The following is a 144,179-nucleotide window of genomic DNA, read 5'->3' as shown; positions in this document are numbered from 1 at the left end:
GGACCAGAGAGCTGTGGCCACTGCTGCCCCTGTCAGTTTGGGATATTTTTTCAGCTGTGGTTTTTTCTTTCTTTGGTGGACCCAAGAGAATACTACATTTTACCTGGCTGATATCACTGCTGGGATATATTCTGAATATTTAAAGAACCACCCTGTGTGGCAGGGATCAGACCGTTCTTTATCTTGACTGCTGCTGTGCTCTTAATCTCTTAATATTTATTCTTTATGAGTATCAATGAAGAATGGGCCTGATGCCCAGTTAGTTATAATGTGACTCTAGGTTGCCAGTCTGGCACATAATATGATGCACTGTGGTGTCATTTTCATCTTTCGAAATCTACTTCATTTTTGCTAGAGACATAAGAGCAAAAACATCCCAAAATGATGTAGTTTCTAAAGCTTGCCCTAAAAGTTGCACTTTACTGAGGCTCTTGCAACAATTTTTTCTGCATTCCAGTTTGTGCCAGCTGACATTATTGGTCTTAAAGTTTGAGTTCTAAGAAGCCCAAAGTTAAAGAACACTTTAATGGTTTGATCTGGTGTTCAACTAGTCTGAAATGGAGCTTCCGGTGGGAAATCCTCTGACTCACTTACCTCAGACTCACTGACAACACAATTCAACTTGAAAAGGTTGTAAAACTCTGTTAATTTGTCAGGGAACTAGGATAAGATTTGTGTTCGTAATCACACTAGAGGAGCCATGGTAATCTATCCCGCAAATGCTCAGGTGTGAGCTTAAATTTAGCCATTGTTTTCAGTGCAGCTACTTGTGTATTTAAAGTTCAGCAGGAGCTGATGTGTTTTCCAGAACTAGATCCTAGTTAGCTTCTGAATTTGGTACAGCTCAAATAATTTCAGAAATGACACGTGAAAAGCAGCTGTGTGTCATGTTCTAAATAAGAATACACCTTTAAGCTTTCCTCTGTCTAGCAGGACCCTGTGATACAAAACAGTCACATCTGTCTGTTTACTACCATTCTGCATGACATCTTAATGAAAATTAAGAGATGCATATTTTCTGTGCCAGCATCACCCTGGCATTTATTAACTGGCTGAGCTAAAAACTAACCTTAGATAGAAATAATGAAAACATGAATCCAATGTGACTTGATGATCTCTATAGTTAATGGTCTCATTAGCGATGCCGCTGTTTTAAATGATGGTAGAATAACTCAATATGCACATTAATGTAAGACGTTGATAGATTATTGATTATCCAAATGCTGAACTAAATTAATCCCTTATATAATTCCAGGGAAGTCAAATCATGCCAGAAATAAAATTGATCCACATTATTCTAGGTATGATTGTTATGACTAAATTAATACTGATTTACTATCTAAATATCTGATAAAAGCCCAGACAGACTTTCTATACAATCAGAAAACAATTAAATGAGTACTGGGGGCTTTTTTAGGGTTGTGGAGCTGGAGAGCTTCAAGAGGTTTCACAGCCCATTTCTTGGCTGGAACACAGGAGCAATGATGCCCAGGTTATTCCTGGCAGGTGTTTGTCTAATCTCCCCTGAAGAAATCTTGAATGATGGAGATTCCACAGCCTTTCACAGCAATCTATTCCCCTGCTTGACATCTGTAGTGTACATAAATAATAGGACATTCAGGGATGCTGAAAGGCAGCTATATGCCCGCCTCTTCTACCAATCAAAAGGTATTAGGAACTTAGAAAATTCTGATGATTTGAGTATTTGTGACCGTGACCCTGATTTTTATTTGTTACACATTTGCAGGTCTGTGTACTAATCAGGTACATTGAGGTAAAGTTAAAATCACATTGCCTAGCATTACCCACTGGATAATGGTGTTATGATGATAATATACAACAAGCCCATCCAGAGGGTTGGTATACATTCTGTCTTGCTGTTAGGCAGGTATGTGCTGGGTCTTGTGTGAATGCCTCTTGCCTGACACTGCTGAAGAGCTCTCACCTAGAAAAAAAACCACTTTATCCAGCTAAAGGGGAAGATTCAGAGGTCTGATTTTATCAGAATTCCATAGTTGGAATACATTAATTTTCTCAGTACCCATTAGGGGACTAGTATTGTGGTGTTTTAATGATATCTCCACATGAATCAATGTTTTACACAGAATTGCCTTGACTTTCACAAATATCGAGAGAGTACCTTACTGATTGTCAGACTCCTTAAGTAGCATTGATTTTAGTGCTGCAATATTCAGATGATGAGGTAATTGCATCTTATCAGCTTATTGAAAAAGTCTTGTTAAAGCAGTCAACGGTCATGGACTTATCCAGCTTCCTTATTCCTTTTTGGTTGCTGTTGTGGTGGTTATTTTTTGTTTTTCAACCCATTGGGTCCGAGTTCTGCAAGGTGTGGTGGAAGTGACGACATTGCTCTGTGTCCACAGATGTCACAAGGTTACCACTATGGCCTCCTCTTCTTGGCAAAGGCAACAGCCGAGGTAAGGGGCTGACAAACTCTGACCTTCAGTGGTGCTCACTGTCTCAGGCAAAGGAAGACATCAGGAGTTTGGCTCAGGAGAGAACTGGCACCCACAGAAAATGGTTAGTTGACCATGCGAAGGCAGTATAGTGCCTGCATAAGGTATTTATGCCAATGGGCTTGGCAATAAAAAGGGGAGTTCTGGGAGTCACTACTAGTGTGAAAACACAGATTGCTCCATGCTGTGAAACTCCACCGTCTTCTGGTACTTTTATTGACAGAAATGCTATTAAATGCCAAATTGCCCATGCTGATTCAGAGTGCTTGCAGGCATCTGATGGCATCCACGACTCTGCATGCAGTCTGCAAGACCCTCGCCGCAGTCTGAGCTCTGCTGTGTCTTCACAAGAACTTTCTGTATTTCTAGATTACTCTGGCAATCACCTATCGATCACCAGCTGCCAGAAGCTTTAATCTGATTACGGGCAATAAAACTGTTTCTATCTCTGGCGCCTGACTCAGGTTTTAGAGCAAGGGAAAAGGTATGACATCACCCCTGCTTGCATCTGTGTTGGGTAGCTAATGAAATTACACGAAGGGTTTGAAGACCATTAAAGTCAATGTTGATCCTTATTATTATTAAGAGCACTTTCAAATTTACTGCACCACAGGGCAGGCTTGAAAGCATCATTTTTCAAAGGTGTGTGCATTGCATTGGATTGCAGCGAAGAGCCTTGCTGGCTGTAGAGGATGCCGGCAGCAGAGAGAATCAATTCTGAAATTAATTGGCTAAAAGTCTGCATAGCTCCTTTCCTGCACAGACCCACACATCCCATTATTTGGTGATAATGGGCATAATAGTGACCTTGGCAGAAGAAAGCCCCAGGTGGGCTCCCGTGGGTGAGAAGGAGTTGTTGGTTTGCAGAGGTTTCCTCCTGCAGCCTGTTGCTCCGTGGGGTCTCCTCTGCCTTGTGGGCACTGCTGAGCTCCATGCAGGGGCACAAATTAATCCCAGAATAAGCCTTTGAGTCCTCCCTTTGTCTACTCCATCAGGATGGTTGGGATTTTTTTTTCTTCCAGAAGTTGGTATTGCCATTTTTGAGGCTCAGACCAAAGATAATTAGATGCCTGATGCCCATTTACATGAAATGCCTCTGGTCCTCAGTGCTTGCCCTTCTGCAGCTGCCTAAGCTTCTCTGTTTTAGGTGAAGATGAATCCAAACTGAATATGATTTTGGTAGTGTTAGGTAAATGGTTGGACTCAATGATCTTACAGGTCCCTTCCAACCTAGACAATTCTATGATAAATAGCAATACTGACAAAACACAGAGATAGTCTGCGCCAACATCTTTGTTCTCTTAGATGGTTTAAAACATATTGTAAAATATGATGCACGCCATTCCCTTGGATATTTTGGTTTCTGAATATTTATTGCATCTCACAACATTGTTTCTTCAGTCCACATCCAGGATAACGGAGAATTTTACTCCAACAGCTATAGATTTTTTCATTAGCCTTTTGGATGGGTAAAGCTACTCTCTGTATTTTAGAACTCCAAAAAAGTGGATGTGTAAGAAAGAGCTTTTTGCACTGGTCTTGATATAAACAGGCTGAGCCTCTGGGGAACCCTGGATTTTGCTCAGGAGAAGATGCCCCTAATCAGGCTCAAGTTGTACATAAGGATTTTACAGACAATGACAAAAATAAAAGCTGCTTATGTCACATGTAAGCTTTCAAATCCAGGTCAGGACGGCATCTTAAAAACTAACTTGAGCAAGCACAAAAAGGATTCCTTAGCATGAGAACCTGCAGGCTGATACAGGCTGGGAAGGATGCAGATGTCTTCTCTGCGGGAGTTGCTGGGATGTGTCTGCACAGCAGTTTGACAGCGTTTCAGAGCCTAGACTGCCTGCTGCATTAGACAGTGCTGGCAGCAGAATTACAGTCACCTTTGCTCCTCTAGTAAGTTTATCACATGGTAAAGAGTGTCCTCAGCACAGAGGAACAACCAGGAGTAGGCTGGAGGCACCTCTACCATATTCTGGCTTGTTGCTTCATCTCCTCAGCATCTGTTGTCTGGCAGCACAAGGCAAAGCAAAGCTAAGCTGGTTCTGTCTTTTGGACAGGTTGATTTTATTCAGGTGAAGGCAGCTCCCAAGTTTGGAGGGAGGAAAACTGGCAGAAAGGTCTCAGAAATGCTGTCCTGCCAACCACTTGCTCCTCAGACCAACAGTGTGACCTTCTCTTGGAGGCTGGCACTAGCTCTGTAGCTCTGCTAGACATCTTGTGGGCAGGAATCAGCCCTGGCCTCCGGATATATGCTCATAAACAGCTGATGCACAGCAGCAGGTCTGAGGTGAATACCTGGGAGCACTGGGACTTGGAGCAAAACATTGAATTTTGCAGATCCAACAGAACCATGCGTTTCCTGCCTGCCCTCTGATGCATTCATGAGGAGAGGGGAGACACATCCACAGGAATCCTCAGAAACAGCTATTTCTGCCTTTCAGTTTTGGACTACCTCATCCCTGCAGGCTCACAAAGCCTTTGTAGTAGTCTGTGCTGTCTAAGGAGTGGCTATGGGAATGGTGTGCTTCCTAGAGTGGACGATGGTGCCTGGTTTTCCAAAGAGAGGCCATTTACAATGGTGGAAATGGTATAATCAGAATGAGTGTGTCATTTGAATCCCTTCTAAATGTCCCCCTATCAAATTTTAATTTTATTTGAAAGATGTACAGCACCAGCCTCAGCACAACACAGCAGCATCAATTAATCCTGGCCAGATAAGGAACTGCATAAGGAGGCAGCACAGGCAGAGATGGTCCTAAATAAAAAGAATGAATTTTGGTCAACAGGCTAGTCTGAGGAGCTACCAAGAGGTCTGCCTCTTAAAAAAAAGTCTCCTTCCTGAAGACATCACAACTTCGGTTGCTAGATACAAAAAGAAAAAGGGATACAGGCAAAAATTTATAATAATACTTTTTTGTTATCTGTAACAGCATTTCTAAGTGTGCATTTGTATGGAGAGGACTCTTGCTTATGATAGGTGTAGCTCCTGAAACAATCAGCCTAGTCAAAAGCAGTGAGGTACGCTTTCCTGGCTAGCAGCCATAGATTTTCTTTTTTTTTTTTTAATGTTGGAATTCCACTGTAGAGACATTAAACACTATGACTACAGTAATATTAGAACCAATGTCCTGAAAATCAGAAATTCCAGTGAAATGATGTACTATACGAGATATTTTCTAGTCCTCTGCACCACCACTGAAGCCTTGCATATATTTTTCTCCTTCATTTTCATGTATATTATATTGCCCACCAGTGTGCTGCCGCATCTTACAAACCAGTGAGAGCTGGTAGCACAGTGCTTGGAGGCAGAGATCAGACTACATGCATTTGCTCTGCACTGAGAGCTCCTGGCTTTAAAATAGGGAAGTTCCCTTTGGAAAGTGCAAAAACAAATATTCCCATTTTAGGTAGATGTCTGCTAAGGTACTGCTCAGTCTGCTCATGTACTAGGGCTCCAGTGGTGCCTGTAAATCTGAAGGAAAACCAGTCACTCAACTAAGGAATTAAAAATGGCTATTCAGTAAAAGCCCCCGTTCTTTCCCTTAAATAGAACCCCAAACCTGCAAGGTCCTCAGGTTAGAGAGTGCACATATCACTGCACAGAAATCAAGACTATGATTCTAAAGCTGTGGCATATAACAGTTGTCAGGACACTTGGGGCAAGTTTCTGACAAGCCAATAAAAATCCTCGAGGAAGAGCACTAAAAGAAGGTAATTACAAGAACAGTAGGTACTATCTTAAAGCCCAACGGAGCATAGCCTGACAGCTAGATTTGTTTTAGGCTCTGAGGTGTAGGGAGCCCTTGGATGCCACAATAGTGTGAGGGCAGTCTCTTGGCTATGCTTTCATGTAGACAAGACCTTTCTGGGCAACATGGGAGGGTGAGGAGGTGAGCATGCCATTTTGGTGATTTTACTGCTCACCTTCCCTAATTAGGGACTAACACAAAAACTTCTCCCTGGTTGGGCAGCTTCCTCACATGAGCAGCTAAAACATCTTGCCTTGCCCTTGGCAAGGGCAAAAATCTCGATGAAAGATTTTTTTCAGGGCTTGGACTAGATGACCTTTAAAGGTCCCTTCCAACCCAACACATTCTATGATTCTTTGAAAGATCAGGTAGCAGATGTAGTAAGGTGAAGCAGCTCAAAGAGCTTGGTTTAGGGCTGTCTTTCTCCATCAGTCCTAGTTCTCATGTCAAGTGAAGATAGATGAATCAGATGTCCTAAAACAGCCTTAGGAAGAGCAGCCACTCTGACAGCAGCCTACCTTGTGAATATTATGAAAAGATGATGATCAAAACTTATAGTGTAGGGTTTACTTCAAAGCAAGGCTTCTCAAACAGGGGTAGTGGGGTACATGATCTGGTACAGAAATAGCCTGTTAGTGTCTATCCCAACTGCTGCTCTCTATAGCTGCCACTGTTGACTATGGTATCAAGCAGAAACACTTGAGGAATTGCATCCATAGCAGGAGAGAACAGCGATCTAAAAGCAAGTTTGGACTCACCAAGGGAGCTCATGATTATTACCTATAGTAGACCTTGTTAGCATCCTACATTATGGAGTCTACAGACTCCACTCCCATCAGACTGTGGGTTATTAAGGTGGGTTCCTATGGGAGCCACAGTGAAGATGTCTGGTTGTTTAATGCTTGAGCAGAAAGGTACAACCGGTGATTCAACCACTTTTGCTAGTCAGCAGTTTGGTGTTATCCAAGCCAAGGAGCAATCTGCTGTTTTCTTTTCTTCCCTTGCTCTTTCGCCAAGTGCCTGATCACCTATCTGTTCACCTGCCTGTCATTGATCATAAACTCAATACCAGCCCCCTCGCTAGCTGGCAAGACTGCACTGGTGGAGGTTTCTTTAAAGGGCTTGTTCAATAAGTCTGTATCAGGACCTTTTTTTTTTTTTTATTTCCAGCTTTTTATTCCCCTTTTCAAAAGGCAAGAAATATTCCTTCCCGTGTCATTGTTACATTGTAGTTGAATGAAAAAAGAAAAGACAAAGAAATGAAAAAACCTAGCTAGCATAGGGTAGAAGGATAAATTCATAGAAATGCATACTGTCCATAGAAATGTATACTGGAAAACACAATTCCTTCCCCACTGATGCTGTTTTCATTTCAAGATTTCGGAGCCAGGTTCTTCCTTCATGTTGATCAGCCTGCACGCTGTTGAACCACACTTCGATCACAGTCCAAGAAAGTGCAAATTTTGTCACAGGTTACATTAAAGAGCTTCGACTAATTTACAGGCTAAACCGTGATATATTTCACTAGCCTTCCACATGTCAACATTTGCTTCAGAATAATTTACTACCTATATATTGGGTGTTCTATCTATACAAAACCATATTGCAGGCTGTTAACTTATGAAAGATAGGAGAGTGAGAAAGCATTCTAATTTCTCATCAGTGTAAGAAAAGATAAGAAAAAATATTAACACATCGGATAATAGCTTTCTGAATAGAGTTGGATGAGTTTGCAAGAGCGGAGTCCCAGGCACTGAGCCTGGTCTTTGTTAGATCTGGAATAAATTCACTGGAGTCAGTGTAACACATTATTCCCAACTTTGTGAATAATACATTTTTTAAGAAGCAATTTATACAGGCCAGGTTCTGCTTTGAGCTTCATGACCATGGATCTGGTAAAATGTCAGTAGTGTTAGTGGCATCCCTGTGTTTGCATGAGTGTCACTGAATCAGAGTTGTGGGGCAGGAACCAGCTACAGTCTGGCTTTACATTTCATAGTCACATTAGAGCTGAGGACGTTAGTCACTTTAGCTGGGGACCTAAAGAAAAGCACCATATGGTCAGTACAGAAAGCTTCATAAAAAAGAAAAAGTGCATTTTGGCGTTGTTACACTGCTTGCAATAGTACCTGATCTGGCTTGGCCAAATGAGCTGCCCTCAGGTGTGTTTATGGTATCTATCATGAAAGTACTGTCTGCTGTATAGACCCATGCTTGTCACCAGAGTCTAGGCTCCTGTGCTGCTGGTCCTGTTAAACTGCTGATCTCCATCTGGCAAGCACCAGCCCAGCACCACAGTAGCCTGGGCAATGTGGGCTGGGCTTAGGAAACACAACAGTATCCCAATGGCAGTGGTGGAGGTGATGGCATAAATATATCTATGTGTGGGGGCGGGCGAGGTGGGGGAGAGCTGCCTGAGCAAAACCTAATGAGAGGGGACGAACTTCTGCAAGGGACTATTGTTTTCTTAAATGTCCAGCATTTCGAAGGCATTGGAACATAATACGCTGTTTCATTGCCATAATCCTTCTGTGGGAGAGAGACTATTATCCGTACTTCACAGAGATGCTGGAGGTTGGATTTACCAAGACTATAATTTTCAAACATTGGAAAATACATTTCTGCCTTAAGTCTGCTTTTGGATACTTCAGCCTTGAACTTTTTATTTCAGAGAGGTGACAGAGGTCAGAAAGGAAATCAGCTGGAATTACTTGGAGTTGCTTCTTTAGTTTAATCAACCATTTTGTCATTTTAATGAGAAGGCTGTTTGTCCTTTATATTTCTTGGTCAATTATACTATGTGAAAAGCCCCTGCAGGAAAGCTTGTAAGCATCTGCCTAGCTTTGGGGAAGTTTGGAAATGTTTGCATCTTAAACCAGAATTTCTTCAATACACCACAGCCAAGGCAGGCCCCACCGCAGCAGGAAGGAGGTCTTGTGAAAATGGTCAGTTTATATCCTTTTGCACAGGATATAATTCCTGTGCAAGTTCACCCCTTTGAAACCCTTGCCAGGAGGCTGCTGGCAAAGGCTGGCTCAATCTCTGAATGACAGACCAACATACAACTGGTGATAATGCAAGTCTAGATGGAAAAGTGTCCTCCTTCTCTCAGGAGCCACTCTCCTTCTTTAAAAAAACAAAACAAAAACAAAACAGGAAAAAAACAGGGTTCCTCCCTCCCCCCCAGGTATTTTCTGCTAAATGCTTCTCAAGCATTTTGAAATTTCTAGCACTTTTCATCTTTGAATTCAGAGAACTTTTGTCTGAGGTAGCAAAATCACTGGATAGCTAAGCCCGTTATCTAGTGGAAGAGGATTAGTTTTCTTTTGATTATGGGAATGACCTTATAGAGAGCGTTTGAAAGAGGCACGCTTTGCCTGCCATCAGCCATGTTTTCCACCATTAATCTGCTTAACCAGAAGATGAGATTTTATTTACTTGTTTTCTCAGAAGATATGTGAAAAGGATTTTAGAACGTGGGTGTCCTTGGATTTGTATTAAAACCTACCATGGAAATTTAGAGGATTGGACTGAAATGTCTTTTTGGTTTAGACTGGACAAGCAGGAAGGTAGTAAGGGACACTTTATCGATAAGGAAGGGAAAATGGCAGTTTCTTACTACAGCGCAATGTGCCGTCTGAGCTTGTTTCTGATCTCTCCCACTCCAGATTAAACACCCCAGGTGTTCAGGAGGGTCCCTTTGAATTTCTACCTGTGTGAAGGAGTTTCTGGCCCCTATCTTAGGCAATGTGAATTATGTTTCTAACTCAGATTGTGTTAAATAGAGCCAAGGGAGTTGGCAACTTCTCAGCTGTCTATGGTTTCCCAAACTTTGACATCCCAGTGCGGATGCCTCTGTCTGCGTTGCTCAGCTGGGGCTCATGCATGACCAGAGAAGGTTAGAGGGCCTTTTGGGAGCATGATTCATCCCATCTTGAAGCACCAGCGTAGGTTAGCTCAGATGAATTGCAGCCCAAGTCTCTGCTTAAACTATACTGGATGCTTCAGGTGTTTGGTCCAAGTGTTGGTGTCACACTGCATCAGTGCTCTGAGGGCACTCACAGCCCTGATGTCCCTGGGGACCTGGCCCCAGGGCCTCCCCACACCCTGCCCAGATCCCAGGAATCCGTTTCAGCCCACAAGGAGTGAGGAAGGGGGTCTGGCCATCTCCTCTGGTGGAGAGAAGGAGTTGGGGACACAGAGGTCGGCAAGATCACCAACACGTGTTGCCTTTCGGGAGCTGGAAGAGGATCAGTGGTGTGACCCACCCTGTGGTCAGGAGCTGCCGTCCTGCCATTACAGTCGGTGGCAGAGCTGCGGTGGTGGGGAACCTTCCCCCGCCAAGAGTCAGTGCCACCAGCCCTTCTTGGGGTGGTTGCGGGAGCCTGACCCTGAGCCTCTGTCTGCCAGGACAGCCTGGGAGGTGACACCAGTGCTGCTGTGCCTCTGAGGGACTGTATCGCCATTTCTGGGATGACACAACAACGTAGATTGTGCAGAAAACCCATAAATACCAACTCAGCAGAAGGAGCCTAAATCTGCTCCTGTAGCCCTGTCTATTTTGACTGGTTCCCCAGTGCTCCTCGTTCTTGCTGAGCTGTGGTATAACCTATTACTGCATCCCCCGTATCACACTGTGCAGAACACTCTCATACCTTGAGCATAAAAGATGCTATAAAAATGTAATTATATTCTATATTTGATATTAATATCATATTCTCTCAACTAATGGAGGACTTTGCAGTGCCCATTTAATTTCTCTAATGTTAACTTTCTAGACATATTTAGCTATGGTACAAAGATTTTATGTGGAGCAGAATTTTTCCTTTTAATTCCCTTCCTGTTCTTCCTTTTCAGCTGAAGGCCTGATTCTGTAGCACACATTGTTCTCCTTGCTAGGTTGAATTCAGCAAAAATGGCAAGAAGCTGAAAGAACGATAGGGCTGCCTGTCTCCCACCTTGGCCCTTGTTGCAAGTCTGCATTTGTTTTTAGCTGGAATATTCACACTCTGAGTTACTGGTGGCTGTGGACAAAGAAATAACCATTTTCCTCAACAATCCCCTATGACGGAGAAATTTATTTACAATGCGTCACTTGAAATGTATTTAGCCAGTTGTTAAGCCCTGCCTTAAAGTTTATTTTAAGAATTAGGAAATGTTTACCTATTCCATCTTGACCGTCTGAGGGCAGTGTCACCTAATACTTGCTAGAAGTTTTATGCCTGGTCACTGCATACTGTCTGCACTGCACCCACCCTCTAAGGATGTCACCCGAAACTCACAGATGTGAAAAAGAGCCTTTCCATACATCTTAACTGCATCTTGGACTTGGATATATTGCACTCACTCTCTGGGCCAGAGTGTCTATTGGTATAAAGCTTTAATGGCACTGAATCCAGTTTGGGGCATTCCACCTGATGGATTCATAGACCTGAAACTAGATGGGAGCATGACTGACCTTCGGGTCAGACCTCTCACAAACACCCAATGTAGACTGCTACAAAGTGCTTTTTCAATGAAGCTGTTTAGGCTTGGCCAGAGCATGACTTTGAGAGCACTCTCCAGTCCCACTTTAAAGACCTCAAGTCATAAAGAGTCTACAGCAGTCTTTGATAAATCGTTCCTTGGGCCATCAAGCTCGTTGTTAAAAACATCCATCTTAGACTAAATATGTTTAAGTTCACATTCCAGTAGATAGTCAGTTACTCAGAATACGTTGTCCTTCACTTAATTTTGTCTTTGTTGTTAATGCTAACTGTATGTTGTGGAACACAGCAAACCACCGGCTGCTTGCAGGCAGTTATCTCTTTTCCTTTAATCCCACCTCATGCTGAGACAAAGCCTTCTGTCTGTGGTCAAAACAACTGTTTTGGGTAGGAAGGGATGGGAAATTCTATGGAAGAGGCATCAATGGGAAAGGAAATATGGGGCTTCTGGAATGGGTAGACCCTTCCTAGGTTTCCTCCTCTGGACTTACAATGGGTAGGATGGGGATGATGGGAAAATATGGAAGACAACAGAATGATCATACAATCATAGAATCATAGGGTTGGAAGGGACCTCTGGAGATCATCTAGTCCAACCCCCTGCCAGAGCAGGGTCACCTAGACCAGGGTGCACAGGAACGCGTCCAGGCGGGTTTTGAATGTCTCCAGAGTTGGAGACTCCACCACCTCTCTGGGCAGCCTGTTCCAGTGCTCTGCCACCCTCAAAGTAAAGAAGTTCCTCCTCATTGTTTAGGTGGAACTTCCTATGCTCAAGTTTGTGCCCATTACCTCTTGTCCTGTCACCGGGCAGCACTGAGAAGAGCCTGGCCCCATCCTCCTGACACCCACCCTTTAAGTATTTATAAGTGTTGATAAGGTCCCCCCTCAGCCGTCTCTTTTCCAGACTGAAGACACAAAAGTCCCTCAGCCTTTCTTCATAAGAGGTGTTCCAGTCCCCTAATAATCTTTGTAGCCCTTTGCTGCACCCTCTCCAGCAGTTCCCTGTCCTTCGTGAACCGGGGAGCCCACAGCTGGACACAGTACTCCGGTGCGGCCTCACCAAGGCAGAGTAGAGGGGGAGGATGACCTCCCTCGACCTGCTGGCCACACTCTTCTTGATGGACCCCAGGATGCCATTGGCCTTCTTGGTCACAAGGGCATATTGCTGGCTCATGGTCATCCTGTTGTCGACCAGAACTCCCAGGTCTCTTTCACCTGAGCTGCTCTCCAGCAGGTCAGCCCCCAACCTGTACTGGTCCATGGGGTTACTCCTCCCCAGGTGCAGCACCCTACACTTGCCCTTGTTGAATTTCATAAGGTTCCTCTCTGCCCAGTCTCCAATCTGTCCAGGTCTCTCTGTGTGGCGGCACAGCCTTCTGCTGTGTCAGCCACCCCTCCCAGCTTTGTGTCATCAGCAAACTTGCTGAGGGTGCACTCTATCCCTTCATCCAGGTCATTGATGGATATATTGAAGAGGACTGGACCCAGTACTGACCCCTGGGGAACACCACTTGTCACTGACCTCCAACTAGACTCTGTGCCTCTAATCACGACCCTCTGAGCTCTGTCTTTCAACCAGGTATCTATCCACCTTACTGTTCATTCATCAAGCCCACTCTTCCTAAGCTTCCCTATGAGGATGCTGTGGGAGACCGTGTCAAACACCTTGCTGAAGTCAAGGTAGGCAACATCCACTGCCCTCCCCTCATCTATCTGTCTAGTCATGCCATCGTAGAAGGCTATGAGATTAGTCAGACATGATTTCCCCTTGGTGAATCCATGTTGAGTACTTCTGATAGCTTTCTTTTCCTCCACGTGCCTTGAGATGAGGCCCAGAACGAGCTGTTCCATCATCTTTCCAGGGATAGAGGTGAGGCTGACCGGCCTGTAGCTCCCTGGCTCCTCCTTCTTGCCTTTTTTGAAGACTGGAGTGATGATGGTTTCTGTCAGCTAAGAACCCAACCTCATGCTTATGCTTCACACAGGCAAGTTGTGAGCAACTGAATAATATCATGGCTGTATTTCAGCTTACATACATATGAGATCACAAAGCGTAGAAGGTATATTTCTATAAAGACATACCTCAAATATAGTCCTTCCTGTTTTGCCTGGAGTATTTACGTGAACACCACACAGTTATAAGTTCCTCTTTAAACTGCAATGTGATTTCTTCTGGTGGGAAATGGAGGAATATGTTGATTTTGAGGAGATAACAAAAGAGAGAGAGTAATGAGGCAGTACATCCCGGTCCTTCTCTAGCAACAAAAATTTTAGGTGTCAAAGTTCTAGATCAGTGTTAAAGAATCGGGAAAAGGGAAAAAGGATAGTTTTGGCAGAGAAGTGTAAAAATCCTAAAGGCTATTATGATCAACACAGTAATCCCAATGTGTTGAGTTGTTCACCCTGAACCTTTTATCAGCTTAAAGCATTAAATGTAAGGGATTCTTCTTTGATATTTTCCAGATGATTGGTGCTAAGAAAGCTGGATGTTGTCAGCAGAAGTACAGTGATAAATATAATACATTGAAAGACACACATTTAATTAAACACCAGTGTATCAAATTAAGGTTAGTGGTTGTTTAGGCACTAGTAACCAGCTCTGGGTGCTAAGGGTGATTCTGAACACATTGGAGAACAATTTTGGAAATAGAAAAAATTTGCTGGAGATTTGATGCCTGGTGGGTGGGAAGTTGGCTCAACCCTTTATCTTCACATATTTTTAAAGATCTCATGTCATGCAAAAACACTTGCAATATTGAACTGAAATCAGAAAATTCTGGTTTAGGGTGGTATAGGGCAGTGGTGAGGGAGTTGTGTCACTCTGTCCAGACCAGTTACTGAATTACAGCTAGTCCCCGAACACCCCATTAAAACCCACTGGAGCTCCCCACTGTTGTGGCTTCCTCTCTGAGGAGCCTTCCAGCAACTGCTCATTTTGGCAGGAGCTCCTTCCATCTGCTCCCTTGCCTTGGCTGGGCTCAAACCCAGAAATCCGTGCCTGTTTGGGGAGGAGCAACCTCGACCAATTCCCCAGCCCGGGCTCCCTGCCTGGCTGACATCTCAGAAGCACTACATCAGCAGGCAGGGAAGAGAAGAAGGGTATTGCGTCTCATACTCAGCTTTTCTTCTCTCTGGCTTGAGTAATCTATAAGCCCAGACAGTTGTATAGTTTTCCTCTCTCAGTTTTCCAGCTTTTCCACTTTAAGTACTCGTCCTACAGCCTGGTGTGTGCATCCTCTGCCTGCTCTAACTCCAAGTGTACCATAACCAAACCACCTCCCTCTGGTCCAACATGTGTTGGTGACCCTCTCTCTTCTTCAACTTTGAATGCAGGAATGAAGAGCTGCCTGCTATGTGGACAGACGTAGTAGGGTATAGGACCTGCAGAGCAAAAATACGAAGCTTGTACTTCAACATGTTCTACTTGGTCTTTGTGGCTACTTAGGGCACTGACTTGCATAAGATTCAGCCACTTATGGAAAGCCCTGGAAATCCCACAAGCTTTAGAAAATGCCTTTTGCATGTTTAGCTTGAAAACCAACTTAAACCCACTGATCCAGGCACAGGAGACTTGGGTTGCACAAGACATATAGTAACAGTCTGTGCCTGTCCCTGTATCTTGGCTGCAGTCTGTACATGGCAGTGTATTGGTTGCTTCCATCTGCTTTAACAAGTGCTGGTATAAATAGTTGTCTGGGTCTCCACATCTTACCTAGCTTTGTTTCACACTACTAGACCCATCACTAAGTAGACTTCTCTCTATTGTCTCTCTTTTGTTTAGTTACCAATGATTTTCCTACCTTGTAGCTTCTTGATTTTCCCACCACAGTACTGCTGCACGCACTTACCATTTGGCCTAATCCCTGGAAGATGCAGTATTGGCTCAGCAACTGGAGAGTTTTTAACCACATTACCTTGAGTAGTGGTCCACACCAGCCATAAAAAGGAGAAGGCTGAAGAAAGCCTCAGTGATGTTATCCTTGCAGCAGATGATTTACATGGGTTTTTTTTGAAAGAAAGACAAGAAAATGGAAATTAATGAAGAAACATCTTCCCGAAGGGCACACTGAAACACTTTACGCAGAGTGCATTACTGGCACGCAGAATAGAATGTGTACACCATGAACCACTGTGCTCTTGCAACTTCAAGCCATCTTGCTTGCAGATTTTCATATTGTCTGGAAGAGAAATGGAAGAAGGTGGAAGAACACGCTAGACAGAGGCCAATGCACCGGAGAGAGCAGGGTCAGACACAGCACTGGAGTGAGACAGGAGCACAATGTTTCTTCAGTGATGGTCATAGAGCCTTTCAAACCCAAAACAGTGGAATGGAGCTGTGAGCTGGCCAGAGGGAAACGTATCTTCAGCCCATGGTACATGGCAAAACAAGTTCATCATGTTCTGTCTTTACGCTCAGCCGTTCTTGGCAACTTCAGCCACATCCTGGGAATAGTGGACGAGGGGAAGTGCAGAGGGGAGCTGGTAGGCAAGTGGGTTATGGGGTTTGGTTTGTACTGTGCTTAGGGAAGCTCTTCTGCTTCAAAGAAAAATATCTGATTGCTGAGAAAGAGTGTACAAAATAATTATGCTTATTTTTCAAATCCTGATCACCACTTCTCAGTATTTCTTTTACTGCTGTTTTTCCACAGAGTACAATGACAATAATCCTTCCCAGACGACGGCATATCTGTCACCTACTTATGTGGCAGGTGTGGGGCTAACAAAACAGTTAGGAAACAGAACCACTTTCCTGATTGGAGTCAGAAGGTAAAACACAATAAACTCTATTTTTGATATTACAGGTCTTTGTTTTTATTGTTGTTTATACATATAGTTGCCACTAAAAATAACTTCAGTTCATTTGTCATTCACCTTTTTTGGTTGACACACAGTATTTAGCTATTCAGTTCTCTGAAGTTCCGGCAGATAGTCAGACAACTTTTAAAATAAATGTTCTCTTAGAGTTTGCATATTTTTCCTTCTGTTCATTTCTGGGTCTGGGAAATGGAAAGAGACTTCAGAAGCAGACCAAGTTTATTTTAGAAACAGAAGTATATTTGCCATTCTTTCCCCCCCTCCCCCGTACCACAGTATTGTTTTCTCCATTTTATTCCCTTAGAGTTGATGTCAAATATGATTTTTAGGGCATGGTCTGGGTTTTCAGGATTTCTTAAGCACCTTTTCTCTGCATCATAGAAGTCAGAATCCATTTACTGCCAGATGACTAATGTTCATCCAAGTTGCTTAGGTGGATGGTTACAAGACTCTACATATATTTGATCTATAGTGTCCTAGCAAAACATTTCTCCTCTCTCTCTCTTTTTCTCATTCTTCCACTGTTTACCCTGCTTTCCTGGGGAGACAGAGCTTATGCAGCCTCAGCCTCTGTTGGTCACTCTGGTAACTTTTGAACTAGTTTGTCAATTTAAATCAAAATTATAGGAGATCAAGAGGGAGGTTCCTGCACATTTCATGAAAGTAGGAGGTCTGTTAACAGATGGCTGCACTAACAGTATTGGCCACAATCCTGTGTCCTCCTGCAAGCCCTGTGCAGCTTCAGGCATGAGAAACGGATGCTGTGCTCGGAGCTGAATCCCATCGTGATTCCGGGCTGGCTGAAATGCAACAGTGATGGCCACATGCTCTGTCCTGCGCCGCCAGCTCAATTGCCATCTCCCGCCTCGGGCTGTGGCTACCGCAGAGGAGAAGCGCTGTGCAGAAGGAGAGGAACTTTTGAGGAGAAAATGCAGAACTCCACCAGCTGGCACTGCACTAGTGGACGGGCGACGTCACTGTCTGCTGTGTCCATGCCAGCTTTCGAGCCACTGACAGACACAGCAGAGCTTCCCTCCTGGAGCAGAGTCGGTTGCCCCCAGAGGAACTGCAGGGATCAGATGACATTACAAGGAGCTTTTTGAAAAAGAGAATGGCAAGACCATCTACCTAGAAAGCTCCTCAGTACGTGTGTATATCTATATATCTATATATATCTATATCAGAGATGCCTTTGAGCCAGTTTGAAGCAGAACATGACACTGTGCATGCCTTTGGTATACCATCACTGATACACTAATACACCTTCACTGCAGGCTCAGATGGCTGGAATGCACATATGCAAGGTGACTCTCTGCTCCTCAGTCCTTGGGAAGACAATCTTGAATGGGCCCCAAACCCCCTGAAGCTGCCCGACGCCTTCAAAGAGGCCCACCCTTGTGTGAAGGGGCTGCGGTGTTCTGCACCCAGCGGTGTTTGAAAAACCCACCTTGAGCTCAGTGTTGGTGAGTGGCATGTCCTGCCGGCCACCGCTGGCCACTGCCAGCCCAGGGGCAGGTGCCTGAGGGCACAGCGCTCTCAGCAAGGGCGGGTGTGACAGACCACTGACTTCCTGGGGCCAGACACTTGAGTGTCTGACCTTGGCACCCAACTTGCACTGACATTTTGGGGCCCAAGCGAAGCAGCCTCACTGAAGCTCCTGTTCTCCCTGCCTGCAGCATGGGCAGAGGCAGGAGCATGTGCCTTGACGGGCAGGATACTTGCTTCTGGCTTTCAAAAGCCCTGTTTTGTTTGCTCCACAGAGCACGGGTATTTACTTCCAGATTCTGCTTTGTTAGGCACCTTACATTAGGTTAGGTGGTTTGGATGCTGCTCTCTTAGTTCAAACATATTTTTTTTTTGCGGACTAGCAGTCAATAGACATGGCTGCAAGCACATGTCCACAGGGTGCTTGTGCACTGCTGCAGAGGGAAGAGTGTCTCACTGCTCAGATATACAAAAACACTCACTGCTGAAGGCATTACTGTAGATTTGGCCAAAATGTGCTTTGTCATTACAGGTAATTTTGCTATCACCGCTCCCAAAGCTATGCCTTTACTGGGATGTGAGGAAGCCTTCAGTGTCTTGGCTCATCCCAAAGTTTCCTTAATAAAAGGTAGGCGGTGTACACTTGTGTGGCTCCAGGTACAGCTGGCAGGATGCTAGCAGCTCAGAGGGTTTTATTTATTCCTAAAGAGTAGGAATAACCTGTAACATTTCTAGCCAACTGATTTTCTTATTTCAGACATCATCACACCAATACGAACAAGAGGAACTGAAGAAGCAGATATACATAGCAGTAAGATATGCTTATTTCTGATATTCTTGCTGAGATTTTATGATGTGTTTTTTAGTCTCGATTACATACCTTGAGGCAGAAAACTGGCTAAAGCAGATTTTTTATCAAATGTATGATGAACTTCAGATTATTTCCTCGGTCCTATTGCTATTTTTTCAGAGGAAATTAAAAAGGAAAAAATGTTTTTTTAGGGCCTATCATTTAGCAGATAGCCTCTCTTAGTTAAATGGTTTTATCTGCTGCGGTTTCTGAATGCTTGGCACTCATTACTAGAAGTATTGCCATTTATTTTTCAATCCAAGTCCTTCTCGTTGCAGAAGTCAAAGCACATCCTATTTATTTCCCAGTTGTGAAAAGTCATAAGCATGGGTTCATGGATTCACAAATTCATGTACGAAGTTAAACATCTACTTAGCTTTTTGAGGAATGCCCTTTCATGAATCACAACAGTTAATTTAATTCTGCAGTTAGACTAGTTAGTTAGTGTCTGTAAAATATGTTGAAACAGAGAAGTACGAATCAAAATTTATTTATAAAAAAATGTATGTTTTTAATTTCAAAAATCTCTTTATTGGGCCAGTAGAGAGGTATGACAAAACAAAAAGTAGACCAGAACCTAGAATTAATCTTATAGAAAAAACAGATCAATGAAACAAGAGAAGGATATAAGCTATGGACTAATGTCCCTCTCCTTGTGAGACCTAAGCAGAGGCAGGTCTTGCTTCTGGAAGTCAGTGATCGGGAAAGCCAGAGCATGAGGATGCTCAGACCAGCTTAATTTTTTTACAGGATTTACAAATTAATATCTTCACAGGGGGCAGTACCTCCCTGTATTCTGCGTTTCTCTCTACATATTCAGTAGTTCAAAGGACTGAGTAATTTAAATGTCTCAACTTCTGAGTTTTACCAGAATCCCAGGTTTTGGTCAAATATCAAATAATAAACACATCTGGGTTATAGTATATACTGCCTGTTTGTTGCTTCTCTGTATAGTGAGCCAGCTTCTCACTTCAGAGAGAAATATTTTCTCAAAGCCGAACATGTTCCATAGAGAAATATACCTTCCATTTTGATCCTTGGGATCAATCACTCACAATGAGAAGAGAAGACACAAAGAAAAATCCCTAGACAAACAATAAAATGAACAGAGGCTGTTCTTTTTCTTGGTCCGTACAGTGTTGCCATCTTCAATTGCACAGCAAGCAGCAACACTTGGGAAGTAATAAACAGCTCTGGCTGCCTGACAGTAACCTGAGGCTCCATCATGCAGAACAAAGAATGAAAGGTAAGGACAAATTCAAAGGGAAAGGAGGGTACGGTGCAAGAGAAAGCTGCTTAGTAAATGTTTGTAAGTGGGACAGTTCTTGAATGTGCATAAACGCACTAGAAAATCAATATAACCTCTGGGGCCCCTGTCTTTTCAGACAAGAGGCTGAAAATTCACATTTTGCTCAAGATGTCTGTACTGCAAGTATGTCTTCAGACATGAGAAAAGAGTTGGAAGAGTACAGAGTAACAGATGACAAGTACACAATAGTAATAAATGGGAGTTAAAAAAAAGGGAGCAATACAAAGATTATACTTAAAGCCCACACTGTTAATTGGAATCAAGTCACAGTACTTTCTTTCTTGGAAAAAGAATAGTAATTTGTCTTCAGCTTTGGCAGAAGAACAGCATGCATAAGAGCAAATAATATTTGAAAGTAGAACAAGCCGACATGGAACGAAGTGAGATAAATGCTTATCTCATAATCATTAACTCCTGGCCTAGCTATTGCATTGCATTGCCAAAAAATCAGGATTTGGAGGGGAATTACATAGGCTATAAATAATAGTTCCAAGGAGCAGCATTAGAAAATAGTTGTAACTGTATTTGCCCGTGATCATTAAAGTACTATAAATACAAAGAAAGAACATTCCCTCGTGGTGGTCCTAAATCACAGATTTGGTGTGGTAGCTTCTAATTTTTGCAGCAGAAGTAGCTAATGTCCATGTTATTCATGAGCCAAGTGCCTGCTTCTGTTGGACAATCTTTTTCATCACTACCTGCCTGAACAGAAAAGCCCTGCTGTTCCTAGAAGGGAGGGAAAGTGGTTGCAGCAGCTTCTAGATGACAGATCAAAAGTGTTCTGGACTCCTGCCTCAAAATGAAGCCGATCTACTGTGCTAAGCCATCTATTTAGCAAGATAACCATCTGTCCAGAGTAGGCTTGATGAGGTAATGGTTTTATTAATTTCTTATAATAAGTAAGATGAGCAGACGAGGCTGCCTGTGGCATTCAGATGTGAGTATATGACCTTTACAAAATTATCTGCCTTCTTTTCTTGTGCAAAACCTGATGATTTTCAGTGTAACAAACAGAGGTGTTACTGGATGAATTTTCTCAGGACTTTGCAGTGAGCATGAGATGTCAAGGAGGTAGGTCCAAACTTGTTTTTCACATCAGCAGAATAGGTGCTTTTTAATCACCAAGGCTAAAGCAAAAAAAGGCTATTTCCTCCAGACTCTTCTATGTCCTCTACACTGAAGGACATTGCATGCTATCCACATGTTCTTCTGACTCTGCTGGATGAACTAAACTTTCTGAAAAGCTTCCTGCTCTTGATTAGGAGCAGATACCCCTTTCCTGGGTAGCTTGTCCAGAAGTTGCCACCCACACTCTTTAAAAATGGTGACCTGCTCCTTAGCTGCATTTCCTTCTTAAATTTCCACCCACTAGTCTTGCCTGTGCCTTTCTCCTTGAGCTTAAAATGGCCTCTAGGACTCAGCATTTTCACTGCTTAAAGGAGCCACAACAAAGCACTTTTCTTTCTAAAGTGTGCAAGTCAAACTCCTGAAGCCTTTCCCTGTACCACCCTTCTTCCAGCCCTGAAATAATTTATTTGACTTTTACCTGCAACACCTTCAAGTTTTCAGCATACTTTTAGACATGTGGATGCCAAAGATGGACAGAATTGCACTGTGAGCAATTTATGGAACAAAAACAAAACAGAAAAAAATGTGAAATTCTGGAAGAGATTTCAAGGTAAATTCAGACTCCAGAATAACCAATAGCCATGTGATGAAAGCTAAGGAAAAAGAGCTAATGTACCTTTAAAGGCATGGTCGTCTCTAAGAGGTAGTACATCAAGTATGGTGGTGAGTCATGAGCAACATTTCCTGTACATAAAAAGTGAGTAATGCTGAAAATGCTGCTACCAAATGATATAGGGGTATCCCTCTTCTTTTATCTGAAAAGAGAAACTCTAATAATGTTGTCCAGTGTCTCTAAGGATTATCCTACAGACACATCAGCAGGTGCCTGCAGTCTCCCATGCAAAATGGCCAACGCAGACGGGCTCAGTAACATGCACATTTTGTCTGCGTGTGTGTTTTCACTTTACCTCCACTACTTCACCACCCTGAGCTTTTTCATATTAAAGGCTTAATTTGCCATTTCACTTCACTCATCTGGTCTTCCACTGTAAATGCAGCCAACCCAGGTGAGGAGTGGGCGTTGATGAATGCTGAACTTGAGGGGGAGGAGGGTCCTCTTGGCCTTCAAAGAGCTCAAGAGGTTGCTCCTGACGGTCTCCAGTCAATTACCACTGCAGGGTTTTCAGCCAGCTCTCAGTAGTTGTCAGGGATGTGTCTGAGGAGCTGTGGGTGATCCTGGTGTACGTTGTTCTCCTTCACCTCTGCCACCCCAGGCTCAGCAAAGCCAGATGCCATTACTTTGTACGTGGTAGATGGGTTGGCCTCGCTAGTGGGTCTGCAGGTCCCTCCTCTGCCTCTGCATGGGGACCTCCTTAGCCCTGGGAACAGACCCAGGCTGGGGGGTGTGGTGTGTCAACATGTCCTAGTGACACATTAGGAACGAGAGCCATACACACCTTGCAGTGTATGCTATGTGTAGCCCTCACCTGTCTGAGGACACCATGGTGGTCTTTGCTGGTGGCCAGGAGGACATACTCTGTTCCAAAGCCTGGAGGGATTCAAACCAGCTTTAGGCATGCCGCAGCAGAAGGGCAAGGGACATTCCCAACAGGGACAGATTTTCCCCAAATTTACCTAAATCTGTTCTGAACATATGGCTCATGCCTTACTCACTTGTTAAGTTTAGAGCTGCTGAAACATGATGCTTCCAGAAATGTAGTCTCATCAGCGCTGTGGGGAGGTCATGGGGAACAGGAGAGGTGCCTGAGGACTGGAGGAAGGCTGACATCACTCCAATCTTCAAAAAAGGCAAGAAGGAGGACCCAGGGAACTACAGGCCGGTTAGTCTCACCTCTGTCCCTGGGAAGGTAATGGAGCGACTCATTCTGGATGTCGTCTCCAAACACATAGAGGAACAGGAAGTTATTGGAAGTGGTCAGCATGGATTTACCAAGGGCAAATCATGCCTGACCAATCTGATAGCTTTCTATGATGTTATAACGGGTTGGCTGGATGAGGGGAGAGCCGTAGATGTCATCTACCTTGACCTTAGCAAGGCTTTTGACACTGTCTCCCATAACATCCTCATTAGGAAGCCGAGGAAGTATGGGCTAGATGAGGTGACAGTGAGGTGGATCGAGAGCTGGCTGAGTGACAGAACTCAGAGGGTTGTGATCAGCGGCACAGAGTCCAGTTGGAGGCCTGTAACGAGTGGTGTCCCTCAGGGGTCAATACTTGGACCAATTTTGTTCAATATATTCATTAATGACCTAGATGAGGGGACAGAGTGTATCCTCAGCAAGTTTGCTGATGATACCAAGCTGGGAGGGGTGGCCGACACTCCAGAGGGCCGTGCTGCCATCCAGCGTGACCTGGACAGGCTGGAGAGCTGGGCAGAGAAGAACCTAATGAGGTTCAACAAAAGCAAGTGTAGGGTCCTGCCCCTGGGAAGGAAGAATGCCAAACACCAGTATATGTTAGGGGCGGACATGCTGGGAAGCAGCTCTGAGGAGAAGGACCTGGGGGTCCTGGTAGACAGCAAATTATCCATGAGCCAGCAGTGTGCCCTTGTCGCCAAGAAGGCCAATGGCATCCTGGGCTGCATAGGAAAGACTGTGACCAGTAGGTTGAAGGAGGTCATTCTCCCCCTCTACTCTGCACTGGTGAGGCCACAACTGGAGTACTGTGTCCACTTTTGGGCTCCCCAGTTCAAGAGGGACAGGGAACTACTGGAGCGAGTCCAGTCAAGGGCAACCAAGATGATTATGGGACTGGAGCATCTCCCTTACGAGGAAAGGCTGAAAGAGCTGGGACTCTTTAGCCTGGAGAAGAGAAGGTTGAGGGGGGACCTGATTAATGTTTACAAGTATCTAAAGGGTGGGTTTAAGGAGGACAGAGCCAGGCTCTTTTCAATGGTTCCCAGCGACAGGACAAGGGGCAATGGGCACAAGCTAGAACATAGGAAGTTCCGTTCAAATACACGGAAAAACTTCTTTACAGTGAGGGTGACAGAGCACTGGAACAGACTGCCCAGGGAGGTTGTGGAGTCCCCTTCTCTGGAGATTTTCAAGACCCGCCTGGATGCAGCCCTGAGGGATGTGCTTTAGGTAATCCTGCTCTAGCAGGGGAGTTGGACTAGATGATCTCTAGAGGTCCCTTCCAACTCTGAAGATTCCGTGATTCCGTGATTCCGTGATTCCGTGAGGCATTTCAGGTTGAAAGGGGAAAAGGACGAGGGGAATGTTTAGCCAAAAGGACACACAGCAGAAATAGTTATAGGAAAGCTGTCACCTGCTGTCCGTCCCTGTGGCCAGAGGAGTGGAGGAGCCACAGAGGCAGCATGGCATAGCCATGAGAGACCTCTTGCCTTAGAGATCTTCTCCCAGAGCAGCCCAAAACGTTAATGATGGTAGAGAGGATAGCCACAACTGGGAAAAGCTATTTAAAAAAATAGCTCAGGAAACTAGCACTTATTGGCATGTTTTGAACAAGCTGACAGACAAAAGGAGCTTAAAGTTCTTAGCTCAAAATCCAGTGTATCTGCACTGCCATGGTTAGTTATGGGGTGAGGAGAAATGATGGAGCTCACTACAGAGATGGTGTGAAATGACCCCCGGCTGCCAGGCATGTGTCCCCTCGTCTTGCTGCTGCAGTGACCTTTTCCGTAGGATGTCAGTTGTGCACACGCGAGCCTTGCTTCTCAGCAGGACGTGCACCTACCAGGGGGAAGATGGGGATGACGGTGGCAGGCCCATTTCTGCGGGCAAGTTCTGCTCCCAGCAGCTGCTTTTCACAGTTTCTGTGCATGAACTTGCACATCCTTCTGTAAATGGTGACTTTCCTTAGAAATAAAGAAGGCTGCCACACACATGCACCACACTTTGTTGCTGAGTGAAGACACTGGGGCTTTCTGTTAGAAGTTTTCATCCATGGAAGAGCTAAAAGTTTTCATCCATGGACGAGCGTTGTTTGCTTCCATGTTATACCTTGGTGCTAATACTGAGGAGAGGGAGGGCATAAGCAGAGAGACTCCCAGCACTAAGGGTTAAAATAATACAGGCTGCTTGTAAATAAATACCCTCCAGTGAGTAGCTATTAATAGTGTGAATGTCCTGTTTAAAGGCGACTGAACCACACTTGAAGAGGAAGACTTGGCATAATGTGGGTCCGTTGGTATGTGCCAGGATCTCTGGGGCCGGGGGCCAGCTGGGTGCACTCCTGCCAGGTCACCGCCTATCCCACCGAGCCTTCCTCTGGTGGCTTCTTGAGGAGCGCAGCTTGTGGACCCACACTTACCACCTCCCTTACCAGACTTTGAATTTATCCTTTCCCTGTGCCTGCAGCCTGCCCTAACGTTGTGTCCTCCACACCTGAAGAAGAAGCTGCCCCTGGGTGGGGACTCAGATCCTCCACCTATTGCCCCAAAGGCAGCAGGGTGGGCTTGTACCTCCTGTAAAGCACCTCATGGAGGGGGTAGTGGAGAATATCAGGTCAGCTTCTGTAGTCACCTAAATCTAACTGTAAAATCTCCATTAGCCTTCAGCGTCTTGGCTGGCCGTGGAGGTGGCACGGCCCAGACAGCCTTGCAGGATGGCCGGGGTTGGAGTTGGGTGCCCAGAGCCCTGGGAGCCATGCGGGGTCCGTGTTGGGGCGGCCAGGCACGTGTGTGTGGCAGGGGCAGCATGTGCCTCCCTCTGCCCAGGCAGCCCGGAGATTGAATGTCTTACAGGTGTCGGGCACCCAGCGGCCGCCCTCAGGCGCCTGGGCACGATGAGCGGGGTCAGCTAATGGCAGAAGTGTCTCAGGCTGGCTCGCACCTCGGGCCGTGAGATATCTGATCAGGTATCTCGTGTTTCTCTGTGGGAACCACACACACACACCATTTTCTGTCTCACCCGTGCTGCCCGACAGGCGACGGAGCTGGTCTGTAATCGCAGACGTAGACACAGATGCGGCTGAACTCTTGAGCTCCCGGCTTCAACCGAAATCACATGCAGCTCTCTGCAGACCTCAGGATCCACCCCCCCCCCTTTTTTTTTTAAATAAGGAAAAAAAGGGCAATGTTCCTATAACATGGGAGCGGTTCTTAGGAAAGGAAACCTTGAATTAGTGACAGAGTACATGCATGCTTGCACAAAGTTGAAATGATTTTAAAATAGCACAGATCAGTTCTTGGGGACATGACTATAAATGCTTCGTCAAAACTGCAAGGGAAAACACAGAGAGAGGGACTTTTCTAATTTTTTTTTTTCTGCAGACATTTCTAAAGAATCCTTTTGTTTTAAAGTATATGTCAGCCCCTCTTTTTAGTGTTTTAGTATTCTTTGTACAGAATCCACCAACTTACAAACACAGAATTTGTTCTATTGCAAAATTTGAAAGACAGGACTTGATTGCTTAGTTTCTGGAGGGAGATGGGTATTTATCTGTAGATGATAAAATGGATCTAATTACAATATCACATTTGTGGTGTGAATTTTCCATTGGCAAGATTTAATGGTCCAGTGTAGTTATTGCTTGTGATGTAACTCCATTAGAAGTTCTCTTCTTTAAAATTTTTATGATATTTTGCAGCTGGAAGATGTAATGTGAAGGTGGTTTCATTAAAGCTTACTCTAACCCTGCATATTTCAGGGGATTTCTACCGGCTGCTCTTTCTAAAAATGTGTGTATCAATAGCCAGGATACAGGCAAGGCAAAAATTTATCTGTTCACTGAATCACTGCTGAAATTATTTGCATGACAAAAATGCATGTCATTGCTAGAATATCCAAACTGGAGGAGATAGAGTCATTCTTCTTGAAAAAAAGATGTATCCTTTTCAAATTGGTTTTTAAATATAAAAGTAAAATGTTAATGTGAATAATGCAAAGTCAGCCTGCTCCATCTGGGAATGTGCCCCATGTAGTCATACTCAGAGGGATGGGTATTAATCTATTATTCAACTGCACAAAGTTCAGTAGAATAACTGTTCTCACTAATTGCTAATGGGTGAAATTGCTGGTGCTTATAGGGAGATATTCTGGTAACAGATAATTAAGCAACTAAGTAGTTGAAAATGTCAGGAGAGAAAAATGATCTTTTCACCTCACTGAGTTCATTTTTAAAACTGTGTCAACCAAGCTCGTTCTGCGCCCATACAGCCAGCCTGTGGCTCTGCTGGGGAGATGCCCTATGGCCACCGAGCACACAGACAGAGGGAAAATTGAGGGAAAATCCTTTTTCTTGATCCTCCTTCAACAGCTGCCACCCGTGCTCAAGAAGGAGCTGGAAATCTCCAGTGACTGCTACATGTGGCTCTCGTTTGACATCTAGAGCCGGGCCTTGACGTTGTTCCTTCCCACAAGCCATGTCCCCAAGCTACTGCACCCAGACAGCTCTCCTCTGGCTGTATGGTTCAGATACGCTCCTGGAGCCTCTCCTTGTCGGGAGATGCCAGAGCAAGAACTGGCAGGTTGCCGGCTGTAAAGAGGAGGGAAAAGCAGGGGGGCACCTCTCAGCCTTTGCAACAGGGGTTGGAGGGAGAAGACAATTCAGCAGGCAAGCAAGGACAAGAGCCGTAACACGATATTTTGGCCCCTCCACCATCTTTGAAATGCATCTCTCTGTATCCCTGGGGAGGGCAAGGGAGCAATCCCTGACCCCTTGGAGCCTCGGGGCAGTGCAGCGAGTGCCTGACCTCCTGGCATTTCAGCAGCCCCTGGGGTTGCTGACCCCAGGGCACCTGGGCACCAGGGCAAAGCAGTCCCAGGCAGTACTTCAAAAGTTGACATATTACCCCAAAGCAGCACCACCTGCTTCCAATCTGGCACCCCTTTTGGGGCAGACTGTGGCTGGGTACATTGGACATACTCCTTTTCTCCCTCTTCCCCCCCCGCCGTTGTAGCCCCGAGAAGACCATGTGTCTGAAATGCTGGCTGGCCGCCGAACTCACAGCTTTACTGGCAGCGACTTTGGTAGCTATTTCCTCACATCACGAGGATGCCCTGAACCCTTCTCTCTCTCAGGTATGAGTCTGTCCCTGTTTGCACCTATCATCTGTGGTATGACCCAACATCCCCTTGTAATTCCCTGTAATCCAGACAGGTAGGGAGGAGCGGAGAGTATTTCCCATCTTTTTCTGCTGACCACAGAGAGCTATTTCTGATTGTGTGTTGATGAATTTCTAATGAAGAGCAAGGCTCCCAATGAATAGGTTCCTCTAGCTCCCAGGTGCTGTCCCTCCAGGTGTCACCCAAATTTGCCTTCTGCAGCCCTGGCTGCCCACCCTGTGCCAATGGCCATCTGATGCAACAAGGAACACGTGTCTACTTAATGGTAACTGTTACAGTGAAATACAATATTGCAGCAACTTCTGTCTCCAGGATGGACACAGAAATACCAGCACATCGTTGTCCAGACGCTCACGTCGCACTGAGCGGAGAGCAGTGTCACTCAGAGCCTTCTACCAGGGTTTGAAAGCTCAGTCTGGAATACTGGACTGAATTAGTCCTCAGCTGGAGGGAAATTTCCTCAACAGTCTGAAAGATAAAAGTCTTTGAGTTACCAGACTGTAAAATGAGTGACAGATGTGGTCCATTACAGATACACTTAAAAATTTTTCTATTTTGCTCACATATGGCCAGTTAAAAATCACCCTCACTAAGAGTCAAGAAACCTCACCAAAAAAGAGCCCTCTCCCAAAACTCCCGTCTCCAGTAATGCTTCAGCAGAGCAGAGGGGAGCCTGCTCTTCAAGACAGGCTGAAAGCAACACTGGCCGAGGCCAGCGGAAAGGCTGCAATGGGCTTGGGGTCAGACCCATGTGGATTCTCATGTGAATGAGACACAAGGCAGATGTTCTCCATAGATGACCAGGAGTGATTTTACACCGCTCCCGTACACAATCAGGGATAGTTAGCCCATGGAGGCTGAATTTCTTTTATAAATAGCACTCTTTCTTTGAAAATTAATGGGTAAAGAGCAGAACCCATGAGGCAGTGGATGTAGGAACTAGACTGCTATCGGGGGGCATAACAGAAAATTTAAGTAATTGGCTAAATACATACATGTTCACTAGATGAGAACAGCTCAGCAGTCAGGACAATTCTGCCCAATTACCTACAAGACCAGACAGGGGATGAATGAACATGCAGGTTCCTCAGGATCCACGGCATGGCTGGGACACAGCATGTTCATGAGGCCGCATGGGAAGAAAAAAGCTGTGGGTATACCAAAAAAGGCATTTCTGTGCCCACGGTCTGATAATGTGTAGCATTCTGGGGTGAATGGCAAGTGCAGGTGTCCACTGTGAGGGCCTCGGCTTTTGTCTTGTCCCACCATTTTTAGCCCAGAGCGGGTGTGTGGAACCAGTGCCCGTTTGCCTGTGACTTGTGCAGTACAGCTGAGTGAAAAACAGGCTTTGCAACTGTGTGGACAACCGCAAACAAAAATTATGGGAAAAACCACCAAATAAAAAATAAGAAACCTTGAAGAATTTCATTGAACTAGTGCCCAAATGATGGCTGACCTGTTAAAGATATTTCTGTTTCATTTTGGCATTGCTCAATGCTCTACAAAACCTTTTTCCCATTTTAAGGGTGGACCTGGATCAGTCTTGAAGTGGAGAACAGTGTTTCAAAACAACGAGTAGAAAAGTTTTGTTCTTCAATGTCGAAATGAAAATGGTGCAGCATTTCTAAAACAAATTCCCAAATGTCAAAACCTACAAAAATCTTGAGCTTTGATATACTTTTGCCATTTTTTTCCCCTTGGAAACTTATCCAGTTTGACCCAATTATTTCAAAAATAGCTATTTAAGAGATTTACTCATTGACAAAAAGACTCCTTCCCCATCTAATCTAGATTTAAAGCTGTGAGCTGCAGCCCCACGGGTTAAGGCTTTCTCACTAGCGCTGTAGCATGCTGGTGTCTTCTCCTGACACAAATTCACCAGTGAGCCTCATAACTCAGGGAAGTATAAAATCGGTTGAGCTACACAGCTGTAAAACCAGAGCCATGCAGCGGGGAATCAGGCATAGGCTGCTAATTTCACGCCGCTGGGGAACAAAAAGAGGAGCTTGTAGTTAATTAAAATCAAAAGAATCCCTCTGGACATTATGTCTGAGGATGTTGGGGTGAAAAGGGAAATGAATATTTAAGGTGGGGAATGTCGGAGCTGGTGTGTCTCACCTTTGGCCTCGCTGTCTTCCTCGCAGCTAAGGGGGGTTATCCATGCAGGCTCTGCTCGCGGGATGCAGGCAAGGTCTGCAGCCCCCTGAGAAGTCACTGCCGGGTTTGTGCATTGCCTCGGGCTGGGTGCTGGAGGGGACTCCTGACTGTTCCCTGCCGCCTACCATGTTTGACAGTGTGCTGGCAGGCGAAAAGCCCCAGTCTAGCCTCTCAGGTGCTGCAGGCGTGCAGAGGTGCAGGGGAGGCATGTTCTGCAGGCTGCCACTGGCCTGGGCACAGGCAGCCGGAGAGAGAAAGGCATGGGGGCGTCCATGTGGTGTGGGACCTGCGCCCCCTACAGGGAAGGATCCCACAGCTGGGAGGGCATGTGGGGACAAAGGGGACTGGGGGGATTGGGGGGACCTCCATCCGCAGGGAAGCTGCAGGTTAGAGCATCCCCTCCTGTGTCCCCTCAGCATACAGGTGCTCTTTCCCCGATGGGATGATGCTGTCCGGCGCTGGCCATCATCCAGCACCTGCTGCTAGAGGGGAGCTTCTTTGTGCAGCCTGGAGGATGCATGAAACCTGCATGAGTCCTTCCTAATGAGCTCAGTCTGGTATTAATCCATCATTTGTCACTATCGGCCGAATTATGCTCTCATTTAAACCTGCATAAAACTGAAGTAGCTCCACTAGAGTCCAAGGTATAATGCAGATTTATGCTACACTGATTAGGAGCAGAGTTTGATCCTGTTATTTCATAATGCTGTGACTGCAGTTTTACTAGTCCTTGGGGTGCAGAGCAAAAGTATTTGTATTTACTTGCTCTGAATTTTAAGTGCATTTTTCTGTGATACCTTAACTAAAGCATCTTTCAGAAGTGCGGACCTCTCAGACCACACTATTATCCTCTGCCAGTGAATTGTGGCCTGATGTCCCGAGCCATGCAGGACCGATAAAGTACCAGCCTGTAATAACATTTCATCTCAGTGGATCCAGCAGGTCCCACCATGGTACATACAATCTTAGTCCCTGATCTTTCAAAGGGCTCAACAGTCAGTAAGCCCACCTGCCTGTGGGCTGCCTTGTTGCCACTTCAGGTGGTGGGTAACTCACTGTCTGGTCATGACATGCACGTTTTCCCTGGGTGAGGTATTACAGCACATCATCCATCACCTTTTCTTGGTGAAAGGAATCATTGCCAAAAAGCCCATGAGTATATTTTTGATGAAAATATCTGGAAACCCATTTTTTTCCACCTCTCATGACCGGTTCTTTAACACAAGCTGGATTTTCCCTCTTATGGGTAGCAGTTTTACATCTAATGAGGAGTTACCTGCAAAACCTTGTCACAACAGCAAAGTGCAGCAGGATGGAGACTTACCACGTGAATTCCTTTGGGAACATCAAGTATTAGCAGCACTTGGCCCCCAAACCATAAAACTTCTGCCTGTAAAAGGAGACTTCTAGGGCCAGAAAAGCTACCTTGCAAACATGGAGATGGAGATGGAGGCAGGTGTCAGGTACACTCGAGGACTCCCTAATGCTTTGCTATTCAGGCTCTGCAATCCCAAAAGGAAAAAAAAAAAAAAGGAAAGGAAAAACTTCCAGTCCAAGTGGGAAAGCGATCTCTGGCAGGATTAAATGATGTCCTGCCTCCTGAGTTCTGGTTATGCCGCTAATCATTCCTTTGTGAGGGAAACAGTTGCTGTTGCAATCTTTCTAGAAAATACACTACAGCTGTAGCAGAGAGCCTTAAAGCAGCAAAATGTGACAGCTCATTGAAACACACAACCTAAGTAAAAACAGGAGTAGAGAAATTAAAGCCCATCAATGAATAGCGTTAGTTTATAACAAGAGAGGGAATCGTAATTTAGTCATGGTTGAATGTTTCTCATTTCCTTTTAGCCCCTTTTTATAATTGTGCTTTTGTGGAGAGAGAGGTGTTGGGATTGTCTGAGGTTTTGGGAATATCCTTGCTATATCCTGAAAGCACCTGTCTGTTCCCTCCATGACACAGCCTCTAATCCTGCTCCGGGTGCAGTGAGACGAAATGGGCTTCTAATTTCATGGTTGAAGTCAGAAGAGATAATATCTGCTCAGTTCCCTGCATAAAAATTGCTCTCTAGCATAAGCCTCCTGGAATTCTGCTTTTGAGTCCTCAAAAGCATCAGGATGTGGGGATCCATCTGGGTGTGCATGATCTCTGTACGTGCTGAAAAATAGAATATCAGGGTTGCTCAGTACTATATAAAATTTTAATAAGAGTTGAGTCACATAATGCTTTTCACTGCCTTCCCCTTTTATTCTTAATATATGTTCTAGCCGTGTCTGTGGAATATAGCTTGTCAATGTATGTAGGTACAATCTGATTCATGTTGACATCTTGTAAAGACCAGAGAGGTGTTATTCAGGCAGCTGCAAGGGCAATTCTTGGAGAGTGGGAAGAAACACTGCATTATGCCCCTTCTAATGTCAGTTTTTAAAGGTTACCTCATTTGTGCAGCATGTTCAAAGACATCAAAACCAAGCCCCAGAAAGAAGCAGAGTCAGGAGAGGGTTAAGGAAGCCAGTGATGCCTGATGTTAACATCTTTCCTCTTTTTCAGCTTTGTAAAAGATAAACGTTTCAGATTTCAATCTGTGGTTCCCAGCAGTGCTTTGGGAACACTGCAGTAGGCCCGCAAAAATCGCTAATGCTGAGCCAAGCCGAGATAATGCGTCTCAGCAGGAATGACATAATGCCCTAAAAGAAGACTATGATGTAATGCATATCTCACAAATCAGAGCCAATTTCCGTTAGAAAGCCTTGAAGTCTAGCACTAATACTGCAATATGCAAAACTTTAGGGGTTTAGAGCTTTTCTTTTTTTTTTTTCTTTTCTTTTTTTTTTTGAGAGTAATTTTGTAAGGCTTACAGCACTTGTGCAGTCTGCCTCAGTTACTAGAGAAGCTTTTCTCTTGTTCCACACTGTCTTGCAATTTGTGTGCTTACTGAAAGCCATTAAGCATTTCACCTTGGTTGAGGTGCCTGCAACATGTTAATACGAACGCTGTAATTTATAGCGTTAACATGGCTGTTTATGCAGGTGAGGCATAAAGCATATATAGCATATTACAGTAAATCCCGCTTACTGAAGGTGTTATGCAGGAATTTATTAGACTCACTAATGTCTCACGAAAAAGTTAAGCAGTATTTGTGCTAAGATCAGCTTGGGCTTCAGCCAGTGCAACTCCTCAGTCCTTGGTGGAGTTGCTCCCCTGAGTAAGGTGAGCCAGATTTGGGTCCATGCAGTTTATAAACCATCCCAGTTAGTTTTCCTGTTGTTTATTAAAAACCAAGCTGTTAGAGCTGCAGGACTCACCCGCTGCTCCGTGCTCCTGTGGCGCATGAGCCAGTGGGATTGGCGTGCTGGGAGCTGTTGTGGGGTTTATTTCCAAGCAGGGCACCTCTGAGCAAGCCTGGCAGGGTCCTGCACCCACCCTGACCCCAGCTCCTGGAAAAGTGGTGGGATGTCCTGGAGGGTCTCACTGTCCCCTTGGCCCGCTCGGGATTTGCAGCAAGGAGAGCACAGTGATTCCCAGCCTTTGGGGCTGTGGCACCCCCATCCTTCATGCACCCTTTGGGGGGTGAGGGCAAGAGCTGCTGCCATCGGTTGGCTCTGCCCCTTGGAGGCAGGACAAAGCCGAGCGTCTGGGTCTGCACCTGGGGGAAAGCCTTGATGGTTCCTGGTGTTGGAGGGAATGGCAGCAGCCCATGTGGGGCAGGATCTGGCCTCGGCTACCTGTGCAGCCACATCACCCTACAGCCATAACGTGGCAATGTCTACCCCTTCACTGCGTCTTCATCTCACAAATGTCATATCATTGGAGTCCGACCTCACATGCTTTCAAAATACCTCCTTGTCTCCAGAACCAGCTCGGATCAGGGCTGTGCACCTAGTCCCTGGGCTGGGACCAAGGACCAAGGACATTTCAGAGGTCCCATCTCAGTCAGGGCAGGGGTCTCTGGACCAGAACCTCTTCTACCAGGAGAGAAGAACCGTACTGCAACCTCTCACATCAGCCCAAAGAGACGTTCCCAAGGATGTATCCTGAGTCATTTCAAAAGTGTTTGCGCTGGAAACCAGAATCTTAAAAAAATGACTAGTGAGGTAGTTCATGCACTGCAGCCCTCCACCACAGCAGGCAATTGCCAGCGTGATTTTGACTGCTGTGGTCTCTGTGACAGAGAGCTGATCTGCGCTAATCAAACCATCTCATCTCGAGCAACTGAGGTATTAATACGTAATCTCAGCTGGCTCTTGCAAATTTGAGGTGTATGTTTTTGCTTCTCCCTGTTAAGAAACACTGAGAGTGTCAGATATTGAAGGCTTGTGTTTACTTGCCTATGAGATGCGAGGTCACTAACTGAGATTGAGCAGGCAAATAAACTTGTGACCTTGTTCTAAAAATTAATAAACCACCATCAGCACCTCCAAGAGAAGGGGAAGCTGGCATCTGCTCCTGTTAGTTCAAGCCTGGACCTGCTTTTCATTCAAAATGACCTGACTGCAAATGGAGGCTGCTGTATTTTATGTTACAGACTGCCTTCTAAAGGAGACTGACCCAAGACGCATGGCATCATTAAATTGGGAATGATGCTGGACATGCACCGCAACCACACAAGTGAAAGGTGAGTTGCTGCCTCAAATTGTTTTAAAAACTCATTATCGTTAATAAATACCAAGCTGTGTTACGTGCACCATTTCATTAAAAGAGGACAGCCAGAAGGAGAGCTTAATTATCTTGCTCTAGCAAAAAGCTGTAGGGGCAAAAGGGGAATGTATAATTATAGTGTCAATATGGCCTGCTGGCCTGCTGGTGGGCCAGTGAGACGGGGACCCGGCTCTCTAATCCTGACCTCACCTCTGCTGTATGTGACTGTTGGGGTAAGTCATTTAACCTCCTTTCTAACCTGGGAACTCTCATAATGCCAGAGCTAAGTAATCAAAGTGCCCTGAAGACTAATTCTTGTACAAAGACTGCAGCATTTGTAACCTATTTTGGCTTTTCCCATTTGCCTTTATGCATACTTAGATACCTACTCACCTTGTCCCCGCTGACTTGAACTCAGTGACCAGGATTACATTGGCAAAGGAGGCATTGCGCGATTTAAGACCATGGCAGCCAGTACCTAGCCACACTGTGAAATTGCCCCACATCAGTTGTCCTGAAACCACGCTGAAAACAGCATAGCTGCTATTGTCAGCCACATAGAACTAATTTTAGTAATAGCTGAGGGAAGAGAAGTACAGGACCAGGTTTATGATGTATCTACAGCTACAAACAGAGTGCAAGGGGTTGTGCACCTCCTGATCAGTGTTTGATCAGTCCTGATCAGTCATAACAAAACTGTGTTTGTACAGTACGAACCAGTCCAGGATACCCAGGGAACTCGAGTATCCAGTGATAACTGCTAGCCTGTTCACCCACATCGCATATCTTTGCACCTACTGCTACCACTCCAGCCAAAAGGGTGCTGCCACATAGACCTGGCCATCTGTCTTCTGTCCCAGAGGTGCACTTCTATGCAGCCATTATAGTGCTTGTACCCTGATAACCAGCTGTTGGCAGAGAGTCTATTTCTTTGTGCAGCTAATTAATATCAACAGCTACATTACACAGTACTGGGTGAAGCATCTCACCTGGTGCAGAAGTTTCTTGGGTTTGTGAATGTCCCCTGGGACTTTCAATGGCATTGGTATGGTACAATGGGGCAAGCTTGCCTCCTATTGTGACCTGTTATTTGGTGGAGGCTAATCTCTGTTGGGCCAGCGGATGATAGAAAATCTGTGCAGTGCAGTACAGTGCTAGTGTGGTGGATTGCCTAGCCTTGGGTAAGTTAGCCCAGGCAGAGCAGTGCAGTGGCATCCCTGGCACTTTTGGTGCCAAAGATTGCTTCAAGCTACCCAGGGTCTCTCTGCACCAGTGCTACAAAGATGGGCCGTGGGGCCTTACTTTTGTGGCATCACTGCTCGGAGGAGAGCTAGGGCCTCAGCCCTGCCATCCTGCTTTTCCACCTGAGCATTCATGGTGCCTCTACCACTTCTCATTTCTGCACCTCAAACGCTGCCCATTCGTTGAGTCTTACATCTCCACTTTGCAGGGTAATAAGATCTGGGAGCCACTAAATCCTGCTTTAAAGGTACAGTGAGATCTACTAAAGAAAAAGAACTGGTCTGCTTAGAAATATGTTAGATTGGTGGTTGGACTACATGATCTGAAAGGTCCCTTCCAACCTGGGCAATTCTATGATTCCATAATTCTATGAAGTGGACCATAGGATAAGAAATTGCAAGCGCCACGACCAGAGAAGCCTTTCCCCAGCTGAGCAAGGAGCTGTGTTAAAAAGCATTTGAATGGGATATTCCCAATACTAAAGAGCACAGTGAGAACTCATCAGCTCCTCCCCTGTGACCCTATCCCACAGTAAGAGAACAATAGGTCTCTATGACATTAAAGGCAATAAATTTAGAAGGAATTACAAAGGATATTACTTTGCACACTAAATAGACAGCCTGTGGTCTTCACTAATGCCGACATTCAATATCAAGCATGTATGGATGGATTTTTAAAAAGTGTTGGCTAATTTAACCACCACTGGCTACCACATGTAGCGCTAAGATAATCCAGGGCTGGATTTCACCGTACAGTATTGAAGCTGATTACCTCTGGCTACACAACTGGCTGAGTATATCCAAGCCTTTTCTTCCTCTGAGTCTTTATTTATGACACCTCCAGAGACATGAGGCCAAAGCAAATGGAATAACATTGGAATGAGAATGTCCAAAGCTAAAAGTCAGATCCAAAAGGGAATCTGGGAGTCAAGCTCTTTCTTGTTTGCATATCTGACTTGGCATTGAAGTCAGTGGGAAGTTAGTGCCTAAATGTCCTGGTAGGTCTGATCCTATTGTCTGTGGTAGCAGCTCTGTAACACATGTATTCTACACAACTGAGAAAGGAAGGAAAGTGATTCCTGCCATCTTTGCTCCCTGGGAACTCAGAACATCCTCTGCTATACTTTTGAAGGCACCTTGGGAGCTGCTTCCAGTTGCTTCCAGTGCAATGATCTTGCAGGTGAAATCTCTACTGTCTTTTGTTAGCCGTGCCCAAGCATGCAGTTGATTTTGCTGTGCCCCGTGGCTGGAACCAACTGTTTCCCTGCTGCTTGTAGTGCTGAAGTTCAAATTCGGGCCACTTTCCACCCTGTGCCCGGGTTTCCCCCCTCCAGACCTCCTGGGTCTCTGAATAGTCTTAAGAGCAAGCCAGCTGTGAATTAACATGACAGCATAGATATCCTCTTAGATATTCACCCGCTGCGATGCGGAGGGTGGTGAGGGGGTGATGGAGACCTCAGGGTTGTGCTTGATTGGGACATCTTTCCTCCTTCTGAGCTGTGGATAGCCCATCTCACTCCTGTGCAGTGCCTGAGCATAACTCACTGCAGCAGCAGTACAGCAACCCACCCGCCTTCCCCTTCCAGACATCAAAGCCCCCCAGAGGACACCACAGAGAGGTTGCAGAGTGCTGTGCCCTTGCATGAAGAGCCTCTGGAAATCTGACGTGCTACGACATTTCTCTCTGTTTCTGTCACTGTCCCGATGGCTTCCAGTTTCCACTGGTGCTGGGGCGCCAGTGATTCACACCTGAACACTCTGTGCACCCAGCGGCACCCCAGGAGGGGCTGCCTGTGGCATGGTGGCCTGCTCCCTATTGCAGGCCATCGAAATGATGGCTTTTGGCTGCTAGGGGAGCTCCCTGAAAGCAGTACAGACCTTCTGGATATACCTGGGCATAGCCGAGCATGGGCCTGGCCTCTCACTCCTCTGACGTTTTGCAGGGTGACTCACCCACCCCCAGCACAGAACAAAAAATAAATCAGAGCTGCATCTACAGACGGTGATTCTGAGGGCAGCACCACCTGCGCTGAGCGGAGCACAGCCTCCTGAGACCCCATGTCCTGAGCAGGCAGGATTCGGTGACAGAAGCAGCTCGAGATGCCTTTGGGCACCCCTTTAATTTCACAAAGCAGAACCTGTTCCCGGTCCTGCAGCGATGCTCTAACAAGCTATGTTTTCATTTCACATTTCTGGTGGGTGCTGGGAGGAGTTGAATTTACCCAAGCCGCAGGAAGCTGCAATGCAAGCAGCTGCGGGTGAAGCAGGAGATGTGTCAACCCTTGCGTACAACACTGAGGAGAAATGTGTGTTTCTGAGTCTCTGGCACAGGCTGCGGTCTCTGAGGGCACAGTGGCTCTCAGCGGCGTGCCAATGATCAAATAAATGCTCTGGATGTCATCCGCTAAAGGAAAGCTGTGCTGCACAGTGCTGCTGCGGGCCAGGGAGGTTTCTGGCTGTGAGGGGTGGGTGGCTGCAGTAGCCAGCACTTTGGCGTCCCCAGGGCAGAGGTACCCAGACCTCCCCATCCAAAACCATCACCTGGTGATTAAGTGCCCCGACACCCCGTCAGGGCACTGAGCGCCTGCCCATTCCCCATCGGGTGCTGTGCTGCCAGTCCTGTGAAATTCCCGTGAGATGCAAGGGCTGAAATGAGTAACTCATGGCTTCAAGCAGAGATGGTGGCACCTCCTGTTAAGAGGCCTGTACAATATTTTCCACTGTAAGAGTCTGTTTCTAGTTGCTTCTCTTTTTGCCAAGTGTATCTGCCTCAAGCTGCTGTTTTATTTAAATTTAATCCAAAACAACGTAATTGTTTCTGAAATGAGGGCAGTGGAAAATACTTCTCTTCTAATCATAATCATAATCATAATCCAACCTCAACTGGGTATATATAGAAATATATGTAAAATCTGAGAATAATTTTGTGTTGTGTACTCCGGAATGGGAGTGCAGGCAATCATCACGGGGAACTTTGCCTTTTCTGTGCAAACCTGTTCACGCTGGTTCAGTGAGTATCTGCTGGAGCTGTGCGTGGACCTGGCTTCCCCACTGCTCCAGCTGCAGTGAGCTCGCTAGCCCATGGCTCGGCAGGAAAGGTGGGGATTGTTGCACAGCCCCTCCACTCCTGCCATACCTCTGATCCATCTGATGCTCCTGGTTATCCCTTTTCCTTGTCCTTGCTGTAAGCAGTCGGTGCACAGCTGCTGGCCACATGTCCCTACCCCAGACCCAGCCACAGAGTAGGTTTCTACCAGCCCAGCTGGAGATGGGGCACTGTCAGGGACTGAAAGCAGTGGAGGGGATTTTGACAGGGAGTTAAAATCAGAGGGAAAAGGGGCAGCTAAGGCTTTGCTGCAGGATGTCTGCCGGTGGGAAAGCAGGGCCTGTGGATCCTGTGGCTTGCAGAGGGACTTCTTGAAACACAGGAGATGAATTTTCCCTACCTCTGGCTGAGCAGCGTGGGAGCGAGCAAGCACTAGAGGGAATGTCAGAGTGTGGCTCAGAGGGGAGAGCAAGGAAAAAAAGCTAGCTCCTCTACTTCTGAAAGTTATTTGCATAAGCATACTTGCTTGGTTCAATATTAAGGATCCAAGGTTATGGGTTCACAGGGACAGGTTTTCTTTAAAAAGGCTGGATTCCCTGGAAGTAAGTGATGCCCACATATAAGTTATGGGTGCCGTCCTCGAGCCTCTGAGCCAAGAAACTGTCAAATATCACACTGGCAGGGTGCATGCAACAGCAGTTGCCTAGAATCCTATTTTTGAAGAAGTTCTCATACATAAAGACACAGATCTGTTCTCTGCCATTCTGCAGCTCAGTTTAGATTTCACCTGATGCCTATAACATGTCTTGTATGTGTGCCGCATCTGCATGACCAAAAGGCAGCTACCTCTGGGATCTAGAACCAGGGGGTAAGCCAGTGCATTGGCCCCCACCTGGGAATTAATATAACCCAGGAATGTTATGGCCACCCGTTTGCCCAGCACCTAGCAAAATGAGGTTTACTCCAAGACTGGACTTCTAGTTGGGCTGAAATTGAAGTAATAAAAAGAGTAATATTATAAAAATCAATAATTTTAGCCAAGGGTACACGTAAGTCCACCCCTCATAGGAAAATGACATAAGATTCCACGAGCTTGCACACCAGATTATTTCTTGTGCCTTTATAGTACCTTTCTCTCTCACACATACACACAAACTCACAAGCCTTAACCACCATTAATCTTCTAGCAGCTGAAAGGCAAAGTCAGCCTCAGTAGGAATGAATCCAGGGCTCCAGGTTTACCTAAACCCAATGGGAGTTTATGCTTCAGGATCCCATACTTGCTGGGTTTTGGTTGCACTGGCCATGGAAGCACCAAATGTCTCAAGGAAAGGGTTTTGAGGGGAAGGAACTGGACATACATATATCTTACTGTTTACTCAAGGTAAAGGTCTGGACAGCCTTTCATCTATTTCATCATTTTCTGCAATCTTGCCGTGACCTCCGAGGCACACGCTGTCTCTCTGCATGCAGTCACAGCACCTGGCACAAGGAGGTCCAGACCTCTCATGGGCTTTTGTGTTTCAAAAATATCTTTTGTCACTTCTGCTTGGTTTTGTAAATTGCAATGCCTTATCCTGACGCCAGTGGAAATATGCTGCCTAAGGAATGTGGCCATGAAGAATGGCCTTACTGGATTGCACCAAAGTTCAGTGAAACTAATGCTTTGCTTGGGTGAGGGGTGGGTGCTCAGCAGACAGTGGCACAACTGTGCTCGACAGGCATTTCCCAAAAGTATCCTTTGCGGATTGCTTTTCACAGAATTACAGAATCACAGAATGGTAGGGTTGGAAGGGACCTCTGGAGATCATCTAGTCCAACCCCCTGCCAGAGCAGGGTCACCTAGAAGAGGTTACACAGGAACGCGTCCAGGCGCGTTTGGAATGTCTCCAGAGACGGAGACCCCACCACCTCTCTGGGCAGCCTGTTCCAGTGCTCTGCCACCCTCAAAGTAAAGAAGTTCCTCCTCATGTTTAAGTGGAACTTCCTATGCTCAAGTTTGTGCCCATTACCTCTTGTCCTGTCATTGAGCACCACTGAGAAGAGCCTGGCCCCATCCTCCTGACACCCACCCTTGAAGTATTTATAAGTGTTGATAAGATCCCCCCTCAGCCCTCTCTTTTCCAGACTAAAAAGACCCAAGTCCCTCAGCCTTTCTTCATAAGAGAGGTGTTCCAGTCCCCTAATCACCTTTGTAGCCCTTTGCTGTACCCTCTCCAGCAGTTCCCTGTCCCTCTTGAACCGGGGAGCCCACAGCTGGACACAGCACTCCAGGTGTGGCCTCACCAAGGCAGAGTAGAGGGGGAGGATGACCTCCCTCGACCTGCTGGCCACACTCTTCTTGATGGACCCCAGGATGCCATTGGCCTTCTTGGCCACAAGGGCACATTGCTGGCTCATGGTCATCCTGTTGTCCACCAGGACTCCCAGGTCTCTTTCCACAGTTGGTCTCTTTACCAACCTATACATAAAAGTAACATTTAGGTTAGGGTTTGGGCTACTTCTTGCTGTGGAAAGCCTTCTCTTCCAACAGAGTCCCAGCATGAAGCCAAAGGTTGACCCCTGATGGAGGCAAACTGAGGACATTTAATGGAGAAGCGCAGTGGGGGATGGGGAGGCTCTGGTGCAGGCAGCAGGCTGTGCTGCTTTGGGGCACTTAAGGCCACCATGGTGGCCACCTGGATGCCAGGGGACTTTAGGCAGCTGAGTACCTTGCTAGGCGTGCTGACAAGGAAACCTACCTACACTCCAGGATAGCTATTGAAATGTGAAGTCTTTCCTTTACCAAATGCTCGCCTGGGACTATAGCTGGACTACTGACAGTGAAGTGAAATGCCATGTTACCACTCCCACACAGTTCAATCAGGATGCTGTGGTGTGCTACTGGTTCTGTGCAGAAAAATGGCAGGTGCCACAACGGCACCTTTACTTTCCCTGTTACTATTTTTTGGGCAAAGGTGCATGGAGAACTGTGCTTCAGCGTTTCCTCACTATTAGTTTGCAACTCCCTGCCTGGACTTCCTTTGGTCCTTTGGAGACAGTGCACTTTCCCCTCTAGGTAAATGTTGGTCTGTTTTTCATTTAAATATTAATTTGGGCTGGCACAATGTAGTGTGTAATATCACCACTCTCTGTGAGGATTAGAGTGATTAGGAGTCTCAGAATTCACTTTAATCAGTCAGTTCAATACTGCTGAGATTTGCAGTCTGCCCTCTCCCATGCAACAGCCAGAGTCTTTCGACACGCTAACAAAATTGAAATGAGTTCCTTCATCTTAGACAAGGATAATTAATCTTCAAACACTGTTTATCTTAGCCCCAAAATCCCCAGAATTCAGAACCAAATTAATTTAAAGTCTAAATCTGCTTTAACTAGTAATTGGTTAATCAACGGGCTCGATGTGTAATTATATTCTTTGTTCACACTCCTTACAGGCTTGAAAAGACCATCTAATTCCTATGTTGCTTTCATTCCTATAATTAGATCATGTGACATACAATGCTGTATGTATAGTGAACAAATTCTTTCCTGAAATAATTTCCCTGAGATTGTTTCCTACAGATGAATTTGGTCTTTTTTTTTTTCTTAAACTTAAAAAAGCTTTCATATGATTTCTTGGTTATTTTGGATTTCTGTGACTCATTTAGAGATTGTGCAAAGAGTTTTAAGCTTTGAATCTTTGGTCTCTGCCCGTCGCTGAAGAAATCTACACTGTGTATTTATTTCCTTCATATGCACTTGACATAGCTTTAATAGTTAAGGGATCCTTGCTCTCTCTGAATATTGATAGGATGTGGCAAATTCAAGATACTGTCATTCTTATTATCTTTCAGAACAGACCAGCCACAAAACCTATTAGCTGGTGTTATTCTTGTGGACAGGAATTATCGTTGCTATTAGGAATAGGATGTCTGAGAATAAATCAGAGAAGGAAATCGTGGTCTTTTTAACACAGAGGGGTGGGTCGTCTTTACTTAGTGGATGTTGTCATAACCCCATTGTGGTCAGTGGTCCGGTCAATGGTTTTCATATTTCTGTTCACAGAATTCCCTGTTTCCGTCAGCTTCATAAATGCTTATATACCAGTACGTATTAATACCCTCTCTTCTTCAATAATGTCTCCTTGCTGAAACTTATTAAAGCCCAATGCCTGTTTAACCCTATGCATGCCTAAATGTATTCCATCTCTCATTCTCGTTAATGACCCATAGATTATAGCTTCTAGAAAGGAGTCGAAACCCTTCTCCTTCTGACGAATGAGATGCAGGAGAGTTTGTCTGCTGACACCTTAATGATATGAGTTTTTAGAGGACAGGGGAATATCAGGTTTTTAAGTGTTTGGGTCAAAACCCTCTCTGGATCCATCCTATGATTTTGCAATGCCCTTAAGAGCGGAGCATTTGGTTTACCTGCAAAGAATTTAGTGCCTGTGCGATACCTGCCTGGGAACTTCAGCAGCACAGAGGAAAAATGAAAAGAGGAGAGAGGTGAAAGACTTTAGATGAGCTGCACTGGATGTGACAGGGAGGTGACAGGGGGTCCTTCACCCTTGCCAATAGCCAGACAGCTCTAATACACGCATTTGTCCTTGGTCCTGGCAGCATTGGACAGCTGAGCTGCCTGAGGCTCTGGGGGTGAGGTGAAGGGCAGCAAGTAGTCTGGAGCAGCAATCCCTGCTGTAGGGGTTAGGAGATGTTATCAAAAGCACTCCTTCACGGCCAGTCACTCCCCCATCATGATGCCATTAAGTGGAGATGGTGAATCAGCAAGATGTGCTTTGGTGAAATTTCAAAATTTGTTCAACATCAGATGGAAGAATAAGCAGTGAGCTGAAGCCTGGGGGTTGTTGTTCTGGGTTTACCCCACTGCTCAAACCCATCTCTAGATGGGCAGGGACAGGGTCACCTCTCTCTGGGAGAAGTACAAGGTCAGACTTACCAGAGACTGAAAAAAGACTGACAGAAAAAACTCTTTACCGTCAGAAAGAGTCCTTCCCTCCAGGAAGCAGTATCTTTTAAGATCTTTACCCTTTAACAGATTTCCTAGCATTAGATTTCCAAAGGCAATGTCAAAGCATATAATGGATTGAGAAAGCGATTGCAGCAATCATTTAAATACATGCAGCTGAGCAGGTTCCCGTCCCGTCTCTATCAACCCCTGTGAATCCTTCTCTGACCATTTGCTATTGTCTCAGTATTTTTGCTAAACAGACAGTTCTTCCTGTTTGTATTCACTGCTCCGTAACTCCTTGCTCCTGAATGCTAGTATATATTATTCCTCTTTACTGAAAACCACAATGACAAGAGGATTCCTCACCTCCCCATCTAGACAGGTGGTACTTCTGCTCTGCTGCTGAGACTGATCCAAGTGCCTGGAAAAGGCTTCCCTGGGCTTGCAATGAGCCACCCCTTTAATCTTCCTCCCAAGCAGCATCATGACTAGGAGCTCAGAGATGCAGGTAGAGAAGCAAGCACTTGCTGTGACACTGTCTTTCCTAGAGGTCCCCTCTACAGCCACAGGGTAGAACCAAGAAATAGCCAGCAGCCCTGGGTTATTCCTCATCAGGCATGTGGCTGAGCCCCTGTCTGCTTCGCAGGCTCCCTCTCAGAGATATCTTTACTCTGCAACGGTGAGGTTACAGGGTCATTAAGTGCTGTCGTAATGAGAAGTAGGTGAAAGTCCGTTTTAAAGCTCAGGGTGTAATGATGGCAGGAACAAATCTTTGCTTTTCTAGGCACAGGACAGAACTTCTGCTCATGTTTATGGTAGAGAAAAATGCAACATGGAGAAAGACATACAAGGGTTTGTTTTGGAATTGCTTGGCTCAGCTGTGGCCTCCAGGCTTGTGGCCCCTCTCAGGTTTGGGAACCCAAGCCCTGGGGCTAGGCCCAGGCAAGGATCTTGGGACAAAGTTGGCCCCTGCCCTGGGCTGCAAAGTGGATGCTCAGCTAGAGCTCCCACAGCCCAAAACCATGTCTCAGCCTCCTCCTGTCCCATCCCACCGTGCATAGCAGTGGCTTTGGAATAATGGAGCTGTGAATCTGTATTTCTTTATATTTAATTGCCAGCTTCTCAGCCTCTGTGAGTCACATTTTCAAGCTTTTCTTAATAAATGTGGGGATAAAAAACATTCTTGAAATGTTCTTAAAAAGGCAAAACAAAGCAAAACGCAAATGACAACTGCAGTTCTTCTGTAATTTCCTGCCTTTGGTAGAGAGACTTTAAGAACATAAAACATAGGAAGATGTGATAAGATTCTAGAAGCTGGGGATGGCAGAGAAATGATGCTTTGCCTGGGCTTTGTGAGCATACAGCAGTCCCATTCAAGCCATTAGGAAGGAAGAAGCATTTTGAAATTTCTAAATTGTTGCTATAAGAAAACAGTTCAAACAAAGTAGTTTTGAAATTTTTAACACTTCATTTTTTAATAAAAACATTATTGACATTATTGACACCTTTCTTAGAAGGGTCATAGACCATTTTAGTTAGTGAAAACCTTTTATTCTGGCACCTAAACAAGTTGCTAAGGCTGCCAGTAATGACTTTATATTCATACGTCAGAAAACGTTGACAAAGTATTTCACTTAATGTTTATAAAGAGGAAAAAAGTGTCTTTCTCCCCTTTCCATTTTGAAAGAAAGCGATCTCTTGACTCAAGAACCCTTCCACCTTGAAAAATGGTGTCCAGAGCTGCTTTAATCATGGCCTTCCAGGAGGCCTGGGATTTCATCACCCAGGTTTCACTGTACCCCTTCACAGCCAACTCTAGAGCAACTGAGGAAGGAAGTCTCTCTTTTTACCTAAGGTACAACACCTAGACACTGCAGAGCTCAAGTTTCAGTTTGTTTCCCGTGCTGTAAAAGGTAGCCAAAAGGAGAAAAGGGTTAATACAACCTCTTATTGCTTACAGGACAAGACTGTTCAAATATCCCTGGTCTGTGTAGGAGGCTAAATGTCATAGAAAGGTACACTTCGGAGACTTAATCCTGCTCCCATACAACTAATAGAGCAAGGAGAGCTGACACTGGACAGGTACATGTAGAATTAAGCCCCTTGGTGATGGATAGGGCAAAGGAAGCTGTGTCCAGCTGTGGGTTCCCTAGTTCAAGAAGGAGAGGGAACTGCTGGAGAGGGTGCAGCAAAGGGCTACAAAGATTACTAGGGGACTGGAACACCTCTCTTATGAAGAAAGGCTGAGGGACTTGGGTCTTTTTAGTCTGGAAAAGAGAGGGCTGAGGGGGGATCTCATCAACACTTATAAATACTTCAAGGGTGGGTGTCAGGAGGATGGGGCCAGGCTCTTCTCAGTGGTGCTCAATGACAGGGCAAGAGGTAATGGGCACAAACTTGAGCATAGGAAGTTCCACTTAAACATGAGGAGGAACTTCTTTACTTTGAGGGTGGCAGAGCACTGGAACAGGCTGCCCAGAGAGGTGGTGGGGTCTCCTTCTCTGGAGATATTCAAAACCCGCCTGGACGCTGCTCTGGCAGGGGGTTGGACTAGATGATCTCCAGAGGTCCCCTTCCAACCCCCATCATTCTGTGATTCTGTGATTCTGTGAAACTTGACAGTGCATTACCGATTTAGCAGATACCAGGATCCTTTGCTGTGCCCTGCCCTAAAACACTCAATAGTTACAATTTCTGCGTTATACACAGAAGCTTGAGTTACTCAGAGTTTTTCAAAATCCCAGTTCTTCCTTACCAGCATGGGGACACCTATTCAAAACTCCCGAGAACAGGTTGTCTTTCCAGGGCTCCCTGTATTGGACAGGGAGATGCTCTGATGACAACCTTCCTTTTGCTTCTTAATGCTCCGTCCCACCTAGGCACAGCTGGGAAGCTACAAGCTCGTAGCATAGGTAGCACAATGGCGGTTTTAGGCAGGTTTGTGAATCTCAGGGTGTTGCTTTCTGTTATCACTTAGCTCTCGCTACTCAGCAATCACCTCTGTCTCCGCAAAACTGACGCAGCCTCTCTTGGGTCAGACATTTCTCAGGTCCAGTTTGAAGTCCCCTTCCTTGCTTTACAGTCCTCCCCACTGCACGGTAGCTCTTTGAGAGGCTGGATCTTGTGTGATCTCAGCATAACTCATGCAAACTCCTCCACAGCTCCTGCCTTTGGGAGCACTCTCATTTACAGCTCTGGTGTTGGGAGGTCTTACACTCTGCAAGGATTTGGTGTTACCTTTGGAAAGACAGCTACTGCAGGGAATACGCTTCTGCTGTACAACACCTCTGCAAACTGCTACTTAAGTAGACATAAAACCTGCAGGAGAATTTGGACATAAAACAGTAAATTTCATTCTGAAAAATTTCCATTTTAACAGCTGCAGAGCGTCCCTAAGACCATATTCCTTGGGCATCATTACATTTCTTGCGTCACTGAAATCTCTTAGCCTTCAGGCTTTTGTAGGCCTCTGCGCAAAGATTGTCCTCGGAAACGCAGAATCCCTGGTGTGGTGTTTCTGCTGAATTATACAAACAACCTCTGGAAAGTGTTTTTCTTTCCCTTGCAAGTTCAGCCTCATCATAGGTCTAAATTTGCAGATAGAGGCAAGTACATTATAATGGCGATGACTGATAGCCGAAGATTTCTTGAGTTCAGTGTGTTCCCTAATGTAGACCATTTTTCATCATCTAGAGTTGCCTGATAATGATGTCATTTCCATTGCTTGAATGTTGAAGCAGCAGCCACATATCATGGAGTTAAAATGACTGTTTATAGGACAGCTAAATTGTGTTGTTATCAGTTTAGGGCAGTGTTTGCTTTGCTTCTGGGGACAAAAAGACAATTGGACTTTCCTAAAACTCATCAAACAGGATGAGAATGCCAAGAATACAAATCTGCACTGTAGTCAAGCTGGAGGAAAAAAAAGGGAAAGAAGAAAAAAGGAGAGCTATTTTTGTGTGAAGATGTGATGGCCATCAGATAAAAACGACAAAGTTGTACTTGCCAGAAAATAAGTCACATTGCTGATCACCGGATAACTTTGATGTAATATTCCACAATCGTTTAACTGAGATTTCATGGCAAGATTAATGGTGAAGTTTTTAAAACATGCATGAAGAAGAGCTTTCTTCTAATATCCAGCTGTCAGACAGCCCTTATCTGGGGCTTATGTTGATTGATTATGATTGGGATTGAACTAGAACATGACCTCTAAATAAAAAAGAAAATTATGCAGATTTGAAAGTGAACCATCAAGCTTTTGGGTCTTTCCTAAACATTTCAAGACTTGTTTAGGCCTCATGTGATTATATATACATATGTACCCTATACGCATACATGTCTTTGCAGGCTCAGCCCTGTTAATGTGAAAAATCAGTAAGAAAAAACCTCACCAAACTTCTCTGTCTTCTGTATCACAAAATACTATGAATTAGGTTTAATACATTGTTTCCAACACATAGGAGTCACATTGGAATGAGTAGTTTATGAGATACTATGTGATCTTAAGCAGTGTACAGATTTTGAGAGAAAGCAGACCCATTTCCTTTGAAAAAATGCTTGTTTCTAGTGTATGACATTGGATGAATTGTTATACATACTTTGGAATGGATGGTGACCGTAAATCTCACTTTGGACACTTCATGAAATATTTGCAGCATATTTTAAACTAGCTTAGTGGTGCCAATTCTTCTTGAGTGTTCGCTGCCTACTTTGTGTTTTCATGGGGGGACTTTGAGTACGATGAAGAGAAGCTTGGGTGGTGCTGTGCAGCCACAGTGCCTACTGGGCTGCAGGCAGCTGCGGACACCCTTTTGCCCAAAAGCCTCTTTTCGGCAGCTGAAAGAAATGCAATAGGACTTTCCAGTTTTGCTCTCTGTTAATTCCCCCCGCAAACCAAGGGGTTCACAGCACCGTTACATGTTTGACCTGATCAGCCACCAAGATTTTATCTGGAGTAGCTAGGCATATGGAAAGTTGCTGGGAGATGCTAAGCTCAGATGTGGCAGCTCTAAAGAGCACCTTGTCCCAAGCAAAGTGATCAGGTGAAGTAGACGGTGCTATCCACCTTTGTATTGTATTGCTTCGTACAGCCCAGCGCGTAGCTCTGGCGGAGGCTGGTGCTGCCTACAGGTCACAGCATGCCCACAAGCTGGTGGGACCAACACACAGGGGTCCCACCTTTTGCGTGCCCTCACTAGCGCTGCATTTCCATTTGTGCACTGTCCTCTCTGTGTTTTGTCTAAAAAAGAGCTTCTTCAGACCCAAGACATAATAGGGAATTTATGGACCTTACTTGGCCCTGGGGTGAACGCCTGCACCATCATGTTGATCCCTGAATTGAAAGTCATAGTCTTGTGGATTAGCCAGATGAGAAAGACGAAATAGGAGACAAACAGGGCTGCTCTGTCTCTCTGAGGAGCTGGCTTGGTACCCAGAGAAGGAAAAACAAGGGTGTGCTCCCTCACCACGCAGTGGTGTTTCAGGGTCCTCCAAGCCCCTGGCTGAGGTGAGCTGGGATACAGATGGACTTCTGAAGGGTGGCTGTACCTCATCTGTCACATCTATGCTTGAAAAACCCTCTCATGTAACCATCGCAAGAAAAAAATCTGCTAAATCAAACCCTACGTCACTAGTGATCCCTTCTCACTAAAATGGGGGGACAATCAAAGTGGAACATGACGGCATTCAAAATGTTTAGTTGTAAAGGAAAACGACCATGGCAACATCCCATCAGGTGGCCAGTGTTTTATTTCAGAAATATACCCTTGGGCTCATAGAGGGCTGAGAAATGCTGCACAGTCGCTGTGCTCCTTCCCTAACTTTCTTACACACCTGTGCTGCAGCCAGACAACAATGAACATTTTGCAAGCAGATGTCCATCTTAAAGAAACAGACTTTGTTTTTCTATGAAATTACACTCCCTGTTTCTCACCTTTTTCCAGTGGCCAGTTACAGAAAGAGGAGAAGAAATGGAGAAGCAGCAGAAATATTTCCCTGCTTTCTCCCCAAGACAAAAGGCAAGACTAATGAAAGCAGATTTCCCCCACCCTTTTAAGACTCTTGTGTCTCTTCTCAGGCACAGTGGATTTGGGGGGACCCATTTTCTTTCCCTCCCATAACAAACCCTGAAATTCTTAGAAGGTCGCACTTAAAAGAAGATCTGTCAGTCCAACGAAATTTTTAGGGAAAGGTTTTCAAAATAGACAAAAATGTATTCATCATCTCTTCTTTCTCCTGGATCTTATTCAGGTTTCTTACTTGCACCTGGATCTTATTTGGCTAAGTATAAAAGAGGGTATAAAAGGGGGCTAATAAGACTTCCGAATGTGTAGCTGAATGAGAAGCATGTAGGTGGGAGATACTGCCAGGACACTGTAATGGGAATGGAGGTGGAGCCCTGACACTTCTTCGTGATCCTGGGAGTGGAGGTGTGTGCTGCAGATTCGATTACTTATGTGTGGGACACAGGTAAAGGTGGCACAGTCCAGATCCAAACGACTGAGCTTTATAAACTATGACATGGATAAGGATGTTCCTGCCATTCACTCTCAACGGTCTTATAAATCATATTTTAGGCTTTTAGAATTCTGTGAAAGAATCTGACTTGAAAAACTAAGTAATATTCAATCGTTTAAAATAAAATGAAAACCTGTTTTTTTTTTTTTAAGTTAAATATCTAGAGGCCAGAATCACAGTATGTCTGCAATCTGGGGAAACATGAAAATAATAGTAAACATCTCTTTACAGCAGTATCTGCAGTTTAGTTTGGAATATTGTAAATGATGCTATGCTGTTGTAGCAAGGGTGTCATGAGTTTTAATGGCAGTGGGAAGCATGATAGAACAGCTTTATATCAAAGTCTATTATACCAGAGAGCCTTATAACAAGAGCAGAATGTATTTATGTCATACTCAAAATGTCATCTCAGTCAGAGACAAGACTGATGAGGAAAAATGATTAGATGCAGAGATTTGATCTATCTTTCTTTTCCAGAATGGGGACTTTTGATGACCTCCCTTTAGGTTGCAATGCTTAAACCCCAAATTTCCAGCCACCATTGGAACATGGAGCAGATGAGCCTCCATGTGCATCATTTTCCCTTAAGTTTTTACCCAACTGCTGTAAATCAATAAAGCTTCACTAGTAAAACAGTATTTTGGTCCTATTTTCTTGTAGTGGAAGCTGAAAAAAACATCACAAAACACTACGATACATTTTCTTGCTTAGTTATGGCCTGAACATGGAAACAAATTCCCTTATCCTCAGTCCTACAGATGAGAAGTTTTGTGTGAGGGTCTCTCCCAGCCCACTTCCTCCGGCTCTGCATCCTTGTGCAAGCATCTAACACCACTGGCAAAGCCTATAAAATAGACATTATATTTGTAGGGAATTTCCTACAAAATTCCTGCTTAGGCACCAAAATTGTACTGCCTACTGCTTCCTAGGTAGGTGACACCCCCCACCCCCACCCCCTCGGATTTTAGTGACTGACAGTTTTAGGTGGTGGTGGTGAGGGGGAATCAAGCTGCAATAATTTAATGTCATGCTTTTGACATTGCTAATGCACTCATAGCATGCAAAATGCTTATACCTAGCTCTTGTCCAGCTTCTCCCATTTGCATCCCGTTGCATCCCATGTGCAGGTTCACTAACCCATACGGTATCAGCCAGAGAAAATGCTGTTCCCCAATTTAAAGTACAAGTACACTAATGGAGTTTCAGAGCAATAGAAAAGGAGCTTCTATTCATCATTCATCAACGTCTTCCTGCTGTTCAGAGACTAAACATGCACAGAAACAGTAGGAGGTTGTTATGTTCCTGTTAGCAACTACTGTACAGAAAAAGAAAATCCTGATGTGAAATGTGCAGGCTGTGAAACTCAGAAACATCACACGACTCTGACAGCCCTCCTCTGCATTGAATTTGAACATCTACAGCCATGTAGTTCAGAAGGTGCAGTGGTAACAGCAGCTCAGGAGCCAAAATGGTGGACCCAAGCATTTACTATCAACACAGCCTCATGGCACAGATGTAACGCCTTGTAATATTCCTGCTCTATGTCGTCCGTGCCCTGGGTTAAGCACCTGTTATTGCTTTATCGATTTTGCAAATCTGACCAGGAATCTACCTTTGGTTATGTTTTTTTCTGACTTTTTTTGAATTATACAGTACTAAAATCATTGTGCTTCTTTCTTCCCTCAATGTAATTTTGCAAATTTGATCTCCCTTTCATAATAGCCCCTATTTAAGCACAAATTTCTTGGGAGTTTAGAGTCCCTTCAGAAGGTAAATCACCCTGATGTGGAGGCTGTTTCTCAGCACGTCACTGCCTCACTATGCAGTGAATCTCACAGATCAGAGCAAATGCACCAGCTGGCCAGTGCTCATGCACAAACTTTGAGTGACCTGGGGACCAGGTTATTTAAGGCTCTGTGCCTAAATGAGTGTTCCTACGTCTGCACTGGTGGGCACTGGATCACTTCAGAGTCACAGGTCTGGCTGCACATCTCAGTAGCTCTCTGACTCCTTCCCTGGCACGCACCAGCTCCTCCGGCAGCCCAGAAAGGACAGGGAGCGTGTAGGCTCGGTGGGAGCCATACATAGTTAAGACAACTGAAGACTCAAGCTCGAGTCAAGAAAGGAGGAGTGCTGGCAAACACCGCTTTGCACCCCATCACTGACCTTGGGCTCACTCCTTCACTGGTGTCCCAGACTTCAGGCCTCCAGTGGGCCCACAAAACTCACCTTCTCTCCTACACACACGGGAGGAGGCAGGTGAATGGAAAAGGTTATGTTGTTTTCTGTAGGGGGTTACGGAGATGCTGTGTTTGCTATAGACATGTGCAGTTCAGTGCATCTGGTGTCACAGTACTGTGAGTTTTTCCTCTCAGTTGCACATGTTATTAGAAATACGGCTGGAGAATTTGGATCTTTTCCCCACACACGTGCCAGTGAAGAGCAGCGTTCTTTCTGCCTCACTGAAAGGAGTTACTTCTCCTTGTGCAGGGTTTTCTCTAATGCTGTATACAGCAGGGTCAGGAGGAGGTAGAAAAGGTTCTGAGGTGGATTTTTCCAAAACTTTAGGCACTTTCATCTAGCAATGACAACACTAGGCACCTTCCTGAAAATAGACAGAGCCTCCTGCCTGGTGGTGCTCAGTGCAGCCAGCAATAATAGAAGCAGAGAACCTGAACTGGCAAGTGCAAGCAAACACATGTGTTTATTTAATCTAAATAGGGTTGAGAGAAAGAAGCACCCTCACTGCTCCAGACTCCTCCCGGTTGACTAAAAGGCTGATGAGGCAAAATTTTAGGCCAGCCAGAAAGGTTCTCTAATGCTAAAAGCCATCTAGCCTAGTGACCCAAAGGCCACATGGGTTAAAATGTGCAGTGGGAGAATCAGAAGAATTCACAGCTTGTATCAGAGAAGGGAGAAGTAAGAGAGATGTACAGTGCCTTGAAGGAGACACAACTAAGTCTGAATTTAATGCATCTCCAAGAGAACAGCAGGTTGAATTATATGCTCCTGAAGGCCTCTATGCACAGCAGGATGCACAGATTTTCTGTTGATGCTAGTACGAAATGCATATTTTTTTTCTGTGCAGGATATAATAAAGTCTCCAAACTAGGAAACATTCATTTTTACAAAGGCAACAGAGGTCTGAACTTACAGTCTTCCCATGGGTATGCTGTGAAATTTGTGAGCTTGGATAATTGACATTGCCAGGGAAGGTCATGAAAGTGCAATCAATCTGTATTGTGCCAGAGGATTTAAGACTCACATTCATTTTGCACTATGATAATACAAAACACTCTTTTAAGACAACAGTGCTAGTATCCTTATTTTGCTTTTTGCTAGGAGAAGGTTTTAATAGAGCACAACTATGTAAATGTGGGACCACATCCTCTACTTTCAAAGCTTTCACGTAAGCTGTGTTTGTATTCCCAATTAAGTGTTATGACAACGCTCTTTTGTATAGTAACTTTTGCTTCAAAACTTTTCACAAACTTCGTATCCAACAGCAGTTTTAATACTGTTGCCTGGTATTATTGTGAATTTCTAAGCAACTAATTTTGTTCCACAGCTCCTTGTGCCAAATGCAAACCTTTGATATCTAGGTGGCTGCTAACACTGAAGGTACCAGGATAAAATATCTTCAAGAATACCAGATGTGTTATTACAGATGGCTTCCAAAAACCCTGCAAATGACTGTATAAATGCACAAGAACTGTAGGTGAATGAAAAAGTAAGGAAAATAAGACAAACATACAGCAAAGTAGCTGACGGAGATTTAGAGTGGAACATTTAGAAACTCAGATAACTTAATCCAATGCACATCCTGGTTTCACTTGTATACAGCAACGTGGGAACAGACCTACGTGGGAACATTAGTGTTTATTTTTCTACTAAGATTATGCTTATTTGGAGTGGAGGGAAATATTCTGACTAAGGTATGAAATAGTGTGATTCAGATACACTGCAAAGTGTCTTAAAAGAGCTTTAGCTGGAGTGCTTCATCCACTTTATCTCCCCACTGCCCCTGTTTTGACTAAGAGGAAACATCTGGAAGTCCAGGAGCCATAATGAAAACAGTCTCTAACAGTTGTGAAAGTTACTATTTGTATTAAGGAAGATACTCTGTTAAAAATGCAAGGGTAGTGTAAAATCAGCCTCCCTCCAAATTCTGCAGGGAGGTGGAAGAAATCTCCTTAGAAGTAGTGAGAAGTTTCCCAGTACTGCCCTTTGTGCAATAAAAGTTTAGATATTGGTCAATAGGGTTTGTTGGGTTTGAGGATTAAAAAAAAAACAAGCAAAGCCCCCCAAAATCTCTTGGCCTTCTTTGCCTCACTGCAATGAATTCAAAGCCAATGGGATGTTGAGTCAGTGACTGAATACTTTTTGAAAGCAAAGAACAATTTTTTCTTTCAGAAGGTGGACAATGTCAGTAGGGAATCCATGAAGCCATCTATGCCCAGCAGTTCACCTGCAAAGACACTGTGAATTCACCTCTGATCTGTACATACCAATTAAATCTTCTATTAAACCAAGGAAGTCAGGGCTGAGGCTTGTCTTCTTTCATTTGCCTCCTCAGGACATTCATCTTGTGAACTGGTGTTCCTCGGTTAGCCCACACTCTCCTGGACATCCCCACTAGCTTTGAAAGGAGGCTGAAATTCCCTCCTTGCGTCAGGCACTTAGACAGAGGCACCATTTTCTGGTAGCCACAGCAATTGAATGAAGCTGGCTACATGCCTTGCTAAACTGAGGGATTTTTCTCCTCAGGATTTGTGCAAAAGAATTATTATTATTATTATTTTTTTCATAGTGAGCATAACATTCAAGTAATACCCTTTATTTCGGTGGCTACATTCAAGAATGCAGGAGTGCAGAGAAATGGTACAGCAAATTGTAGCTTTGATGTTTATATCAATGCAAAATGTAGAAGAGACGTCAGATGTGACTGCTCGCCTCAGATTAGCAAAGCGCAGGGCTGAGAGCCCTGGGGCTCTGACTCTGGCTGTCTTTTCCCCTTTCCTCCTTCTCAATTTCTATTTAAAAGTTGCATGGGATTTTTTCAAGAAGTGCCTAAATGAATTGGCACAAGACCACTTGCCCAGTTAAACAGTCAACCGAAATGGTATATTTTTACACATCCAGCACATTTAGATGCTATTTTGAGGACTGGGGCAGCACGCGGGCTGAGTAGTTAGGACACGCAATTTTCTACATTTAGTTTACTGGTTACTAGCCAGCCCAGGTTGATGGAGACTGACATTTCTTCCCGGTGCCTTGTGACAGCTTATGTGAATGCAGCAGCTGATCTTAAGTGAGTATCAGTATCAAAACAGTCAATCAATATCGCCAATAAGTGGTAGCTTTACTGCAAATCCTCCAAGCAGAGAGACTAAGACTCAGGGAATACATTGACTACTTAGCCCTTATCTCTTAAATACACAGTGTGGCTTCAAGGATGGGCCGTGACGGCAACCTGAGTTTGGTGGTTGCTATCAGTAGCCGCATCCCAGAAGCTTGCCCTTTCTGGCTGGGCTAACAGTGCTATTGGAGACTCGGTGGCCTTCCCTGTGGCAGGCCAGGACTGAAGCTGGGAGCAGAGCAGCATGCCCACAGCGAGCAACAGCAACTTCATTAAAAGATGCAGTGATGTTTATAAGGAAGAAAAGAAAAAAAATAAATTCCATGTACCTGGATGGCCACAGTGCAGATGGCAGTGACGTTTAAACGAAGATACATATGAACTACGTCTTTCAAAATCCAATAGTCATTTATAGAGGTGGACAGGCCAGTCAAAGCAACTAAGCCTCGGGACTACTTTAATAATACTTACATGATTAAAGATACTTATGTGATTAAAGATAAAGATAGCAACTGCTATGGAAGGCACCAGCTAGAGGGAAAAGTCATTTTTTTGAGACAGGGACTGCTAATGACAGATGACCCTGGAACAATTTATTAAGTAACAATCAGGTAAAAAAGTGTCTGAACAAAGGAAACGCCCAAAGCTTTTGACTGTAAGAATGAATAGAGTAAGACCTCAGGTAAAGACAGCGGAGGACAATTACTTCAGAGTTAACAGATAATGTTTGCAACTGTATGATATACATCCTGGCTAACACTGTATTACTTGATCTGGTTTCTGAGAAATTTAGGATTCCCTAATAAAATACAAATGGTTTTAAAGACTGATAATGTTAAAGTGAAAAGCTCTAAATCAGAGGGGCTGCTAGGTCCTTGTAGTCAAAGAGGCTATAAGCATGCATGTCGTTTGCAGCTCTCTGCCCTCATTTCCCAGGGGGATTGAAAAAACTAACGTCTGAGTAACGGGATGTAGGATTTTTAAAAGGTTCCTTGAACTAATTAAAAAAATTAATGATGCTGTTAGCAGCATGACTGTTGTGCCCATTAGGAAAAATATTTGTCTAAAAAACCCTATAAATGTTATAACATGAAGAGGGCAACATACCTCACAAGGTGATCTGCAAATCTACCACATTCACTTAAGTATCTTTTTGAACACATGTATTTTTAACCACACAATAGAATATCCAAAGTATTACTATAATATCACAATCTTGTACAGATTGTGCTCATTAGTGTCTGAATTTAGAGGTGAAATGAGCGTGGAGGAGGAGAAGGGAAATTCCAGCATGTGTAACAAAGTGTACAGGCAAGCTATTTTGAGGAACAGCTTCATACGTCTTCAACACATGGCAAAAACCCTAAAAAAGTTATTTAACTTTTATACTTCGATGATGTTGTGGCTAAAGTTTCAACCTTTGCTGTCTCCTGTGATTTGTTCAGAGGGAACATTTCTCTTCCAGAAAACTTTAGCAGAAAAAAATGCTCTTACATTTTCGTGGGAAAGTGCAATAGTAATTCTGGTTTATTAAACTGTTCCAGGGAAGGGTTTCATAGCATCACAGAGATGTGAAATATCGAACATCTACATACTACATCCCATCCTTCTGCTAATGCCTAACTATTCCCTGAGTGTGTTGTAACCCATGCTTATTTGGCCCAAGGGACTGGGCTTGCCATAGTATCAACTGAATATTTTTTTCCAGTGTTCAGTCTCCATTTTCTTCTGCTTTATGCTATTGAATATAAAGTTGCCCCTTCTGGGTGAAGTCCCTTTCCCAGTTCAACTCTCTCCCATGTCATTAGCACGTGCTCAGTGTGAAAATCTTTCCCAGTAAAAACAAAAAGCAGTACACTTGAGCTGACAAAGACACCAAGTTCACCTGGAAAAGCAAATTAAAATTAGCTCTGTTTATTGAGTGGAAGCATGAGGAGAAGTGTGTGTGCCTTCCGTGAGGAACCCTGGCAGGGCCCATGAGCCATGGCAGAGCAGAGCCAGCCAGAGCTGAGGATGGAGCACCGCCAACCTCCTCCTGAAGGACAGAAACACTGATTTCCACTTCATGTTGACTTGTAAAAGTCCAAATAAACCACAAAAATGTCAACATGCTCAATATCAAAGTCATTGCTTTGTTCAGAAGAAATCGTTCTTTTAAATGTTAATTTCAGTGGAAAAAAATATAAATATACTTTGTGTCAAGCCAGATGTAATTTCTTGTCTTGACCAGTGAACCAAAAACCAGTTCATCCGGTACTCTTATTTAAACTCTAACATATTTAGAGAGTTGGCTTGCTCCCCAGTGTAGCTTCCCAATCATGTCCCGGTGATCAGTATTTCTTCGTATATTCAGTCCTTTATTTCCTGTGGCTGAAGAAAGATGAGGTAGGAACACTATGGATCTGACCCCAAATTTCTACTACTCTAGTGAATATCAGACAAACAAGGCTCTCAGGAATTTCAGTTTTGAAAAAAACTTCCAATTTTGAAATTGTTGCAGTCTGAAAAGGTATAATTAATGTGTCAATGAGCTGGAAGGATTTCTTTGACAGCCTTATTTGACGTTGATTGAATAATGCACATCTTGGGGCACATAAAATTTATTTTACTCATTAGTGAAAATGGTAACTAAATTCATGCAGTTTAAAGCATATCAACATATCACTCTCTTGTCTCAGAAAATAAAGTCTTTGGAAGCTGAGATATATTGAGCAGAGCTTTGTTGGAAGTTCTTTGCTTTTTCTGAAGATCTGGTTTTCTCATGGACTTAGAGTCAGGAGGGACAAAGCACATTTAGCCTGGATTCATACCTCCTGGTATGAAGCCTCCTGGATTCATACCAGTGTTCCCACAGGTTCAAAGATGGCAGGTCCCTGACTTGGTTCTGTAGCATTAAAATATTAAAAGAGCTTTGCACTCCCTGTTTGCGGCTAGGCAGGACCGGGAGGGGTGGGATGCTGTAAACGGGAAAGGAGAGAGAAAAAGGACCCTGCCCTTTTGGCAATGGAGCTGCATCCTTGGAAGACAAAGTGGAAGGAGGGGCATCTCTGAGGTCCTTGTGCTGCTTCAGAGCTATGATTTGATTCTTCAGATGCTGAATGACAAGGGAATGACTCTAGCAAAAAATGGTGAATTCTGTAGCAATTATCGTTTGCTCTGGAGACTGCTATGAGATCATCAGAAACACTGAGTGTTGTGTCTGGAGATCTGGGCTGCAGGGGACAAAAAAGATCTTATTTTATTGGAAAACCTAATAGAGGAGTAATATGTGGGAGGGGAAAAGAAGAAGGAATTGAAGAGTCTAAGGATTTTATTTTATCAATTCAATCTTGTCTTTGTTTTATTTATTTTTTAACACCAATGAGACTCCTTGTCTCAGCTCTTCCCTGGGACACAACATGACCTCCCTGGACATTTGGCCTATGGAAGGACGGGCAGAGTGAGAGGACACTGATTTCCACATACAGTGTCACTTTCTCACACCAGCAGATCCCACATTGATAATGAAAAAGTCACTCCATTTCCTTCTCCTCCCAACAGATCCCAGGAGCGTGAGCACACTGCCTGGGACTTCGGGAAGCCACCCATCAGCCGCAACCCTGACCTTGGGGATCCCCTATTTTCAAGACCTTTTTTCTCACCAGAGCACGGGGATGGGGGTGTTGCAGGGAGGCCATTGGTCCCACAGGGTGGCTGTGGGATGCCCAGGGGTCTTCTCTGCAGGGACCCACTGTGGCAGCCAAATACAGGTTATCTGGGCTGTTAGTGACAGTGTGACAAATGACACTGGCTGCTCCAGAGACATGAGGTGCATATAAAAGACTGAGTTTTTAGCAGTATTTCCTTAGCTTTCCAAGTGAAATCCCTCTGCCTTCTTTCATCTCTTTCACATACGCTATGAACAGCTGAGGCATCATGTGTTGCTGTATTTCACATAGTAACACTGAGGCATTGCTTTCGGGTTCAGAAATAAAGAATGTGATCCAGAAAAACATGGCTATGAAACATGGTGAAGAAAGTCAATATCTGTGCAGTAGCAGTGGTCTCACAGGCAAGTCAGTGGTCATTTAAAAATAATAATTAGATTTCTTGAAAAATGTATACTACTGCAGAAGGGAAAGGAGAGAAACATAGGAGTCTTGTCCTTGCTCCAAGAAGGTCCTGCAAGGCAAGCAACAGGGCTGGTCCTGCTGCTGGGGCTGGGGAGAGCCGTAGGGGCTGCAGGGGGATGTCAGTGCCAGTAGCCGGGGCCAGAGCCAGCCTGCTCCAGCCACAGTGAGGTGGAAAAGACAGGAGAGGCATCAAATTAAGCTCGACCAGTGCCACGCAGCCAACTTCTCACGTGCTGAGTGGCAGCAGCATCCACTGGGCAGCATCCTGCTGACCCTGCTTCTTGCCCTCCTGGGTCCTTTGACTTTTGTTTGGGGGCTGGTTGTATGCAACAGGGATTAGAACTTGAATTTCCAGTATACAACAGCATGTCCGCATCATCAGACAAAGTGTGCACCAGAGGCACCTGGCAGTGCTGCCAGGGGTGAAGCAGAGCTGTGGCCGTAGGCACTCACCTGGTACCTTCTCAGGGAACTCAAAGTGAGAAGATGCAGGGTTGCAGGTGCTCCCATTCTGTCAGTGCCAAAGGAGCTTTGGGTGTCATCTCTCTCTTTATAGATCAGAGAAGCATTAGCTCGAACAGCTTGTCCTTTTAGTCTGTTTTAGGAGAATCAACATATATAAGTGCTTCCTCCCACATCACAGCCGTCATCACTCTTGATGCATTAAAAATGGCTCCCCATTTAGCTGCGTTATTCAGAGGGAGGATCTGCAGGCTTGTCTTGGGTGAGGATTTAGCTGAGACACCAGAATAGCAAGCTCTAGTAACCAAACGGTATTGAAAACCCACTGCAAGATCCTACTGTCGCCAGTGTGTAGGACAAGGTGTGTGGATGGAATGATCGCAGTTGTTGTCAGAGGAGCTGAAGCTCCTCCTTCACCTCCCCCAGCTTCTCATGGCACAGTCACAAGCAGGGGACCAAACACACCCTGCTCTTCTTCTCTATTTGACTAGATAGTGTGTGTCCTGATACTAGGTGCAAGAGGGATCCCCATACGGCAGAGATGGAAACAAGAATTAACTGAATACGAGAATTAACTGAAAAAAATGCTGGGCATTCAACTCAGTGCAATGCAGGGAAGCCTGGGCCAGCTTGGCTCACCAGTGGTTGCTCCAGAGGGCTCGGTACCACAGTAAAGAAGAAACCAGATGTATTAAAGATCTACCATGTGCTGAAGTCGCCAGTTCAGAAGTGGCAGACCACCACTCTCTCCATCAGTAATGTATAGAGTGAGCCCTCCTTCCCCCAGGGTGAGGCCTGTGCAACCCCACAGTATCCACCTCCCCGTCACTAACACAACCCTTCTCATTCTTCGTGCACAGTGTCATTTCTAGGCAAAAAAAACCCAACTTTTTTTTTTTCTCCTCCAGTTCTGGGTTTACTTAGCTCTGACACATTCTAAGAAATGGAAGTTAGACAAGCAAAGGCTGAGATTAAACCAGATGAGTGTCATGAAACTTCTGACACCTGGTTTGGGTGCTTCCCCAGCAGGGGAAGCAGCTCCTGGCTGCCAGGCACCATGCCATGCTCTGGCAGGACCAGCCTTCTTCTTGCTGAAGACTCAGGAATGAGATCAGGCAATCAGTGCCTGGCATTTATAAGGGTCTCTGTCAATGTAGGAAGCTCCCATAACCCTTTTGCCCTACAAATAATCATTGCAGAAAATGAGCTGCTTCCTGTCCTTTAGGAGACACAGGCAGGTGAGCTGGTGCTCCTCTGAGAGCGCACCAGAAGTTCAATTTTAAGAGTGTTTCTGCTGCTACCTTCCTCCTGCAGATGGCCACATCTTTATAAGCAAGCAGTCTTTTCACACGATTTTCTCCTGTGGCAGAGTTTTCCACGTCTTCTCTGAACTTGTGTGGACCTGGGGTCTGAGTATACTGAGCTGCTTCATCTTGAGACCAACTGCAGCAATTACTGGATAGTTAATGTGACTTTTGTGGAGTTGTCCACCAACCATACTCTTCACTCAACAAGGCTGAAGTAGCCATGCTACCACCATAAAATACTAAGCTGAAAAGCATCCTGGGTAGCACATCTCCTATTAATAATGTGGAATATTATTTTGTGGTCTAGATTAACAGTCTTCCACCTTTTTTTCCTAAAGTTATAGCTGAGAAGTAGGTGAAAGATCATGAAACATCTCCCTTGAACTTTCCATCTGACCCTGCTGCTCGTCAGCAGCTGGCAGGGTCGGGAAAGCAAGGAGTCTGGGGGCCCCGGCCGGCGGCAAGCGCGTGGCCGGGGACGTGGCGTCTCGCATGCCGTCCCTTGCCCTGCGGAATGCCGCAAGCCGGACCACGTCAATGCTGGCTTGCGGCATGCCGCGGCCGTAAAGCAGGTGCGTGAGATGCCTTTGGCTCTGGTGGCCAGCACGCTGCATGCCATACCCCTTGCTCCCCTCTGCCGCAGCCTCCCTCGCGTGGAGACCCAGAGCCTTGTGGGCAGCATAAAAGCACAGGGAGCTATAAGAAGACTTGTTAATGAGGCACAACTCCATTTCAGCTCTTTACTGTGCTATATTTTCCAGTCCGTATTCCACCAGATGCACATTTGGAATTAAAACTTCATAGCAATAATTTTAAAATGTACTGCAATAGATTGTGGCGTTTCTTGTTCTTCATGATTCCGCTTGTGAGACCAAACTAGTATTTAATGGGTAGGAAAAAAGTTGGGGGATATAAATACTCTGAAAAAAGCCCAAAGCAATTGCCAGAGAGGGCAATCAGGAAAAAACATGAGAAAAGGGAAAAACAAAAGCATCAAACAAAAATTGTGCTTTAGGACTATCCCAAATCTGGAACCATTAATATGGGCGTCTTGCTGTGGGAGAGTGAGAAGGGAGAAGGGAGAGATTAAAAGGTGAAGAAGAGATGCAGTGAAACAAAACACTGTGATTTTTTTTCAGTACTACTTTCTCCCCTTCATTCCTTGAAATAGTCATTAAATAAACTTTGTCTCTCCAGAAAATTCAGGGCTCTTCATTGTAAAAGAAGGATCTTAACAGACCCCCTTTTTTCTGATACGTAGCTCTACATTATCTATTTAAAAACGGCCTTCCCTAAGAAGCATCTTGTAAAAGCTGGAGTCAGGGGGACAATTCACAGTGAATAATTCAGCACATTTTGTCTCATTTTCTGTTCCCAGATTGTCCCGGAGGCAATTGTGATTCCTTCGAATGTATTGGAGTTTACTCCCAGGAGGTTTTAAGGGTATTATTTTTAGACTGGATTCATGACTGAATATGATACTTGCTACTTGATCTCTGTTGGCCAGTTATTATTAGAGTCAGGCAACTATTCACAGTTGAACTAGACACAACTTATTTAAAAAATGCAGTCTGTTTGCAAATTATCCCCAGTGAAGTCAGGTTTTTCTGTGGCTGTTTATGTTTCGCCTTCTATGAGCCATACATGCAAAGAGACACAACCAGGAAGGGCCTCCAAGGAAAGGTAAGTATGACTATTTCGTATTCATTTCTTCTCATTTCATCAGCGCAGCTCTATCAGCTTACAGATGAGAGGATGAGCATCACATATAGTTTGTTTACATTCATGAATTATTGGCTAATATTCATAAATGTTCAATTAATTTACAATTCAGACAACAAACAGCAGGCCACTTTTGGTGCAAATGCTCCTCCAAACATTAACTGACTGCTCTTCATCAATGTCTTGTGAACATCCTCATGAATGTGATTCATTTACTTACATATTTTCAACCATTCTGGTAAAAGGAAGGATGGAGATATCAAGCCCGTGAATCACAAGCTTTTGTGCCCAAATGCCTCTGGTCTTAGTAGGTCATGCCATTGCGATGTGATATATAGCTGCGGTTGGCCATATAGTTAATCATAGACTCATAGAATCATTATGGTTGGACGAGACCTTTAAGATCATCAAGTCCAACTGTTAACCCAGCACTGCCAAGTTACTACTAAACTATGTCCCTAAGCACCACATCTACACATCTTTTAAATACCTCCAGGAATGGTGACTCAACCACTTCCCTGGGCAGCCCATCCCAATGCTTGACAACCCTTTTGGTGAAGAAATTTTTCCTAATAAATCTAAATCCAATCTAAACCTTCCCTGATGCAACCTGAGGCCATTTCCTCTTGTCCTAAACTAAATGCTTGCATGTGTAACAGGGGGAGATACACAGATGAGCAAACTTAAAGCATGTTGCCAGTAAGGCAAGTGCAGAAATGCCATCAGGCGATGGTTGGGCCCCAAAGCCATGCAGCAGGGTAGGTGGGGAGTGACCTTTTTGTCACCCTTTCTACAGCTGTTTTTACAGATTTGGTACCCTTCTTCATTGAGACCCCAATCATCCTGAAGCCTTCCAACTGCCTGGTGGCACTTGTACTTAAGCGATAGTGCCGGGCAACAAAGTCAACAGGAAAAAAAGTGTGACCACTTTAACATTAAAGACACGTTCGGCAGTACAACACTATTAATACAAATCTTTCCACTAGTTTTAAGGAGGGAATTAGGCCCTTGGCTTAGTCAGAAAAAAACAGCTGCAGATCATGCTTATTCCCTTCACGTCCCAAGTAAAGTTCTGGCAAAAGGCTTTTTTTTTTGTTAATTCGTTAGTACCATAAGATTTCGGCTCAAAAAGGGAAAGCTCTAGTTAACCTATTTTGGTGAACGACAACATGAGCACACAAAAGCTGTGATTTTAGCAATGACAGAAAATAATAAAACCCAGTGTTTTCGGGAATATTGCTCCTGTTCCCTGGCCAGTGAGCAATACCATTATCTTATTTGGGAAGCTGCAGAGGGCAGTTTCTACCTGCAGACACTGGGGTCTTCCCTGGCTTTGCCCCAGCGCTTTCTCGTGCCCAGGGAAAGCCTTTTGTGGGGCCCTTAAGTCCTGATTATAAACTGAGGATAGGGCATTGAGCTGGGAGAAGATCAGAATCAGCTCCAATCCATTCCTTTCTGGTGAGTCCATGGCCTCATACAAGGTTGGTGAAAGCTTTTCTTTCCTCCTCATTCTCAGCTTTTCTGTTACTCACATTAGCCCAGGCTGTTTCAGGGGTAAATATTTTCTCTAAAGTACCTTTTATTACGTTTCTGAGAAAAGACTAAGCACATTTGGAAAAAAAGTCTCTGGAGCTATCAGAGCAGTGGTAAAGCTGGCAAGAATAAACGTTTCGGCTGTGCAATGCCCAGACCATCAAGGACAGAGTTTTCTGTTGAAAGGAGTAAGTGGATGCTTGTAAAAAAGGCAGACCCATAAAAGTATAAAGGCTCCACATACTTTATACTGGATGTCAGCTCACTTCAGGATGTAACTCAAAATGCTGCAAATGGCCTGTAATAGACCCAGCGCTCTTGGCCTCAGGTGACTCTGCAGCTGCTGTTGCTCTGCCCATGTGCAGAGAAATGGCTGCTGTGGGCTATCCTCACCTGACATGTCGCTGCCAAACATTTCAAAGGGGCTCCTTGTGCTCACCTTGCTCTTACGGCCAAGTTTGGCCCAGTCATTGGGATGGCTGGAGTCAATACCCTGCCACCAAAGGGAAGTAGTCGGCTTAGCCTGAGATGGGAAAGCAGAGGAAAAATGCCTGCTGGCAGTGGTTTAGCAGGTGATTTCACCAAGTGTCAGTGTTTACAGAAGTTCTGATTTCAGAAGTATGTTGGGGGGTAGTATCTGCCAAATCCCCCTGAAAACCAGTCACTGCCATTACTTGCAGTGGAGCAGTACCAGGGGTATGTCCACACCGTCTGCCTCCATCGGCAGCTGAGAGGTGGGATGGGTGGTGGTGGCTGGCATATCCACCCACAGCTTCACCACCTGAGCCTTGCAGGCAAGTGAATAGATAGGAATGTGTGCAGCTAAACATATATTCATATTTCCCTATGTCTTCTGTTTACAAAGAAACCCAGCAAGCTGCTGTCAGTCAAACCTTAAGCCAATGCCTCATTTATTAGTGCAATTATTTGCTTAAAGAGTGAATTTCATATGAAATCAAAACAACACTTCATGCTGAGTTCAGTAAACATAAATCAGACTTCCATTTGCCTTTGTTTTCCCCCGGGTGCCCATGCTTTATACAGGCTACAGCTACAATAGCTTTGTTAAGATATTTGGCTTAGGCTCTTTTAATGCCATTATCACCCTTGCAGACATGGCATAGTTTGCTATCTCTTTTATGAGTTCAGTAACATATTTACATCTGTCATACTTCTTTTCCCCTGGTAATTAGTGGGTGAAAATGGGAGTGCCTCACCTTGCTGTCCTCTGAGAAAAGTCACAAATTTCACGGTAGCTCAGTTTTACAAACTGTGACACAAGAACATTTCTAATTAATACTGTTATTTCTCAAAAAGAAATATTCTTAGGAGAACAAAAATAAAAACCCTGCCTGTTCAAAAATTACTCCAGAAAGTCAAGCAGAATGATAAGCTAAATGAAGTTTTGATAGAAGCAGGTGCCTTGCCACAATGGCAGAGCTTCTTAATTGACTCTTTTGAAACAGTACTTCTGTTGAAGAATTAGGTCTGTTTAAGTAAGTAGCAGTACAGTAATTTCTGAGGCTAAACTGCACTTAGTGACAACAAGGTGCCTACTCCAGCCTAGTGCCCATGAGCACAGCAGCAGTGAACACGAGGGAGACAGACTCTTCAGGATGGAAATTGCAGAGAAACTATCCAATGAAAGCACAGACTGGCATTCTCTCAAGGATGCTCCTGTTTTAATGAAACTCTCCTTCTTCTCACCAGAATGTAGTTATTCAAATAGTCCAAGCTAGACTGAGGTTTCAGCCAAAGAAGGCCCATGGCTTAGCCTGAAAAGGTGATGTTTGGTGCTGACAGAGGGTCCTGTGTGGACAGCTGAGATACCCCAGCCCCAGTCACATCATACCCTCGACCTGGTCCTGAACTCCTGCAGAGACCACCGAGGGCCAGGGGACAGGAGCTGAGGGATGTGCATTTGTGATGCTGGCTGGTCCCCTGCTGCAATTGCACCTGGGCATTATACCGAAAGGCTTGAATTCAGCTGAAGCTTTGTCAGAATGTGAATTAGTACTTCTAGCTGATTTCTTTTAACTTTGTCCCCTGTACCGGTGTCCCCTTTATCCTGCTACCCTGGCCTTGATGGCACAGAGCAAGGTCGTGGGCTGAGAGAGATGGAGTCAGGTAGCCAGTTCCCAAGGTGCCAGCTTGTGATTACCCTGTTCGTCCCAAACTGCCCCAAGCCAATGCCACACCAAAATTATTCATTGGAAGACTTTGCCTGGAGGGAACTGCAAGCTCTATTTCTTTAATGGTTTTAATGGTCAGAATTGTGCCAGGTCAAGCCATTTAACTGTGTATTTAATTAGTCATCTGTATGCATGCAACTTAAAGGCGTTCAGCTGTGTTATTTTATAGAGATTAACTAAGTGGGCAGTAAATCATCTATGCCAGCAATAAAAGTATTTATAGCAGTACTCCTCTTTTTTTTTTAGCTATTATTGCTGCATTGTTTGTACTGGTAGAGGGCTGCATAAGAATAGTTCTCCTCTAAGAGGTGGGAGAACCACAGTTTGGGGTTTTGACTGACACCGACTAGAAACAACAGTGGGCAACACAGAAGGAGCTGAAATGTGAAGTTCACAGCCAGACAGCCCAGAAAGTTATTGCCAGCTGCAGGCTTGCTGTGTTAAAGAAAATAAACGTGCAAGCAACTTGGCCCTGTGGAAGATCATAATTTAAAGAGGAATAGAAGAAGAAATACGACCTGAACTGTTAGGTAGTAGTTCTCTGGCTTGAATAAATCTTAAGAGTATTTGGCTGCTAACAGTTCACAAGTTCGCACTGGCAAAATAGTGCCTGGAATCAGTGCAGTTAGCCTCCTGGTCTTGCTTGTTCTGTGAGTGAACAAACCGTTTTGTATGTAAGTGCCATTGAAATGCTGCAAGGAACTGCGGGACCATGATCTTGCATAGATAAAATGCATGTTTGAGGTGGAGAAATTTTTTTGCACCTACATCACATGGAGAGTCCCTCCTAAACAGAAGCAATGTGCTTGTTGTCAGTTTTGCACAAATGTTTTCTGCACTGCCTTTCACAATAAATCTTTCGGAAGAACACTGGCAGTTTATAACGAGCACTGACCTGTGAAACGGAGGAAAACAGATATTGTTAAAAACCTTGGCTCACTTGCTCGGAGGTCATGCGTCAGGGACAGGTAACTTTTGAAATGGCGCATGGGGAGTTGTTTGAGTGGTACAAGCTGCAATAGCAACACAACTGACCCGAGTGTGTAAGCCTCTTTGCACTACTTGGCATGTTTAGCCCAATAAATAACATCACAAGACACCCGTTCCCATTGCGCTGTTATTCCAGCGTGACCCAGATGGGTGGCCAAAGGGTTTCCACATGTGTGCTTTGCTCTCACAGAGAGCAGGCAATGGAGTCAGGTGTTGTTAATTGCTGTTTACCACGACCCTGCCCCCCTCAGCTCAGGTGGAGGCAAAAAGCAGGAGACATCCTTTTTCACCACAACTTTTCAAGCAATTCTTGACCTCTAAATTTCTCCCTCATCTTTCAGTCAGGTCAAGTACATGTTTGCTGCCTTCTTTCTTGTTTTTGTGCTGTTCCTGCTGCAGACACCCAGACAAATGTATGCTACTGTCTGCAGGCACAGTATTTAGCCTGAGGATTTGAAGTTTAGCTTCTGCTCAGACATTACTTCCCACTTGTCCTCTCGTGGGTGCTGTGCCTCCTGGAGCTGCCCGTGGGGAGTTGAGGGCCATGGACAGGGTGCAAATCTGTGCAGAGGTGCTGCAAAGTTCTCTGGCTTCCTTAGCTGCTGAGAGCTTAAAATGATTGCCTGGTCCAGCAGGAGGGATGGGGACCTGGACTTTTGCTGTTGCAGGAGATGGCTGCATCCATATCTTGTGCAAATCTGATGAGAAGTTAAACTGGGCCATTGTTTCTGCCCTTCAGCCGTAAACTCTCCAAAAATATTCAGCTATAGGTAGGCTAAAACACTTGATAAATTCAGGTCATGTTTGGCAAATACTTCTGTCCAAACAGCTAATCCTGCATAGGGAGAAAGGATTTTTGAAAGTGTGATATTTTTTTTCTCTATTAAAAAAAAAGAAAACAGACTTTCAGGGGTAGCTTTTCCCATTTTGAACCAAAACCATGTTTGGTTGATCAAACCATTTTCTTTGTCCCGAAATAAATGAAACAATTCACTGCAGATAGAGCACAAATAGCTTCTGGTCAATCCCAGACAATCATCTCAGAAGGGTGGGCATCTGCCTGTGAGCGATGCCTTTTCCCCTGCTCTCCTGCTCTTCAGCTTCCTTTCTGGTTCTATTCACACAAATTTGTTCCCCCTTCCCGGCTGAGCTGTTTTTCACTGTGTTCACTCTTCCTAACTATTAAATTAACCCACTGAACAAATCTTCTTCTCTCCCAAACAGAGAGATGTCCTCTCCCTCACCATCCTGCAGTCGCCTGGCTCAGCCTCTGGCTCAGAGGGTCTCCCTGGTGGAGGTGCGGGCAGGTGGGGACATATCGCTGCTGGCCAGGAGGAGTACACAGGCCTTTACTTCACTGTCCTGAGCCAACTGGGATAGGGAAATGCTCTTTGACAGACCCATTGACATGCTGCTCCAGTGGTGGCTCCTAGACTTAGATTCAGACACATGCTTTAGATTCATCCCCTGCCCAAGCAGGCAGTCTTTTGGAAATGTAGAACTCTTTCCTCTGGTCAACGCTGAGCGAGCTCTTTTGTCCTTCTGCACAACTGCACAGGATCAATCCAGAAAGGATAAGAGTTTTCCATTCCCCCAAAGCCCTTGGAAACCCTTGCCAGCTTTCGCTGTGCTTGCTCGCCGCCAACCCCTGCAGGAGCTCTGTTTGCTCTTCCTGTGACTGCAATTACCAGCGCTCCCCTTGGCAGCTCTCCCACCCTGGTACATTCCTTTTTGTTATGCTAATAGACACATAACCAGCTCCAGCTTCTGAGGCTGTAATACACCCCTTTTGATTCTCTAATCTACTTCTCTCCGTGCATTAGGGCAGAGAGCAGTTTGCCAAGGGCCCAGCAGAACGTGTTTAGCTGACTGATTCTAGTTGTTCCTATTAGATCCTGGCATGCTTCTGAGATTTGTCACTTCCACACAAATCACACTCCTAATCCTGGGATTTAGCAAAGTTTGGATGGATTTGGATTCTACTACATCTTTTTCAGGGGAGATGATAGCGCTCTCTGATGAAAGATCTCTGGATGAAAAACCTCTGTGCTAAGTACGAGCATAAGAAGAACATCCTTTTGGTCCAACATTCTCTCTTTTTTTTTAGTATAAGGGTGGGTGCCCATGTCAAGATGGCAGTGTGAGTGCATTGAGGCTCTGAACTTCTACTTGATACCTTAGGGGTGAAGATGTGATTTATGGTTGCCGTAGAGGCATGCACAAACATGGACATAATTTAGATCCTGCATTCCACAATGTGACCCTCACAGAGCTGATCGCTTGAATTACATTCCCAGGGAGCTGTGCTTCCTGGTGGAAACTCTTTGAAGTGTTCAAGCCCCATGGGACTCTCTTTCCTCCAAACAAAACATGAGTATTTTCATAAGTCTCGAGCAACACTATATGATTAAAGTGTTTCAACCCAATTTTATAGCCTTATTCTTCTTTCATTGCAAAGATGGCTGGCCTCTGGAGTGACAGTTTTTAGCATTTATACCACTGTACCATTTCGTGACTGGTTTTTGGTTTTTTTTCCCCACTGATACAGGAGGAGCACTTGGATTTATGGCTTTATGTCTAAAGGTCACATAACAGCCAGTTCACTGTATGAAGTCTGGACTGCAATATCACGAGGGATATTATGCTGTTCTACATCTAAGCAAAGCCCATATCCTACCACAAACACTCATAAAAGGGGGGGAAATGCAGCCCAGTGTGCAAGACAGTCAGGGAATTTTGGTGTGAAACACAACAAGGGCAGTTTCATCGACAAACACAGAGGGGTTGGGCAGGTGTTCAGATATAAGTGTTTTTAAATTCTTCTTCTAAAGAAATGTTTTTATATTCCTCTTCACCCTTCCTTGCAAACTTCACCTTCCATGATGACTGCTGATGGGGCTGTGGTTTGAACCTCTGAGAAACCTTTTGGGGATGGGGAAGTTGGAAGGGAAAGATTCCCATGGGTTGTCTAACTTTGAAGCATGGACATCAACGGATATTCATATGCAATTACTTTTTGCATGCCAGAAGTTGAGGATCAGGTCTGTGGTGGCTGACAAAAACAGCTGAATGTCCAGGCATCACATGTGAACACATGGAAGGAAGGTGGGATGGTTTTTAGTAGCACGAGCAGGGATGAAATATCATGGCTGGAATGGGATTTCTTCTGGAAGACAGACTACTGCTGCCTTTGCACAGATTGCCAGGCTCTCCCTGGGGTTTAGTTTGTTTGTTTAACCTCTCTCCGACAGTAAATATGACTTCAAGTTCTGGGATAACACAAGCTTTGACTTGGTACAAAATGGGCCACCTTTAAATGAGTTAGGGTGGAGCAGATAACCAGCCAAAGCCGAAGAGCCCTTCCACAAAGTGGGTCTTTCCAGACAGCTCTTGGGATGTGAGCACCGATGTTGAGCTTATCTGGTTCTCAGGAGGGCATGATATTTTTTGCCCTTCCTTTATCTCTGTCTAAAAGGAAAATGTGGGCAGTGCTGCCCTCTGAGATCTGCAGCAAGAGGCCTTTTTTACTGCCTTTCCCAATTCTCCGTAGCTCCCTAGTAAAATTTCACGTGGGTTACATTTAGCGTGCTTGATGGCTTAAGAAGAAACTGTTATTGGGAGGGAGTTAGATGCATTTTGTGTTTGGAAATTTGCTTTGTTGTTGTTGTGTTGGTCCTAACTCTTGCCTCTGAGCAGGCAGCTGCTCCCTGCTCCTGCTCTTAACATCGCAGAGATCTGCTCACTCCCAACTGCTACAGCGCTTTGTGCAGCCAGGGAAGAAAAACATCTGCCTGACAGACTGGTGGCAGGACAAGGCTTTCTCACTAGGCATGCTGCCCCCATTATTCTTACTTTAACAGCACAGCAATTTAAAAAAAAAAATCTGCAAAAAAGGATCCAGCAAAAATGCCTGTGAACTGGTCCCGATATGTGATCAGAAATCAGGGAGTGTTTGTGCCCCTGGCCACAATAACCCCTGAATGTTAGCATAACGAGGCAGAGAGTTAAGTTAGGTTTTGAGAGAGAATCCTTCAAGCGGTGGAGAAACTTTTGCCAGAGCAGTCCTACTACACCGTGCAAATCAGGTTTCCAGAAGTGATGTGTCCTGGTGGGCGCTGCCAGGCTCTGGGTTTTCCAGCGCTGCCTCCCACCCTGGCAGGGATGAAGCTGGGGCAGCGTGCAGGGCACTGAGACCCCCGCCTCTCCCTGCCCTGCCCTGCCCTGCCCCGCCGCCCTCCGCAGCCCCGTTCTCTTTCACTGGTGATGAAAATCTCTGTGGTAATCGTTCACCTGATTTGCGCATGTGATCAATTACTTCACTCGGCAAGAATGAGGTGTGCATGTGCAGGCGGTGGGTATAATCACCATGTTAAATGGCATTACTGATTGGGTTTCAGTTGTTGGTTACATCATGCCTTGCATTTTTTTTTAGACAATGCAAAAGTCAGGCTACACTGCAGGTGGGTTTAGATTTGTAGCTGTCCTCTCCTTTCAAAAATAAAAGCATTATCAATCCCCAAATTTTAGAAGTTGATAGTTGCCGTGGGGAGGAGAATCCAACTTGGAATATCCAGAAAACTAACATCAACAAGGAAACGCAAATCATGCTTTTATCTGATCTTCCGAGGAGGCTGACCTCTGTTTGGCCTGATGTAAACTGGCCCTGATGAATGTGTACTGCCTGGGTAGTCCCGGCTGAGCTATTTCCAGCACAAGCAAGAGGTGATTAGAGCAGTAAAAAGCCCCCTCCTGTAATTTTTTTTTAGTGATCCTGTGGCGGGCACCAGCAACCCTACAGTGCAAGGACTAAGGGAATAGGGGTTCATTTTATTTCTCTGTCAGGAAAAACGCACAGTCATAATCACATAAAATTCTGCACATTGGCTACTTTTTTTCCCAATAAGATGTCTCTTCAAGAAAGACAAAAATGGAGAATATGGCATAAGCCATGATGACCTCATAAGCCATTATAGTTAAGGAATACATGTAATTCCCTTCTGTGATAAATCTGGAATTGATCTTCCATTTATGTCCTCTTTTTAACAATAGGAGTGTGGTTACGGCTTCGGGGCCATGAAATGATTGCCGTATGGATGGTAATTTTGTTGTTGTCACTGCACTTAATTTGGTGAGTAGCCACTTTCTATTTCTGCCTTCCTAGCAGTCTGCCCTGCACCTCGGATGCTGATACAGGGTGGCTAACCACCGTGTCTTGCTGGGTGACAGCGGGCACCTGTGTTTTGGACCAGCTCTAACCATACACTTCATGTCCCCCTGCATTCGATGGGAAAGAAGGAGGTTGAGGATGCGACAGCTTTCCATGCTTGAGAGCACTCACTCGCTGCAGGGGTGGGAAGCAATGCTGCTTCCCCAGTGCAGAAGGAAACCCTTCCCATGGCTCCTCCTGGCTCCGGCTGCACAGGAGACAAGGGGATGCTGTGACCAAATTTGCAGTGAGTTCAGTGCGTGACAGTGCTCCTGGCCGGCCTGACTTGACCAGGGTTGCCCCCAGCCACTGCACTCACTGGGGGTGTCTGGAAACCACACAAGCATCTCGTGTTCCTGTAACCAGGGTCAGCACTGGCTGGGCTTGGCCTTTTGAAGCCCCCTGTTAGTGATACTGTCCATAAACCAAGGTGGCATGGCACCAGGAACACAGATTATGGCATAATTTGCAAGCAAGACCTTCACGTCAGAGTGGGAGAGCTGCGTGCCCTTTCTCCTCATCCTCTTTGCAGCAGGTTGGCTGAGGGAATACACCCCCCCAGGGCACAAGGGGCAGCCAGTTCAGTGCCAAGGGTATTACAGGCACAGATGCTACATGGGCATCCAAATCCAGGCACTGAAGAGCATTGTGTTGCCCCACGCACCACCCAAGTGCAGATAAAGCTCCAGTTATAGGCAGAGTGGAGACCTGGAGGGAAATACTACTGGGGACACCGGTGCGGGATGAGGGAGTGATGAGTGTCATGGCCAGCCTGTGCACCTGCGGTGGCTGCAGAGCGGGGCTGAAGAGCTTGGTTTTCTTTTTAACACTGCAAAGGAAAACTTCAGTGAAGGTTCAAAGGATAATAAGCAAGCCTTGGGTATATTTATGGGGTTTTCCTGCCAAGATTAAATGCAGCAGGAGAGAATGCATGGGAAGGCCTGTTTGAACCTTTGCAGGGCAGGCAATTAAGGCAAGCATCACTGCCACCGCAGAGGTCAGCGCACCTGTACCAAATAGGTAGTGGTGAGCCTCAGAGGAAGGATAAAACGCGGTCATCTCCTCAACCACTCTCCCAGGCTGATGCAATGGGAGTTACTTTACAAGGTACAAACTTCCTGCTGCCAGTGCCAGCTCTTGCGGAGTATCACAGGTTTCCTTATTGCCCTTCAAAGTGACGTTTCAGAGAGCCTGAGATAATGACGCAGATCAAAAAAGACAGGTTTGTTTAAACAGTATTTTCACAGGCAATATACTATTTCAATGGTTAACAGCATCTAACAAACAGGAACCTGCGTGAAGGTGCCCGACAAAGCTCGGCTTTCATCCTCTGCATTTGAAATAAATGGTTACATGGGCAATATTACAAATCAAGAGGGAACACCCAGGCACCCTGGAACTTGAATGCTGGAGCAAAATTTTGGCATTGATACAGTCAAATCATGCACTGACCATGCTGAGGCCAGGTCTCTAATGAGTAAATGGGACAAATGCAGTTTTCAGCCTTTACTCAGACTGACATGAGTCATTTAAAGATTCCAGTGGCTCCTCTGAAGCATGCTTAGTTGGAACTCAGACAAATAAAGTGCTGATGTAGCCAATTAATGAAATACAGCCTTGATTTTACTTGTGGGTTGAAATCAGTGCAATCATTAACCTGTTTGAAGTGCTTTGCTGAGTTAGGAGCTAGGATTTTGTAAGAAGATGAATGCAGATTGAACTCCAATAGTGTTTTGCATAAACTTGATAAAGCTAGGAAAAGTAGCTTTCCTAGTCAACATAAGTGTCCACAGTCCTGTGGAATAAAAGTATCACTTGGAATATCTGCATAAGTCGCTCCTTAGTATTGGGAAGGCATGCTTTAATGTGCTTTCTTTCATTAATGAACGCAGCCACTTGCGGGGTGAAATCTAAGAAACTGCTGAATAGAGCACAGCAACAGCACCCAGTAATTCAGGGAAGAAAATAAAGATGACAAACTGCAGGGAACTCTAAGCATCTTCTGATTACAACAGCCAAGATTCGGATTTTGTTCTGGACACCTTGATTAATGTCTTCTACTCTTGTGTAAGGTGCTGTGGAACCTTTTAAAGAGCGCTTTCTTTTACAGAGCCCTAACAGCATAGCTCTTCCTAATCATCTGCTGGAGCAGGATTTCAGTATTGACTTGGAAGAATACTATATACTAAATCACCAAAACTATTTTCTGGAACAACTTGCTTTTATTTTGGTGATCTTCTATCCAAGAAATAGCACAGGCCAACATTTTATGACAATGGCCTGATTCCTTTTCTCTGTTCAGTTTTGTTCCTAATATACTTGTAGTTTTGCCATCAAAGCAGATTAATTTTCATTCTCAGTTCACTGGCGGAGGCATCCCCTTATACCACACATAAAACTCTGTGCATGTCTGTGGGAGAGCCCAAGTGAGGGTGTGCACGGCTGAGCTATTAAGAAATTGGCCCACTTGCCTGCTTTTTGATTTTAAGAAAAAATAAGCCATCTTTAATTTGCTCTCAATTTCTCCCTCAAGCTGTTGTGCAAGCTAAGATAACAGCTGCCCTTGGTCTAAAAACCCCTGTGCCCGTTTTCAACCTCTTTCTGTGGACACCAGCCTGTTCCTTGCGCTGCTGACACACTGCCTGGCATTACGACCCCCGTGCAGCGAGGAGGCTGTGGGAAGAGGAGGCAGAAGCGTGGGGGATGCTGCCAGAAACAGAAATCTCCAGCAGAATATGGCCTAGGCACCGGTGGACAGGATCAGTAGCAGTTAGCGATGCAGCTGCCACCTCATAACAGGATACTCCAACAGAGCGGATAAGAGAGCTGCAGTTCCTTTGCAACAACTCCGCATTTCACTAAATGATTAGAGTATTAAAGTCGGTGGAAGCCAGCAACAAAATTGCTCCATATACCATACATCTAAAATAGGCTGTATGAGGCTTCAGATTTTAATTCTGTATCTCTTATTCTCTATTCTGATTGGGCAGGAGAAATCTGATTTCTCCTTTTCCTGATTTTGGATACTTATGTACCTTTTTTCTAGTGGATTAACCCCATTCTCCATCTGGAGGCCTGGGATTGCACCATATTTTCTTTGCTTTTACAGTCATCTGGAAAATCTCCATCCCCGAATGGGGCTGTATGCCCTTGGCTTTGACATTTGGTTTCTAGTCTCTGCTAATAATCAAGGTTAATTCCTTTGCTTGTCCTGATGATTTGTGGGCTTTGAATTGCCCTAATTTATAAAATGCTTCTGTCTCCACACGTCCCCCGCCCTGTCCTATGGCTGGCACTCCAGCAGCACCTTGCTCTGTGCTGGGAATGTGAGAAGCACATCCTAAAATAGGCACCTCTCTGCTTTGCTTCCCTCTCCCATGGGGAGGATGAGAGCGTGCAGTGTCTGGGTGCACCAGTTACCTGGTTTTGTGTCTCCGCTTCCTCCAGAGCTCAGCCTCTCTCATCTTCCTCCTCAAACTGGACCTCCACGTTTCCCGTGAAAACCACAGAGATATACTGGCATCATCTTTCACTGTGTATACATCTTTCTTTTCTTTCGCAGCTGCCCTGTACAATCTGGGCAGTGGGAAAAAAAAGCAAAATTTGCATGATCAGGCAGCAGCTCAAAGTTTTATTAATCCCTGAACCTCCCTCTTCCCCCTCCAAATCTCCTTCATGTGTAAAAAGAAACACCCATCCCCGCAAAACAAGTACCTTGAAATGGAGCAGATATTGCCACATTAGGCATAAAGATGAAATCAAAAGGTTAAATGATATGAGTGTTAGAGAGCCAGAGGTATTAGGGTAAATAATAGCTACAAATTACATCAGTCTCTCAGGAGTAAGAGGCAGTGTGTGTCGCCCCTGCCAAGAAGACCATTTAAGAAGCATAGCAAAGGGAGAAGGGAGCTGTATCATGGCTAACTGAGGAAGACGATATGGAAAGTCATCTTTCTGGCCTCTTTTACAGGAGATCAGATGACTGATACCAGCTGATATGTCACAGAGCTACTTGAAAAATGCAGTGGGTGGTACATCCTCCAGATCTCCTCTAGTGGCTTCCACTGGGACAAAACATTACTCATTCAGCAGCCCTAAAATAAATGAAATAGATGATACACTGAAAGTAGGAAATATAAATTCTCATATTCACTGGTCCTACTTTGTCTCTGTAACAGGACCCCAGAACGGCTGTAAATTATTTTAAAATCCTTTTATTCTGACAGCACCCTGTCGGGCCATGTTCTTGTAAAGGAGGACCAGGTGCACGGCTTTCTTCTGAGGAGAGGGCAGTGGGGCATACCTGTGGCAGTGGGGTACGATGGGCAGTCCTGCAGGCTGGGTTAGTATATCTACGGAGAAAACACAAAAATCTCACATGCATTACACTTAATGCAGCTGAAGGCGTGCTACCAAACCAACACTCTTTCTATGCAGCAGAAAACTGTTGGACTTTGCTAGAAGAGATGATCAAAAGCATCATTGTTTGCTCAGCTTCTCAGTAAGCTTTTGATAAGACCCGCAATGAGGCATAAGTGGAATCAAATAACTGACCACAAGACAGAGGGGAAAGTTCTTTTCCAATTAATGACTAGGTAAGCAACAGGAAAAGAAAAGATCCCAGGGTTTGGTACTATTTGAGGTGAAATATTTCAATGGAGGGATGACACAGGGATGGACAGATATCTGGAGTTTATGAGACTTTACATGTATATGCTAAAAAAGGGGCAACTCTTCTAGTATGTCTTACAATCTGTGAGCAGTCATACACTTTGCTGAAGATAGTAGATACCATATCTGAGGATTAAACGAGAGTTCAATCCCCGACAAGTTAAGTCACAATTAATCTGATAGGTGCTACCCACAGAATTGAGGGGGTATCAGCTAGATGAAGGAAAAGGCCAAGGGGCAGTAAGTTTTTTGATCAGTTTTGGCCAGCAAGAGGTTTAGAGGGGTGAGCAAGGAAGTGCCCCGTGGCACTGGGAGAAGCAGGACATTGCTTTGTAAGAAAAATCAGACTGTGCTAGAGAAAGTCTTGACTAAAACATCAATTTCTCCTCACAGAAGCAATCTGCAGCATCCAGAATTAAGGTTAAGCATTTGGGCTAATCGCTTCGCAATGTCCAACTGAGCTGGGAGAATTAAGAATGGTGACCCTGGGAAGCTGGCTAGGAACATTAGGTTGCTTTAAGCAGTAACAATGCTATGCTACAAAATTATTTTTTTTCCTTCTCTTTTACCCCTTAATTACCAGCTTCCAAGTTGTGCTGGTCTGGAATAGCCTGACATCAGGAATATAGAGGGAAAGTCCTCATTGCCTCTTGGTTTATGAAAGAGCTTGCATAGTGCCATTGCCTCTGGTGGAGGAGGACCATATTCTGTGGGACAGAAGGGGTTTTCCAAGCCTTTGCTCCTTCATAAAACACCCTAGAAATATAGCCTTTGGAAAATGTGCAGTGGCTAAAAATTTCTAGTTTAAATGGGAAAGAGTGCATCAGATTATCTCCCTGATGTCCACAGCCTGGGGCACGTCAGTGGCTGAGCACACTTTACTTGAAGGAAGGGAACTGACCATGCAAGGAATTATTAGTGCATTTGGAATAAGTTTGCCATTTAATAGCAAGACTTACATGTGTTTTCTATGAACTTCAACTGGGAGAAGGGACAAATGAATGCCTTGCCATAGATGAATGCAGCAAGTCCCATGATGGGACTTTAAATATGCAAGGATATTTTGGAAACGGCAAAAAAATCCCCTGTCAAACCAGACGTACGTGTGGAAGGGCTGCTCTGCCCAAAGGCAGAAATCTCATTTTTTTGCTCTGACCCTTCGCAGCGGGTTTGTGTGACTGTTTATTTGTCTATTTAATAAATAATGGAGCACCTCCCTCACGCAATGCACAGTACTTATGCAACTGCCTGGGAGCCAAAGACACTTTCCCAGCAGGCAAAGGCTGTCAGGAGACCTGGGGCAGTTTTTAAAACGCCATGTCCCTTCCGTCAGACACTCCTATCCTTCAGCTACGCAGGTTGAAAAGAGCAGAGTTTGTCCCCGGGGATGCAGCTTGCTCTTTCTCACGTCTCCTCTAACATAAATATTTTAATCCTATAATCAATGATGAAAATGGAGTGGTCACAGGGTAAATGATCATAGGCAAATTATTGCCATTTAACTGTTTAAAGCACACTTTATCTAACTGTCCCAGTTTGGTTTTTAGCGATGGGAGAACTGGCTTTTTTTTAAAGCAAAAAAGAACTTTTGTTGAATCTCAGACTATTTTTGAGTGGGACTGTGAAACAGTTCAGTTCGTTTTCCTCTCCAAGTTCTGGTTGGTGGTACTCCAAGCTTTCATACCGTTCTAGATACTGAACTATCTATTTCTACCACTTAATGAATTAAACTCCCCAAACATCTCAAGAAAAGCCTCAAAACTGTTAGATTTACTGTTTTTCTTTGTCATCAGGTATTTGGTATTTTCTGTCTTATAAGCTAGAGTTTTAAGTTCCTGGCAAGTATGAGGAAGCAAATGCAGCTAGAGCCAGAAAGCAGCAGCAACCCTGTCAAAGAGCTCTTGTTCCTGAGATTCCCTCCTTATTTTCTGGTCCTTGTATACATGCTAGACACCCAAATGTTGGTTTTACCAGCTTAGCCCAAGGCCGGCTGATTCAAGAATGCTGCTTAAGCAGTGCTGTAACATTTACCCTTGTTCTGTGCTAGCGCTTAATACCGTAGATTATAAATAGCATCTTGCCCTGGGATCAGCCTAACATACAGCTGGGAACTCCCCAGGAGCTTATAGTTAAGATCTCTAAAAACTTCTGCTACAGAAAGCCTAAATTATTGCCTCTGTCATCAGGGGGAGAGGAGTTCACCGAGCCTCTACAGCTGTTTTGGGATGGGCTCCTCCTGACCAGTCCCAGCTCGAGGGGCACGGCATCCCCTCTCCTGGCAGGGCATTGCCTCCATCCCGCTGCGCTCTCCCTGAAGTGCATGTCTCCTGCTCTGGTGTTTTTCTAAGATGACTGGCAAACAAAACTACAGTAGTGTTTCTAGTGGGGGTAGCTTGCTGTAGCTTGGGTGCAAATTTGGGTTAGGGAGACCTAGTGAGACATTTGCCTTGCTGGGGTGGGTATGCACGTAGCTGGCTTTGGGCTACAATCGTAGCCTTTGCTGCATCCTCCTGCCTCCCTTGCTCATGGAAGGTAAGGGACTCCCAGGCAGGGACACGGGGTAGATGTCCCTCAACTGGGACAGTCTTGGCCTTTTCCCAGACCAATGCAGGGAGGTGAGAAGGGAAAGGGAGTCTTTCCTCAGGGTAGAGTCTGGACTGGGACTGTACCTGAATCATTGCAAACCCCTGTGCTATCCTCACCAGAAGATGTCTGCTCTGGATCTCGGTATCCCCGTGTTACCGTTGCTTTCTACCTCTCCTGCCTGTGCTTTACACAGGTACAGAAAACTTCTGGGAAGCCCCATATGGAGACAAGCCAGTACGCTGTGCCAGGAGGACATTACTGCTCTGCCCCATTGCACCTGGAGCTCCAGTCCCATCCTTGTCCTCCATAAAGCCCTCAGAAGGGCATTTTCCAGACCCAGAGTTCACCATCCTGTCACTCACTGACACTCCATTGAAGAGTTTTAGGTAGTTTAAAAAAAAGACATATTTTATGAGAGTTAATATTTAGCAGAAAGCAAACCACACATACAGATGTGTTTTGGTCAGGGTGTCCCGCTTTGTCCCAGTCCAGGGTCTCTACCTTGCTGGCAGCACCCTCAGCCAGCCAGCCTGCCTGCAGACAGCAGGGTTGCCAGCACATCCACTGGTGACGTCCTATCAGACATTACTCTACATGGACTAGAAAAGTCAGAAAGGCTCAGGCAGTGGCCTCCACCTCCCTGGTGCCCTTTAAATGACTGAGTGCTCCTTCAGCGAGCACAACGCTGGGGTATGCCCCGAGGTGTAGCCTGGGTCAGGGCTGGCTGTTCCCAAAAGAGAGTTTGAGTTTTGCAGAGAAGGACATTTGTGAGCTGTGCTATGAGGGCCAGAGAATGACCTGTTTTATTTATTCATTGCATTTATTTATTAATTAATATTATTTATTAATACGGACATGTAGGGTCCAGAAGAGCCCCATGAATGCATTTCAAACCAGGCTGCGTGCATCTGGGAAGGGGCAATTTGTACAGGCAAGAAGAGAACCTTTGTAAACTAGAGATCTTGGGGGTTTTCTGCTGAGAAAGAAAGAGGGTAGGCAGATCCCACTGCTGTTGCCGTGGGAGCAAGGAGTGCAGCAAGGCTGGATTATCTGGAGGAGACTGGGTGGAATTTTCCTAAGATTTAGGCAGCATAACGCGCCGGGACTGCGAATGGCTGGAGGCAAATGATTCATTTTGCTAAGTACCATAAAGCCAAGAAAACAGATGTCCTGGCTGGACCGAGGACAAAACAACACATTGTATTTAGTAGATTTATCAATAGGATAATGAATATTTTGTTCAGATTTTTCTAAGGTTTTTGGTTTGCTTTTTTTTAATGTCCTAAAACATTATAGATAGATAAAGCATGAAACCCTCCAGTAATAGTTACCAAAGTCCTTTCCAGACCGAAACATTAACAGCATGAAAAATAAGACTTTAAATCTGAATATATTGTGATTATTACCCAGTACTGTGCAGCTGATTCCCATACATTGCCATTGATACCAGAGGGACTGAATGGATCCAACTAAATTGAATATATGGCCCAGTGATTTTGTATTGATGTAGAAAGCAAAGGGCTAAATTTGAAGTTAATACTGACTGGAACAAGAGCCTCTTTTCTGGTCTTATATGTGTAAAAAGTACTGTATGCCTAGGAAAGTTGTGTAATGTTCGTGCTAAAGTTTTTACTCCAAAGCCTGATAGGGCTGCCTATGCACAGAATCACAGAATCACAGTACGGTAGGGATTGGAAGGGACCTCTGGAGATCATCTAGTCCAACCCCCTGCCAGAGCAGGGTCACCTAGAGCAGGTTGCACAGGAACGCATCCAGGCAGGTTTGGAATGTCTCCAGAGACGGAGACTCCACCACCTCTCTGGGCAGCCTGTTCCAGTGCTCTGCCACCCTCAGGGTAAAGAAGTTCCTTCTCATGTTTAGGTGGAACTTCCTATGCTCAAGTTTGTACACGTAGACATAGTCTGGCGCAGCGAGTTTACAGCCCTGCTGAAGTTGATGTGGCGGCACCTGCCCTCTGCTAAACACCACCCCATTGCCACAGAAGGATTTCACGAAGAGGTAGTTGAGGGGTTCCTCCAGCCTGCACAGAGCAAGACAGTTGCTCACAGGGGCAAACAAAGCTATGTTGGAAGTGGCCTATTTATTCTGCAGGTGGCCAGTGAGGGGTCCGCTTGACTCCCACCACAGGAAGGGTTGGTGAGACTCTTTGTGGGGACTTTCAGATCTGCTTTCTTCTGGAGAATGTTCAAGACAGATCCAAGCATTGGTCGCAAATCAAATACCATTTACTCACTGAAAACTAGACAAAATGTGCTTTAAATGGGTGCTTTCCCAAAGGACTCACTCTGCTATTGACATCCTACAAATTATGTGGAAAACTGTGTTTTTGGGGTAGTAGCACGTGCTTCTTTCAGTCCTTCTTTCCAGAACCCTCTCTGCTACTGTAGTGCCTAGCTCCTCAGTCAGGGTACAGATCTCTCCTGGGTGAGCCACCAGACCCTTTCTGCAGTCCTTTGACACTACCAAGTACTGTCAGAGTCAGAGGACACTAGATGGTTTGGTCCTACGTGTGAAGCTCTTCAGGAAGTTTCCTAAGCAAAATGCACTTTGATATTGAGGAGTAAGACACATTGAAGCCAAGACATTGTGAAGTGGCCTGTGGGATTCACTTAGACTATACCAATTGATGGTGTGCTTACCTCTTGCTGCCCAAATCAGAAAGAAGACTCCCTAAGGAAAGAAGTACACCACCCCCACCGCACCCCCCCACCCCTCCCACACGTTGCTTTTTAAGTAACAAGCAGCCACAAATCTCCCCATTTTGTGAGTATTATTGCTGCCACATGTTCTAACGAGAGTACAAGAAGGAAACGCAAGCCTGTGAACCTTGCTTTTGTCTTGAGTAGATAGTTACTTTAATTGCGCGTCACGTCGTGACTTCAGTCCTCTCTGCTCACGCTGATCCATTACTGCATAACTGGCGGGTCTGTCTGAACACAGGCATGATAGCTGTGCCCTTTCTTTGGTCAGACACTAGAGTCAAATCGGTGTAGTGATAGGAATCTTAAAATAATAAAAATAAAAGGAAGACATGCAGGTAATCAAGGTGGTTTTGTTTGGGGGAGGGGAGGTAGTGAAAGCTGAAGAAAACTGTGCATTAATCACTCTCCATGATACTCCTGAAAGTATCTTACCAATGCATTCATTTTAATCTTTAGAAGTTTAGCAATTGCTGCAGGGTGCACGTAACTTTTCAATTCTGATGGAGCAGCCCATTCCTGGAGTTAAAGATCTTCCTGTTTATCCTTTCTGTAGAATCTCGCTCTGTTTCAAAAAAAAAGAAAAAGAAAAAAAAACGGGGGAAAAAAAAAGTCACTGTTAGTATCATGAGTTGTTTTTTCCACTTGAAAGAGAATCTTTGCCCCCTTCATGTCTCGATGTGTTTTATGAATCCCACCCCCTCGAGAGAGTGCTCGGGCTTCAACAAAGGAGATACAGCTCTATTTCATCCTCACCAAACAAGGGCAACTTGTTTAAATGTCTTCCCTGTCCTGGAGAAGCTTGTCGCTGTGACTGCCTAAAGACATGTCAAACTGGGTTAACTGCTGTCGCATTACTATTATAAACTGCACCGTCTGATAATCAGACTGGTTGAGATAAACCAGTCTGCTGAACAGGCAAAACACTGGGAAATCCCACTTCGGGACAGATTATAGCAAAGCAGGCATTGTTTCAAACGAAAGTCTCCAGATGGGATATTGGCAACTGCAGGAGATGTGACTGGCAATACCCAAGATGGTCTGATTGTCAGTATCATATGACATTGTTTTCTGCCTGTCTCAAGGGTTCCTGAATGTGACTGAGAAACCCCCTCCTGTGAGGCGAGAGGTTGCCACCAGTATTTGGAAGATTAGGATCTGCCAATGGCAAGCCATTTTAAATCCCTTGCAGTCAGATCAAAGCAGGGAGACCATGCAAAAGCCCAAGTTCCAGTGGCCCAAAATAGCACACAGATTTTGGGTTAGGATTAGCATCACTCAGCCTGCTCATTACAGCTAATGTGTCTGGGGAGTTGATCCTTATTTCTGCTTTCTCCTTCATCCGTCATTTGGGATTGAATATTCAGGAGTGCTTTGCTGCCATTTGAGATGCTGGAGACCAGGTTTCCAGGAGAGCTCATTCAGGCTTGTATAGCGCCTGTGACATGTCTCTGAAAATCCTTCTGGAATATGTGGACCACAAAATGCAGGGCAGTACGTGTGCAGAGGGGCAACTTGAAGAGATTTGGAGTAAAGAGTGTGGGGTAAAGATGTGAGGACCTGGACTTACTTCTTCTATTCCTGTTAAAAAAATATTCTGTCGATGACAAGATGGGACATTGGTTCCAAAAAAATAGCACTTCAAAGACAGCAACCAAAAAAGGCATCTAGAAACCCTGATCTACAAACCCATGTAATTTCTTTGTGCTTAGGGAAGAAAAAACTTTTCCCAGTAGGACCCATTGCATTATTGTGGAAACCATTTATGTCAGCTGGAGTGCCTCTCCTTAAGTCCTTTACAGTAAGTGGGGGAAAGATGGAGAGCAGCAGCACACCCTTCTCTTGGCCTTGCTGTGCCCACAGACACCTCCTCAGATGCTGTAGGATTAGGCAGGTGGAAGAAGTTCAGGCCCCTCTCTTGTTCCGTAGACTTTCCCCAGGTGGAGGTCTCTCCTACCTGGATACATCATGCCCAGACTCTTGAGACTGCAAATGCTTAGTAGTTTTACCACTGTGCTCAATGACTTGGCTTCTCCTGAAGAAGTGGGCAGGCCACACGGACTGCAGCAGAGTGGCACACCTACACCCAACATGTGCAGAATTTACTTCTGATGCCCTCCATCCTGTGTGTGACAAATATGAGATGCCTGGAGTAGGCTGTGAAGGTGATGGACAGCTGCTCTATGTCCCTGGTGGCCATGGCTTCCTGACCATCAGCCATACAGGTGGTCATCAGAGCTGGCAAACCTCTGCATTTGTTTCAGTCTCCATATGGCTCAGCTGTCTGAGGCAGCTGTTAGTCCTGGTATACAGAAAGCCCCATCCATGCTGGAGTCCCCTAATCTGATTTCTTCTCCTGCAGTTTGACACCTGTGGTCATAAACATCTAAACTACTTGCCTCCTCAGGGCACCAATTTCTAGTTGGTGAAATACCTCTGGACTAGCTGTGAACAAGAAAACTTCTAGTCGGTAGCCAAGGACTTCTTTCCATGCAAGACATTACTGTAAAAGACTAAACTCCCACCTGCTCTGTTAAAGCAGGAGGATTCCAGCCCTTTGCATTTCTTCCAGATCAAACATGATGATGAACCCAGAGTATTTTGGCATATGAACCCCTGTGGATGGGAATGTTCTTGCTGCTCCCTGGGACAGCAAGATGGTTTGACAAGGAATAAATTCAGATTGTTGTCCCCAGGGAACAAGAGATTTTCCCTGCTGTCTTTGTTTAGAAAGAAGCACAGAAAAATTTTGAAGATGTATGCAGAGATAAACTGCAGAGTAAATAAGAGATAGAAAGAGATAGGCTGGGAGAAGGCACTGCTTGGCTGGGAACTTGAAATAGTCAGAAGAGAGGGATAGCTGGTAGTGTGGTTGGGTGTGCACATGTCTGTGCATCCTTTATGTTACACATGTGTAATCTCTCTGCATTCTCCCCACTCATCCATAAATAAGCCAGAGGTTTTACTTGTGCTGTGTGAAGACATTGAGCCTGCTGTCTCATTGCCATCTAACTCATCTGAGCTTTACTGTGGTAACGTAGACCCAAGTTGGGTTGATCAAGGTTTCTGCCTGAGTGCCAACATGGTGTGCCACTAAGCGCCACTGCTGCCAGCACAGTGAAGAGCAGTGGCTGTTGGATGGGCAGCGACTTCAGCAACGGTGTCTGAAATGGGGGAAGATTAATTACTGCCGCAGCTTGAAAATATTAGTTTAATCTGAAGCCCCTGTTGATTAGCTGGTGAAAAGGAGATGCGTTCACACTGTGTACTGCAACATAAGGTGGTATGGGAGAGTGCACACAAACAACACAAACACTTCCTTCTTCACCCACCTTGGTCATTCTTTGCTTGAGGCTGGACCCTCGGGGCACTCAGCAGCACCCCGGGAAGAAATGTCCCTGAGCAACGTGCAAACAGTACCTTGAAAGCATGAAAAAAAGTGATTTGCCACATTGAATGGACAAACTTTAGTCTGCTGGATAGACCCTTTCAGATCTATTCACTAGGGGGTACGTTGCTTCTTTGTGTGAGCACATCACTCACAAAGTATTAAGAGGATTTACATGTGTTTGCACCAAGAGAATAATATACCCCTAAGGAAATTATAAATGGCCCTGAAATCTTTCACTGCATCACCACTGTTACTTACAGAAGTCCAATAGTCCCTCAAAGCTTGGAAAAAGTTTTATACATGGGTATACTGGAATTCCTAAGAACAGGACTCAGTAAGGGGCTCAAGATTCGGAGTTTGGGGTTTGTTTTTTTTCTTGGTGTGATGCCTGTGCCAATTTGTCCCACTGCAATGGTTGAAGCTCAGGTCTGTGACAGGAGGTTTGGGCTGGGATATCTTTCACTTTACTGTCCATCTGGAAGAGTGCACTGGAACAACTTTGAAATATGGAAGCCTCAGTCCTCTGAAGGGGTGAATTCTGTAGGTATTTGTTCAGAGTCTGTGGAAATGCCATGTAATTTATTTATAAAAATAGTAAAGTTTCTAGAATAGGGTTATCCATCCAGAGGATCTTAAATCAGTTTGCTGCCTTCTCTTTGGTGGATGTCCATCTCCCTGTTAAAGCCAATATTTTATCTGTAAAAGCAGTGATTTTCCAGGAGACAGTAATAGTCTGAATTCCGTCATTGGGCTAAACTATAGTTAATACAGGAGACTTTTTTCCTCTCCCTCCTCTCCCTGTCCCCACTGCAAGGTTGCCGGCTCAGCCTCAGGACCTGCAGCAATGGAGCAGAGGAAACCTGCTGGTCCTTTTCACTGAACATGACACTGAAAAAGACAATCCAGAGCCACAGTCAAACAAAATGCACAAGCAAGTGCACAGTTAGCTATTTTGCTTCAAGATTTCCAGGCTGGTGTGCACCCACCTCCCAGTGGTGCCTCCATACAGTGTAGAGCAGCGTCCCGTGGGCCAGGTCAAGGTCTCAAACTCAATAGAGGGGCTTGGACAGATCAGAGTCCTGTTAGCTCCGGTGCGGCACCACGTGCTACTGAGCTTACCTGAACTACAGGCAGCCAGCTCAGTCATCTCTGCTTTCCCTCACAATGGCTCGCAGCTCTGGGGTGAGAGATGGCAGAGCACCATCCTCATGTCTGTGCCCCCTTGGCTATGGCATGGCCTGATGCCATCTCTCATGGTGCCACTGCAACTCCAGGCACAGACTTACTGGGGTGGAGGAAAGGCTTATGCTTGTTTTGCCTCCTCCTCTACGTTAATTTGTTGCAAGACCTCTCCTATTTTGATATGACACCTATTCCCCATTTAGATCAGGACATGTTTTCAGATTTTAGTGTTTATTTTTTTCCCCAAAGCCTCCCTGGACATGCAATGAGGAAGGCTCCCGAATTCATTAAGGAGACATGTGTTTGCTGACTCTATGGTGCATGCAAAAGGTACACACTAAAGGCTCAAACTCTGCAAGACAAAACATCGAATTTATGAGAATTTTCAAGTCTGCCTCATGATCTTGACTCACGAGGTCTGGATATTTGGGGCTGGCAATGTATGCAAGCCTGTTTCTGTGCCCTCCACCCCTTGCCTTTCACTCCCTCTCTGGCCCCATCTTAACAGCTGCATCAGGAATTTACCACTTGGGCTCTCTGCTGTTACTCCAATCATGGTTAGCTGATTTTGAGGGGGGGTAATGGTCTGGGTACAAATTTCCATGGCTATTTTTAAGCTGCATGAATTGCCAATAAACTAATAGCTGGTGATTTCTGAGTTGGTGATTTGTCTGCATGTTCATAAGCAGGAACGCAAACTGGCTCCATTTTTCCAATTCAATTTTGCATGCTCTTATCCTCTGATGTGGACTAGGGGCCCTGCTATAACTCAATTTAATTTGAAACAGCCGGCCCATTAGGACTGGAAAGCTGACTACTGAGTCACTTATGTTCAGAACATTTTAAAGTGCTACTCTGTCCTGGTACTAACCCTCATGATGGCTTCGTGCCACCCACTGGCAAGTTGCAGCAGGCAACAAGAGTAAACAAAATGCTTTTTTTTTTTACATGAGATGTGCTCCCTGGGGGAACTTAGGTTAGATTCTGACCTTAACAGAATCTGGTCTTACTCCATAGATTTTCCTGGCATCATTCTCTAATGATTTGTCTCCAGTGGAATGAAAAATTTTTTTTTGAGGGTGGACTTCAGGCCCTAGAAGTGACCTTCTTCTTCACAGAAGGTGCAACTCACCCCATCACAGGAGGTCTGTGCAACTGCACTGGGCTGTGAGGAACGACTCACGGAGCAGCAAGCCAGTAGTCTTTCTGTGCACAAAGTGAATTAAACTAATGAAAAATTGTGAAAGTAGAGAAGAAAATCTTTTTTAAATTGGCAGAAGCCCATGTGATGTGAACATATTCTAATTTATCTCACCAGGCCCTTGATGTCTCTAAGAAGAATCCTTAATACACTTTTCTAGTTAAATATTTTGCACCTCTTGAAAATACAAGATCAATGAAACCACTGGAAAAAAAACTCAACCCAAACCCCATGAAAGTAATGGCAAAGCATTTTTCACTCAGCATATGGGTAGAACTCATTGCCATGGGACATTTTATGGCCCAGAGGTATAAAAGGTAAAAAAACCCGAACACTTAGTAAGGTGGGAGAAGGGTTCCATCAAGAGCTATTGAAGGTGGTGGCCTGGGTGTAGCCTCTGGGTCAGAAAATCATCAAACCACTGATGGCTGGATTGTGGGTAAAAAACCCAACAAGGGTCTTGTTTTCCCTTAGCAGCTGCCAATAGCCACTGGCAGATAGGATACTGGGGTAGACTGACCTCTATTATAAATGTGGATACTTTAGATTCTCCTGAGAAAAAGATGGAGTTTAGATAGAAAGATGGTCTTCCTTTATGCCTTGTGGGGAACTTTAATAGTATCAGAACCAAATTATCTTTAAATTATTGCACCTGTTTTTGAATATTTAAAATGAATTTTCACAACGAAAATATCAGTGATTTTTAAAATTATACAAAAATTCAGTTAGCTCTCTGACTTCAAAATTGAGGAGCACATTTATGGGTATGTTTCTTAAGAAGTTTGGAATATTTCTTTCCTGTGAAAGAATACATTTTAAATCAAGATTTTTGTTAAGAAAACAACTTTTCTAACTTTGGAAAACTTTTGGCTCTCTGGTGAGAAAGTCACCAAAGTGCCTGGGTAATCTTACTCCATAGATAAACCATATCATAACATCTATGGAGATCAGTGTGGATCTAAACATTAGCCTGGACTCTGTGTTATCCTGCTTAGTTCCATAAAGAAGAATATTCCTTCTCCCTCTAATGCCCTAAATAGACATATTTTCAATGGACCCAAAATGGCACCCACCTATTTGTCTTCTATGGGAGTTAGATCTCTGTAAAGACTTAAGGGGAGAGGTCTTAGACTTCAATGGACTTTTACTGGCAGAAGTGATTTTCCTAAGTAATTTTTAGTCTGATACAATTCATTCCAAGGGATGGGGAGGATCCCTTTAGGTTTTGGCGTAGTTAAAGTTCCCTTTAGTGTGAATCTATAAGAGACATTTCAAAAGCCAAATGGTAGATTATACCATAGTCTCATTGGCAGATGAATAAAAGAGAGTTAGGTTGGCATCCTTTTCTGTTTTTCAATAATCTTTGCTGAACTTAATTACCTGTAAATTATACAACCCCGGGGCAGCCTGGACAATAGAGAGGAAACCAAGTTAATACACATACATACACTTCTCTGTTAGCAATCATAATGGTGATCAAGGAGCCTGATTAATTTTGACTTGGCATCAGGCAGCAGCTGGCATTTTAAATTCTCCAGCTTGTTTTCATCACGTCTCTGTGACTCAGCCCTACTGCATAGCGTTTCCATTCAGCCATCGACAATAAGGACAGAATAATCCTTCTCCAGAGACGGGGAGGGCAAAGAACGGGCGGCGCAGGCTGTGCTCAGCGCTGTGTGGGGAGGATGGGGGAAGGACCCTCTCCCAGTGCTGCTGGGCAGTGCCACAGCTGTCACTGCTGACGGGGAGTGGGGCACAGCATGGCACAGGGGCTGATGCGCTGCTCCTTGTTGCTGCCAAAATACCAGCCAGGCCTCCTCCCCACATGGGCTCCCCCAAACTCTAGTGGGAGAATATGACTACCAGCACCCCTGTAATAAATTCCCTCCATTCTCCCTGTACCCATTCTCCACTGACTCAGAGCTGTGGGAGTTGCCACAGTATTTCCTACTTACCTTAAAAAATGGAAAAGCACACTGATCTGATCTCCCAGTCTGAAATAATCGGTTCTAAACAACGGAGCATTAAATATTTACAGAGACCAAGAGGGCTGGAAACTCACGCCTTCTCTCACTGGAGAGCTGGTAGCCTTCCTGCCTTCTCCCTTGATTAATGTAAAGCATTTATTTCAAGTCCCGTCTGGGTGTGGGCCCTACACTCACACTACCCTAGTTTATAGGAAGGATGGTTTATGTCACTTCTAGAGCTCTTAAATTTTCCCAAATCTCTCCTCCTCCTTCATGTCTCTACTAAGAGACTTGGTACTGAAGAAGTTTAGCTTTGGGTGAACGTAAAGATATACGGAGAATATTCATGCTGACGTATAACTTTTCCTGAAAGCGTGTCGTAAATACTGTCGATGTCGGTCTGTGATGGTGTGACCATAGTTCTGCCTGTCATTTGGCCAGAGCAGTGAATCACCTGGCCAGCGCACGCCAATGAGCTCTGTGCGCTGCAGTCCTTGGCTTTCCCCCGTGCGGTCTCTGCTACTGTGGTCTGCCAGCCCCAGCTCTGTGCTCCTCTAAACGGTGCCTCTTCCTCAGCCTTCAGCCTTGCCTCGCTGCTGTGGGAAGGCACCGGGCATTGGGGGAGTCTGGGGGAAAAAGAACAAAAAAATCAGTCCCTGCTTCAGAGCAGGCAGTGACGAGGTGAGTGCTCAGCTCTACCTCAGACGATCAGTGCAGAGGTTTGCGGCTGGAAAATGAAGCCCTGCCTCCGCCTTGCATGCTGAGGCCACAGAGGGGGCTGTGTTGGATTTTGCAGATGCTCCTCTGTGATACCTCCTATGTGGGGGACTGTGCTCAGGGCACGGACTTTGGCTTTTAACTCCATGAAGCGTCCCAGACCTTACATCATCAAGAGGAGCACCGTCTTGCATTTTTTCAGGGTCTCTCAAAATCAGGAGTCCGGATGCAGAACCGGGCGGGGATGCCAGGGAGCTGTCTGGTAGCACACCCAGACGCCGCCATGGCCGGTGTCAACTCCAGCATGGTTGGCTCCTGCTGGCCCACATAGAGCTGCCTCTCTCACTTTTCCACTCATGTCACATACACCAGCAGCAGTTTGGCACTGCTTCTGCTGCCAGTGGTAGCCAGGGGCTGACTGTGGTCCCCCCGCACCTGCAGCACCCCGGGCAGGTGGCTGCCCTTGGCTGGGAGAAGTGGCATTCTCAAATATCTGGTTTCCTTCCAGGGTGGGCCCCTTTCCATTGACATGAGGGCACTGTGCCCTTGACAAACATTTATTTTAAAATGCAGTGAAACAAAACCAGCCCTGCAAAGTTCTCTGTGGCTGGCTAGCACCTGGCTCCCCTCCAACAAACACGGTGGGGACGAAAGCAGTGTTGACGGGCTTCTTCCTTTACATCCTTAAAGATCTTCTCCCTTTGACAAATGAGATCCTTCCAGCAGACGGGGGAGAAAAGGACTGAGATAAAGTGGGAGGAAGGGTGAAGTGGGTAGTCAGAGATGGAAACAGGGGTCTCGGAGAAGAATACATGTGCACTATCAAAACAGAGATCAGACTGTTTATGGAAAAGAGCTATGGAAACCCAGCATGAATGTAGAGAACCAGATGCTCATCCTGCCATTACTCCACGCCAGGCTGGGAACACGGGACAGCTGGAGTGCTAGCATTGCAGAGGAACCTGAGGGCTGACACGTGCACAGACCGTGCAAAGCGTCTTCACTCTCTAATGTCACTGACCACAGTTTCCCCCAACCAAAGATCAAATGTCCTGCATCACTGCAGAGTATATACTGCCTAGACACCGACGACTTTATCCTTGTGGTTTATTATAGGTGGCACCGCACTTGCCTACTGAGTTGATGGCAAGTTGAATTCAGTGGGCTGCCTCTCCTTTTGCAAGACCATAGGTATGTTGCCAGTCCTGATTAGGAATTGATGGGGAGAGATAGTCCAGCATCTCTAACCAATGAGTGGGTTGCTTCAGAATACACAAAGCAAGGGGCTAGACTCATTTTTCACTGTGTTTCTATCTTGCTGGGGGTTCTTTTTCTTTACTTCCACCTCCTCTATAAGCATGACAGCCCTAAGCAGTCATGAACTTGACTAAGAGATGCCAAAATCATGCACTTTGCTTTGAAATTACCACAGCAAAAATAACTCAGTCTCCTTTATTTACCTTTTAGAAAATGTGGTATTTTTTTAAATTTCAGGCATTCTGAGAGCATGTTTGGAACATTTTTTCACCTCTCCCGTCCCTCCTTTTCTAAGAAATGTAGAGTTACATCAGTATCTTTACTTCTGACTACAGAATATGGTGCTTTTGTCAACATACCAAAATACTGCAAAGACCTGTGGCCAGACTGGGAGACATAGGAAGACCAGCGTTCTGATGCCGTGTTTTGAGTGGTACCACCAAGTGTCCTTATGACCAGATGTCTTGTTCCTCCAGAACACAAGCTGAAAGCTAGACTTCATGCACAGACAGAGGCCAATGTCCGAAGCGTGCAGATAGCTACTCTGAAGTGAGCAGAAGTCTACAGCTGGGAGGACACCTGGATATTACCCCATCTCGGTACCCTCCTTACCCAGGCAGGCAATTGACAGGCTGGTCTGGAAGTCCTCAGGTGTTTTCCTTTGACTTCAAAGATGAGTGTAGGTCTACACATTTCACCTTAATAGAGCAGTCTTAAAGCCATAAAGGTCAAGTTATCTTGAAAAACTCAGTAGAGAGGTGATGGGGTGGGAAAGCAGGCACTATGCCTGGACCAAGAATAACTTATGCAGCAAATATTTCTAACTGAGAGGAAGGTGAGCGAACGTTGTCTATGGCAATTTTGCAGGGAGACTGGCTGGCTTTCACAGTGGTCCAGCTCCGAGAGAACAGCAAGGAAGGTTGGCTCTTCCAACCCGTGCTCTTCCTGATTGAGATGAAGCACAATGACCTTAGCAGGCATAGAGTAAAGGTCGTGGTGGTATGGGGTGGCACAGTCAGTCCCTTCCTGGAAGTGTGTCTGAGGACAGCTATAAACTATATGCTATGATATGTTGATTCAAAATAAACCCAGACCGTGTGTGTAAAGTTACACGGAGGTGTTGAAAAGCAAATGCCAACATCTGTGCCCTAAAGAAAGTGTCGCTTGTTGGTAGAGACCTTGCAAACTATCCTCTCGTGTGCAGTCACTGAGCTGGGATCTGGAGTCAACGCAAGATGATACACGTGTGTATAATAAAAGAAGTCAGCTCCCAGTGCCCCGGCAGCCCCAGGACCCCAGCTGGCAGCCTGTGCTGCCGGGAGGGAGGCTGAAGGCTGCCTGGGGCTGTGCAGAGCAGGACTGCACCAGTCACTTTTGAAAAGAGGTGCTTTGCCTCTGCACCACCTATGTATGCTGCTTCCCGCAGGGGAGTATCAGGGATCCTCACCACTGGTCACTGCTGCTGCAAGCCTTGTCTCTGAGCCCACTGCATCAGGTTGTCCTTCCCCAAGCCCTGTGCTTGCAGTCTCCATCGTGTGAACACCTGAAACCTCAGGGCAAAAAGAGCTAGGGTGGGAGTGGCGTGAAGGATCGCTGTGGGAAGTGTAGTGGCACCATCGGTTGCATACTTAGCCCCATCTTTTTGTCCCCCTTGCCTTGAGTCCTTCTCAAGCAGATTTTGCAGCTTCAGCATGTTCATTTTTCTTTGGTTGCCAGCCACAAGTAATTAAAAATGATGAAGATTTTTGTATAAACTAGTTCCAGTTCAAGGAAAAAAGAAAGTAGAGCCCATCTCAGGAGTGAAGAACTCTAGCAAAGTACTTAAGGAAGAGATTTAATATGAAGCACATGTGCAGTCCTGCTGCAATCAAATAAAACTTATTAAAGGCTTTTCTGAAGCACAGCCAGCTGATCTGCCCAGGTGCATCGTGCAAAGGCAATGGGAATTACTCACATGCTTAGAATTAAGCAGTATGCTTTGTCCTTTGGTGAATGAGGGTCTATGTGCTCTATTTACAGAAAAGTGGTTTCAGAAACAGCTTGTGCAAATGTTCTGTGCTGTTGCCAGGTGCTCTCACTTATGCACATTTTCTGGGCAACTGTAGATGCAGATGCTTGGGACTTGTGCATAGGCAACAGATAAATTTCATCCAGGTACCAGCTTAAAATGGGACTTCAGGTGGAATCCTATCTAATTTCCTAGACACTGTTTTCCTTACACAAGGAGCCTACTTCCGTATTTCTGAAGCAACAGCTAATGCCACAGCACGATACATAACACACAGTAGCAGGAGGTTGAAAAGCACTTTAAAAGAACTAAAAAATGTCATCGTAAAAGAATATGAGATATCCATGAATAGCAACAAAGTGTATCCTTGTACTGTTTTCTTTTTTCTGTTTCATTTACAAAAATGAATCTAGATTTTTGCGATTTCTTTCATTCCCTTAGGCCACTGAAGGTCCTCACAAGATGTCACTCTGCCCAGCCTACTATTCTCAGTTTCCTGAATGACAGCTTAATCTTTGTGTCACAGATCCTGGCTCATTGTGCTGTTGATGATATGTAAGTCTTGAAGCACCATTAAATGCTCTAGGCCATATAATGCATTGGGCAAATCAGAGAGAAAAGGTATGAATACAATTTAAACTCTGATGTAGCATATTTTCTGGGAAAAAAAAGTGAGAGTTTGGAAGATTTATAGGATCAAAATATTTGGGACCGCAAATGGCTGATGGCTCTGGTAGAACTCGGAGCCTGGTTGGGCTTCACTGGGCTGAAGGAATGCTCAGTTTTGTGGGTGGAAGCCTCTTCCCTCGGGATGCGGTCAGGGAAGACAGTTGGCATGTTATGCTGTGGCCAGGCAGTGGAAACAGGTATATGTGTCTATGGGTACGTCTGCCCTGGCTCCCCACCGGCCAGCGTAGGTGGTCCCATTTGGGGTGCTCTGCTCGTCCCAGGCAATTGCAAGAGGAGCAGGGCTCAGACCAAGAACACCCCCCCGTTCTGGGGATTTCTGAGGCCTCGGTTTCATTAGCCACAAGAAGAAAAAGCGTGTTATCTCCTCAAATGACACAAAGCAATCAGGTTAATTTGAAAAATGTTCAAGGCCCTATCTTATCTCATCTTGCAGCTCCTTCTGCCCATATTTTATTGTCTGTTTCATGCAGACACACTGGAATTGAAAGAGAAAAATAATTGATTAGTGTAATAGCATGGAGCTTACTTAAACCCAGGCGGCTGAGAGCTAAGGATGAAACTCTGTCTTTGAGGTAGTTGTGATTTTGCCTAGATAAAGTGGCAAAAGGACCACTTCAGATCAGACAGGCCAGGCCTTCATCACAGGGCGTTTCACAGTGCAAATCAGTTTTGTGCCATTTGTTCCTCTCTGCGGTACATATTGGGGGTCTGGTCTGTTCTCCCCAGGGACAGAGCTGAGGAAGAAAGAAAGAAAAAAAAATAAAATGTGAAGAGACATCCATACTGAAGTCACTCCACTGTGTGTAAATCCTAAGCAGCTCTGCAAGGGGTGCCCCAAGGTCCCCTGCTGCTGTGTGGGCCACAGCAAGATGGTCGCCGAGGGGATCAGCCTCAAGGACATGAGCCATCCTTCACATGGTTTGGAAACACCAAGCTCCACTGGATTGCAACACTTCTTGCTCTCAGTGCAACTAGGATTGCCCCCATGGAGCCAAATTTATGTATGGCCTTGAGTTTTCAGACTACCAGCACTGGGGTTACATCAAAATCCATTCCCTTTAAAGACAGAAATGCAGCTAATGACCTTTTCCTTTCCTCAGAAGAGCAGACTGAGTTATTAATTTTAAGTGCAAATATTTATTATCCACTGCTAATTGGGGATTGGGTCAAAGAGAGCAAATATGAAAGGCAATGAGAGCCTGCATTCAGCAAGCGCAAAGCCACTCATTTCACACAGCTAAGGATGAAAGAGAAATCAACTTGCTTTTGACTTCTAGATCTTGAGAAGAGTTCAAGACAGCAAAGATTGTTAAAACAAATAATCTCAGATGTCTGGTACTGAGTTCAGTTGCAATACTTCTTGGATTTTTCAGCCTGGCAGTTATCTGTAGGGTCAACATGGTTTTATCTTGCAGTATAGGCAAGTTCTTTTAATGAGCAGGCAGAGACAAATGCTAACAAAGATTGAATAAATTGTTACAAATTAGTCTGATTTGAATAAATTATTACAAATGTGTCTGCAGTCTTGTGGGAGTAACACAGTAGTTGCAAATTACAAAAGAAAAGCCCCTGCAAATCAGAAGCAGCTAGTTACTTCTTCTGCATTTACATGGAAGTGGATTTGTTGTACCACTTGCACACAGTGAAATAAGTGAACTACAGACCAGCAGCACAAAACCTTCTATTTGTTAGTTCTGTTTAGAATGTCAAGTTTTTACCATTTTATTTCTTAAAGTCTCAAGGTCATATTAGGTCTCACAATGAGTATAAGTTTGGATAAAATAATCAGCATTTCCAGAAGTTGTCGCAATTTTGAATAATCAACATTTAGACATTCAGAGTCAGATGTTCACAGGTAATTCTATCCTGTATTTTGGACATGAGTCTGAGCTCACTGGGTTGGACATAAAATGTATATGCTGGTGCTTCAGTTCTACTTCAAGTGCCAGGAGATGGTCTCTGTTGCCAGCTGGATGCCATCAACGTAGGTAGTGCTAGTAGAGAGAGGCAAATGAACTGTTTGGGCATTAGCAGACTTTGGGGCAGAGTGCATGGGAAAGAAGGGAAGGTTAGGATCTTCTCATCTGTTGGCACAGCCCTAGACATGCGTCTTTCTGGTTTGGTACACCCAACAGCAGTTTTCCAAGTTGCTGGACAATGAGAAAGAAAGTGGCCACCAAGTTCCTCTTGGAAGAGTTGTGCCACAAGGGGTAGTTGGGGCCCTGGCCAACCTTGTGCCCTGGCCAGCAATGCGGGGCACCTGGAGAAAGAACTGAGGTATATTTGGCTTAATCGTGCTCACTGGAGTACTTTCCTAAGGAGAGTACAAGCAATTAGACTGAGATCTAACTTTGCACATGTAGAGTCAGTCAGCACATAGGCTTTAGGTATTTTTCTCATTTATACTTTTTACTGTTGAGTCCATCCAGGATTTTCTTTGTTTTATTACTTTCCTTCATCATCAACACCTTCTCCCTGCTGAGGCCTGTTGGGGAATGTGGAAAGGATGGCCATGCTGACCACAGTGATGGTGCTTCAGTTCTACTTCAAGTGCCAGGAGATGGTCTCTGTTGCCAGCTGGATGCCATCAATGGAGGTAGTGCTAGTAGAGAAAGGCAAATTAAGTGTTTACATAATAAAAGTAGATAGTAAAGTAATTAATCCATTGAGAATTAGCAGTGCCACAAATGCAGATATATGCAGATATATGGAATATTTTTATTTCAATGCCTCCAGTCATTTTCCAAAGCAACTAGAAATTGTTGAAGAATTCCTCATTCTGACGAGGAAAGATTCTCCCTCAGCTGAGCTGTGCTCTTTGCAAAAAAAAAAAAAAATAGTAAAAGGGGATGTTTTAATGCTTTAGTGGACAAGAGGAAACTAGGTCAGTATGAGACTGCTGGTCTGCTTTATAATGAACTGTGAAGTATTCCTGTCCCCCTGTGATGACTGGGCATTACTGGAATGAAGACCCTCCATGCTGAAAGAGAGATCCTGTCCCTCAGGGATTCTCTTATTACAGGAAAAGGAATTGTTTTCCCCATTGCTCTATCTGTCATCTAGATGTTCTAAGTAGCCTTTCACTATCCATGGCCCACTGCCCTCAACTTCCTCTAGCCCTGGGAAAGCCCTAGTCATCTTCTTTGCAAAATCTTTGAGGGTAATTATTCGTTTGCCAGCTTCGTTGTATTATGTGGGCTGGAATAAATCCAGCAGAAGCAAAACTTCTACACCAGAAGAAATTTCAGCACTTCAGTCCTACCTTTTATCCTTGCTCAACATTAAAACTCAAAAGACTGGCATTTACTATAAAATGAAGCTCTTTATGTATTTAATTTTGGAAATGCCAGGAAGCCTTTAAATGGAATATTCTATTTGGAAAAGGCTCCTACGCCTTATTTTGATTAGGTTAAGACATCTTGGTCTACCTTCTTTATTGTTTAATTTTTAGGTAAAGACATAACACATCTTAGATCATACAGGCCTAACATATAAAAGCCATCGCTGGTTTTCCATTGAAAACTACAACCAGTGACCAAGTCATTTCTCTGTTGGCTCTTTTATTTTATCAGATCAGTGTTTTTGCAGGAAAAACAAAACAAAAAGTCACCTGGAAATTTTCCAGCCAGTGTTACTGGAAACAATCTTCGTGCTGCTGTGTCCATCTCCTTTGAGGTCAGCAGGCTGGTTATTTGTCGACAGGGATGTATGACAATGAATATGCCCTTATGTAAGTCAGCAATTCCAGCTCTTTCAAAATCGGCAAAGTTTATTTAGCACAGGCATGAAATCCAAAGCTAACAGAAGCTAAGCAGAATATAACCCTGCATAGGCTGTGAGGACTATGATAAACATTGCTGCCCTGGCTTGTCTATAAAACTGGCTACAAAGGATTTGCTAAACGGGAAGAGCCTTAAAGAGCGCAGAGGCTGGAGGCGGTGGGGCATGGCTTCCCGGGAGCCCATCGCAGGCTGCCCAGGCAGCCTCGTCTGTCGGGAACCGCTTGGACGCATCCAGCCAGGGTGGGCAGAAAACCTCTGCCTGCCATTGGGGCAGATTTTCAAGGCTTCCTCTGGGACATCCCCTCTCCCTGGCTTTATGCCAAAGTGTCAGTGCTCTTCATTAGCTCCAGGTCTTAATGTGCAAAGGGGGAGATAACCAAATTCTGCCCTACCAGTGGTCTGCCTGGTTCATCTTTCCTAATGCCAGGGAGTACATTTGTGGACCAAGAGCCCATTGCTGGTTTAAGCTGAAGTGTAATTTAGACCTGTAAAACATTCTGCTAAAATGATGTTTTAATCAGTATAGATTAAAGTGTATAAATAACAGGGAAATAGTGCATTTGCATCAGTTTCAACAGAAGAGTTCGAAATTAAAAGGCCCCTCCCAGCAGAAATGCTCACTTTGAGGGAGATGTCACATCAGCTGCTGAGTCCCACCCTGGACTCTTCATTAATCACTCCCATATAGTGGTAGCACAGATACCGTGTAGTGACACCAGTCCCCACTGCTGCAGTGCCCGAGCTGGCAGCAGCTTGAGCCCAGGAGCCAGGGGATGGGCAGCTCCCAGGACGCTGGCTTATGGTCACACCAAAAGTACCTCAGAGTGTTGATCTGAAGGAAAGCCAGGGGACCCCCCTGTCGTGAATTCCAGGTCTGCACCCCATCAACTCATCCCATGATACAAACCTCATGCAGACGAGGTGTAAGGAAGCAAAGCACGTTTCTACCCAGTGTGGGAGGCACAGAGCGCAGTGGTAATGCTGCCCTCAGGTCCTGCACTGGCCTCGTGCAGGCTGTGGAGCAGACCAGTCCTGAGCTGGTATCAAGCTTGCAAGGACAAGTTACTCTTTCACAGATTTTTTTTTTTGAACCAACGTGGGTGGGTGAAACAAGTCTGTACCAGTCCAGAGCTCCACAGCCCTGTGAAGGTGATTGATCTGAAGCAAGGGGCCAGCAGAACAGGTTTAGCACCTCAGACTCTGGGGCCAGTGACTGTTGGTTATTCCTAGACAGACACAATGACAAATGCCTTTACAGATCTCAGCACTTATAATTATTTGGTTGCATATATCTCATCTTGCCACAAGGCATGAAGGCAAGTTATCTGTTAAATCCCTTTATCCAAGAGGAATCAGCCTTTTGCTTGCTATTATAGCAGTGTATTAGTTTCCCTGGCTGAGGGTAACAGAGTTTTTCTTTTGAACGCTGGACCATGCTGTGTACTGAGAGCTATGACTGAAAGATGATGAGAAGACCACGAATGCTTTTGTATACTAATGCCTCAGTCTTGTGCTGACAGCTTTATACACAGGCCTGATGTCCCACTTGTTTGACCAGGACTGTCTGGTCTTTCCCTTGCTCTTTGCAAGGCTGCTTCATGCCCATAGGATGGAAACTCTCCTCCTAAATAAGATTGTTGTGGTGTGGCAGCAAGTCATCCCACCACATCAGCCCCTCAAATACATCTGGAGGGTGAGTATGTGTGTGCAGAGCACCCACACTGCTTTATTTAGATTCATTACCCCACTTCTGTAACTTTCTCTATTCCTATCCCCGTACCTTGCTCTCATATCCCGGGACAGGCTTGAGGGGGAAAATAAACAAGATCCTTATTAATCAAGGCTGAATGTCAGGCTTTTCATTGCAAGACTAGAAATAAATTACAAGAACAGACAATGTAAATAACAGCACTCCAGATGGAAACTGGGTAGTTTTCTTGTGCCTAGGCTCTGCCATGCAAGAGCACACAATCGTGAAGCCCAGGGATACAGGGGTAGCTGAGCATTTGCTTCACTTGCTGGAGGTAAAGCTGGGTGAGCTCTCTGTGCCGCGTCCCTTACGGCTATGGCATGTATTGGCTTGAAGGGCCATGGACCATGCTTTGATGTCACGGGGTCCTGTATACACCTCCTTATCTTTAAATAGCCGCTTCCCCCTCTGCTCCTATACTTCTCCTTCACTATAAAATTTCACTTCTTTCCCCTCTCCACACTCACTGGGACTACGGATTTTGGGTAAAAATGCAAATATCACAGACAGCTTCATTAGGAGATGGAATCCTCTCTCTGGTTCATCTCTAATAGCTTGCTGTTTAATTACTGCTGCCCAATATGGGCCATTTAATGCCTGTGCCTGTTGGATCTACATACACTGCATACTAAATAGTATCAATAGTACAAAACCACTTAACTCTACATGTGTCCTGTGAAGGTTGTGATCTATGGCATGTTACCAGTGTCCTAGAGAGACCACACAAGGTGCACTGACAATACTGATGACAGACCTGTGAGAAAATGGTTTGTCTAGTCTGTCTCTTACCCGCCAGCAATTATTTGCATTAAAAGCTTTGGTTTCACAGCTGGTCAAAAAAGTTCTGTGCGAACATTATTGCACTGAAAAATTACACTCTGATACGTTTAGATGAAATATTGAATGCAATTCAGTGAAATATGTCTCTTTCAATAAGCTTGCATTTATAAAAATGAAAATTAATTGCTTGGATTCATTTTTGACCTTATCAGAACAGAATATTTTTATATTTAATTTTGCATTACTTAGCTTTGAATTAACTTGTTACAAATTATTAAAGTTTATATTACTTATATTTTCATGGAATTCAGGTCTTGTCAAAGAAAGGCAACAATCTTGTTTGACATGATTATGGGTCTAGTTGACACAGGTAACTGTATTGATACAATAGTTGACATCTTCAAGGCATCCTGCATGACAATTTGATTAAAACACTTCAATTATGCAATTTATGTGGATCATGCTAGATGGATTAAAAATTAATTTACTGATGTGTCTCAAAATGCAATTGTCACTGAGGAAGTATCAAAGAACATGCATAGGGCTGAATGTGGTGAGGTTCCTCATACATCCATTCATTGTCATAAAGTGTTTTATAATCCATATACAGATTAGAATCTTGTCATGGAGTCATCATGAAATTATGAAGATCAACAAATGGTATAGGTATTGGCATTATGAGGAACACATTGAGATGTTAAACTGCACACTTAGATCATTATTCTTGAAGGATGAATTAATCTTCTGTATTGAGGCTGGTATGACTTCATGTTTGCAGGAGTTTTTTTTTTTAATAAATAGTTTTATGAGTCTGCATCTAAAGCAACAGCATGACTGTGGACATATCTAAGTCATATGAGAGGGCAAGGGACCTGCCAAGGAAATTATAACGTCAGTGTGTCAAACCACTTCCCATAAGAATGGTTGTCAGTGCCTCCAACAGGTACAGCTGAAGGGTCATCTCTAGATCATGTCAGTCATGGTATGGCCTGTGAATCTCGTTTCATTTTGTACGCTGTTTTTCTTCTACCAAAAAACGAAAGAAAATGAGCAGAGATTATTTTACAGTTTCATTGTATATTTTTTGCTAAATATAGCATCAGTTATGGGACATGCTGGCTCTGACTTTTGCACATTTACTTCTGCACATTGTCAAGGGGTGTGGAATGAAGATCGAGTCCCTGGCTCTGTGAGGGCAGTAACCCAGGTCCCCCATCAGGTTCTGTTCTGTGATAAGAGTAATTGCAATGACCTACTTCTAACTGGGATAGAGTCATCACTGTGATTCTCAGTGGCATTTCAGCTTAATGAACTCATTTGCACTTGTTGCTTCTACATCTCAAATTGCTCCTCTGAATATTTATGTATGGAAAATATGTCATCCAAAAGAAGTGCTCCCTACTCTCCAAAGAACTGTTCTTCTGTAATTTCCAAAAGAATGATTAAGGAGGAGAAAACAGACAACCTGACACTTTTTTCTTCTCCAGAGGTTCCTCATTAAAACCTGGATAAGCAGGGGAAGAACAAATCTCCACTCTAACTGAGCCACACACAGGACCTACACATAGGAGCTCCGCGTAACAGACACACACATTCACATAAAAGCATTCCAGCTGCAGTCTCAGCTTTTTTCTGCCTTTCATTTGGGCAAGACCATCCGCTGCCTTTGGATATCTAACTATGCTTTCTACTTTCTTTATTAAGATGAATCTCTCTGTTAATCTTCATTAGCAAGTCACCAGCTTCTAGGTAATGCTTTGAAAATCTGCCTTCATCAAGACAGCAAGAGTACCATCACCGCCGGTTCCTTGGTCTTCTCTAATCTAGCTCCTGCCATCATAGAGCTTGACTAGATTCATAGGTATTTTCTTGTGAGATTTGTGGCCCAAAGCACTGTGTCTTTCAGTGATCTGGAAACTGAAAACATTTGTTTGAGATGATACAGTCAACAGCTGGAACAAAGCTGTTTCATTTCTATTCTAGGTTTGGGCACGTCTAATGAAGGTAGGGTTTGACCAGAATGATGCCTGGTGTGTGCATGCCACTGACAATGACAGAGAACAAGATAGGTCTCAAGCTATTCTTTCTTTGTAACAAACCCTTCAACTCATGTGGCTGGAGCCAACAAAGTACTGACTACAGAAACAACACCGTCTTGTTACTTTTCCATGAAAACCTACATCCAAGGATCAATGTGAGACAGCCAAAAGGAATTAACGAGATTTACACTGGCAGGCCTTGAAACATTCACCCCACAGGTACAAACTACTTATCTTGGAGACCACAACTCTTTCCCGGCTTACCAAAATCTGTCTACTTACAAAATGAAACGGCGAATCTTCCTAATGGCTTTTTCTTTCAACACAAAGTGTTAACTAGCAGCAGAAAGTTTTCTAGTCGGTACAGTCATTTATATCATACACACATGTAGATCATACATGTATTTACAGAGGTATCATGGAAGCCATGTATTATGTTGTAACTCCATCCCCAATTAAATTTCAAGACAGAAGTTATGTGCATTTCTTAAAAAAAAGTATAGCCAGGAGATTACAGTTTTGGGTAGTCTTGAAACATCTTTAAGAATTCAAGGGGACCCTCAGAACAATAGAGATGGGGAGCTAGGAATTAGACTGGCACTAGGACTAGTGCATAGACCTAAGATCAAGAGTACCTCAAGGAAAGGTCAAGTAGGAATCAATACAGTACAGGAATTTAAAAAATAGCAGTTTGTGGCTTACCCTTCAAGTCTTTCTCTGAGGTTTTCTCAGACAAGTCTCATAAAGAACTTGCTACAAAAGACTTCAGAGATTTAAACATACACTGACAAGAACAAAACAAACCTTCCCTTTATGACCGAAATGCTTCTGGTGTTAGATCACATCAACGTATATCCTTTGCTGTTTTAGCCAGTCTTATCTGTTGGGTTTCTCTTCATTAGGAACATGTATCATCAGTGTCACAGTTGCTTGGAGGTTCTTTTTAAGTTTATAGGACTTTATTATCTTTTAATGAGTACCTCTCATATCTGAAGTAAAAGAGCTGAATCCAGTAGCAAACTGAAAGCAAGGAAGTACCTTTGAGAGGTTGGTTTTCCATCAAAGGTACATTACAACAGATGGATGGGAGTCAGGGAACTTGGCTTGTTATTTCCTTATCTAAATTTATTAGATATAATTTCTGTCTCCTATGTATATTCTTGTGTCTAAAGCAGTGGACCAAACTGAAATGCTATGAAGCGCTCCACTCTAAAGATGCAGAGGAAGTGACACATTTATTTATTCAAGCTGCTTACAAAACCCTACAACTTTCTCTACCCTGTTCCTCAACTCCTGCCCATTATGGATTTCCTTCACAGCACAGGAAAACCCTTTGAGCTCAGCCTGAGGGATGGGGACCTCACACTGAGCAAATAGCTGCTTCCTGAAATGTCTCATTGGTGTCTTGCCCCTGGCATCATAGTGCAGGTTCTGCTGCTGCTAGAGTTCTCCTGGGTAGTTGTCTCTTTGCTGTCTTGCTGGAGAGCTGTGCAAGGGCCAAGAGGTGATGCAGAAGCATTGCAGGAGGTCCACTTTTTATTGTGAAGGCAGGGGACACAAAGGACCAGTCCTGCTTCCCCAAGGCAGTGCTTCCAGCTGTAGCACAGCTGCTCTGGAGCTGGGATCTTGGTGACATTCAAGGCTGATGTACAACACACAGGTCTTGCACTTGATATCTCCTGCGTATCCGGGAACAAGAGCCAGAGGTCCTGTTAATGCCTACTTGTAAAGAAGCGGCTACATTGAGTCTATTTCCTATGATGTACTAGTTAAGGCAGGATCAGCTCTGATTGCCCTCTGATCTGGTGTTTTATGCATGTCTCTCAAGGAGGAGACTCATCACAGCCATCAGACATTTGAAAATTATGGCTGTAATAATCATGTCTCTAGCTGGTTTAGTTTCACTGAAATTTTGTAACTGGGGAGATGGAAGTAACACAGAACACAAGGATAACTAGAGACCAAGAAGACCATGGATTCTGGGACATTGAACTTTCTCCAGGACTGAGAGAAAGCAAGGGTTTCAGGGTTTAGTCTGCGTAGAAGAAGGAAGGCAGGGTATCACCAGGGAAAAGCGCTCATGTGGTTATATTGGAGGAGATGTGAGATCTTCCAAATAGGGAACTGGCACTGGATCAAACAGTGATATAAGTACTGAAAGCTTTCTCCTGGGCCCAGATGATTTGGGCTGAACTAGTGCAGGTGAAAAAATTTTTCACAGGCAATGTTTATGCTAATAAGCCATGTCTGTGTCTTGTGCTGGTTGTCTGTGGCCTACTCTAAACCACAAGAGCTTCAGCTTCTGAAGAGCTGCTCCTGAATGCCTGAGCACCTGAGAGATTTCCAGTGACTCTCTTTACCAGCCCTCCAGAAGGCACAAGCACAGATCTGGAAAAGGCTCATGAAGAAATCTCCTGTGTGTAGCAATGCACATGCTGCATCTGAAGGGTTCATGGTGAAAATCCAAGAGAACTAAACACTGCTGTCAAGCATTCTGAGGGGGAGGTTGGGTGCCCAGCAGTTTAAGATTAAGACAGGAAAGGCTGAGGAACTTGAAAGAGCAGCACCAGTGGGTGGACCCATAGCTCTGTACTGCAAGGTGTTTTAAAGAAAAAATTGCTGCTGGTCTACAGAGATAGCATGTGTTATGTGTCCAGGCTGAACACAAGAACAACAGTTGGCTGGGAGAAGGAGGCAACACTACCTTCACCCAGAGCTCTCATGTAGCCCATTACACTGAGTGCTGTCACTTCCCTCCAGTTGTACAGCTGCTGCATGAGAGGAAACCAACAATGCATCATCTCCACCATTTAGACACTTTGAGGTTGTGCACTGCCCACTCAGGCACGAATCTCAGTCCTTGGGAGGAACATGTTTATGTACGTCAGCTGAGCCACAATAACGAACTATGTTGTCTCTCAGCGTAAAAGGCAGTAGTTTAAGTGTCAGCGAAAAGCATCTGACCCCATACATCTGAGGCTAGAATTGTGCACGATCACACTGTACTTCAGCTGGTGCAGAAGAACTTCTCTAGCACAGGAGCAGAGCTATACCTGAGGTCTGTCACACCTAGTCACACAACCCCATGACAGCAGCAGCCATCAAAAAGTTCATAAATGAAAGACTGAGTTATAAAACTGTCATTCTGTCCCTGCTGCATCTCCATGTGCAGAGCTACATTATACAGGAGGGAAAAACAGAGAAGTTTCCCTTTGGGGGCACTGAGCAGCTTCCTATGTAGAGGATGCCACAGAAATGGGGTCCTCAGCTGCGGCTGGGAAGCAGACAACTGCGATGGACTTCTGTCTCCGGGTGCAACAAGGACTTCAGTACGACTCTGCATCAATGTGCATTTAACCCAGGCAATTTCCTCATCTTTGCCTGTCACGGAGGGGACAACCTGCATCCCCAGACACCTACCAGCATGCTGCTGAGGTCTGAAATGCCAACCTCCTCTGTCTCCTCCCCCAGGCCCTCCCTCCTTTGGGGTAAAGGGAAAGTCAGAAGGGCTTGAAACTCCTTTTGCAAAACTCCTGTTGCCTGTTGCATGCTGGACACTTACCCCAGGCAGTCCAACCAGAATGGAACAGCAGCTTTAGTGTCCACTTGTAAAGGTGGTTTTGTATTTAAGAGCTGACAGCTTGTGCTTGTCATGACTGTTGCTTCACTTGATAAGAATATTTGTGACTGGGGACTGTACTGTGAGGACAGTCAAAAACTGTGAACTACAGAGAGAACATCTTGTTCTCCCAGATGCGCTGCTACATCCAGTGTATAGACAGCAGCCTTAATTAGTTATGTTATTTTTTTTTAATTGTTTTTGCTAGAGCATCAGTCCCTGAACACTATTAGCAATGTTATCCCTTCTACACAATATTGAAACAAGGGCTCTGCAATGTTTGTGATACATGACCCTCAAAATTCACAGAAAAGAAACCCACATGCTCACATTTGGGTTGGGGGTCCAGACTACCCAAAGCAGGCATTGTTTAGATCCTCTAGGTTTATACATGAAAACAGAGCAGGCCAAAGTAACCCGACTATGCTGCTCTTCTAGAAATAGAAATGAGTAAGTGCCTCAAAGGTTGTCCAGGAATGCCTTAGGCAGACCCACTCACCTTCTAAAGATCCGTTAGACATCAGATATGTTTGTTCTGTTCTAATATTATGTTGCTCCCTGGATTGTCCCTGGATTGTCCCTGAAGAATGATGTTGGTTTAGGAATAGAAATCCAGGGAGGACCATTGTCATGGGAACAGGGTTGTTTGTCCCCTCCTGTATGTCTGCATTGTCTGGCCCCTAATGCGGTTGAGCTAGGTACCTCCGTTGCATTGGATGTGTGAAGCCCTGTGCAGGGTGAACAGGATGTGGTCCCTCCTTCAAAAATGTCGAAGTCTAGCAGAGTGGAAAATTAGTAGAAAATAAAAATAAATTTTCCACCAACTGTGATTGTGTGTGTGTGTGTGAAGTTGCGCAAGCAAGAGCCATTCTGGTCTACAGAGGTCCCTTAAATGCAAAATCACCACCCCTTGCAGAGGTTATTAGCGGGTTATTGCTATTTTTTATTAAAAGAGGCTTAATGAGTAATGGCTACTATAACCTTCTTCATCGGGGCATTTACTTGACTCTTTGTAGTTTCATTAATGTCTTGTTTCATTAATTCTTTGCGATGAGGCTTGTGCTGGGCACCTTTTTTTTTTTTTTTTTTTCCTCTGTACTCTTCTTTTTGCCAACTTAGCAGATATTTGTTAACCATTTCTCATGAAGATCCTTAAGTTCATCATACTACCTAGTTCCTGCTTAAGCGCTTGCAACCCAGTTCCTGTTCTCATCCAGCAACTGAAACTCCTTTTAGTAAGCCGTGTTACTCCAGTTCTTCAACAAACATGATACTGGTCCTTCAAACAACATCTTTCTGAATGTAATTTCACTGTAATTTCTTCCCGCATGATACACTGAAGAGCAAAATTTACTCTTAACAGGTTTTAATCTCCAATTCTATGTATAGTATAAAGTCCAGTTATAGCAAAGTACGTTTATAAAGAGATTCCACAGCTATTAAAATTTCATGTAACTTGTCATGAAGATTAAGGCTTACAGTCTGCAGTGGCAGATGAAACAAGTTTCTAACAATAGATTTGAGGTTTTTTCAGTGTCTTCTCTCCTTTCCTCATTGGGTTGCTATGAAGCAGAATTAGTCTGTACAGACATGCAAACAGCACCTGATCTTCCTTGCTTTTCTTCTGAGTTCAATTCTAACCTTACCCTTGAATTTTGCTTGGGCAAAGAAAATTTGAACATTTCTATGACTTTATTCTGTCTGTAATCTATACTGTTCTCAATATCTGATAAAGCTTGACTTTGAGTTTTTAGGTGATGAGTTGCAAATGTCAAGAATGGGTCAGGTTTAGGTGTTTAGGTGTCATATATGAGGTTTGTGGTTTGAAGACCTGTTGTGAACCCATTGCTAACTGGGGGCAGCTGGCTTATTCCCTTGTAATGCTCTGATGTCCAGTAGTTGTAGTGTTGAGATGTAGGCAAACAAAATTCCCCGTTAATTTATTACTTACTTTTAATAACTTTTTAAATTTGATAATTGGCATATATCTTATTTTAGAGGTGAAAGTTCAGCTTTCTTCCCTACACACAATATATTATTATCTTGCACATGTTAAGTGCAGTAAGGAACAAAGTATAGGTACGGACAACAGAGTACACTGTGTTGGAGAGAAAGTATATTTTAAAAAAACCTAGAATAATAAGGCTTGCAGTCAGGATTCAATCATTGACTATCAGACAGTGCCAAAAAGCATTGGCCACTAAATTTTCAGCTTTACAGTTCATCTGTCCAACTTGAGAGAACATTTTAAACGAGACTTACATTGCATCTAGCCTCTTCTTATCATGCCATATAGTGCCTTCCTGAATATTTAAAATAGCTTTTCTCAGATGGGGAGCAAAAATATGAACAGGATCACTCATGGGATTTCTGTATCTTGTCTTGTTATTGACCAATGGTTTCTGCCTTTGTGGATGGGAGTATGTGCAAGGTAGAGCAGATAGGCATTTTGTATTTGTACTGTCTGAAATTGTTATGAGGGATAAACCCACTGAAATGGGTAGTTCTGTGACTATTTGTAGCCCTTGTGGGAGCATTTTCCATAGCTTGATTTAGTGTTACATTTATTTCCACATCAGTTTGGGTAAGTTTTACATGTCCAATAATTCTGCTTGCAATATGGAAAAGTATTCTGTAAAAATATAGTTTGACTGATGGCTGTATCTTCCTCCTATGTTGTACTTGCCAGGACAGCTCACTGTTTCACACCAGATTTTAATAAGTCCTGCTTAATATAAGTAGCTGCTGGAGACCCTGGTCTGTTGCAAGACATATTCCATCTCCCCATAACACCCCCTGAATTTTCTTTCTTAATCACATGCTTCTGACAAAGGTTTGTGAAATCCCAAGAGAGATGCTTAATATTAAGATAAAGATTGAGGTTCTCACATGCAAAAGGAATGACTGTGTTTCGGAAAACTGTAATGTAAGGGATGCTATTTTCAAGCCAGACTTCTTACACAAAGGAAATGTTACAGCGCTCTTACATGATATTATGGGTGGGAAATAAATGGTAGGGAAGAAACGGTGATCGAAAGGTGCTACAGCTTCTGCGGCAGGCTCCTGCTCTCGTGCATCTAGGTCACCTCATTGCAATCAGCAGTTTGCACACTTCAGGCAAGTGAGGTTGCCAGGCTGTGGTTCTGCTGGCTCTGTGGGAAGGGGAGTGGGAGACTCTCTGGGTGGGAGTCTGGCTGTTGGCCAGGGTCAACCCACTGCAGCAGTGGTACGCTTTTTTGCCTCGCAAGTGGTTATTAATGCACCGAGATCTCAGACGTCACATTGCTTAATGCAATGATGTACAATGGAGCAGACAGCAAGTACTGAAATACATGGGAAATTACTTTCAGGGAGTAATCGGTAGGCTTTTTTAGTGTAGCAAAACTGTTCACACTTACACATCAAAAATAGTTTATGCATGATGGTCCACGTTTTAAACCAGTAATTTTAGAAAAGAGAATCTAAACTTCAAATCTACAACAAGAACAGCTTGTTCAAGTTGTGAATATTCTATTTCAATTAAAATACTTCTTCTCCCTGTGGTAATTATGACGTACTGGGGCTTCAGCTGAGAAGGAGAGAGGAAAAGGCTTTTCAGATTTTTCCTGCCCATACGTACCTTAAAGATTAAGTAGCTTGGTGGTTTTTAAAATGTTTTTTAACATCAGTTACAGTAGACCTGCCAGGTAGACAAGTGCCAAACTTCCCTACAGAGATTTGTTGCCTGTCACCCACACCCACTCAGCTCACGTTAGCTACCATTTTGTCACTGCCCAACAAACCCATAGGACCCCCGTGAGGACCCAACGGCTCACGAAACACACCAATTCCATGAAACCACCGGATCTGCAGAGATGCTTCTGAGTCCTAAGAAAAACAGCTTTTCACGTGATTTTCCTATTTACAAGTACTTCAGTTGTAATTGACATCACTAACATTTACAGAGAGGTGAGTGATGGTTGGTGTGACCATCTGGTTCCCTCAGTATTCATGACGCTAACACTCAAAATGTGTGACTGCCTGTGGAAAGTGAGTACAAAAGTCAAAGGTGATTGAATATACATGAGTTTTCAAGCATGAACAAGTTTTCGGACGTTGCTCTTTTCCTCTGTGTGGGTTTGCAGTGCCGAGAAAGAGAGAGCTCAGTAAATGCGCTGACCTCCGGGAACTGTGGGAAGACCTAAACCAAGAGTGATGGAAATTCAGCTCCTACTTGTTAGAAACTTCTACATCCAAAATTTATTTTCATTTCTGCTCAGAAATACAAATGTATTCAAATTTCCTCTGAAATGTGAATCCTAAATTAATTATTTTTGTTACAATATTTATTTTTTCTGAATTGTATATGTTTTCACTTATTTGCATATGTGTTTTGTTGCATAACATTATGTACAACTACTGACTTGTGAAGAAATACACAAGCAAAGCAGTAAGAAAGGTTTTAAAATCTTCAGTTAACAAGATAATTGCACTCCAAACAAATTCTGTCTTGAAAATGTTATTTGGAAGATCACCAAACTTTGCTTCAATGTGTTTTCCCTCCTGCTGAATTTTGCTACACTTTAAGCATTTTATGGAAAAAGGACATTTATGGAAAAATCTTTTAGACAAAAAGTGTCTAATCAGTTGTCACCTGCTAAGTTCAGTAAATGGTATGAAGATGTTTTTTCCTAATTTTTGTGATCATCCTGTCATCAAGGGGTAGGGGTAACTCAGGTTGGATTCTGCTCACATAATTTTTAATGAAATATTTGCTTTCTTTGTCACTCAGAGAACCATTGACACTTGCTGTGGGAGTTTTGTATTATTTTTATTAAAGCAGCTACTTACATGTTATGAGCAGTCAACGAAGTACACACACACATTTGCAGACGGAGTGCTTTTGACTCTGAGCTGAGGTGACTTGCATTTTGATTTCTAACTGAGTTAGGCTGAACTGCCTCCCACACGTCAAACTCCTGACTGTCAACAAGACAGTGGTTTTCAGAAGACAATGGAAATTATTTACAAAATATGCATTTTAAGCGTGGTTTAGCAGTGGATACCAGTGAAATAAAACTTTTCTTAAAATTATTTTTTGGATGATGTTCCGTGTCTATTACCAATGGTTGAAGAAGTGTTGGAGTTCAAACAATGTTACAAGTATTTTGCATATACCAACTACATTTTCAACTTCTGTATTCTCACTTTAACTATTGCCTATGACTATTGATGTTCTTTTTAAAAGTTTTCATATGAAAAAAAGTTAGAGAAGTTCATCTGTATGTTTACCTGGATTTTGTTGCCAGTTGTTTATAACTTAACACTGTAGAGCATGATTTTGGTTGCAAAGAGGATTGCAGCAAAATGCTACCAACTTCAGTGAGCCAAGGACAATACCTACTGAGTCCTCTACATCAGAGCTGTAATGGCATTGATGTGATTTCAAACCAGTCACCATTCAGCTAATAAAGATACAGTAATGCAGTTATGAAACTTCTCTCTATGAAATCATTTATCCCTTCTAATGTTTCCTTACAAAATTGTTTATTCTTAAAAACCCGCAAGATTTGTGTGCTGCAACTGTCATGCCTGAGTATTTTGGGTTAATTTCTTGGGTTTTCTTCTGTTTGGTTTGGTGTGGGTTTGTTGGGTTTTTTTTGTGTTGGTTTGGGGTTGTTTTGTTTGGTTGGGTGGGTTTTTTATCTAAGTAAGTTGCATGTTTTAGAAATAAAAGGTTATAAAATGATGATGCCATCTTACCTGTCTGAATAGTGAGTTGGCAATTGTCTGTACCACCTTCTCACTTTCCTTGTTTGAATCAAATATTGTCTATACTCAGCTCAAATTTACCTCCTTATCTCTGAATCAAGCATCTCCCTGGCCAGAGCAGAATTTCTAGTGGCAAATGAAGGACTCCTGCAAATACATTACCTTTTGGCAAGAGCTGGTTTGCTAAGCTTTACATGGCAATTAATCCATAAGACATTCCACCCTGCAAGAATAACTGTATATAGATGCTGACAAAGTTATTTTTCCCAGCTCTTAATGATCATGAAATAATACTTTAAAAAATACAAGACTTGGCCATGACCTTAATCAATTCAGTGTAAACCTAAAGCCAGTTTAATGAGTTACTCCTAACCTGATCTAAGTAATAAACACCAGAATGGAGGGCCTTACCCAAAGATTATTGATGTCTGTCTACTCCTATCAAAGGATGGTGGAGAAGGTTTTTTTTTCTCTGCTGAACTGTAAAGATTTTCCACCTTTTAACATTAAGTACTGCAGTACAGATGTAAGTAAATGCAACCATGTTCTTACTAAGCAGTTTCCAAAAAAGTGTGTTCATTAGCTGCTCTCAGTTGTAGGTTTCCTGCCTTTTATTGACAACATACCTGACCAGACTAATTTCCCATAAGGTGGCAAACTGTTGAAGCATTGCCATTCACTTATGTGGGCTTGGAACAAGATGCTATGTTAGATTACCAATGGCTGGAGGCATTGTCTTCTTCCTTGTGAGGTGGAAAATCTGATGAGTCCTTAAGGAAAAGCTTGGGCAAAAAGTGATGTTGAGACTGCTAAAGTGACAGTGGTAAGTTAAGAACAAAGTTGGGTGCATCTCACAAAAGAGCAGAGCATGGTACCTTCTGCCCATGAGTCCTCATTCTTCAGAGATGATCATGCACCAAGGTAAGCAGCACTTTCCTGCAGATTTCCCTACCCTACCACGTCATTCTACGTGGACAGAACTTCTGTGAGACCCTGACTTTCATCTGGATGTTAACCAGTGTTTTCCTCACTACAGAAGGCCTGTCCATCTGCAAAACCAGCACTGTTCTAAGGTTCTGTTTTGTAAAAATTAATAAATAAATCAGAAACAATCTCCTGCCAACCCATAACATGACACTCACTTCTGTGGGCAGAGCAGGGGCAGACAGTCAAAGTGCAACTTGTGCATGTTTCTGAAACTACTTTGTAAATACAATCCCTGCTTTGAGTTGAAGGAACAAAACTGGACTCTTTATTCTCAGAAGTAAAGTCCCTAGCATCAGCTGCAAGAGGTCTCCCCCACATTCAAACAGAACAGGGTTTTTGCAAGTAAAAATTCTGAAGATGTGACATAAAAGATAAGACTTTAGGAAGAAGAATTCAGTGACAAATAGTCCATCCATAGGAATGTAAAGCTATAAACGGTCCAGCACTTTTCTGATACCCCAGTTACTTAATTACAAGACACCGAAGTGCAATAAAAAGCACAATTTGAATGTTAGCCCACATGGCACAAAGTGCTTAAGACGATGCTATATTTGCAAACAGGACATTAGGTAGATTAGCACAATACAAAGCAATTCAATTAGAGACAGCATGACCTTTTACTGCTTATGCTCAAAAGCAGCAGAAGGAACCTTGCCTATAATCAACATTTAGCTATCTCTACTTTGTTGCTGTTTTCTACCATTATCTAAATGAACATGTCTTTTCTATACTGCAGACGAATTTGGACGTCTGTAGCCTTTCAACAGGGAGATTTCTCTTTCTCAGCTCAATGTTCTGAGTATTGTCAATGAGGTCATACATATGTTCTCAGTAATATAACAGTAGCTTCATTTTAACCATCAAGATATTGATTTCACCCTTGGGAAACTACCAAGCTGGGCGTCATTAAAATAACATTTGCCACTTCGCAGTGATTGCAGTAACACAGTATCTCCTCCGGTGCACCCGAAAGAACAGCATTCCTCCCTTACTGTCCTTCTCGCAGTGAAAGTTGTCCATTAAGCCGTGCCTGCTGCAGGTAACAACACTGTTGCATGCACTACCTCACCTTAGCACATTAGAAATCAAAATTACAACCTAGGCTAAGATGGGGTTTTTCTCAGGAAAAAAAAAAAAAGTCATTAAAAAAGCCTACTTATTTCACGTAAGAAAAATACCTATCATTTATACATCAAAACTAATGAGTACCATGTGATCAAGTTCTCCGTTTTCTCTCTCTTCCATATGATAAAGAGCTATGACCCCTTCATATCATGCTGGTAAATTGGCTCAATAATGACTCAGAAAATGCCACCTTCACTTCCTACCCAGCAACTGAGTTTTACTACAAGTCCTGTAATTGGAAATACAACTTTCCAGATAGGCTTTCTTTTATAAAAAAGTTATTGTTCTTGCATTTGAATACCTTGCACTTGCTTTGTTCTAAATTGCAATGCTTGGCACATACAGTATGTGGTTCGGAATACTATCCTCCAATATAAGAAATACAGCCAAGCCTATAGTGTCAGAAAATCGTTTGTTGGGGGCAGGAACCTCTTTTAGTTAACGTTGCTGTGCAGCACTGGGTAGTTTTCAGATACAGCTACTTGACTCTAGAGCAGCTCTCAATGCTGTGAGTGAAAAAATGAGAAGAAATTAGATGATAGGAGATTATAGGAAAGTAAGGAACTGGGGATGGGAAGTGGCCCCAGGGAGGGTCTGTGGTTAGTGGCATGTTCAGTCAGGCTTCACCGTCCACCTAGATTTCTGGGAATTTAATCGAGTGCGAGAAAGCCGGGACATTTAGTTAGTTAAGAAGTACCTCTGCTGAGCCACCCCAGCAGCACCTGGTGGTGCAGAGGGGGTTAATGAATGCCCCTGGTCCCAGTCTGGTGGGTGGCAGGAATGCAGCTGAGTCAGGGGGGAAACCATGAACTCACTGGGTGGACTCACCGTAGAGACCAAAAGCAAAGCTCTCAGTCCTCCTGGAAATCCCCAGCTGTACGAGGCACAGGGAGGGGGGCAGTGCTTCTTCTAACTCTCCAGGACAGGGACACCATATATGTACATCAACTTGAGGTCATTGCTAAAAGGAATATTTCCATCCCACTCCTCATACAAGTATGTTCAAAGCAGGAATAGCTAAAGTTTTTTCCAATTAAGGCATTGCTAGCTTGTGAGAGACTGGAGACTCTAGATTTTCAAGGAGGACGAAGGGTACTACAGAATGTACTTCTCCATGAGTTCCCCTGGACCTCGGCCTTTCCAGCCCTGCTGTGATGACTGCCCAGCCAGCATATATGCTATCTTCACAGAATCACAGAGTCACAGAATGGTTTGGGTTGGAAGGGACCTTAAAGATCACCTAGTTCCAACCCCCTGCCTTGGGCAGGGACACCTCCCACTAGACCAGGCTGCTCAAAGCCCCATCCAGCCTGGCCTTGAACAATTCCAGGGATGGGGCATTAACAGCTTCCCTGGGCAACCTGTTCCAGTGTCTCACCACCCTCACAGTAAAGAATTTCTTCCTGATATCCAATCTAAATCTATCCTCTTTCAGTTTGAGGCCATTACCCCGTGTCTTATCATTACACTCCCATCTTGCTCCTGATCTTCTTTGTGTTGACCAACTAATTCGTCCCAAGAGGAAGCCTGGAACTGGTGGATGAGGGCTTAGCTCCAGGATCTGCTTCACACAGCCAAGGAGGATGTGGGCTGTGCAAGGGTTCACCACTCAGCCCACCAGTCCTTCAACATTGTCTACGTAACCTTGGGCTCCCCCACATCCCATGCATGCATGACACACTGCCGCTTTCCTGAGATAAAAAGACCATGCTCATGAGTTGTCAAGGCTCTTTCTTTAAGTACATCTGTCTTATCTTGGATTGGTAGACTAAGAACAACTAGCACATTACAGGGGCACGGAGGGGCAAGCTGGGGCTGAAGACATCACAGGCATCCCAGATGCCCTCTAGACTCCATCGGCCAGGCAACTCCCACCAGATGACATGATAGCTTGGTACAACAAGACAAAACCCCTGTGCTGAGCTGTGACAGGTTGCATTTCAGAAATTTAATCCAGCCTTTTCAAAAGATCAAGCTGCCACTAAAAGGCCTGGTGCAACTTCATGTAAATGTGCATGCAGCACTGAGTCTTTGGTGAGGAGGTCTTCACTGGCCGCCTCTCCTGTACTACGTTCAATGTCCCTCTGGTCTGGGACTGGGGCTCTGTCTCAAGCCCAATAGACCAGAAAAAGCAGCTGCCATCTCCATGTCCTTGACTCTCAGGGCTAAGGAGGAAGAATGAGAGGAAATGCCACTTCACCATTTTATTTTCACCCCTCATGATCCTGAGAAGATGGTGCTCCAGGGGGAGACCAAACCTCTGGGAGTAGCTCAGAGCTGACACTGTGTGAATCAGGCTCAGGGGTTATTTTTTGCTAGGGCAGTTTACAGATGGCAATAGGCACTTGCCTCACATCCAAGAGGCAGGCCCATGGATGGTCCTTGTGACTGAGCTTGCATAAACCAGGTAGCGCTCTCCTGCTGTGGCCCACTGGACGGAGCAAGGACTTGGAGCTTATCAGCAGCTCCTCCTCCAAAATGGGTAACCCTGACTGTGCAATGTGAACCATATGGGTACACATACTCTGCAGAGTGATGTTGCAGACATCTATCGATCGCCTGTGTGACCACAACGGATTTCTTCAGTCCTTAAATCAATGGCTCCATTAAGTCTGACACTTTTTTTATGGGAGTGGGTTTGAACTGTGGTGATGTGGCTCCAAGGGGGCTCCCAGTTCCCAGCCAGGCACCTTAGAGGTGGCCTTCCATCTTTCTAAATTTTGCATCCTGGGTTGGCAGTCTCAGATAGTTAGTACCAACAGTGACAGACACTGGTGTCCGTAACCCCAAACTTTCACCATACTAGGGAAGGACTGCTATAGGTGGCAATCAAAAGCAAGTTTGTTTTGCAAGTGGGGCTGTGTTGGGGAAAGCTCAAAGCAAGTGCGGTCTGCAGATCTAGGAGCTAGAGTTGCACCCTTTCAGGTGGTACACCTCACCCAAGCCTGCCCCATCTCAGCTGGGCTCCCCAAGGCTGAGGCCATCCTAGTGAAGGGCTTCTGCCATTATGTGCCAAGAAGCCATGGATGTAAGCAGGGTGGGAACAGAGGGTCAGCTTTGCCAGGGAGTAATGATGAAGGCATGCTGCCTTTTTTGGTGTGCCCTGTTGTGACACCGTGAAGAGTGCGGCACATACAATGAAGAGTGAAGCTGCAGGGGCACATGGGTGAACGAAGGGCTCTGGGACTGGGACTACAACTAGGCTTGTTCTGAGTTTTGCTGCAGTCGGTCTGTTCAAGGGGGGCTGATCATGAAGAGCATGAGCATGAGTCATCCTTCACCAGCTGATCAGAGGCCCCAGGCTCCCTTCATGGATCATAAGGGCCACACAGATGTATCCTAAATAGCTCTGTAAGCACCAGAACTCAACTGTCAGGCACCACTATTACTCACAACTTGTCAATTGACAGGGTAAGTTCATCTGACTCTCAGTTTCCAACAAAAGCTTCCAAATCTGTGCATCTTTTTTAGCTAGTGGGTAGACATCCAAATGATAGTGCTGTCCAGGGAGAAACTCATGACTAAGTCTTCCTGGAATTCACAAAATTTACATCCTCCTACTTATTCCACTTTGCAGCTCATTGTCACGCACATACCCTGAGCCTACTGAACACAAAGGATGTGTGGAAAAGAGGAAGAAACACTGGTCGCCATATCACCTACTTTCACCTGCTGCTGAGCACCTCCTCAGAAAGGTCCAAGAACAGGTTGTGCTCACAGCTGGAGTGCCTCCGTGGTCCAGGCTGGAGCACCCGTCACAGTCAGGAACCTGTAGCTGGCCAGGTCAGGTCCTGCCCAGACAAATATCCGCATCGCTGGATACTCTGAAAGAAAGGTTCTGCCATCAAGATCTTGGCTTGTCCCCTTGCAAGATGGGAATGACACCTTTTTCCACACTAGTTGTTTGGAAAAAGAGTTTGGACTGCTAAGATCAGGACAGTGTTCATGAGTCAATAAATCATCAATTTCCTTCAAAAATCTTTAATCAAGAAAATCTTCCCTGCCAACTCTACTATAAGTCAACATCAGATCGATCCTGTAAAATAATCCCTCCAAATTCATGTTCTCTATTAAATATGTGTCTGACCAGTTCTTATTTTGTAACAAAAATGCACATCAAGGCTGCTGTAGATAGCATCTATTTGATTTATATTGGCCTGAGCTGCCCTGTAAATTTTGGGGAAAAGGCCATGTTTTGTAGCATCATTACAGGCAGGTAGAGGGGGAGGAGGTAGCTAAAAAAGCGTCTGCAGATTTACTGTCCTAAAAATACTGGAAGTGGCATTCTGCTCTTCTGGGTTCACTGGAGCAGAAGGGGAAGTCTCAGGACTGCTTAGCAGCTTGCGTGAAAAGGAACGAAGACTGCGGATTTTTTAACAAAAGCTTCCTTATTTCACCCATTAATTAATAATTGATGTTACCTAGGTGTTAATAAAAGCAAACAAAAGACAAAGAGCTTTGAAAAGACCATCTTGAAGTGCTGTCACTCTTACCTGTTCATAGTGAGCTTTTTTTGCCCTACAAAATCTCACCATTTAATTAGCTTTTCATTCATCCTGGTCTCCCTCGTCTGCAGGGTTTTCTAGCCTGTATTTCTGAAGAAAAAGAAATAGAAATTCCCAGGGGAAGGGGCAATCTTTTGCTGTTCATTAGGGCAGTCACTGGGGTCCTGATCTAGAAGCAGGACCCATGGCTACCATGTCAGTGGCAATGACGTGAATGGTGAGAAGAGCTGCCCTTTTCTCTGTGCGGGGGACCCCACATAGTGCTGTGCACTGCTGTCATGTCCATAAGTGCTGCAAGTGCTGATGGTGTAACAGGGCAATCAGCCTCTCCTCACTGAGGTCTCTGTAACTCCGGAGGTGATGAGGAGTCACCTCTTCACAGAAGACTAAATATTGTCCTTCATTGTTACTTTACAGCCACACGTCTGAGCAGCTGTGTCCCAGCCCTCACAGGGAGGGCTCACATATGGGGCCTTCATAAAGATGCCACTGCAGTCTAAAGCAAAAGAAATGTTGCTATTCTCACTCCCACTCCTTCCCACTGTGGAAAGTCAGGCCTGTTGACATGCAAAGGCAAACATAAATGACATACACTTGTTAATTATTCCTTTGTTCACTTTTACTTTTGTTGGAAATACTCTTACACTACTACATTTTTACTCTCAATAATGTTTGATGCCAAATCTGATATAGACCTATGGTATGACTTGTATAATTCATACTTCATCTTTCTTCAGACAATGACATTAATGTTTCTCCTCTTCATTGGAACAGAACATATTATGCTTACATTTTCAAACACTTAAATGACCTCTCACTTTTGTCTTGAAAATCTTTTTTACGTGAGGCTAGAACTTTTGCTGGGACATTAACTTTCAGTATAAACCTTTGTCTAAGACCAACTGTGTCCCTTTCATGCTGAACATCATTCAGCTCCTCCCTTTCCAGGTAAACTCCACACAGAATCTTTTTGGTCTCCAGCAGTGAAAAAAAGCCGAGTGAATAAAACCGTAAGTGTCTGAGATGAGTCTCATATCCAGCCCTTCAGTGGTTAAGTAAAGGTAGCTCTTCAGTCCCGCTGACTTCATCCTTTCAGGGTTTTTCCATCCCCTCAGACACGTGGTACACTCCGTCTTTGCTTTTTCTGATGCAATGCAGCCTACATTATTGAAACACTCCATTGCTGATTTACTAATTAGCTTGTATTACCAGAATTGGTCTGACCTTATCTACCTTCAGTACTGTTCTTCCTGGCTCTGTTCCTCCAGAGCATTCTCATCTATTCCCATGTACAATGCACATTCAGGAGCTTGTTTGGGTTATGACTCAGAAGATAAGCCCATCTCCCAATCTGCAGCTGTAGCTGGAAGGCTCCTGAGGCTTAGCTGTAATCTCCAATATTCTTTACAGTAATTGTTATTTTCTTTACAGGGTAGATTGAAGGATCAATATCTAAAAGCAGTAGAGATATTATAATTTGCCTGGCATTTGTAATCCAGACTATAGAGAAAATTTTACAGGCACAGAAGTGCACACCCTGAATATCACAAAGTTTTTTCCTGCTGTTAGGCAGGGAGGGACTGTCAAGAGTCTTCAGCATGAGGTGAACAGTCTCCAGAGGCAGGGTAAGGTTTGTTCCACTAAGTACGTCTTGTTCTGACAAGGATGACGAAGGTTGGTGGGAATCTGTTGTCCCACCTTCTTCTTCCTGAGCAGCTGAGCCAACAGTGCTGTGACATAAATAATCAAAATAACATTAACTTAAAACAAACACTAACCAACCCAGAAAACCTCTCTGTTGGAGTAGGCAGCTGTACGCTGCAGTCTCCCACAAGCGTGTTTATCTGCTCACCAGGCTTAGGTGGTGTGTAGGAAGCCTGCCCAAGGGGGCTGATTCACTAGCAACCAGCAAGATTGCACCGGATTACAGTCACATTTAGCTGAAAGGCTAGGGCTGTCGTCAGAAGCTGGGCAGTTCAGCCCAGCAAGAAAATGGGTGCAATCACAGAGTTATGTGCAGAGCACATGGGAGATTGCTGGTACTTGGAGTTTCATACAGGCAAAAGAGCTGGAGTGTTTCTCTGAGGGGCTCTATTGAGTTGTTGATTCCATCGAACTTGTCTGATTTCTTCAGACCCCCGAGCCTGCTGACTTCAGGCCCTGCAACAGTTCAGGGCCTAAGCACGAGGAATTATACATGGTTAAATAGCTATGCAAACCCTGCACTTCAAGAATGTCACACCACACACGCATGGCAGCCCTAACGTTTTGCTACCCAGACGAATTGTAGGAGGAATTCCCTGCATTACATGAATGTGACTACATCACTCTAATGACAACATGATTTATCATAGAGATTTGGGGAAAAAAAATCTGTAAAGCATATTTTTGCCCTGGAAACGGAAAAATTACCCACAAAGTGGGAATCATTTCTTACAGAAGGCTCTCTGCATTTTGCTCCCCCTCATAGCAGACAGATGTACTTTATACTGTTTCTTTATTATATTATTTCACACATTTTTAAGCACAATGCATAGCACTTCTAGCAGAACACTGTGGATAAACCTGTTGTGTAAAGTTGTCTCCCGTGTTTGTAACATAGATAGTACAGACAACACATGGACTATACTGCAGGCAAAGAAGCAAAACTGTTTTCTTGTGAGGCATTGTTAAATTATTGACAGCATAGAACTGCCCAGTTACGAGCAGGTTGGAGCATATTGTAGTGTTTGGAATAACACCTGCAATTTTCCCTGTAGATTTTGTCCTAAGAGAAGATGGTGCAGTCATTATTCATTTTCTTTATAAAGCTGTAGCAATTTGGCACTCAGTCCCTCAGTTGAGGGAGAAGAAGGGGACTGTAGTCTTTATTCAGGCACAGCCATTTTTCAAGAGAATACAGCTGACAATGACAGAAGACTTCCCAAAAGAGTACACAAATCAGGGACAGAAAAAACAAAAAAACCTCTAAAGTGTCCCCAACAGCACAAGCAACCCTCCTCAAACAAACAAAATGGTTTGTGTGGTAGCAACCAGTTTCCTGTTCCCAAGCAGATGGTCTTGAAAAGGGATGAATTTACTAATTCTTTTGGAAAAACCATTTTCTTTTGATTGTGCTGGAACAACTAGAAGGTTGCAAGAGGCTGGCTAAGAAAGAAAGCAAAATTAAGAACTAGCTCTAGTACTAGCATGATGGGAAAGGCCATCACCTGCATCAGCAGCGTACAGCAATGGCAGAATAGGAGGCTCCATTCCAAAATCCTACAAATGCTCAAAAAGCATACACAACTCCTCAAATACATAAAACAATAATCTATCTTTTCAGTGGGAGTACTCACAAAGAGAAAGGACAAGAGACTGATCAAACTCCAGTGCATGCAAAAGGACTGATGTGAGTAAGGAGCAGCTCATAAAAGGTGAAGCAGTTTAGGCTAGATTCATAATCAGGATGAAAGGCAACAGCATTTGAAGGAGAATGTCCCAAGTAGCCATGTAACTCCAGCAAGACTGAGAGTCTTGGGCAAGGCTAATGGGCACTCCTTCATCTGAAGACAGAGTAAAGATAGGATAGGCAAAGGGGCTGCTGCCAGAAAATGTGGTGGCATAAACAAGGAAAGTATGCCCAAATACAGAAGAGACAAACTACAGAGAAAACACTCTGAATGCTGTGATGAGATAAGTGTACAAACAAGGGAAAAAAAGGAACAAAATCACAGAAATGACTGGACATCCAAGGGGTGAGTACTTGCACATACATGAGCTCAGCAGAGCACAAAACAGCAAAGGAAACTACCAACCACAAAACACACAAATGAACAGAAGATGTCTGTAAAGCTCTGTGGAGTACCAGATGCAAGAGAAGGGCCAAAGCTATGAATAAACTAGAAGCCAAAAGCCAAACAGACACTGGGACATGGCTTGGTGCTTTATGTCACAAAGGCACTCCAAGCCTTTTACAAGAAAAGAAAGTGAAATTGCAGCAAAACAAACTAAATTAAAATCATATGATGGCATGCTCACAAAGCCAGAAATAGTGTACTTTAAAAGCAGGGTATAGGGAAAGTCAAAGCCTGGGATTTCAGGTAGAGAACAAAGAAGGCCCTACTTTTCTTAAAATATATGACCCTAACAACCCTGAAGCCAAAAGAAAAGTTCCTCTTATAGGCAAACGGCAAACTGAAGGTGTGGCAGGAGGAACTAAATCTTCGGTTTCATCAAGGCAGCCAGAAGGCTAGTAAATTAGCACCGTGTTATTTTTTTGACGGACCGGGATGTCTTCCAGACTTGTTACATGTGATAACAGATAAAACAGTTTAGCTATTATAGGAGCTGACTCCCAGAAAATCAATTCCATTACAAGAGCAAAACAGCTAACAATGGGAGCTGCAAAGAGAATGGAAAAGGAGATCCTATTCTCACAGAAGCCAAGAGTTAGACGAGTAGCACGGTACTTGCTTAGAAACCAGGCAAGCTATTTGCCAGAGACCCTTAGCGCTTCAAACAAAGCACTAAAAAGAGCTCAACATCAAAGGCCCGCAAAAGGAGAAATATAAACTGACTTGACAGCAGCAAAACATGTTGGCAACCAGTGCCAACAATGGATATTAATACATGACCTTGGAGCTACTTCACCTTATTTGGGATGCCATTGGGTTGATAGAAATGGCAAAGAATGACATTTGGGGTAAAAACTAAGGGCAAGACTTTCAGTGTTACCAGAAAGATGTACAAACAAGATTCTTAAGAAGTTGCATCATAGTGGATGGTGGTCTGGCGGCACAGATACAACGATGGCTTGGGGAAGGCTGCTCTGAATCATGGCAGAAATCCCCGCTCTCTTCTGGGACCATCCAGGGACGCAGCACTACAGTTGGAATTGGCGTCACGTGCAGGAGTCCACTGACTGCACAAGGTCTTGACCTGGCCTTGGGAAGGCAGAAGTAATAAAACACATATCCACACTAAAGGGACCAAGTCAGTTTACAGAGTATTAGCATTTGTAAACTAGCTACAACAGTTTTCCCCCCAGAACCTTTAGGTATAAGTAAACTTTCATGATTACTGTTACGCAAACATGGTATATGGTTACCTCAACATGGCATAGCTATCCCATACCTCAGAGACTGCCATTCCATCACAAAATATTGGTATGTGTACTGAAAGATGTGACAGATGGTGCAGAAGGGGCAGTAAGTGGCTTCTGTGTTGAAGGCCACATTGAAACAGGGGCTTGCAGGACCTTGTACATGTGAAAAGTACATGGGAAATACATCTACCATGTCCAAATGTGGGAAACCTTCAAAGAGAAGGTGACCGTGAATGACTACATAGCTTTTCAAAAAGCCATTACTATCAGCTTCTGGAAGCTTTCATCACATGCTACTGATATTGCAGAGCTGGCATTTAAACATGTGCTTGAGGAGACAGAGATGTTACCTACCTGGCTTCTTTTCCAAAGGGACATTGTAACATGAAGCATGGCAGTTCACCAAAAATATGACATCATCAACTTGAAAGATATACAGGCAACTGAATGACACAGAAAACATCAATCAAGGTAGTTATAAGGCAATTTCAAGACAGAGGTTAGAAAGAGCCTGAGACCAAGCTATATAAAACAACAAAATGCAAATGTTCATGCCAGTCATTCTGTTAGGAGGGTGAAAAATCAGACCAAGGCCTGATCTGCCTCTGAGGACTGGTGAGATGGGATGAGTGGACCATGACAACATCATATGTTAAAACAGTCATATTGCAGTAGAAGTTTTCTCCAGGACACATTTGAGCCAATTTGGAATAAAAGCTGGGAAAGCAGAGATGCCACAGCCAGCTGACTGTAAGATGCTGTGGTCGCTTCTGATATGTGTGGGAAAATTCAAAGGCAATTAAAATAAACCACTTTCCTAACAGACCTGGTGACATCGCAGGGGGGAATTTTTCCTTGCAATCAGCTAGCGTGCTTCCAATAAAAACCGTTGCTCAGACTCCCAGGGACCAGAGACATGGACAACATAATCACAACAACTGCCCTGGACAAGGCAAGGAAGATGCGGTGGGTGTGCAATTTCATGGCGTGGCTTCACAGGGGAAATCCAGGTTATGCAAAGCTTCATTCAAGTTACCTGTATCTGGGAGGTCCGTTGTATCAGATCACCACTAGTGGACGATGGATAGAAATGTTTTTTCATGTCTGGCAGTAAGTTTTGTGATTACCACAATTGATCACTTCTACAGCAAAATTTACTGAAGGCATTTGATATTGATTGAGAAAACCATAGAAGAAAAACACACATGTAAAAGAGGAAATTTGTAGTCTGAAGATGGGGCTCCCATTCTTGACCATGGTGGCTTCAGGGTTCAACTTCTTTACCCAACAGTGCGGAAGGATTTTTTAGCTGGGTTTTTCCATATTGCAGAACATATTTAACCAGAAGCATATCCTGTGCTGAGACCACTTGGCTTTTGTCTCTAGTGTCTTTCCCTGAATCCTCCCTGTTTCTGCTTTGGTGGGGGCGGGTGAGGGGAGAAAAAAGAGGTTTTGCTAGGGGTGGGCTGCAGAAAGTCAGTGGGAGCAATGTCCATAGGGGAGTGACAGGCCATACGATAGTCCCCCAAGCACTCTCCCGTCCTCTGACTACTTCAGCTCCAGGTATATCCTGACGTAGATGTGCCTGTGCCTATTTTTATTTTTCTGGGTACTTGTCCTATGTCCCTTTCAACCCCCGTTTACCTTCAGTAGTTACTGCTTTGTCACGCTCTTGTTTTATGCTCATACACTGAGCACAGCCAGCTGCCTTAAGCTTTTGCTTGATTCCTCTATGTGGGGAGTTATAAAACAGCCTTTTCAGTAAAGAAAATCCTTGAAGTGGCACAAGGATCATGGTCTGTAGCTACATAATTTTATAGAGAAGTCTTTGCTGAAGAAAAGAAAAATAAAACACTCCAGATTTTTCATTTTATCAGATCATTATACCAGCAACATTACTTCCAATTCAGATCCTGTCCCTACTAAAGATAGTTTTAAAACTTTATATACTAAACAGAAAGTTGCTTTCAACAGGATATGTAATTAAATGATATTAATAGCTCCTCAAGAATTTCTCCAGTGGTCCTGGATGAGAGCCTCACACTACATTTCACTGAGAAGTCTTGACTGCTAGCTGATGTGGAAGCACCTGTTTGCACTCACCTCTGTTCATCATCCACAGGCATATGAAGCTCCTTCCTAAATCCGCCTATAGGAAGCTCTAATACCTCCTTTAGTGATAGCCAGAGTGGGTCTGGGCTGAGCACAGCCAGCTGGCAGGGCATGCTCTGCCCCATGCTGCCCACCTGACACCCCTTGTGACTCTTCTCCCAGGAAAGGCTTGGGGGTAAGGTTTGGACCAGAAGGAAGATAAGCCTGACATTAGGAGTTAAAAAGCCAGAACCGGCTGCCATTGGAGACAAGGGGTATTGATCTGAGTTCTTGACACAGGAATGTTAATAACTAGAGAGGGGCAGATTTTGTTGTCTCAACCTGTGGAATTTTTAAGATTTCACAATTTTTCTCTATCTCATATCAAGGCAGAAAGTTGAAATACTGAAAGACAAGCCAAATCCTCTTCCCTCCCTTCCTTCTGGATTGTGTTGTTTGAAGAGTCAATTTCAAATGTATTTTTCCTCTTTCTTCTATTTTTGTTTTTGGGAAGAAGTCACATGTTACCTTTGATCTGCTCTCTCTCTCCCACTGCCCTCCAGAAGGCATCCCCTTGGCAGTAAATGCCCACACCACTGGCTGTGCCCTCTCATCACCTCCCTGTGAACACTGGGGCCAAGCCAGTGTAAGGGTCCTCAGCACTCTCCCCCTAACTGCTACCATAGTACCTACCCAGCATGACACAGCAAATGGTTAATATTCTGAATTTAAAAATCATTAAAATGAGATGTTTCAAATATAAAAATGCTTTTCCAAACATTTCAAGGCATGAGGTCCTTCCACTGGATGTATTATCATAGACAGTAAGTTTGGGTAAAGCTCTGTTTTGATGGCTGGCTGCCTCCCAGTGAAGCACCAGGACCTACGTTTATAAGACAGAAGCAGGAGCTGAGCTTTTGCACCCTACAGCCCAACTGGCTCTAGAGGGAACTGGCTTCATTTTCCCATGTTGGTTACTCTAGCAGGTCCAAATGAGGCTCAGCACTTTTGAAAGTCAAATCTTGTTATTCAGGAACTCAAGCATAGATCCTAGTTCTAGCTTCAAACACATGTTTGTGCTCAATGTTTCCCTAGGACACAGCAAATCACGTCACTTACAGACACGCGTGTGTACAGCCTTCATCAAGATGGCAGTAGAAATGGCTAGACTACTATTGATTTTCCTCAGATTATGGCTATGTTATATAGGGATCTGTACTACTGTAACCTGCTTTTCAGAGTGCCTTTGGGATTTTTCTGGGATCTGGTATGCTTCTCCTCTGTATTTATCTCCTTCGTTGACTTTTTTTGATTATTTTTCAAGTTAATTTGCTTAAATTTGAATCAGCTTAACTTAATGTCTTAATGCTCAGCCTCTACATAAGAAAAAAGAGTAAAAACACTTGTTTTACTTCTGTCACCAAACTAGTGACTATAGTGATGTTTGTGGTCGGTTTACACCTAATCTAGTAAAGCAAGACAGTGTGTCCCATACAAAGAGATAAAGAAATTCTATTCAAAAAATACGTGTTTATCTTAACAGCTCTTGACATGAGCTCTCTTTGCTCATACCTTTAATGCCACAGGGTATATACACCTGCAATGAATACAAACACCTAAGAACAATAAGGAATCTCACACCATCCACATTCAGGTATGCATATTTATCTGTGACCAAATGGCATTTCCTTAACGTGTTTCCTCCCTTCTCATGGCTCTTAAAGTCATTTGCATCTCAAGCAGATTGTAAGGGACCCCTTTTTCCACAGAGACAGGGGACAAGTTGTCTTCCTCTTGAAAAGTGCTGTTGTACACTGTTACAACTGCTCTGTCTTTGTATTGCTGTGACATCTGCAAACCTTGGTCAAGGCTCACAACACTCTTGCTCTTAGGCCAGAGAAGCATATTAACTCCACAGTGCCATACCTTATTTCTTTGCTCTCACTAGGTCTCTTTTAATGACGGGACACAGGAGGCTGGGCCATTAGTCTAGTTAAGACCCATAGGTTGCACCTTCTTTTGCCCCAGAAATGGCAGCGGTAGTAGTTGTTTAATATTACTGTTGCAGGAGCTGAAAGGCTTGTGCACAGGGAGCCACAGTGCCAAGCAGGGAGCAAGCACAGAGCAAGGCTGCAGCATAGGAGAAAGAGGAGGGCGTGGGCAGATGGAGGAGCACAGGGAAGTAGTAGGAAGGCACTGGCTAAAACGGCAGAGTATTCACACACAACAGCACACGGGCAGTCTAACACTGTCAGGTTGCCCATGGACAACTGCAAAAAGAGCCATCCCTCCCCAAGTTGCATTGTAGTTCTTCCAACCATCACCTGAATGCAAAAAAATCAACCATAAGGTAGAGCAGAAGCAGAAGTCTGCTTAAATCCGTCCTTATGGAGCAACTGGGCAGGGCTGGTACCCAGGCATGTGCTGAGCTCCCTGCAGCCTCAGGCACCCTGCCACCATGAACTGCGCTCTACAAATATCCCAGATAAAATAACCACCGTCCTAAAAAGTGTTCTGGACTCCTGAGTGTGCAGCTACCAGGGATGGGCACTGCCCTAGAAGATTTTGCCAGAAATAGCCATTCAAAAATGGATCTGATTCATTGACATTTGTTCTGTGAAATTTTGCAATTTTAGGTAAATGCATATAGATGGAGTCAACCTACTCGTACTTCAGGTAAATAGTATTTATTTATTTCCCATGCCCACAAATCAGGCGAATGAACCTGCTTTCTTATTTAGCCCTATATAATAGGCCAAATGAGCTGATCCAGAAACAAGATGGGATTTTGCAAATCGACACGGATAAGTTTTTAAGCCAGCTCCATTTCTGCAAGAATCCTAGAAGACTAAAACTGCAATATGAGATAGGTAAAAGCGTTACAGCTAAATAGAAAAGACAGTAACTGGAGACTCAGTAAAAGCCTGATAGACACCAAATGGCTTTGTGCAGTGTCTCTGATGCCTTGGCTTAGTGGTGTGGCTTTGCGGACAGCATGGGAAAGCGCTTAGCCTTGCATCCTTGGCTTTGACCCAGATCAACCCTTGATGTGAAGAAATCCCTGGAAGAAGCTGTAAAGAGGAGCAGCAGCAAGGACATGGAAATGCGGTCGCCTTGACAGAGCTGCTGCCGTGGTGGCTCCAGCAAAGGACACACAATGCCCGTGCCACAGATAGACACCATATGTGTCACTCAAGTCACAGGGTGGCGAGAAGACAGCATGGCACTTCTTCGGCATTGCTCCAGGCCCTTCCTGCTCCACCACTGCCTTCAAGATGGATGGGGAAGTACCAGAATTCAACGTTAGGGTGCTGTTCATCCCCTGGCAGCAATGTACTCTTAACACTTCAAATACAAAAGGGAGATGTGGTGCTTGCACATGAGGCTGCTGGGCTAACTGCAGCAGCGCACGCTCTCATCTCCCAACTCAGTCTTCCGCACAGTTTTGATTTATTTGCTCAGAACTATTTACCATTTTTAAACCTCACACAGATAAGGTTTCAGCAATTTAAAAAGTTTTAAACCATTTCCACTTCCCTGTTTCATTCTGATGTTGAAAGAACAGATACCTCGTATGCATTATTGAACATGGAAGATGGGGACAGAATTGAAAAACAGGCAAGCTGAAGCTAAACAAAATATGCTTGGCAATGTATCTGTTATGCCCTTGCTCAGCTCAAAAAGCCACAGCCGAAATTGCCCCGCGGTACCCAACTCATGCTGTGTACCATTTAGAAATCAGAACCTAAGGAAGATCTTTGGCAGTGTTTTGTCAGCAGATAAGCCAGCTAAACATTAACCTCTTTTTTGCAATCCCTAATCAGAGGTTTCCATTCATACAGCTGCTCTGTACTCTGGACCTCGAGTTAATGTGTCTCCGTTTTACAGGAAAGCTTTGCTCACGTCGCTTTTGGGCTCTGCAGACTTCACAATGTGACCTCCTGCTGCCATCTCAGGAGGGAACATGATGCTGCCTCTGCTTAGGTCATGTTAGTTAACGAGTTCACGTCAGGTCCAATGTTTAGCTTGTTAAGCACAACTTGTGGTTTCCGAATGAAGTGCACCGTCCTGAAAGTACAATTTTACAGACTGAGAGAAAGCACCATGATTTGGAAATTCACATTAGGTGGACAAATATATTTCCAAATCCCTGTACTGGAGTGAAGCAAGACTGAAACAGATTGCTTGTCTGGGAAAGCAGACCCTGCCAGTAGAGCACCTACAAGCCCTCAAAGGTCTGCTTCCATGAAGAAAATCAAATAGAAGACTAGACATTTTGGTTTTTCTGAATAGTATATCAATGAGGTCTATTTTAAAAATATAAATAAGAGAGAGATATTAACTCAATGTTGTCATTTATTGGTATAAAAAGGGAGTAGAGATAAGGGTCACAACAGCAGCAGAAGCATTAGACTTGCACAGTGAAGGCTGAATTTTTGTTTTGGAAATTTAGGAATTTTTGGTGATTCCTCAGTAGTGCGGAGCTGATGCAATTACAGTTGCTGCAGGGCAGATGCAGGGTTCTGGGGCAAAAATGTTCTTGCAGAGCAGCTCAGTGTCTCCCTGGTCCGTCACGAAGCCCAGTCAGCGGCATGGGGTGTCTGGATTCTGGGAATGTTTGCTGGGCAGTGCTGGGCCAGCATTTCCCGCACAATGGAGCCATGTCCCCTCTTCCCCTCCCAAATTCTGCAGCTCTGGGACTTGCTGAGCTGTGGCGAGAACCTGGGGCAAGTCTTGGTCTCAGTATCCTGGAAATCAGGGCTCTGACCCTCGGTGTTTAAGTGTGCCACTGCAGACTTAGCCTGTGTCATCTGTGTCCTGAGAACCTGGTTTTGAAATGCTTTTCCTCAGCTCCTGCTTAGACACTTTATTTTCCAGACAAGAAATATAGCTGGGTCACAATTCAGTAAACCATCCCTATCCCACACAGCACTTCATCACATACTTAACTGTAACGATAGCACTGACCTGAAGGTGCTGTGAGCACATACTCAACTTGCTGTCCATGCTAAATTATTTTCCTGAGCAAGGACTGTCAGAAGGATCAATCCTGAGCTGAACTGGGGCCTTGCCAGATTTTATTTCTTAGAGCTCAGCTGTTTTTTGCTGTTGTTTAGCTTAAAAAAACCCAAACCAACAGCATTGCAAGAATTTATTTTACAACACAAGAAAAGATATATTTTTTTATACTCTGCCATAACTCAATAACAATCGAAGGGATAAAACTCACTAAAATAATTTCTTTCTGGCTAGAAAGCAGAGATGAACATTGTCAGCTCAAAAAGTGAATGTTTTTCAGACTTACAAAAGCTGAGAACTCAGGGCGATAGGTAAGACTGCATTGTGGTCTTATTGCAGCCTTCATGCAAAAGCTCCCAGGTAAATTATTTCTTCTTACATGCAGTCTAAGGCAGTAAACTTTTTTGTAGAGGTCCTGACAGTACTGCAAAGCAGTCCTGTGAATGTAAGATCATCAGTACAGTGATTGTATTTATTTTTCCAGTTGTACAGCTCTAAGCACGCTCTGACATTAAACAAGTAACGGACAGTAGCAGAGTACAGGGTCAAATATAGCCCCATGTTAAAAATGCAACACTGGTGATTACGTTAGCTTTGGATTTGGGTGCAGATAAAGATACCGTTTTCTGATTGTGTTACAGCTGTGGCCAGGACGAGCTCTTCACCAGCTCTCAGCAACCACAGTTATTTCCTGAGGATCTAAATTTTAGACTCATGCAACGATGAACCGTAATGCAGAAGCCTCCCTTCTCTCTCCACATCCTTTATGTGTGCACCACGCCATCGAGGCACAGCGTTTGCTGCAGTATTGGTAACGAGCTGCGTATAAGTATGTGGACTCCCACTCCTGTTCCGGGTGTGAATCCTGATGGAACAGGCTCAGTCCTATGGGGTGCGAGGGGGAGCAGAGCGGAGCCCACCACTGCCCTGCTGCCCTGCTCACCTGCCTTTCCAGCCCAAACATGTTACCTCTGCTGAGGCTTTTCCCAGAGGTACTGAGGTCCTCCAGTGTTCCTTCTGTCATGGCCCTACTGAAATTAGCTCTCTCCTGAGCGTCCTCCCGTTATGAACCTCTAGGAAGCCTTCCTACAGCCTGTATCGTCTCACCTAGGTGGATCTGCTGCTCTCTGGGATCTTTCTGCACTCATTTAATAGTGGGAAAATAATTTCCTCCTAAGAAATCGTATACAGCTTTACTTGAAATCCCCTGTGACTCACTACCCTCATGAGCAGATTTCTTCTACCATTTTTGATGTCAGATACAATCTAAATTATATTTACATGTGTCCTAGGCTTCTGCTATGCAAAGGATTTCCAACATATTGAAGCAAAGCCTGATAACTGCTTAGGACTAAGCAGTATTATCTGGGGTTTTTTTTAGTGTTTCAAGAGTAGTAATCATACATTACTGTGCAGTAAAGCCATTATATAATGACCCATCTGTGGAAGGAAAAATTCCCATGAACCCAGTGGTAAAGAGACAACCCATTTTAGCTGCCTATCACTTCCACATGATGCAGAAAAGCACGGTTAGAATGGCTAAAACTGTCTCTCCAGAAAGGCTGGTGAGAAGGAGACACCTGTGGATGGAGACTGGTTGCTTGAATAAAGTTTAGTATGGTTATGCTGCATTGTTATAAATAACTGTATCTGTTTAGATTTACTTCTGTGGTCACTGAGGAATAGCAGAAGCATATAGTGTCATGTGCAATTACGGACTCCATCCCTCTCTGTGTGGGCGGAGGCAGCACAGCTTTCATTAAACATCTTTTTATCCCAAGCTAGGAACTGTACACAACTGATCAATAAACTGGAAAGTAAAATAGATCTTTTATTCAAATTAATAAAAACTCAAACTGAAGTATAAGCACAAAGGGTCAGACTGTCATGTCCTTATGGGCAGAGAACAGCACTAAATGTGGTTTGGTGGAAGTGAACAGCGAACACAAGGGAGCTAAGGGGTTAGCCAGTGTCAGTAAAGCACCACAGTCAGACAAAATCACGAGAAAAAGAGAGAAAGAAGGACAAGTGAAGGGGAGAAGTCTGATAAAGTACTGCCAAGGCTGTATGGATCTGGGTTTTCCACGGCAGAAATGTGTGAGAAATGTTTCCTGATATTTGGTGCCTTGTCACACTGACACTCCTTTCTCAATAGATTTTCACAAAGATGTCATGTTTCAGGTGAACCCATCTGAAGCTATATGATATGTTTCTTAAATGCATATATATTATATACAGCTATAAGGTATATACTAGAGAGTATAGAATACATTTTATCTGCTTTACAGTGGCCAGAATAACCTGTAGAAAGAACAGCAGTGACCCTTCAGGACTTACAATCAGCTGGGTAAGCCAATAAAAGGTAATATTTCTTCCTGTCCTTGCAGCATATGGAGGAAGGATGCAACTTCTCAAGATTGAAGTGCCTCTGCAAGTCTTGTTTTCCTTGCTACTGTCTGAGTTTCTACAGGCAGGTTAACCTGCCTCTGAGTTCTGCCTCTTGCAAGGCAACCATTTGTGATGATGTAAAAAGCTCTACTGTAAGGTGTTCTTTGAGTTGGCTGTACTTCCGGGTGATCACAAGATTTTGGTTTGTTTGTTTCAGGGGGGATTTTTGTTTTTCAGTTTCCCTCTTTTAGCTTGTAGGTATGATTTATAGCGCGCTTTGTTTTTATGCAAGAGCAATTATTCATTTCCTTTCTGCATGAAAACTTTCATCTGCTCTTTTGCGGCTGCTTTCCTTTTCAGGATTACTGTTTCAGATTCAAGAGGTCCTAGCAATAATAGTTAAAATTGTCAATTGCTGGTCAGCAGTTAGAAGACACAGGACACTAAAGTTAGACAAAAGCTGCAGTGCTGACAGGGGGCAAGGAGAAAACAGCTGAATAAACAATGCCAACCATCCCCTACTTGCTGCTATGTGAGACAGATACGCACAGAGGGGCAGGGAGGACTGTGTGATGCATCTCTCCCTGGGTGTGTATCTTCCCATGGAGAAGGCCTTAGAGTGATTATTTGCAGGACTTGATAAGACTTCATCTTTTTGAGGAGATATTCTCTTTAACCAAGAGAAGATGTTACAGCAGGCCCTCAGTACACAAACAGTAAAGGATGCTAATCCCCCCTGTGCTTATTTTACACTGAACTGACTGCCTTCATTTTTTATGTCAAAGACAGACATCCTCCTTTCCTACCCAGCTTGGTACGCACCGCCAACAACTGCCAGTGTTGCCCCTGAAGGTGACTGATTCATTGAGAAGTCTTTTGAAGCTGAGCCCCATGAGCTTTCTCCTTTGACACAAAGCATAAACTCTGATTTATCTTCATGACCATGCACAACTGCAAATATAATTGCCTGTGACAAAAATAAACTCCTAGCACCCAGTCCCAGCTTTTAACTCTGTAGCCATTTCTGAAGTGCAAGACACACATATTTACAGTTCTGCTGCTGAAAGGTGTGGTTTGGAGGTCAGCGTGTCCTATTTGGTTACAGCATACACAACCCAAAGAACTGGACATTTTACCCTTTCCTGAGACAAAGTTCCCAAGCAAAAAGATAGAATCATAGAATTGCCTAGGTTGGAAGAGACCTTTCAGATCATCTAGTCCAACCATCAACCTAACTCTGACAAAAACCATCACTAAACTATATCTCTAAGCACTGTGTCTACCCGTCTTTTAAAAACCTCCAGGGATGGTGCCTCAACCACTTCCCCGGGCAGCCTGTTCCAATGCTCAATAACCCTTTCAATGTAAAATTTTTTCCTAATATCAAGTCTAAACCTCCCCCGGCACAACTTGAAGCTGTTTCCTCTTGTCCTGTCACTTGTTACTTGGGAGAAGAGACTGAACCCCACCTCGCTACAGCCTCCTTTGAGGTGGTTGTAGAGAGCAATAAGGTCTCCCCTCAGCCTCCTTTTCTCCAGGCTAAACAACCCCAGCTCCCTCAGCCGCTCCTCGTAAGACTTATTCTCCAGACCCCTCACCAGCTTTGTTGCCCTTCTCTGGACCTGCAAGGATCTAGCAAGAGACATAAAAAGATAGATCTGGGACATGTGATTGAAGTTGAATGTGTCTCTAATAGCTCCAGAAGCATGCCTCATGCTTGTAAGCCTGTGGAAAGCACATATGGACACCAAGGGTTTGGGGTAATAGACTCGAGGACTTGGTAAATATTCAGCTAGTGGTAAGGTACTGGCAGTTGTACATAATTAATCTCCACATTCGTTCTATGCAGCTCCCCATTCTGCTGTTTGCAATGCACTTTGCACAACTTGCATCTGCAGTGTCTCTCCATGTGAGCAGAAATTCTCCTGCTTCCACAGATGAGGAAATAATTGCATCACAGATATGTCGAACGATTTTCCCTCAGTCACGCAAAGTCAGAAACAGACTGCAGGAACAACTGATTCATCTTCCTGGCTCAAACCATCAGACTGCAGTTCCTTGGGATGAAGAAAGCAGGCAACTTTTTCAATAGTAGATCATAATTGCTCCACCACAGGGAAGATTGTAAGGCCATTGTTCATGGTATTTGTAACCATTAAGGACACCATTTTAAGAGGTTAATAAAATGTGAATTGTCATTATGAAATGATTGTTCCAGCCTCTGTTCTTGGTGCTGGCATTATCACTGTGATCCTCTGTGCCTTTCTGAAACCATACCATTTTTCTCCCTCTTCTTACTTTAAGGACTTCCCCCACAGGCTCTGTAGATAGATTTGCTATTTTAGATAAATGGTTTTGAGAGGGGTCTTAGAGAATAAATGCAATGGTCAAATCTTACTCCTTCTATATGTGTTTCTAGAACTTGCCGTAAGTCAGCACAATAGTGTGCTAACTTCTGACAAAGACCAAGATTTGACTAACCAAGGTATTTGATAAAAGTTGAGAGAGACTGCACAGAATACAGTATCATCTGTATTTCCCTAAGTGCTCAATTTGAGTCAGATTTAAAACAGAGAAGGTGGGGGGAAGCAAAGAAAAAAATCCCAAACCCATGACCTAAATAAGGAAATAAAGACAAATTAGTAGAGCAAGAAAAGTTTTTAATAATGCAGGGATCCAGTTCCTCAAGTAGAAAGAAGTTTAATCGATTTTAAAATATTTAAACCAGGAAATCTACTGTAGGAAACATTTCAGATAATTCACTCCATTAAAAAAAATCACATTACCAGAGTTGTGTGTGAGACGGAAAGCTGGAATGATTCAAACTCAGGATGGTGAGGGATTCATAGTAAGCTCCCAGTTATTTTCTGGGCCAATGCTTCCTATCATTTCCTGGATACAACGTTTTTCTAATTCTGTTGCCAGCTGCGCTGTAAATGTTAGGAGTAAGCATGCAAGCTCAAGGGGGCTACAGAGGTGACAGAGGCAGTCTGGCCTTCAGGGAGGTATCAGCATATGGAACAGCACCAGGGAACCAGAGCACTTTCCAGAGGAAAGCATCACCTCCCAGACAGAGAGGAGGCAGGGAATGCTGCAGGGACACTGGAGTTTTTCTTGGATCAGCTGGCCAGAACTGTGCTAAGTTCTTTGTGTCTGGGTGGTGATAGATGCTTAATTTTCACAGCAGAGAAGATGGCTTTCGGCCTTGTATGCTGACCACCTGCATTTTATTTGGTCTTTGGGCTTTCTTTTTCTTTCCCATTCTTTCCTTTCTTCCCATTCTCTATTATTTCCAAGAGAGAGAGAGCAGTGCCATTTTGAGTTCATAAACTCTGGTCTTTAAAACTCAAAGCAGCTCCCCTGGACTCCTAAGAGAACAAAATTAGGACAGTAATCTTTTATTCAGTGGGAGCAGATCATTGCAATCCCACATTGCAATCTGGGGAGCCGCAAGGAGCTCTTTCTGGCTCTATGCATATAACTGTGCCCGACTGCTCCCCAGATGCTGTGAAAGTCTCTCTGCATACTTAGGTATTCAGATCAGAAGCAGGCAAGGAACGAGAGGATGATGAGAGGATCACTGTTTCCCCTCTTTCCACTGCAAAGAGGGGATGTTAATTTCCAGGGTGTATAAGTTGCCCAGAGAATAGACCCCCACCTGCAGAATTGGCCATAACAAGAGTCATCAAGGCTAGTTTGGCTATGAGCGGTCGTAGTCTGAGGATCCACTGGCTTGTGAAGTAACAGCAATGACCTTTCCATTTCTGGGACCCACTGTCGTCTTCATGTTTTGCTTTCATTTCTCATGGAGCGTGCTAAGGAGGAAAACATTTGGTCATGGCTCAATTGCAAATAATGCCTTTTATTCACACATGCATTTATGAGCCCTGGTGATCGCTGCAGTGCGAGAAAAAGAAACGTGGTCAAGGTCCCAAGCTAGTAAAAGGAGTGCAATGCTATATCTTTGTAACATTGGAATAATTGGTGGAAAATCATTCCAAGACAGTACAACTTTCCTGGAGGAAGGGTTTTCTTCCCTGTTACGGCTTCGTGTTGGTTCTTCTATGGAAAGTCTTGGGACTATAGGGGAGTAGATTTTTAAGGAATCACAAGAGAAATAACTTGTCTGTCAAATGTAATGCCAATTATCTTGTAATCACTGTATTCATGTTCAGTTATTTTGGGGGGTGAAGTCATCTACATTAGGCATACTCAAAATGATGAAGTCATCTACATTTCCCTGAACCTTTTGCTTTGCCACCCTGTGGCACATCCGCTGCATGGTGAGACAGTGAAGAACAGTCGCCACAAGTCAAATAAAAGTCTCTCGTATGTTGCTGTACGACTGTTTCTGTTTGCCTGCTTCCAGATGTGGGGTGTTAAATGCATTTAAGGGTTGCCATTAGAAGCTAAGCACTCAGCACTCGCAGCTCTTCGGCTGAATCTAATGCTCATCTAATGCTCAGTCTTTAGCTCAGGCAAAACAGCCTGGAGGAACCAGACACCCTGCTGAATTGTAATCTATTTTATGCTGCAGGAGCAAACTCCTTTGATGTAGAGGCACGTTGTGAGACTGTTGGCTCTTCTACAGTGTTTGTTACTCAGGTATTTTTTATTACTTTGATTTGGTCTTTGCTCAGAGTTCACCCCCTTCCTGTTATTTTGGTGCTAATCAGAACTAACCTCTTTCAAAAGTTTCTTCTTCAACCCCTTGAACAATTTCTGAACTAAGGTGAGTATTAAATCCCATGAGCAAGTACAGATTCTTTTTTCTAGCATTTACCTAGATGCTAACCTTCAAGTGTTACGAAACGTTGCGATACCATGAGTTAGTCTCAGGGGCTTGCCTGGTGGTCAAAAGATTTAAAATAAAGTATTTTCTGGTTACTTCATAATCCTATTACTCAGAACTGCTTTGGAGCCAAGCGTAATTTATAGGATCAGTCAGGTCCAAAAAGTGTTCCCAGGAGATGCCAAGCCCTGGTTTAGGAGAACCAGTGAGCCACCCTCTTCATGGTGGTGTTGACAAACTCTGTCAGTAATGGTGCTCGTAGGTATTTTTCATCAGCTGTGGCTGGAATGGGTTTAACTTACACGTGGTGACTCTGATTTCTTTCAGCACTTCTCAGATGCCTGGCTCTGTTAATGTGTTGAAATCTGGAAGAAGGGGAAACATATCCTCTCATGTGCTTTTGGTGTGGTTGCTCCCACATGGAAAGGGCTTCTGCAGTGCCAGGGATGCCTGATGCATGTGTCTGACAGTCCCTGACATTGTGCAAAGCTGATTTCTGGAGAGACTGGGGAGCGCTGAGGGCTGACAAGTGGATGCAGAGGTTGGGAGAGTCTGGAGTGTGGGAAGGAATTTAGCTGCTGCAAAAGCAGAACTGAGACATCTCCCTGCCTTCGTCACATCCATTTGGGGATTTGGGGAACATTTGGAGGATGTCTGAATCTGATAACCTTCTCCATGCCTTCTGTTTTATTTTCCTTTTTCATGTTTAAACCTGATTTTTTCTGCAGGCATGATTTTGAGACAGCTTGCACTCCAGTGACACGACTCCCTGTTGGTATTTAGCTGTAATTCCTTTTCAGCTTTTAGGTGCTCCAAGCAGGGGGCAACAGTCTCATAGGGTACACTTCAGCTGTGAAGGAATGAAGGGGTTCGTAGTAGGCTGAAGATGGAAGAAGATGTTCACAGACAGAAAAGATATATTACTCTGTTGAGTTTTGTTGAGTTTTAAGGTACAAAGGGAATAGTGCTGTATCATAAAATGAATTTTTACATCCTTTCATTCGTTCTCCCTGTAGTATAAAGTGCCCTGAATATCTCTGTGCTTTTCTTATTGGAAAGTATGTAAAGAAGAACATCAAGTGATTAAAAGAACCCTGGTGCACTAAGTAAACAACAACAAAAAGGAAAAATCTAACACACTAGAATTGTTTTGTGGTAAATCGAATTAATTCTTCAGTGTGATGCATTGATGTGTGAGGTTCTTAGCTTATCGGCTGTTAGGAGATTTTATGCTGCTTGCTCCAACACTATGAATACCAATCCTTCCTGAGCACCCAGAGGAAGGCTGGTTACCTACTTGTTCAAGTAGTTATAGAACAGCAAGCTGTTCTGTTTGGCTGGATACTTAGGGTGCTTCGGTCGGCCCATTCTTAGACTGAAAAGAGTAATACATAGACACTGAGAGTTTGGTGAAAAAATGAAGGGCGCGGGGGCACACACATAAATGAGATCTGGATCTTACTTAGGTTTGAGAGTATTCAAATAGAAAAGCTGAACAAGCACATTGATGGCAGTTAATGAGTTTGTGTTTCTCCTCCTAAACACAGGCTTTAACACACTTTTCACTAAAGAGTGGCTTTGACAGTAATGCCCCTTACCCTACTATTCCTGTGCTTTTTTAGCAGAGGCTCTAGCCAGCTATAGTAATGCAATAATTCATAGCTCATCTCTCTTGGGCCTGATCAAGCCTTTAGCATATGCACTAAAGCCTCCAAAACACAATTCCTTGGTCCAAATGTAGTTCCTTCCTGCATCAACAAAGATTAGTTCAGTCTTCCTTTAGGAGACTTCCCTTTGGGCTGTTCGTCCTGTGTCCTCTCTCTCCCTGTAACAGCACTTTGCTTCTTGCAATGCAGGTGAGCTAAAGGTCAGGTATGTCAGTGACCCAGCGCAACCACTGCCGAAAACCTTCCCCAGTAATCAATATCTGCCAATAAGGTGATGCACCTGTTGCCTTGTAAATACTTGTTCATTCAACATCATATATTTTAGACAGAAGACCTTACTTAAAATTAGTAATTAAAAAGTAATAATTCCATCATGGATTTCCATTCAGAAATAGTGGTGTCCTTAGGAGACTTGTGGCCCCTGACCAGAGTACTTGATAGCAAAGAAGAAAACACAGACAACCTCTTTAATAGCAAAGAGGGTGACTGATTACAGAATTCAGTGGAAAGTTCGAGCAACCTGAGTGTTATCAGGCTGAGCAATTCAGAGGTGAAATATCCATAACTGTGAGTTGGAGATTAGAGAATTGCCCTGCTATTACAATGCCTCACTACTTTTAAGAGAAGGAGCTTCCAGGAAAAAATAAATTGACCGGCAAAACTTCTCTCTGAAGGTCTACAGGTGGCTTGGGCAGACAGGTGAGGGTTTAGCATACACTGGGAAGAGGGAAAGATGTCTCTTTCACACAGGCTTTAGCAGAGCCAGTGCTCTGTCTGAGCAGTGTCAGGGGGAGGAACACAGTAAGACAGGTAAAAGAGCTAATGAAAAAGTGGTCTGTAGACTGCTGTAGGCGTGGGCTTTAGAAGAGCAACTTGAAATGAATATGTAGGCAGGAGAGGCAGTTTCTTGAAGGAAATTCCGGGTCCAGGAGGAGCACAGAAAACATTGGAGAAAGAGATGGCAAATGCATGTCTCCCTCAGCACTGGCACAGCAAGCAGTGTGCAAGTGGAGAGGAGCTGTGCAACAAGCTCTGGATAAAGACCATTTTTGGCTTTGTCTATGTGTGTGATGATAGCCAAATCATTTTACCTTTCCTGTGCTTTTTTTCTCTTCACACTATGGAAATGTTTCTTGCTCCAGGTTTGCATGGTTCTAGCGCAGGAGAGCCTCAGATTTTCTGGGGCCTTCAGGCACCATGGCAACAAAATATAACAGAAATAATAGAAAGGAGGGCAGGCCCAAGTACAGGTCTGGAAATTGAAGGTAACAATGAAGAGGCAAAACAAAAAATGTCCATAACCTTTACTAGGAAGGAGGAGTGCTCATTGACTTTGAAATCTCTGTGTCTCCTTCCCTGTGTCCATCCCTTTCCCTCCTGCATTCCTCTTGTATTGTGCCTTCATTTTTATAGCTATCAGCTGACATCCAGCAGCTAAAATCTACGTGTGTCATTCCCAGCTACAGCTCACACATTGCTACAAACTGCCTCTCTAGCCCTGTTTCCATGGAAATGGAAGCTAGCAGCACAACAATAAAATAGGCGAAAATCCTCAAAAGGGAGCAGTCTAATACCTTTATCTTACCTTTGCTTAGTAGTAACAACAAGGCAAATGCTTTCTATCTAGAGCCATTTCCAGTGGTGGATCTCATAGTGCTTTCCAAACGTATCTGTAGTGAGCCTCAAAACATCCCTGAGGTAAATAGTACTCCCATTTCATAATGAACAAATAGACTTCTTAGGCTTGAAGCTCCCTTCCCAAGTCCATACAGAGTCCTTGTCTCAAACTGGGCCTTTTAGGCACTGCATAACAGTGTCACATAGCATATGACATGACAGGGATATCCAGGGATAGACCCCAGGGCTGCCCATCACACCACTTTCCCCCAAGAACAATCTTCCTAGCTGCAGAAGGTAGTAAAATGGCCTTTCCTGGCTTACTGGGATTACAGATTCAAATAAAATACCACCAAAAATAACAAAAAGTGAGTGTCTGGCTTTCATTCCCACTTCCATTCTCAGAAAAAATGAGATCAGGGAATAGCAAAGACTTTCAAGCACCTTTAAAACAATTGCCTATACCATATGTTTGACCTTCTTATTCCCATTTCCATGGAAACAGAGCAGGAAAAAAATGCAGTAGAATGGGACAGAGGACAGTTACACAAGTGTATGTAATAGTTCTTACTAATAGACTCCAATTTCAGTTTGGGTGCATTTTAAGCAGCGAAATTTAAAATCTGATAGATATCTGAAGGTGGATCTCTCCCTAGTACAAATCTTCAGCAGCTAATCAGATCCCTTCTTTCTTAGAGGTCATATCACAATAAACTTTTTTGCATTGATTGATAGGCCTCTTTGGCTTCGTTGTTGGTTGCACCAAAATTTGCTTTGTAGTCCTATGGAATTAATGTATTAGAACAGGTACATATGAACACCAAAGTCTTAAAACAAGTCTCAGATACATTGAAAATAAGTCTGTCTGTCTGTCTATCCATCTAGCTTTGCACCTGTGCACTTCTGTGTTTCCACTGGGCCAAGCACTTTTGTTGCACAGATTTCCTGTGCCAGCTGCCATGCGGTTCTCTTTGCTTTCTGGGGTGTTACAAGCATTGTAGTGAATGACATTATTCATTCTGGACAGTACTACAGCCCAATGGGAACACAACATTT

General features: G+C 44.3%; 1 long non-coding RNA gene across 1 annotated transcript; it reads left to right on the top strand.

The window, feature by feature from the left end:
• Nucleotides 1-63,678: 63,678 nt before the first annotated feature.
• On the top strand, nucleotides 63,679-98,947 carry LOC141736144 (uncharacterized). The gene is made up of 4 exons (XR_012584905.1): nucleotides 63,679-63,775; nucleotides 73,579-73,657; nucleotides 95,877-95,990; nucleotides 96,852-98,947. It is a non-coding gene; the product is annotated as an uncharacterized LOC141736144 (long non-coding RNA).
• Nucleotides 98,948-144,179: the final 45,232 nt, after the last annotated feature.

Source organism: Larus michahellis, chromosome Z (genome assembly GCF_964199755.1).
Source record: "Larus michahellis chromosome Z, bLarMic1.1, whole genome shotgun sequence".
Lineage (NCBI taxonomy): Eukaryota > Metazoa > Chordata > Aves > Charadriiformes > Laridae > Larus > Larus michahellis.
This window is presented reverse-complemented; position numbering and strand designations above follow the sequence as displayed.